This window comes from Agelaius tricolor, unplaced genomic scaffold, assembly GCF_023055355.1.
Source record: "Agelaius tricolor isolate 1412-34295 unplaced genomic scaffold, bAgeTri1.0.p SCAF_2, whole genome shotgun sequence".
Classification (NCBI taxonomy): Eukaryota; Metazoa; Chordata; class Aves; order Passeriformes; family Icteridae; genus Agelaius; species Agelaius tricolor.
The window spans coordinates 33,983,696-34,104,262 of NW_027269262.1; the positions used below are offsets into that span (position 1 = coordinate 33,983,696).

At 39.6% G+C, this 120,567-nt stretch overlaps 3 protein-coding genes across 4 annotated transcripts; 1 reads left to right on the top strand and 2 right to left on the bottom strand.

Annotated features, from left to right (window-relative positions):
* The first annotated feature begins 8,858 nt into the window (after positions 1–8,858).
* On the top strand, positions 8,859–67,107 carry CTNNAL1 (catenin alpha like 1). Its single transcript, XM_071455630.1, has 19 exons — positions 8,859–9,143; positions 30,469–30,658; positions 36,778–36,965; positions 41,927–42,046; positions 44,222–44,311; positions 44,620–44,790; positions 45,822–46,022; positions 47,859–47,945; positions 50,940–51,098; positions 52,539–52,631; positions 52,931–53,081; positions 58,919–58,956; positions 62,148–62,198; positions 62,298–62,452; positions 63,236–63,284; positions 64,079–64,135; positions 64,255–64,374; positions 65,526–65,609; positions 65,709–67,107. Exons 1-19 carry the CDS (start codon positions 9,018–9,020, stop codon positions 65,868–65,870), a joined length of 2,292 nt encoding a protein of 763 aa, XP_071311731.1. The 5' UTR covers positions 8,859–9,017; the 3' UTR covers positions 65,871–67,107.
* On the bottom strand, positions 66,947–70,908 carry ABITRAM (actin binding transcription modulator). 2 transcript variants are annotated; one of them, XM_071455651.1, is made up of 6 exons: positions 70,679–70,908; positions 70,548–70,599; positions 68,238–68,367; positions 67,468–67,544; positions 67,327–67,396; positions 66,947–67,258 (listed from the first exon to the last, which is right to left on the bottom strand). In XM_071455651.1, the coding sequence occupies exons 1-6, from the start codon at positions 70,887–70,889 to the stop codon at positions 67,130–67,132; spliced, it is 669 nt and encodes a 222-aa protein (XP_071311752.1). In that variant the 5' UTR covers positions 70,890–70,908; the 3' UTR covers positions 66,947–67,129. The 2 variants fall into 2 exon arrangements, with proteins under 2 accessions (XP_071311752.1, XP_071311756.1); XM_071455655.1 differs by lacking the exon at positions 70,548–70,599 and having other exon boundaries at positions 67,468–67,506.
* Positions 70,909–71,056: 148 nt separating this feature from the next.
* SLC39A6 (solute carrier family 39 member 6) lies at positions 71,057–91,722 on the bottom strand. Its single transcript, XM_071455642.1, has 10 exons — positions 91,571–91,722; positions 89,427–90,225; positions 88,039–88,219; positions 87,585–87,754; positions 86,122–86,331; positions 84,446–84,515; positions 82,816–83,193; positions 77,038–77,118; positions 74,491–74,681; positions 71,057–74,385 (listed from the first exon to the last, which is right to left on the bottom strand). The coding sequence occupies exons 2-10, from the start codon at positions 90,198–90,200 to the stop codon at positions 74,233–74,235; spliced, it is 2,208 nt and encodes a 735-aa protein (XP_071311743.1). The 5' UTR covers positions 90,201–90,225; positions 91,571–91,722; the 3' UTR covers positions 71,057–74,232.
* Positions 91,723–120,567: the final 28,845 nt, after the last annotated feature.

The window sequence follows — 120,567 nt, forward strand, 5'->3', positions numbered from 1 at the left end:
TCCTAACTCTACTTTGAAATAAAAGGAGCAGTAAATCATAAGTTCAAAGTTTTACATTAGTAAAATGTTAAGATTGAAAAAAATACTATTGAATCTTGTTTGGTTTTTTTCCCCTGACTTTAGGTAAGAATTAATTGTGGGGAACAGAGCCATTTCTGGTTTGTATCTGAATAAAGATGAAGCCTGACTAAGATTTCTTCAAAAAAAGATACCACCTTGAAACATCCATAGCTAAACATGCAGATGGGAAATGGGAATTTAGTTTCAAGACCATGATCTGAAGCTGGCTAAGCAGAGATTCAAATCAGGTTATGAAAGCTACATGTGTGACCTGTACACCAGGCTACACTAATCTAGGTGGATTTTCACTTTATGTCTTGCCTCTGCTGTGCCCATTTTTTAAAAAATGTGAATCTTAATTATCTGTCTTTCAAAGTCAAGGATAAGTTCTGCTAGAGCTAAAAGAATATTATCATTTGCTGTATCCCCTCGGCACCTTGATCATAACTTTTGAGAAGGACACAGAGGTAGATAAAATACACTTGCTGCAGTTTCTGCTGGAAGGGCTGAGATTTCCTACCTGATGTGTACCAATATTTGAGCATGATAGACAGAGTAGGGAGCAATTCCATCAGGATATAATTATCAATTACATATCACTCTGTGATATTTTAAGTTTCAAAAGGTACACTGATTTAAAATAGAGTGATATTTTTCTAATTATGCTGGTTGGTAAGATACATAGCATTGTGAGAAATCAAAATGGGTACATATAGAGGCATAGACAGTAAAGGAGGTCTTGAGAATCCTGAAGCAACTTGTAGGCTAAATACCTGGCATGAATCCTGGAACTGAAAACACAAACTGTCTCCCATAGATTGGTTTCTCCTCTTTTCAGGGAAGCAGGGGTATTTGCCATCCTTTATGGCAGGATCAAAGAAACATTGATTAGGAAACCATTTTGTCCTTATCCAAAGCTCACAATTAGATTTCACATTCTGATTGCTATAATAGAGCAACTGTGAAAGAAGAAAGTTTGGACTTTTAAGTGCTTTCCACCTGTGATCTGCATGCTGAGGAACATGAACAGTGTCCCGAGCACACCTGAAGGTGCAGTCCTCACATGGCACCACTCCAAAGTACATCAATGGAAGAGTTGCCAGGTCAGGACTACTGTTAGTAAGTACAGCAAAAATCCATTCTGTCAATGTTCTCCTTGCACTGCAACACCTCATTTTGCTTTCAAAACTTTTGCCTATTAGGGTCTGTCTACATTACAATGTTTTCCAAAAATGGTTGATATTGCACTGGCAATTCAGTACAAATGCCAGGTTCTAAGAAATGCTTTTAGTACTTTGAATACAACTGAAAAAGAGAGGCTTCTAAATTTTCAGTTATTTACATTATGCTTTCTGGAACTTTTAGTATTTAGTATAAACTCACTGAATGTACTTATTTCAAAAATCCTTTTGCTCCCTTGGCAATAGCTTGCTGCTTCCCCTTCCATTTCAGCTGCACTTACAATTTTCTGCTCCAATTCTGATACTTCAGCCTGTACTCTCCTGCTGCCAGAAACAGAATTGAATCCTACCAGCTGCCTGTAAGGGGTTAGCAACAATATCTTTTAGCATTGGAAGTATTTTGTTAGTAAAGTCTATTAGTAATGTCTTTGTTGGGCTTAAGTTGGTTTGTTAACTAAGAAACTACAACCCATGTTTTAAAAAGAACATACACTGAAACAAAGTGGGGTTTAATACCCTGTTAATAAGGAATTTTCATGCTATGAACACAAATCTAGAAGCTGATCATATTTTTAGAACAGATCCAGGTTAATTTAACAATTCCTTAACAAATGCAATGGTTTGGAAGTCAGAGAGGTCCGAAAGATGCAGTGTCCTTAGATATCCCCAGGTTCTTTTCTTTACGGGGATTTAAAAAAAAAAAAAAAGGAAGAAAACAGAGCAACTGGGATCACTGATACCTGATAAAGTATATTCTTAGATGTTGCAAAGACTTATGCATGATAATCATCTAAATAGAACCCATGTGCATTAGCATCTGTGTTATTTTCCCCCACTATCTCATTAACATCACAAAATGCAGACCAACAGGATTTTGATAGCCAGCCAGCTCATGCATGTTGCAGTTATGCTTCCTCTCATATAATTCCCATACTTTCCTCACATAGCTAAGCAAACTAACACAGTATCAGTGGTTTAAATCATTAACATCTATAAGCAGTATCTATATTATCACACTTTTCAAGGAGTGTGGTATTTATTGCATGACTAAGTTAGCAAACGCACGTTTGAAAAGAAAATAGCTTCTAATCTAAGTATTCATTTGCTGATGAATTAAAATCACCAAGTTATTCAGCACAATTCAAAATGGAAAAGCTGACATATCATTTATTGCAAAGGACACAGCTATAATGGGAACGTCATTGTTTCCCTTTCTGCTGGTCTCACACATTCTTTTTAATCTTGATTATTTGTTACCCTGTTAGGGACTTCTTATGGTAATGAAATCTTTTGTCAGTGATGTAACCAGAGGCTTTTGCTGCATTTTTCCTTCCTACATAAGTTACAATTGCAGTTATAAACACTGTGGAGGTTTTTTCTGAATCACACAATTGCAGATTGTTTGAAGGAAACGCACATTCCTGGCTGTTGCTAGGTGGCAAATGCTCTTAAAGATTTTGCAGGCTAGAGATTTCTTCAAACCTTTAATCCTCCATATTTATTTTATAACCCATAGGAACTGTTAAAAAAACAACAAAATGCCACTGAGTGCTAGGATGATTGTACATTTGAAAGCAATAAGAGATTTGGCATCAAAAGCTTATTCCCAATCCTAGCTAGAGGTCAGTTTAAGACTTTAATGAGGGTTGATTATCCTGTATCTGCATATTGCAAGGCTGCTCATGCCTTCTTCTAAAATTGGTGTTAGCTCTTGTTTAGAACAAGGTCCTTGATGTAATGGATAAGCCTCAGCCACAGTCCTTTGAAAAAATATGTACATGCAAAAGAAGAACTTCACAGACTGCAAGAAAAGAAGGCAGAACTTTTGCTTAACATCTGGGAACTGATCATCTGAGGGATTATGCCTGAGATGTTTCAGCAGCACTGAGTTTCAAAGAGTATAGCAATGCATTGATAAATCTATATAGTGCTTGTCTGAAAAGAATCCTGCACTCTACTGTTCCTAGGGTATGATTTTACAAAATTGCACATTCATTCCTACTTACAGGTCAAGTCGAATCAGTATTTTCAGATGTCCTTTTGAAATAAGGCCAAATTCACAGCTGAAGCTAAACTGATGAGACTTTCCACCTCCAAAAGCTGTCACATCAATGTCAGTGTTAGACTCAAGTCTATATATCAGTAATATGTATTAAAGGACAGCACAAGGAAGCTCTAAATACAGGAAGAAAAAAAAAAAACAACCAACCCAGGCTTTATTACAGAGCAGCTTCAGCTTCTGCAGTCCATAGTACGTGTTTTAAGGCTCAGCATATTCATATTCGACCAAAAGCATGGGTCTTACAAAGGAAATCTTGGGTAACTCTGGCAGTATCCATTATATATTATCCATTACCTCTTTCTTGCCAATAAAGTCTCATATTATCATAAAAAAGCAAAGTTTTACAGGATTGAAAATTGTTCCCTTGCTCTTCCCTACCTCAGACACACATCTTCTACAACTGCAGGTGGCTTTGGTAGGAAACATCAGTGAAAAAGTGGGATATTACCTTCAGATCCTGACTTTAATGTTCTTTGTTTAATTTTGATTGGTTGATTAAAGCTTCTGTGCTCTTTGTGTTCAGCATGATAGAGGAAACATATGTTTTGTGCCTAGATGTGTTCTCAAAAGCTGCTACTTATTACAGAAGTCTCTTGATGGTGCTGGGATAAAACACTGTGTCCTTAGGCTTCCTGGAGAACTAGCACAGGTAATTGTATTCTTTTGAGCTCTGTAAAAGAGGCAGTGAAGCCATGGTGGGCTATCAGCCTCTGACCATCCAAACAAGGTTCCTCATTTTCCTCAGACAAAGGGGACAGAAGCTTTTTGGAGGTGTACCACATTTAGTATCATGGCCAAATAGCTGTTACTTGCTGAAGATTTTGACAGCTACCACCTTGTAAATGCAAAGGGAAAGAGAACTTGAAATTACCCTCTGGCTGTATAGGCACAGATATTATATATATATTGAATATATATATTATTATTATTATATCATTACTCTGGGAAACCTTCAGATAAAAATAGACATGAGCTTGTAGTCCTTCAGATACATCTATCCATTATTTTTATATCCTCTCTTCTTCATAGTTTTTGTAATAACTGTTGCAATCCCACTGTGAAACTAGTAAATTCACAAAATGACAAATATAGTCACTGTAGAGTCACATAAAATGCTGTCTATGTAAAAAAAAAAAACAAAAAAAACCTAGTCTTTTTACTATGGGGCATGAAGCAAACATAAAAGATTGATTGTTTTTATAAAGAAGTAATGCACTTTGGAGTTAATAACCACTAATAATCAGGATTAGACATTTCACGCAATGCTTGTCTCCCATCTTTTGACATTTCTCGAAAGCCTAATTTTTTTAGCCGTCTTTAAAATTACTGATTTCACAAGCTGCCTGCAAAACATCCCCACTGAAAAAAAAAAAGAAATATGACTTTGTCAAATTTTAGAGGAAACTAGAGGCAATCGAGGGAAAAGCTTAATCTTAAAGTGGATTTCTAAATTTCATCTGGAAGGATGATTGATGTGCTTTCCCCTCCCACACTGCTATAACTTTAATCTCACCTAGAGAAAAGAGAAAGGGAGCAATCTGACACTTAGCCCACTCAGCTCTGCTTTCCAGACTGCAGCTGGGAGATAAGGAAGCAATGGAGGCACTGCTTCCTCTCACCCCTGGATATTTGGGATGCTCTCTGTGAGAGGATAGAGACCAATTACCCTTTGGAGTTCATCCTCCAAGTGTTAATAATTTAGCTAATTCCTATATCTTATTCATTATAAGTATGTGTTGAAAAGCACTCATTATCAAAATTGACTAAAAAGCCCTCTGATCTCATCAGCTGGCCTTTGCTAGTATTTGCCTGTCTTCCCTGCCGTTTGTGCTTCCTAGACCAACTGCTCCTTGTGGACAGAAACTGCTAAGCTCCTCTTCACAGCTCATAAGTCCAAACCCATCTTTGCTGGTAAAATGGCATCTGCTTTGCTGCATGAGCTTCAACAGCACATATGGAACAACTATAACCTGCTTCCTAAGGAAGGTTTCTCCATGTGGAAAAGGCTTCTTTGTTCACTGCTGAACCTTATGCTGGTCAAAATGACCAGATTAGCAAAAGCATAATTTAAACTGTTTAAGTGTTACTGATCTCGTTTTGCTTTATACAGGCCAGGGAACACACACATCTTAGCTAGGGTGCCAGCTGCTCCATCAGACTGAGGCTGACTGACAGCTTTTTCAAACAAGCCATGGCACAGGTAGCATAAGATATGCTTAGTATGCTCATTAGTACGTTTCATATAATTCTCATCAAAGCTAAGAGGTCAGCATCCACGGTGAGAGGATTAACTGCACATAAAGGCTCAAAACAGCCATCCTTGACAGGATGTCAGAGTGTGGGGAACAGCACTTTTGTCTGAGAACTTTGGCACAGCACTGTGCAAGGTAGTAATGCTGTCTTCCACAAAAGCTACTTCAGATAGGAACAATTAAAGTGAAGAGCTGGATGAGGGAAAGCTGGCTTACATTCTGTGTAGGAAACTGTCACCAGTCATAGGACCTAAGCTCATGGGAGATCATGGACAGAGAAGTGTCACGTCCTTGAGTGAAGTCTGGAAACAACACAAGGACCAAATTGACATGTTCATAATGCTCTGAGGATATGAATCACTTCCTTCCCCTTGACCACTGACTAAGTTATGAAGTTTGAAATATAGTCCATTAGGCATTGCTCTTGTCCTCCATACTTCTAATGCTTTGCAGGTTCAAAGGCAGAGTTGAACAGTGGTAACTCAAGTGATAACTCAAGTGGAAACATGAGCCTGCCATGGCCAGTGGGTGGTCCTCACACCCTGCAGCCACCAGGGATGTTCTTTGTGGGGTGATGGGCTATGGCTTTTGTGGGCTGATGAGGATTGTATGCAAAATGTTCTGCTGTGCATTGCACAGTGTGCTCCCTCAGAGGTATGTGTTGGCATGCCAAAGGTGTGGTTGCAATCTATCATACTGGCTCATTCAAATTGTCTTAACATAATTAAAAAGCACAATTAAGCTCCAGGCTATGATGTTTGACGAACTCCTCAAGGTGTCTTTAAAGATATTAGTCTGCAGCATGCTAGTGCGGTGTTATATTAAAAACATTACAACATGCTCTCTGTTTGCCTAGCTCGGGATTCCAGAGGCAGAGCAGCAGTTTCCATGCTTAAAACTGGAGGCACCTGAGGAGGAGAATTGGGAGAGCTAGACAGTGTTGTCACTAGCACCACCCACTAACGCTGCTTCTTGAGTGAAAACAAAATGCAAGCAGTAAGACAAAGTGGTAGATTGGGAATAGGACTTCTGTCTGCAGAAAGGCATTGCAAAGTTCACACGATTTGTCCACTAAGTGTAAGAAATTATCTTTAAACTGTTTTTTGCCACTTTTAAACTCAATGTTTCTTTTTTTTTTTTTTTTAAATAGGCTACAATCTTCAAAATTAATCATTAACCTCTGTTACTAACGCTGCTTGGAATTAGAATATGTCATTCCTGGAATGTCTGATCTGTTATTGTGTTGAAGACAACAGGCAGCTGTCTTTGAAATTAAGTGACACAAATTGTCAGATTATAAACTGCGTGTGCATCCAAGTGTTCACGTCCTTCTAGTGCATCTCTGACGTGAATCATAGATTTGTATCTGTATATGCTGGTGACAGTTAATTTGCATTACGGCAATATTCATAAAATAGTAAATAAGTGGGAATAATAGGGGGAAGAGGGAAAAGGAATGCACACTTGTCTAGTATTACTGAACTTTAGTGGATGTTTCTGCTCATGATCCAGAACTCTCCTGTAGCACTGTAGAGTCTTGGGGTAGCTGCAACCATATCTGCCCTCACTACTCTATCAAAATGTAAAAGAAAGCAGTTGTTGCCAGAGCTTAGAATATGGCTATTGAGAAGTAAAAGAAAAACATAATACCTGGAAAAGAACAAAAGGTGTTGTAAGAAAATCAAAAGTTTGGGAGAAAAACAAAACAGGAAATCTCAAGTGTGCTCTACACCACTTTGATCAAGCATGACTAGCATTTATTTCAAGTCTGCGCCATCATTCAGATGTTTTTGTACCATGGCAGGTTGAAGCCTTCAGTTCCCTCCTGAAACACTTGATGTTATATAAGATGTCATTTTAGAAAATATGAGACCGTGTTGGAAACCAATTTCCTGAAGAGCTAGGAATAGGGTCATATCGTTATCTAGTGTTATGCTTGCAGCTCTGGCAATTTTCTTTTTTAATAAATATGGATAAGTCCGTAGGACTCTAAAGGACAACAAATATTGTCCTTTATCTCATGTCTGTGTTTCAAAATTGTGGAAAAGATGCTATGCACAAAAAGGGTCAGAAATCTTTTCGAAGACATAAAATGATACCAAGTCCCTGATCTGAACCATAAAAAGAGCCAAAAACACGATTACAGAGTTGTGTTGTGCGAGAGCTGAGCAGTCAAACACAAATCATCAGTTCCGACCAGGAAACGAAGCAGTTACATGGAAGTGATTTACTGTCGGACTCTCCACAGGGCTCGCTGCCTCCTGCACATCACTGCACTGAGCCAGGGCTGGAGCTGCTTTGCACCTTGGTGGTTTGGACCACAGCCACAAGAGCTCCATTCCCTGCCCACAGTCTTGGGCAGACACACCTGAAGAAGAATCAGCTGTACCAAACACAAGCCAAACGGGACCTGTAAGCATCCATGTACAGATACTTTCAAGTACAGGCTACTAAATAAAGTGGAGAAGTAAATTTAGCCCGTAACAAACCCCACAACACAAACCAAGCCACTTTTATTTCTTTGAATTACTTTTGCCTTCTTTTTGCTAGATCAATCACAGATGTTCTTGCTTCAGTACCAGGGCTGGGCAAACCCGGATAAGCACGATAGCTGTTCTCTAAGAGCGGCCAGGTATGGAATACAAATCACCCAAAGGCAGAAAAAAGCCTTTTTTCCCCTTCGCCGTGAGGCTTCTGAGAGAGCTGATGGCGTTTAGTTTGAGACACCTCATCAGCCCCCCGGATGCTAAAAGTAGGCGAATCGTGACTGCAGCCCTTCCCAGAAGAGAGGGCTCCCCGGCTGCCTCTCCCTGGCCCCCACACCGCCGCTTCACACCTCCCGACCGAGCCCCTCAGCCTTCCCGGGCCGGCCGGTGCCGCTGCAGCCCAACGCCGGCCACCGGCCCGGACTGCCGCCTCCCTGGGGCCAGCCGAGCCCCTCAGCCACCGCCTGCTACGGCTTCACCCCTCCGGGCAGGGACCCTCCGGCTTTCCCCGCCCCAAGCAAGACCGGAGGGGAAACTCCGGGTGGCAGCGGTGGTGGCGGGACCATTCCCGGTTCCCTTCCCCCGCCGGCTGCGGAGTGGGGCGGGGGGCGGCGGGAAAGGAGTGGCGGGGAAAGGTAGGCGGCAACCCCCGGCGCTGGCTGCGCGGCGGGGCGGGAGGGGAGTGGGCGGGAGCTGCCGCTTTAAATTCGTCCCGTCCCGAGGGGCGGGGAAGGGGCCGCTGAGGGAGAGGGAGGGAAGGGGGGGACTCGGCGCGCGCGCGCGGCATCGCCCGGCGCGGCAGCGGAGCCCCGGCGGGCGCGGGGCGGGGGCGGCGGCCCGGGGGCGGAGCGGCGTGAGGGGAGCGGCGGGCACGGGCTGCCCGTGCGGGAGCGCAGCGGCGGCAGCGCGGCTGGAGGGGGTCCCGGCCCGGCCCGGCTCGGCTCGGCTCCGCTCCGCTCCGCTCCGCTCCCCCGCTATGGCCACGTCCCCGTGCAGCAGCAGCGGCGTCTCCTCGTCGTCCTCGTCGGGCCTGGGCGCGGACGCGGGGCTAGAGATCCGCACGCGCTCCGTGGAGCAGACGCTGGTGCCGCTGGTGTCGCAGGTAGGAAAACCGCCGCGGGAGAAAGATTTCCCACCTCCTTCCCCCCGCAGTCTCCGGGAGGCTCTGCTCGGCCGCCGCCGAAGTTTGCGCGCTCGGGTCGCGGCGCTCCGTAGCCCCCTCTGTCCGGCCGCGCCGGTGCTCTGAGCCGCGCCCCCTCCCGCCCGTCCCGCGGTCCCGCCGGCCGCGGGCGGCAGCCGGAGCCGTGTGGGTGATGCTGCTCGCACGTCCGTCCCTGAGGAAGACTCCGAAGTTCCCCGCAAGGTCGCGGGGGAGCGTTGCGTAACGCCGGGCGCTGCGGTGCCGCCGGCGGTCCGAGCCCCGGGACGGAGGGACTGCCCCGCCGCCCGAGCGCTCCCGGCTTCCCGAGCCTCCCGCCTGCCCGCGTGGGAGCGCGCTCCTTCCCTCCCGGCTCGGCGCCGGAGAGAGCGCTCCTCTTCCAGGGGCTTTGGCGGAGCTTTGTGTTTTCGCGGTCCGGCCTGAGCGTTGCATTGATTGGAGCTCCTACTGCACCCCGGGGTAGTGCCCGGTTTTTAAGAGGTTCGATAATAGGCAAACTGTCTTGGTGACCTTTTAGCACGTCCCGCACACTGCTAAATGACCTTAAAACCCACCCAAATCGGGCTTTTCATTGCTCTGCTAAGTAATTATATGCCAGTCACTTTGGCGTTGGTGTTTTTTGTTATTGTTGCTGTTGGGTGTTCGTTCAGACATTTAGTTACAAAACTGGCGCTTGACAGACTCATTAGAATTTTGTTTCTTGAAAAATAATGTCTGAAAACATCACAGTGTTTGCTGTGTAGGATTTTTGTGCTTTGAGCACTGATCAATAAAGTTAGCAAGTCAAAACCTATTTGTACAAAATCCTTAAACAAGATGTAACAGCTATACAAAAATAACTAGTCCCGATGAGGTCAAATAGTGTTTATATCCTCATAATCTATCTGGAAACAAGCTGTGGTAAGCCTTGTTTTGCATTTCTGCATCTGGGCTGCAGGGAGGGTTTTTAATGGGTAATTGTGTTTCTGTACCCATCGTGGTAATGTGTGGGGTTTTTTTCTGTTTGGAGACGTCACAGTCAGTACAGCAAAGCCTTTCAAAGGGATTGAACCACATTTTTCCAAGGCAAAGTAAAGTTAAGTGAATTTTCTGGTCCTGAAACAACCGAGATAAAATAGGGAGACCTCTTTTAGGAAGCTTAAGAGCAGTCAGAAACACATCCAGTTGCAGAAGCTGAATTTAGTTGCACATGTTAAATATGTACTTTTAACAGATTTATGTGAAGATATTCTTATTTCTCTGGAGTACTGTTTAGCAACAATGATCTTACTGCCTTTGCAACGAAACCTACAGAGAAGTGTGTCATGTATGATTTTTCATTGTCCACAAAGCCTGTGACAACATCTTCCAGAAGGGCTAAGCAGCTTTCACTTCCCTGTATGCTGGGTGTCTGAGCATTTGTGAGCACTCAGAGCTCGCTGTTTTCCTGCTGAGGCGCTCCAGACTCGAGACAAGTGTGTTCCTTGAAGCACGAGCGCTGAGCTCTGCTCAGATTCAGGCTGAAGTTGCTGATGGTGTCAGCAGTAGCTCCCTACACCTGCCTGGTAAAATGCCCCAGTTACTGTAGTGGTTTATCAGTTCTGCCTGTACCTTTCCATCTGGATTGCTCAGTTGAGATCTCACTGGTTGGCTTTGTTTGGAAATTTATGCAAAACGGTGTTTATAGAGTACTTCTTAGTCTCAGAATTTGCTTGTAGATTCTGCATAAGCTTAACCCCCAGGACTTTGTTTTTCTGCTTGTACAAAATGCACTTGCAAAGGGCTTTGGTCCTACTGTGAAGTTAACTTCACAGTTTACCCTTTTGTGAAAATCTGAGAAGCGCTATGTGATACTTGTATACTACTGAAAAAATAGTCAGAATGTTCCTGCTGCTTTTCACTACTTATTTTAAGCAAAGAGGAAACAAAAGGTGCCTTGTCTGACAAACTCACTTTCAATCTCTCATGTAGGGCTAAATCTTTTCTTTGAGCAAAAAAAAAAAAAGCTGCATTGATTCTTATTTAAATTCATGTACGGTATTGTACATCGTTGTAATATTGTAGATATGTGTTTGCCTGCTTGTTTTTCATCAGCAATTGTGAGTGTTGGTTTTGTTGGATTTTTTTTTTTAATTGCATTTTGCAGCTTGGATTTTTTTCCTTATAGACTACATTGTAACAGAGTACTTTTGCTATCAGCAGTGGTATAAGATTCCTATTTTTCCAGCAGAAGAAATTACCCTTAGAGTCATTACTGCATGTACTTATTAACCCAATTAAAAATGCTTTTAAAACGTCGAGTATTTACAGAGTTAAACTAGATGTGTTTAGACCTTGATGTGGCCCATTTTTCAGAGTGCCACAGATGACAAAGATGACAAATTTAAGCCACAGTATTAAGCATATTTGCTAACACTTCTTTTTCACTGTCTACATAGCTGAACAGTGAAAAGAATCATTGTACAGTATTTTGCAAAGCATGTGGCATGCAGTTCAGAAAACATGGCTTCTGGGGTGAAGCACCACAATTTTCTTTAAATTAAGCAATATTTTCTTCACTGGGATAGGTGTCTTTAGTTCAGTGCATAAATACTATGGCATCCTTTAAAAGTCTAGACATCCTCCTTCACTGCTGCTATCCATTTCCAGTCCAATTATTTTGGGGTTCATTCTTTTAATGGAAGGTTTTTGGCAACACATGTCAGGAAGGGTGTTTGAAGTGGTCAGTGCTGACTCATTTAATAACAAGTCGTTTAAGCAGTTGAGGAAAAGCAAAGACAGGGAAAAAGCACTTTTCAGGATGTGGCTCCACCCGTGGCTTCCGCAGCTGCCGTTCTGTACCTGTTTGCTGGTGTAGGAGCAGTCGGGTACCTTCACAGCTGTAGGAGGAGTTTGTCTGTCTAGATCTGTTCTAAGGAAACACTCTGAGAAACAGCAGAATAGGTATTTGTCAAACTTCACAGTCAGGTACTTGGGAAAAAGAGGGAAACTTTGAGATCTATCTGCCTGGAGAAGAGAAGGCTCAGGAGAGACCTATTGCAGCCTTCTAGTACCTAAAGAGGACCTGCAAGAAAGCTGGAGAGGGACTTTCTTACAAAGGTGTGTAGTGATAGAGCAAGGGCAAATGGCTTTAAGCTGGAAGTAAATATGTTTGGATTAGATGTTAGGAAGAAATTCTTATCTCTGAGGATGGTGAGACACTGCAGAGGGTTGTCCAGAGATGCTGTGGGTGTCTCATCCCTGGAAATGTTCAGGACCAGGTTGGATGGGACCTCTGGGCAACCTGATCTAGCGGAAGGTGTCCTAGCCCTTGGCAGAGCAGGAATGGAACTAGATGACCTTTCCCTTGCATCCCAAATCATCCTGTACTTCTATATTTCCAAAAGAACAAACTCACTTTTCATGGTTGAAGGTGACCTATCCTCCAGCAGCTGGAATGCAGACCAATGTGATTACAGCTGCTCAACTTCCAGAAAGCTCATTTTGTCATAGGCACTTCGGAGAATGATTGTGTGCACATATGTTACTGAACATGTTTTTCCAATTTTCTTGGTATAGGAGGTCCTGCCAGAGGTTTTGTAATTGACTTGACCTGTATAGTAAAAAATATAAGCTTTTAAGTTTTTCTTTATTTTAGCTACAAAAAGCCCATGATACCAATGCTTCTGAATGCTGTTGTCAGTCTTAGATTCTACGTGAGTTAACAGTGCCTTGAGCTGAATGAAACAAACCTGTTCTTTACTGTCCTATTGTTTCCTTGCTTTCTCTGAAGCTAGCTAAAATAATTTCCATTTCAGTAAATGTTATATAACATTATGTAATTTTCTGCCAGTGTTCTGTTTTTCCAGAAGTTTCTGGAGTTGTATATTAAACCCCAAAGAACCCACAGCTGAAGTTTTCCTAATAATCTGAGAAGCTCACTGATGCAGTTTTCAGACTGAAGGTATGACTTTAGAATAGTCATTGTGCATCAAGCTAGAGGTCTGTATATAATCTGTAAACTTCTCTCTGGCTTTTTTTTTTTTTTGGTTAATTATGATCTGAATGCTGAATGTTGGGGTGAGCATAGACCAGCACGTTCAACAGGCACGTCAGCTTCCCTACAGCAAGTTGGGGAGTGTCTGACGCTGTGGATGACTGGGCAGCTTGACAGAGGGACAGGCTGGAAAAATGATATGACAGGAAGTTTGTGAAGTCCAAGTCACACATCTGAGTCAGGGTAACACCATGCAGCAGTACAGGCTGGGATCAACTGTCCTCAGGAAAACTTTGCGTGGGAATCCTGGAGGACAAGTTGAATGGGGGGTCAGCAGTGATGGCCAGCTGCACCTGGGTTTGGTGGCTTGAACATAGCAAGCAGACTGCAGAAGTGATTCTTTTTTTGTTTGGCACTTGTGAGGCAGCATGGGGTACAGTACCACGTTGAGTTCTGTGCTCCAGGGAGAACACTGACATAGTGAAGTATGTGACATAAGCAGAGTGCTTGAAGGACGTAGGCTTCTTCCACCTCAGGAAGAGAGATGTAGTGGTCTGTTAGACTTCTTAGAAAGCTAAGATGGTAATTTCCTCTCTGTATCACTTGAATCTGCAGTGGTTGTTTTGGTGGGGTTTTTTTTGTTTAGTTTTTTTGTTTGTTTGTTTTGTTTTGTTTGGACAAGGGCAGAGTTTACCACAGTCTACAGCTACCCACCTAATGGCAGGTATGGAGAAGACAGAGACAGGCTGATCCCAGACATGTATGGTGACAGATGTTGGAAGCTGGAACACTGGAAACTAATGAGATATAAGAGAAGGCTTTTATCAATGTAAGGGAGGCCAAACACTGGATGAGGTGTGCAGAGCTCCTACAGAGTCTGCAGTTTTGGAGATGTTCAAAATGGATAAGATTATAAACAACACACTCCAACTGGACGTGGTTTGAGCAGGGAATTAGAGTAGATGATCCTGGAAATTGCTTTCATCATAAGCAAGTCAGATTTTTTCATGGATGTCTGTTTCATAATCAAAAGATCATGCTTCTGAGGAGTAATGGTCAGCTCAGACCTAGCTTTCATAAGGAAAGCTAGGAATGTACTTTCCTGCATCATTTTGATCTACAGTGATTTTTTTGTTTTGACATTTTGTTCCCTGGTCAGTGCTGCAAGATGTTTCTGCAATTCTGTAGTCAGATCTTGTCTTTACTGTCCCAAGTAAATTGAGATCACCAACAAATCTTCATCATTTTGTCACTTGCTTATCTCACCTCTCTCTTTATGATTATATATAATAATCCATGTTGCAGTAAAGGTTTCTGAGTAACTGGTAAAATAAGTAATCATTCACTTTCTGATATCCTTCATCTTCCTTCTCATCGTTCTGTCTCTTGATGAGTTCAATATTCATGCAAAAGATCTGCTTCTGTTTCTCTCAGAGACTTGTCTGATGTCTTTTGAAAACTGTGATATCAATTTTGTTTCCTAGTTGTTTTTTTTTCCAGTGGAGTGCCTTCTTATCCATGTTATTGGTGATGTATACAGAGAAATCTAGTTGTTTTGTGAGGCAGTAATTCCTTTAAAAAAAACTTTCTTAAATCTTTGCCAGTATGTCATATTTATTTAGGTGTCCACTACTTCTTTTTAACTTTTTGTATTGGTTTGACATGTACAAGTGTCAGGGCAACATTTGTACCTCAATTGTTGACCTGGTATTAAGCAGGAGATTGCATGAGTAAGTTGATGCAATCCATTGTATCTTTGAGCCCCTTGAAATCTTGGTGGATAACATGTAATGTTGGCAAGTTGTTCCAGCTCATTTTATCCAACATTTTCATATCATATTCTGCATATCACCTTGATTCCCCACAGATTCTGAGTACCTCACAGAGGTACATTCTGGAGTAGGGATTGCTTCACTTTCTTTTGCAGTTGAGCACAATTATGAATAGCTGCTCTGCTCTCTTCTTATTTTCTGTCAAAAGAATACGGCAGAACTGTGGTAAGGAAGTAACAGAGTACATCAGGGTTATAACTCCTGAAGAAATGGACTAAAATAGCTGGTACATTGCTGTATCTTTAGTGGAACTGATGTTATTCTCCATGGAACTGAAAAAGCATCCACTGTCCAAGAGAGAGATTTAAGAGAAGCGTAAAACTGCAGACATGGAGTTCAGCGTGCTACTGACACTGGCCTTTGGAATTTGTCTGTAGGCTAGCAGAGGTTTTGGGGAAGCTGTTTTGTGGATTTGTTGGCTTGGAAGTCCTCAGATGGTTTCTTCAAATACATAATGACAAAATAAAAACTAAGGGGAATGTGAACCTGTTGTTAAAGGGAGGCTGGACCCTGGTAAGGGAGGATGCACAGAAGGTGGAGTTACTGAATGCCTTTTTTCAATCAGTCTTCACTGGCAACACCAGCCCTCAGGAATCGCTAACTCAGGAGACCAGAGTAAAGGAATGTAAGACTTCTGCCTCATCAAGGAAGATTGGGTTAGAGAACATACAGGCAAGCTTGACATCCACAAGTCAATGAGCTGTGAGGGGATGTATCCATGAGTGCTGAGAGAGCTGGCAGATACCACATGGAGGGTACTCACAGGCATCTTTGAAAGGTCAGGGTGATCAGGAGAGGTGCCTGAGGACTGAAGAAATCAAGTGTCACCCCAGCCTGCAAAAAGGGTAAGAAAGGGGAGCCAGGGAACTGCTGGCCAGTCATCCTCACTTTAATTCTTGGAAAGGTGATGGAATACCTCATTCTGGAAGCAGTGTCCATCCACCAGGATGGCAAGAAGGGGTTCAGGGGTAGTCAGTATGGATTCACTAAAAATAAATCATGCTTGACCAACCTTATTGACTTCTATGATGGAACAGCTTCCTGAATGGATGAGGGGAGAGCAGTGGATCTTTTCTACCTCGACTTCAGCAAGACTTTGGACACTGTTTCTTGCAACATACTGATAGACCAACACAGGAAGTGTGGACAGTGAGGTGGCTTGAGAACTGACAGAACGGCAGGTCCCAGTGTGTTGTAATCAGTGACACAGGGTCTAGTGGGAGGCCTGTCACACACACTTCGGTGTCCCCGAAGTTCAATACTGAGTTTTGTTAGCCCAGTTTTGTTTAATAGTTCATCAGTGACTTGGCTGAAGGAGCAGGTGCCTCCTCAGCAAGTTCACTGATGAGACAAAGCAGGGAGGAGTGGCTGATACGCCAGAGGGCTGTGCAGCCCTTCAGAGGGACCTTGACAGGTTGGAGAGATTGGAAGAGAGGAACCTTCTGAAATTCAGTTGGTTTTTTCTGACAGCTTTAAAGCAGACAGTCCTATATTAAAAGCACTGTTAGGCTTCTAATTTATTTATCCTTAGCTCTTTATTCTTGGAATTCTACAAAACTGGGGGAGGAAAACCCACCACATTGTCCCTGTTTTTTTTTCCTCTGCATCATGCCTCAGTCTTGTGTATAAGCTTATGTTTGAATGTCTGTAGCCATAGTATTGTATTGCAGTATAGGCTCATTACATATCTACTTTTGAAATTGTTAATCAGATGCATTCTCTTTCTCAATTAGAGTCTAAATAGAAGTGTCTCATGTACTCTCTGAACAATATTCGTAATCTTAAGGAATACGTGTAGTCTCATTTGCTTCCTGAACTTCAGCCTTCAGTCCAAACTCAGATTCACTTTGACTTATTTGCATTTCCCATGCAGCAGATGCACTGACAGATTTGTTCCAGCAAATCCCTTGGCTGCCTTGTTTCACTGGGCATTTTTTTGGTACCTCTAGGTCTTTCTCTTTCATATGTTTAAGGTGCTGAAGGGTTCTTACATTGTTGGCTGGTGCCAGAGCTTGTGCATTGCCCCTTATGGGCTCTTTTTGGAGGATGAGAAAATTCTTTTTTGGAAAAAGTAGGATGATCCATATTTGTCTTCAGCTCATTGCATCTGAGGGATAAAAAAGATGTGCATGCTCTCCTTTTAAACTGCTTCTTGGACCATGTCTTTGTTTTTCCATACATTAAAAATCCTGGTAACTTGAAAGCTTTGAGAAGCTGTTTCTCCTCTTTTCCAGAATCTTCTGTCTTATGAATTAATTTGGTACTCACTTCAGGATTGAAACTTGGCACTACTGTTGAGTAATAAAACTACGAATTGTGGTCTAAAAGCTTGTGTTGTAACTTGTGTGGAGGGAGGCAAACCTCCTGCTAAATTCAGAAGAGATTAATCCCTGTACAGCAGAGAAGCTCTGCCGTGTATCACATGCTGTGACTGCTGTGGGCCCAGAAGCACATGGTGCTGCTGCCTGGGTACAGAGTTGCACCTCCGTGGTTCCAATCAGTCACTAACTCCGAGACTCTTCTCCCTGCGGTTCCATAGGTGTTGCAGGTTAAGTTGTGAGCTTCTGGTTTCTGTTAAGCATCTTGCGCTCCATGCAAATTCTTTTTCTGGCAGAAGCTCAGCTGTTACTCAGCCTACACTTGGTGCTCTGCGCCCCTGAAGGAGCCTGATTGTTTCACTTGGATTTACACAGAAGAGTTAATCTTAGGAGATTGTCATCTGGATGTAGAAAAGGTGATTATTTCAAGGTATCAATTGTATTCCTTGGCTGATGTGTTGCAGGTTTCCTTTTAATGAGACTAGTTTTTAAGTGACATCTTTTAGTCATTCAAGCTAGGTCATTGTGAAACATTGAAAGAGAAATAGATAATCATTTACAGTTGTGGTTTATAAGGTATGCTGGGGAGCCCAGGAGTACCTCAGAATAACTTAGAGGTAAATTATTTTGTTGCATTAATAAATAACGATGTTGCTATCACTAATTATATTCCGCTTCACAAGGAAAATTACACGTGAACATTTTATCACATGAGCAACAGCACTATGATGAAACAGCTGTGGTTTCAGGCTTTTTTTCTGTGAACCCTTGGATAGTAAAACTGGCTTTGAGTTAAGCTTGGCTACTGCTTTATAATGTTCAATACCTTAGTCTTTGATGTGATAAATGAGTCAGACTAACATTTCAAGTGGCTGAAGGAAGATGCTTTTTACTGACATAGCTGAAAATCAATTGCTCTTTTTCAATGGTATCATATCCTTCATATTTTTGTGATCTGATTAATGACTTTTCTGCAGATTAAACAAATTTTAGTTCTCCAGTGGAATAAGCATTAAATCAAAACTGCTTCTCTATGATCCTGCACAAGAAGAATTAGAGCAGCTTTCTTGCTATTCGGCATTGTTACCAGATGGTTTTAGACAGATTAGGTAGGGAAATCCCCAAAGGATGATTTATGAATTAATGATTGCAAACAACTCTGATTATAGTTCAGTAAAACTGTTGTGTGGTACCATGAGCCTGTGGCTTTCTGTGTGGATTTATTTTATGTTTCTTTATTCATTAGAAAAGTATAACCCTTGCTAGATAGAACCTTAAAGTCTATTTTTCACTTATGGGGCTATACTGCATTTCATTAATAGCCTTGTTTAAAGCTAATGGGATAAATGAGAAGTGAGATAGACTCTAGAGCCAACTTATAACTGTTACTGTATTTTAGATACTGAGTTGGATTATTTCTTAGTTATATGCCTAAAATGGTAAGATAACTCCTAAGCACAAATTGGAAAAGTATTTTATGAGCAAATTCCAACGTTCTTTCTGATGTGCATAGAAAACTAAAAAAGTTTCTTTTTTCTCACAGAAATATGTTTTATTAAACAGAATGAATATAACCATTTAGAACCACACAAATCCTATTATTCAAATAAAAAAGCAAAGTTGTTCTGTAGGAGCATAATCTTTTCAGCATGGGGGTTATGATAGTATTTTTGTTAGTTTGTTTATTCATGGGCGTGAAGAATGTTGGCAAGCAGAAGGGTAATACAGTGTTGCAAGCACTTAACTTGTAGGAGTTAGACCAGTGCATGGAGCATTCCCTTTTAATTACCAACGATTCTGTATTGTATCTCTGTTTCATTTAAATATTCTTAAATTTTCCAACTGAATGAGTTTTTATTGCCCTGGAGCTCTTCAATGAAGCAATCAAAAGAACATACAGGCACTTTAGCATAAATAAGATAATAGCTCCTGGATTATATTAAGTTTTTGTTTTGCACTCCTGTAGGTGGATAGTAGTTGGATTTGCATAGCCTTTTCCAGAGCATACTGTACTTCTCATTTAATCCCTAGAGCAAGTCTCTGCTTTTCAAAATGGAATACCAGGTGTAGCTCTGAAGTGGGATGTCAAAATGCTCCTAAGGAAGCCTTCTCTGAAAGAGGCTGCAGGAACTCTTCTGTCGGGAAGATGCAGTGTGAGGAGGATTGAATAGCTGCTATTCATGGCAGGGAAGCCACCTGCTTAAGAACTAACAAGGAACATTTTCTACATCTTCAGGAGCCAATCTGGTTTGAATAGAAAGAATTCTCAGTTGCAGGTGAAATAAGTGTGTTGTCCCTGCTACATCCTTTATTTCAACATCTGAGATTTTAGTTCCACAACAGTGGTGATTTTTTTGAATAAGCAGCTCAGAGCTGGCTCAGGCATTGTTTGCACAAGCAGTACAAGGTTAGGTACATTAACAATAGCAAGTCAGGGGGAAAAGCCAGAATTACTGTTTGCCAGTCTCTGGTTTTGAGGTTATCTGATTATGTTAGTAAATAGAGTTATTTCTGAGACTTGCATCTCTCTGGTGCTGAAAACATGTCTGCATCTGTTTTGACCACATCTGAAAGTACAATTTAAACAATGAACTTCCCTCTGAGTTGGATTTTCTTAGGCTTAATCTTGCCCAGGCTTTCTAGGTGTGGAATGAAGAGCAGGAATTGCTTTGTTTATAAAATCTAGCTGTTTAGGTAAGAAGATACTGAAGGGCAACAGGAGGGGAGGAAAGTGTACTGCCTGGTATGCCCTGAAACCAAATTATTTGGTCTACTAGACTGTACTCACCTTTTCTAGTGAGGTAGTTGTGCATTTCAAACTTCAAGACAGCATTTGAGTTAGAAAGCCAGTTTTACCTCTGAACAGATTTTGTAATGGTGAATGCATATTTCATAATGTCCAGTGTGCTTTTTGATGCACATATTCTATTATCAGAAGAAGTTAAGTTGGAGCTTGTTTGAAAAACTATCTTTGCCAACTCATGTCAGGTTGCTCAAAGGTACAAATTTTGGTGCCAGCTCAGTCTGTGAATTTGCATGTGTCCCTTAAAAAAGGGAAGAAAAGTTGAATTTGAATTGTCTGAAAACGATGATCTTTTTCATGGTCACTCATTGCTATAGAAATTCTGAAGACTCCTTTTTTGGGTGAATGGTGAGGCAGTCCTCTGACTTGTATACCATGTGGGAATAAGAGTAAACAAGGTACCTTTGATCGTTGATTAAGCCTCACTAAGGATTTTCCAATTATTGGTTTCCTCTTCCATGTGTGGAAAAAAGAGGATAGCAGCAATGCAGGTTGGTTTTTGTGTACTTTTCTGCTTCACCTCTGCAGATCAGTGGGGATCCCTGGTTTTAAGGAGTCTGTGAAAAGAGACCATTAAAAAGAAAGCATATTTCTCCTCTAAAAGTAGGGTACTTTAATAACATGATTAATTTAATGCTCTATATCAAGAACCCACAGGCTACAAAAATAGTGAGCTGTGTTAATTCCTTTTTTTTTCTCCTCTGATCCTCCTTTTCACAATTACAAAATGAAAATTGGAAATAATTTAATCCCACGGGGGGAAAAAAATCCTGAAATTTTCAGAGTTCTTGTTGCTTTGAAAAAAAAAAACCAAAAAACCCACAAAAAACCCAAAAAACCAAACAAAGAAAACCTACTACACAATCCCCCAAACCCAAAATAACCCACACTGGAGGAAATAAATTGGTGTCATCCTATTGCTGCACTGCATTTGAACAAGTTCATCTGTATCACATTTTAGCTAATAATTTTCTCAATGCTGTTTGGTTTGGAACTTGAAGTTTAAAAGTTCCTTGGTTTTCAAGGAATGAATTCAGCACAAAGAAAGGGTATTCACTGCTATAGTACAGTCTTGTTCTGAGTTGAATCCTTTCTTTTGATCTCTTAAGAATTCCAAGAATGTCTAACAAGTACATAGCAGTGGTACTAATAATCTGAGGTGCCTATTTGAATTTGAAGTTGTACTCTTCTCTTTCCTGGTGAACTTTACAAAGAGTCAATTTTAAGTGTGGATGTGAAGGAGGTCAAGAGGTCTGTTTTCACCTCTTCCAGATAATATTTCTATCTGGTGAAGGTATTGAGCTTGTGAGAAGTGTGCAATTAGGTATTGTGGTGTTTTAAAATTTAATGTGCAGTTTGCAGTTAGCTAGCTGGAAATCTGGTTACAAGTGCATTATAGCTCGTGTTGCATTTACTTGTTTAACTCTCATGACCTTTCCTAGGCAAGCATGTGGAGGACTGGAATATAAATTATTACATGAGGTACCCCAGTGATCTGAGCTGGTAAGGCTGTTCTTGTTGTGCTTGGCAGCTCCTACTTGTCACTGCAGGTCATGGATTGTTCCTCCTTCCTTTTCAAAGGTGGCTTACCAGCTTCTTAGACACTGCATGTGAAAGATTGCCTGAGGCTCTGCTAAGCGTGTTAGCATTTGCCCACAGATAAGTGAACCAGCCTACAGGTTGTTAAAGTTGTTTATTTAATTTGCTTCCCTGAAGGTTTTTATAAAAGATGTGTATAAAACCAGTGAGAAGATATTTCAAAAAATCTCCAGGTTTAGGTACAATGCCACAAGTCTAAGTACTCAGCAGTCTTGGATATGCAGTGCATTTGTACCGCTATTCTAGACCCCAGTCCAGAGGGACTACAAGGAAAATTGATAATTTGGGGGTAGCTGGATTACATCACTTCATGGAAGCTGTCTTAAAAGTGTTGACTCAGCATCCTGAACGTCTGTGTGACTTCTATAAGAAGGGTTCATTGTCCCTTTGCATAATAAGATGTAGAGGAAACTGTTCTGATTCGATAATCCGTAAAGCAGAGGCAATTGTCAGAAATAATGTTTTCAGCATAAAAAAAAAAGGGTTCTTGAAGGTAACTAGTGCATTAGTAGTTAGCAACCTTTGAAAAATTTCAAAATTGAGTTTCTGCAAAGTTTATTTGTTGAATTTTTCTACAAAATTATATATGAATAGAAAGATACTAATTTTCCAATGCTAAAAATTCACACGCTAGCTGAACTTTAAAAAAATACTTTAGTGCTTGAACTTCTACAAAATGCTTAAGATTTCTGTTAGTGCCTGGACAGGCATCTAGTCTTAACAGACTTTTGTCTTCTAGGCCAGGTAAACAGGTAGTCCTTGTTCACTTGCAAAGATCCCTGAGGCTCATCTTGTGATGAGGCATCTGTGTGGCAGTTCTGCTTGTAGCCCTTATGCTCCTTTTCTGCACAGGATGTCAAATGCCAGCTGCTGCTTCTCCGCTCTGTCTGACGCATGTTTGTATTCCATAGCCGGTGTGGGTGTTGGAACAACCTGTCCTGCTGTCTGGCTAAATGAGTCTGAAGACCTGATCCTCCTCAAGGAGTGCGCAAGACCTAATGAGAGACAGTACCTAAAATGTAATATTAGAAGATCCTCTCTGCCCCCAAACTCAAGATGAGCTAATGAAAGTACAAAATGAAAGTACAAGCAGTGTGGGAAAGGCCTTTTTGACCAAGGTTTCTATGTGTTGTATTAAATGCAACAAAATTTACCTTACAGCATTCTTCTGTAGGGGTTTGTGACTTCTTTCCCAGTATGTAGTGCTGTTACATTTTCTTAGCAAAGACTGTTCATTCCAGGTATTACTGTTTTTTTTAAAGAACCAAATTTTCTGCCATCATAAAGTTAATGGAAGGTAGGAAGCAGAAAATACACAAAATGGAAGAGGAGCTTTTACTGTAAGGCAGCTAATCCTCATTGTATAGAGATAAGATCAATATAGAATTAAAGAATCAATGGCCTGGGTTGGAAGGGACCTTAAAGGTCATCTAGTTCCAATCCCCCCGTACATCCTCCAGTAGATCAGGTTGCTCAGGGCCCCATCCAGCCTGGCCTCGAACACTTCCAGGGATAGGGCATCCTCTTCTCTGGGCAGCCTATTCCAGTGCCTCACCATGCTGGGAGTAAAGATTTTTTTTTCCTATATCTAATCTAAACATATTCTCTTTCAGTTTGAAGCCATTCCCCCTTGTGCTGTCACTACATGCCTGGTAATAGACTGTGACGGTGTTCACAGGGGTTCTTGGATGAGGGAAGAGATGAAGATCTGACTCCGTGTTTCAGAAGACTTGATTTATTATTTTATCATATATATTACATTAAAACTATACTAAAAGAATAGAAGCAAAGGTTTCATCAGAAGGCTAGCTAAGAATAGAATTGAAAGGAATGATAACAAAAGCTTTTGTCTTGGACAGAGAGTCCAAGCTGGCTGACTGTGATTGGCGATTAACTAGAAACAACTCTATGAGACCAATCACAGATCCACCTGTTGCATTCCACAGCAGCAGATAACCATTGTTTACATTTTGTTCCTGAGGCCTCTCAGCTTCTCAGGAAGAAAAATCCTAAAGAAAGGATTTTTCATAAAAGTTGTCTGCAACAATAGACCCTCTCCATCTTTCCTATAGGCTCTTGTCACTCACTTTGAGTGAGATCTCTCAAAGCCTTCACTTTTCCAGGGTGAATAGGAGTGTGTTGGGTTTGTGTGGCAAGGTTTTAGTACTGGGGAGGCTACAGGGGTGGCTTTTGTGAGAAGCTGCCAGAAGCTTCCCCCATGTCTGACAGAGCCAATGTCAGATGGCTCCAAAATGGACCCACTGGCCAAGGCCGATGGTGGGTCCATCTTGGAGTCAAGGATGGTGGTAACGTCTCTGGGATAATGTGTTTAAGGGCAGGGAAAAGGTATTGTGCAGAAGTTATTGCAGCCAGAGAAGAGAGGAGTGATAATATGAGACAATTCTACAGACACCAAAGCTGGTGCTCTGGTTGCAGGACTAGAGATTCCCTTGCAGGCTGTGGTGGAGACCGTGGTGAGGCAGTTGTCCCCCTGCAGCCCATGCAGGTTCACAAGGATGCAGAGATCCATGCTGGAGCAGGTAGATACCTGAAGGAGCCTGTGGCCATGTGGGAAGCCTACAGTGGAGTAGCTCCTTGCAGGACCTGTGGCCTTGTGGAGATGAGCTGATGTTAGAGCAGGTTTCCTGGCAGGACTTGTGATCCCAAGGAGCACCTATGCTGGAGTAGCCTGTTCCTGAAGGACTGGAGCCTGTGGGAGGGACCTGTGCTGCAGCAGTTTGGGAAGAACTGCAGCCCCTGGGAAGGAACGTGTGTGAGAAGTTCATGGAGGACTGTATTCCCTGGGAGAGACCTTGTGTTGGAGCAGGGGAAGGAAAACTCTTGCTGAGGAGGAAGGAGCAGCATGTGAGGAACTGATCACAGCCCCCACTCCCTGTCTCCTTGTGCTGCTGGGGGAAAGGAGGTAGAGAATCAGGAATAAAGGCCAGGAGGGAGGGGTAGAGGGAAGGTATTTTTAAGATGTGTTTTACTTCTCACAATCCTACTCTGATTTGATCAGTCATAAATTCGTTTCATTTTCCCAAGCAGAGGCTATTTAGGCCGTGACAGTAACTGGTTAGTGATCCTCTCCCTTCCTTATCTCAGCCCACAAGCCTTTTATTACATTTTCTCTCCCTTTACCTACTGAGGAGGGGAATGATAGAATGGCTTTGGTGAGCACCTGGCATCCAGATAGGGTCAATCCACCACACAAGAGGCAGTAACAAATATTACTCTTGAGAGTCTAAATCATCCTGTATACAATGTGGGTACTTTCCTAGGGAGAGAGGTAGGCAGGATGTCTTCCAAACATGACTTGCCAGTTTAACTCTTGTGTTTGTAGCAGGGGCTGTGAAATAGCTATGTTTCCTCTGGTTTTATTTATAGATGTCTATAAATACTTCCTGAAACCCAGTCTCTTTAAGTATCACTTAATTCTGTCATGCAAGACTTAATTACACTGACAATAAATAGACATTAGAATATTTTTAGCTAAGCATGCTGTCATGATGCTTCCTGAGCATGAAGCATATAATGACTTAAATGTCAGTATCTGAAGGCCCTCAAAAAGATCTGAAAACAGCTGCTCAAAAATTGCCACAACTGAGCTTGTTTCCTTAAATATGAAGTACTTGATACATTATGGCTATATCTGTTAGTTTTGGTAAAGTTTTTGAGAAAAGGCCATTATTTTTCTGTGGTTTCTCATAACAAGTGAAAAAAGAATGTAGCTGACAGATTCTTGAGGCACTCCTTAAACTGATTGTCTCAAATCTCAGGTAAACATTCCATGGAAATAGTGTGAGAGCTCTCATTAAACAGAGGGTGAGTACCATCAAAAGGACTGTTTCCTTTCTAGGACCTGATCAGTAAATCCTTAAGTAAACAGCATGTAACGTATTGCTCTTGTTCAAAGAGACTTGCAGGTAATCTTTTCAGCTGCTAACTCCTGTCCAAACATCACAGATGTTGGTGACTGGGAAATACATGATCAGAATATAACAGATTAAATATTTGGGAGGTGTTAAGTTTGAGGGAGGACTTAGATGATGTTCTTGGACTTGAGAGGTGTTTCCTTCATTAAAAAAAAACCTAAAACACAGTAATAGTTCTAGTCTGGTTCCAACTGGATGGACAGCAGGGGAAAAGCAATTTCTTGTAATCTGAAACATCTTAAATGTTGCAAATTTTACTAGTTCAGTTTTTATAGGCTCTTAGGATTTCTTTGGTTGGTTGTTGCGGAGAAAATTCCTTGTTAAGTTTCTTCTGGGTCTTTCCTTTTCTCCATTTAACTTGTCTAATTTTTTATCATTGTTTTAAGCATTGCTTAAAATTAAGGAACAAAACCTTTGCTTATTCTTTCTTTTAGAAGTCTTTCTTATTGGCCCATTAATGCTCCCTGTTGTATTTGTGTTCTGAGGCAATTATTATTGAGTGCTGGAATGGTTAAATAATCTTTGCCCTGCTTATTAGCATCACAGTTTCGTTCAGTTTGTCACTTAATGTACTAGTAAAATTCCTCTCCTTGCTAAGTTAAGATCTTGTTCTTTTTTTAACCCTGACTGTTAATTACAAGCTTGATTAAGTCTTGAAAAAGAATCCTAAACTGCAGTTGCCATTACCTCTGCTTTTTCAAAACTTCACTTGACATGGAGGATGTACCTGTCACTCTTAGCACTCTGTGAGGGAATGAGAATGCATAATTCTGAAAAATCTTTTTCATTGTTTGTAGAGCAGTGTTTTCTGCAGGTAGCAGGTTATGAGGAGCCCATCTTGTATCTGAACAGTTTTCCTCATGCCTTTGACATTATTACATTTGGTTTATGTGTAACTCAAGTTTCTAGAACCAAACCCAGCCCTTTTTTCTTTAACTGATCAATATTTCATATCTTTCTCTTTCTTTTATCATGACCTACCTACTTCTATTTCAGGGCTGTTTGCTACTTAGTTTTTTATAGGAAACATCTTCTGCAAATGTGATATCAGTATAGGCTGCTGGAAAGAGGTGTTACATTAAGCTGTTAGCTGTGATGTTTCAAACTTCTTGACCAACTTCTGTTTTGGTTCTCTCACAATGGTTGTTTTTAACTGTCAATCTATACAGTTTTTGGATTTATCTGAAAAAAGTTTGGAGCTCAACCACTTTCCTCCATTCCAATGTTATAGTTACTATACTGGCCCTAAGTTAGCCAGTCTGAGAAGAAATGATATTGCCCAGCTAAAAATTCATTATTCCAAGAGGTATTTTCAAAGCCTCTGTTGCTGTGTATAACCGTAGGTTGAGTTTAATCTTCATATACAAGCTACTCAAGTGGATGTCTAGAGTAGGCCATAGAATCAGAGAATGGTTTGGGTTAAAAGGGACCTTTCAAGACCATTTAGTTCCACTCTCCTGCTGTGGGTAGGGATACCTTCCACTAGACCAAGTTGCTCAAAGTCCCAGGTTGTTCAAACTACCTGGCCTTGAACTCTTAAAATGATGGGGCTTCCACAGCTCAGGGAAATTGTTCCAGTGCCTCATCACCTTCATGGTAAAAAAATTCCTTCCTTAAGTTCAGTCAGAATCTACCCTCTTTTAGTTTAAAAATGTCAACCTCTCTACTTCACTACAGGCCTTGGTAAAAAGTCTTTCCTAATATTCTTCAAAGCCACCTTTAAATGTTAAAAAGCTGCTGTGAGGTCTCCCTGGAGCCTTCTATAGACTGAACCACCTCAGCTCTCTCTGCCTGTCATGGTCAGAGGGTGCTCCATCCCTCTGGCCATCTTCCTGGTCCTCCTCTGAGCTGTCTTCAGTAGGTCCATGTCCTTCTTCTTTTGGGGGTCCCAGAGCTGTACGCCTCTCTCCAGGTGGGTCTCACCAGAGCAGAGTAGAGGTGCAGAATCCTCTCCTTCAGCCTGCTGGCCACGCTGCTTTTGAGGCAGCCCAGGATACAAGCACATTGTTGACTCCCATCCAGTTTTTCTTGCACCAGTTCCACCAGGTTATTTTCTGCTGGGCTGTTCCCAATCCATTCATCCCCCAGCCTGCATTGGTACCACACATTGTCCCAGCCCCAGTGCAAGATCTTGTGTTTAGCCTTGTTGAACTTCATGAGGTTAAGATGACACTGGTGATAAGACCTGTCAAAACAGCTGCTTATTCTTGTTTAACCTTGGCTGGGGGACTAGAGGAGTTGTTTTTTGCTGCAAAAACTATGATGCCCTCTGAAGAGAGTGCAAAAGAAATGATAGAAATGTAAAAGGCACTCGTGTTCCTGAGAGTGTTTTGTAAGACTTCAATAAAGGAATTAAGGCTGTGATATCTTCGTGGTTTTTATTATTTGCATACCTCTGCAGTAACATGGGAATTAAAATAAATGCCCTTGATGATTTGTAAGAGACAGTGGGATTCCTTTCACTCTGCAGTGTTATTTGCATATGCATTTTTTTTCAGGGTTATGCAGAACATGTTTAAACTTCTACTGGTGTAAAATGCTGTGGGAGGTAAACTTGCAGCCAGTATGTAAACTTGCAGTTTGTTTTAGGCCAGTGTTATTTTACATATACTTCAGGGAAGTCAATAACTGTATGAATGTAATACTAATCCAATATGGGTTACTGTTTACTTGAAAACAAGTTGAAGAAACAAAGTTGTGACCCTCTTTTCAGTTTGGTGTACTTCAGTGTTTGGACTAATGTTCTCAGTTGGCTTGCTAGCCATGCCTATTCAAGAATTCACCAGCTGGCACTGTTAGATTAGCTGCTGACAGGTATTTTTTAAATTCTGTATACCTGAAGTACCTACAATGCAAGAATTCAGGAGAGCTGTGTAGCATAGTTGTTTATACCTTGAATTTCACATAGGTCTGAATTTCCATTGAAGTGATGGTAAGTGTGTCCTTTGAGGAATGTCATTCCTCATTTAAAATGAATTTGAAGATGTTCAGATGTTTCCTCAGTTTACTCTCTATTAAGACTCTGTTTTCATTGTAGGAAGATCTTTTCACTGGAAAGGTATCCAAGGTTCATAGGCTTTGGAGTTGAAGTTTGGTGATCCAGGGGTCTCTTACAGGGACAGATTTGTTGTATGAACTGTATGGCCTTCCTTTAGACCTTGTGGCTTAGATACAAATTGGAAAAGTAGGGCATGTATAAGAAGGCAGTGGGCAGACAATGCATTTCTGTACCAATGTTTTGTACCAGAATAAAATATTCTTACATCTCATAGCAGTTCTTCCATTGGGCAGCACTATTCTCAGGTTTTTTGGGTTTTTGGTTTTTTCTTGTGTGTGCAAAGCACTCTATGAAGTGTTGATATTTCCTATTGCAGAGAGTTTAATACTGGAAACTTGGCTAAACCAGCTCCTGGCATTCAAAACCAGCCTCAGCAAGGTGTTAACACCACTCTTTTTCCTCCAGAGAGACGACTCAGTGATATCTGAAGGGTAACCCTTGGGCATTGATCAAATCATGAAGCAGAACAGTTTCTGCTGTGCCCTTGAATTTTTAGTGAGCATTACAGGTACAGCTTGTGTGCTCCTGTCCCACCACAGGCTTGACTGGTGGGAGAATGAGTGAATGATGATCTATGTCTTTTTGAGGAGTAGCAAAGACATCTGTGATCAAGCTGATAGAGCTGAGATGTTCAGACACTTAGGTAATTCAGGTAATTTTGAGATTCTCTAAACAGACATCTTTGAGCTCCTGGGGATGTGGCTTGCAGTGGAGTTCTGTGGCCATTTTAAACTATACTCCCACTGAAAAGAGCGCTCCTGCCCATCTTTCCTCAGGCTGGACTGTTTCCCTTTTGCCACCAAAAATATTCATGAAGCTGTGCAGTCAACCAGACTGGGGACCTGATTATGGGGAAAACTAAAACAACAAGCATCACCTCCACAGCTGAGGTTTAACCCACATCAGATAAGTGCGTTGCAAACATGAGAGTGGGAGACAAGGACAGGCAGGACTATTTTTGTTGGGTTTTTATGCTGGTTTAGGATGTTAGAAACTAGAGAGTTTAATTTCTCTCCTGCTTCTCACTAGAAAAGAATTGCAGCAAAAAATGTAAAGCTCATGTTTGTAATGCAGTTTATAGTCAGTTAATTGTGAGTTGCAGGATTGCTTACTGTTCTCATGTTTACCTGATGCCTTGGTTCAGAAGATGCTTCTGCAATCCTGCCTTTCTCCTCTGTGAGGGGAAAGGATCTCTTTGTTTCCTCATGTTTGTTGTTTTGGTCAAATCTTCAGTCTACTACAGCCAGCATGCAGCTGATCTCCAGTCCGTGTGATCCAAGAGGGAATGTATAGCACTTTGCAGTGGGCAGGAGAACCAAGTCAGGAGTTCAAAATAGGAATGTCCTCACAAATTGTTTTACTGATAACTTGTATCAAAATAGCCACCTTTGTCTAAATTCTAGGAAACGTGTGTAATTGAGGATGTTCAAGTTATGAGTATGGTGGATATTTTAATGAGGGGAGGGCTGTGTGTGTAGTGTGAAAGGCTGTTGAGATCCAGGACAGTTTAGTTTAATACTGCAAATGGGGAATGGAATAAAAATAAAAATCCTCTTTTCATGTGAGATAAACTGAGCAGATGAGCAACCTTAATTACACTTCAATGTTTTTTTTTGTTCTCTGAGAAGTTAAACGATACTTCATGACACAGCACAAAACTGAATTTTATTAGTGAAATACTGTAGAAATGTATTATTGAGTTCAATTCAGAACTTGGCTTTAGTGCTAAAGTTATAATGTTCTAATAAACAATTATTCTTGTTTGCAGATAACTACTCTTATTAATCATAAGGATAAGCCAAAGCGTTCCGACAAGACTCTGCAGGCAATCCAGCGAGTGGGCCAAGCCGTTAACCTGGCAGTCGGCAGATTTGTTACTGTGGGTGAGGCCATAGCCAACGAAAACCATGAACTGAAGGAGGAAATGAGTGTTGCTTGCATCGAGGCAAGGAGAGCAGGTATGGAGTTACTCATGAAATTGTACTGGTGCCATTTTTGGCACACTATTTTTAGTGTCAGGCATAATGTAAGAACTTTATTATTTAATTGCTTAACCTTCCTCTGCTGGTTCATTCAAGGCCTGATCTGTTCCCTGATTTTGTAACTTACTTAAATTGCTGTCATCTTACAAATGGGGAATGGAATTGTGTGTTGGCTTTGATTTTTATAGGATCATTTGCCTCAAGGAATTACCTGATTGCTCTTTTTTTATGATGTTACGACAGACAAAGAACAGAGTGTTGGGAGTACAACTTTAGAGTTTATTGCTGCCAAGGTAAAACAGTGGAGTATTTTAAGTTATTTGAGTGTTATACTATTGAGGTCACTGCATTCCAAATCTCAGTGTCTGAATGAAGGTCAGTGTCAACCCATATTTCATCAGGACTCAGTAAGATGACTCACATCAGTCATCTGATGACTCTCCTCACTAGAATGAAAATCATATTGTGCTTGCCTTTTTGCTGGATTCAAGTTTTGTTGCAAACTTGCTGTGTGTATGAATTGAATGTGAAGTGTGGATAATTGAGTTGCCTGCTGTCACTCTCCTTCCCCCAGAAGACTCTGTTTAGGCTTATAGGGGATTGCATTCCCTGATGCTGTAAGACAATGCCAGTGTTGTGCAAAAAACTGCTTTCCTAGATACTAAATACTATTCCTTGCCTAATATTTCAGTGGTCATCAGTAAATGCATATTCTTAGATCTGCAGTGAAGGCTTCAATATGACATGTAGTAGAATGTTCCTTTTGTCGTTAGTGGGGTGAGGTTTTGTTCTTGCTTTCACATACTTTTGGATTATGGGAAATTCTACTTGAAGCTTTCCCAATTTGAGCAGGTGGGTGAACCTGCAAGTGTGATACACATTCTGCTTGCTGTGGCTTCAAGGAGACAATCTTTAGCTTCTGTTGTGGGGACAAATGAATGACCCTTCAACATCCCTTCAACACTAATGTCTTGATTACTGCAGGATGGAACAATATTCTGCTCCAAGATGTGGGTTACTGTACTTGAAACTGATCTGTTAAGTTTAAAAGGGGGCTTGGGTGGCTGTTTGGTTTTTATCTTCGAAATTACCTCAGAGTTCTGAAGAACTTGTCTTTGCTGACCTAATGGTGTATGCCTTGTTGGATCGCTGTTCTGGCCTCAGACTTTGGGGATGCAGTTCATACTATTATTTGTGATTAAATGAAAAAAGAAGCTTAGAAATTGGGCATGGTGCTGTAAGAAATCCTCTGAAAATCTCTCAACAATGAATCACAATGTCTAGAAACACGCTGCTGATGAATGATTGTTCTTGTGATTTGAAGGACTATTCTGCATAAACTTTAGACTGAAAATTCCTAGTTGCTTCAGTAAACTTGGCTGCAAACAGAAATGTCCTAATTTAAAAACATTCAATTTGTTATGTGAAGCATGTGTTTTCTCTTCAGAGATCCAAGTAAAATGCTGACAGGACAAAATTGCCAAAGTTCACATTGATAATCTCAGCTGCTGGAAGAGCAGTGCAGTTGAATCTCTATTTTTTGACTTGCCAGTTATGCTGTGGTTAAGTATTTTTTTTCTCCCTATCACTGTATGCAGGAGGAGCTCATAACCTAAAAATAGTCTGGAATACTTTATCCCAGCAAAAGACTATAGTTCTTTTGTATTGAAAGTTTTATTTCCTGTTATGCAGTAATAGCCTCAGTCTAGAGGAGTGAAGATACAGCCTGTTTACATTTCTGTCAGCTTCACGTTTACTTTGGCATGGATCAGTTGTTCCCTGCATTTGAGATCTAACTTAGGGCTTATGTGGGAAATTCAGTATAGCAAACATGTTTGCTCCTGGTTATTTGTTTGATGGAGGGTTTTTTGTGCCAGTAGTATCTCTGTGGACTGTTCAGTGTTGGACACAGTAACATAGTCCTTTGAATGGATAAACATCCTCTGAACTCAGTTTCTGAACATGGTTATTCAAGTGCCATTTTTAATAACTTTGGTGTTCCCAAGCAAGCCAAAAAAATTTTCTGGACAATTATAGCCAAGAATATTGTCCGTATTAATGAACCCTATGTTCTGAGGGCATGGGCAGCAGAAAGCCTTTGCTCTTTAGGGCAGGGAATCTGATAGAGCTGTTCATACTTCTTTTTAGCCAATAAATTAGATTGTGTCTTAGGAATGGAGATTTTACAAGGCATAAAAGATTTCAACACAAAAGGATTTAGAACATTAAGCATCTCAATTTCTGAGAAGAGTAGGGAGTCTTTAAATCAATTGCATCTTCTGCAGAGGCTTTGAAGGATGACAGATGTTGTAGCTGTTTCTTGAGAAGGGTATAATCAGTGATTTGAAATGTTTCAGACTTGTTATGACTATTTCCTTGTAATAAACCTTGTAATTTGATTGACTCAAAATAGAATCCTAAAACACTGCAGAGGGTCATGTAGCAGATTTTGGGTAGCATTATTCTTGCACTGTGTCAATGTTTACAGTGACAGTATAGTAGTGGAATTTAACTTACAGAAGCACATTTTAGATGCCCATCTGTGATTTTTTTTTTTTGTCTTCCTTTTCTGTCTAAAAACTAGGAAAGACTGGCTAATTTAAAAGAGAAAGCACATGTCAGGAATAAGTGTCATAGCTTTTCCAGTATTCTCTGCCAGATGACTACATAGCCCTAAAGGAAGACATGGAGTAAAATAAAAGCAATAAATAGCTCTCTGCTATTTTTGCTTTGGTTTTAGTACAGAGAGAGCTAAATTAAGAAGGCTGAAAAATGGAAATTTAAATGGATAAATGGAATCACAGAATAACTGCAGTTGTAAGGGTCATTTTAACTCCCAAGAACGGAGATCATGCAATTTCTTGTACACTGCTCATTTCTTACTTCTTTCTTCTGCCCTTACATAAGAGTGTTTGACTACCTTTGCTGTGGCAAAAGTATTTTCTTACGTCTTGTTCCATCACCACACCTACTGGGATCAGTCTGTCTGTGTCTCCATACCTGCCCCCTAGCGGGATAGATGAAGAGCCCAGAAAGCTCTGCCACTGACCTTCCCTTCTTGGGGCAGAATAAACTTCCTCCCTTGAAGCTCTCCCCTATGTCACTCGCTCCACTGTGTCAGCTGAGGTGTTGAGGAGCCCAGAAGTGGACATGGTGCTCCAGATGCTGCCTCACAAGTGCCAAAAGGAAGGGAAGAATCATTTCTGCAGCCTTCCACATGCAGCTGGCCATTCATTATTGCTGACTCCTGTTGAACTCTTTGTTGTCCCCCATGTCTTTCCCCATGAAGATTCCCTGTTGACATCTGATCTCAGCATGTAGGACTGAGTATTGTTACCCTGGCCCAGATGTGGTATTTACTGCTCTTGTTGGACTTCACAGATTTTCTATCAGATGATTTTTTTCAGCCTGTTCCTCTGTCTAGCCTTCCACAGTATCAGACACTCCCCCACTTTGGTGTTGTTCACACACTTGCTGAGCATGCCTAATAATCATCCAGGGAATAGTTTGGATGACTCCTGTCAGTCCCAGAGGTACATCACTGGAAATTGACTGCCCAGTGAACTTTGTATCTGTTATCAGCATCCCCAAGCCCAACAGTCAGGTTCATTTTCTACCCACCTTTTTGTTCACTTAGTCCATATCCCTAGATGAAGCTATAAGGAAACTATGGGAGATCCTGGCAGGGGTCATGCTGAAGCTGAGATGCACAGCATTTGTTACTTTCTTTTTTTAAAAACAGTGTCATCTCATAGTAAAAGGCACTCAGATCAATAAGGGACTATTCACTTTGGCAGGTCGGTGATGGCTCTTCCTGATTGCTTTTTTCTGCTTAGTGTGGTAATGTCTTCCAAGATTATTTTAATGGTAATCCTGGAGGCTGATGTGAGGCTGACTAGCCCACAATAACCTGGGGTTTTTTTGTTAACCTTCTTTGACATGGATGGGACAGTTGTCTTTCTATCATTGGAAATATCACCCAATTGTCATAATCTCTCAGTCATGATAGGAGAATTACAGTGACACTGAACTGTTTCTTTGGCATGCTCAGATGTGTTTTAGGGACTTGTGTATACCCAGCTGGGTATAACTTCTCTAGCTCCATCTCTACCCTAACAGGTCTTGTTCCTCTTAGCTTACTCCTTTTTTAAGCTTAATTAAGCCCCTACAGGGCTTAATTCCTGTTCCTGTAGTTGCAGATCTATAGGCAGAGAAGGAAGCCTTTGTTCTGTTACCAGAAGTCTTGAGTTTCTGTGGCTCTCTGGAGCTTTTGACAGGCAGATACTGCAGGTGTTTCAGTGTTCTCTGATAACTCTTTCTATGACTAGCTGCTTCACCTATGACTTGATTCATCCTCTAGGAGGAGAATCCCATAACATAAGAAATGGGATAATGATGTGCATCCTTTCTTGGCTGCCAAAAGAACTTTGCATCTGTTTTAATTGTTCTCTGTGTGATTCTACAGCATTTTATGTTGTCACAGATATTGTGAGGTCCCAGAAATAGGTTAATCTGCTGACAAAGGTGAAAAAGTAGAGATTGGTGTGTAGTGAAATGAATTGGACTGGAGAAGGCAATGGCCAATGTGTTTTACTGTCAAATGATCTCCTTACCTGACTGGAGACTTGTCCTACAGCTTTGCTGGGAATGCCTCTCACTCTTTGAGCTGCAGCTGTACTTTTATAAGTCCTCTTGCTTCTATCCATTTCCAGGGCCTTCAGCTGTGGAGCTCACTGTCTCAGACTGTACCATAGTACAGCATATGGGTGACTGATTATTTGGAGCATGCCTTTTGTGACCTGGCCTGGTCCCAGCAAATGTACTGGAAGTTCCTTTCCATGATGCAATACTATTTAGGCAGTTTAAGAACCCAAGGGATTACAATTATCAGAGGAGAGAAGCACTATGAAATGTGGAGCTCTTTGATTTGAAGGACTGTCAGGCCTTCCTTGTTCTATAGTGCATGGTATTTCTGGGGTACCAGAATAATGCAGGTTCTTCAAATGGGAGCACTGGCTTTATCAGGCTTTTGGAGTATTTTGCCTGCTTAGGTAAATTACCTTTGAGGTTTTGAAGATGAGTCATAGGGAATTTGATCAAATCTCCTAGGTTTTATCTTTAAGGATGATCTATAGGTCAGCTGTAGGTTGATCATCCTTGCATGCTAACAAAACTCATGTCTTGGAGCTTGCCTGAGTCAGTCTCCCAGCAGCCCTTCTCTGGTTACAGACTAACAAATTGCTCTTGTCTCTCCTGTATTGCACTATCATCTAAGGTACTCCAGAAGATTCAATTGGATATGGTCTGTGTTTCTTTCTTGGATAAGGAAATCCATTAGCAGCAGTGGATGTAGAGTTTTTACCTGCATAAAAAATAAAAGTGGTCAATTAAGCCTTTTAAACTGTCTATTTAACTAAATGCAAGTTGAATTAAAAGGTGGTGCTGAACCAAAAATCAGCACTTCCTTGCCTTTTTTTTTCCTCTCCTGTCTCTGACAGTGCCCTGTTTAGTGGCCCTCCTTTGAATGTGAAGTGCAGTAGTCTCACTGTAATGTTTCAGTCCTCCAAACTGTGAAGTTATGTTTGGAATCTCTTTATTATTCATGCCTGGAGACTTCTACAGGAATAGGAAACCTATAAATTATGGGAATGCTAATTGAAATTTGCAAAGTGCAGGGGAGTTCATAGTTCTTTCTTCCTTGCTGCATCCCACTCTGTCAGTGGATTGATGCTGCAAGTGTGGGTACTGGTGTGACTTTGGCTATTAAAATCAGAAAAATACCTCCCATGAATGTTTTCTCCCTCCACACTCCTTAATTCTTCCCATCACTCCCCCCTCAAACAGCTGTAGATTACTGTAAGGAAATTAAGTGTATGTTACAGATGGAAGAATAAGGTAGTAGTGAATGGTAATCCACATTTAAATATGGAGAGGGTGCCACCAGCAGTCAGTCGAAGGAAGTAAAGTGAAATAAAAAGAGTTGTAGATAGCTCTGAAAGTGTCTTATCCCTCAAAGGTAGAACTTAAGAATGTTTAATAGCCCAGTATCTTTCTTCTAAGTATGGAAAGTCACTTTATTTTTTTTTTCCTTCTAGGTGAAACAATTGCACAGCTTACAGATGTGGCAAGCTTGGATCATCCAGAATCTGATAGCCACATAACAATCTTTACGGACAAAACGGGTGTGGTGAAAGCTGCAAGGTTGTTGCTTTCTTCTGTCACAAAGGTGCTGGTGTTAGCAGACAGAATTGTTATTAAGCAAATTATAACTTCCAGGAACAAGGTATTGTAGCTTCTTTTCTGTTATGTTTAACTGATACCTGTAGTCAGTGCAAAAGAGTGGTGGTAAATGTGATATTGTCATTGTCTCTCTGGAGGAATTAGAAAATAAAGAGATAAAATGAATGTCTTGCACATACTTGTTTACTTAGCAGGTATCTGAGAAGGGATGGCTCTAAGTCAGTAGGGCTAAAATAACAATTTTTATTGATTCTGCATTTTATGTCACCCACATTGCTTTATTCAATTACTGTGTTGGAGAAGATGCTGCGTTACTGCTTATTTAACTTTAAATTTGCTGTGAGGTGAAAAGTGTGTCTGTTGATAAAATGGTCAATAAATCTTCTACTTGCTAATGACAGGATGTTTGTTCTGTCAGGATCAAGACAAGGAGAGCATTATGGGATCTAGGCAAAAAGCAGTGAGGAGTGCACATAAATGTCTGTTCCAGTGAAGTGAGATTTACAGATGAAAAGGTTTTGGTGCAGTTTAACTTAGGTCTTGAAACTTAGGATGAAAAGACTTGGTTGGTTTAAATAATCTATGAAGGCCCATTTAACCTCAGATATAATCTGTTTTATGCAGTGCAGACTTCACTCTCTTGCCTGTAGGATATTCTTCCATTTTTTTTGGTCACAATGTGCTAAAACAAAAATAGAAAAATCCTTTATTTGAAAAATGAGAACCTGATAAGGCCTGGGGGTTTCCATTAATTTTGAGCTTGTAATCCAGAGCAGTGCCCCTCTTTCCACTTCCTATGTCCCGGTTTACTTTCCAGACCCACTGGACTCTTTTGCAGCACCTAGATCCAAGGCACTTAGTTCAGCCCAGGATTCAAAACCAGTGAAGTTACCTGCTTCTCTCTGGCTTTAGACTTGGCAGCACTGATCTCCTGTCTTTGTACTCATTTCTTCTCTCAGCAGTTGATTCAGTTGGCTGCAGCATTATCAATATCAGTTTTCTGGAGTTCTTTGCAGCATTGGTCTTTTTCTGCACTGAAGACCAGAATGGTGCATTTAATACCTTTTGCTGCTTTTCTGCTGTCATCTGCAGCCAAGCAGTAATCCTAATTAATTTACCTTTCCAAAAGTGGCAGGTTTAGGCTATGGAGGAACTGTGCAAATGCACATATCATGAAAGGATAAGGAAGGAGCAGGCTAGGTTTCTGATAATTTTAAATATATATGAAAATATTGTCACACACCACTGGGAATATAGTAAGCATAGGTGTAGCATTTAATTTTGAAAGCATTTCAAGCAATCTCATAGTCTAGACTGAGTGTTTTTGACTCTGATAGCCATAGGCACAGAATCTTAAAATATCCTGAGTTGTAGGGGCCCAAGTACAATTCCTGGCCCTGCACAGAACACCCCAAGAGTGTTGTCATCTTATTGTAAATCTCCCATACCTTCTCAGTGATTTCTCATGGGCAGCTCCTCACAGCACAACCAACAAACTCCAACTCTCTCCTCAACCAGCTAACCCACTCTTCTGTAGCACTCATCCTCTTATTGAACACAGCTGTGGCCTATTAAGGGCAGGCCTGTTCCTAATCTTTGGTGATCAGTACAGCTGCAACTCCTCAGGTGTGAGACTGCCTTCTGCACTATCTTTATTTTCTTACGTTCTATCCCTCCACACAAGAGTAACACCATGTGCCCAAGAGCACTGTCCAAATGCTTCTTGTCAGACTTGGTGCTGTGACCACTTCCCTGGGGATCCTGTTCCAGTGCCCAAGCACCCTCTGTGTGAAGAACCTTTTTCCTGATATCCAATCTAAAACTCCCCAGATAAAACTTCAGGCCATTCCCTCAGGTGCTTTCACTGGTCCTATCACAGAAGAGATCAGTGCCTGCTGCTCCTCTTCCCCTCACGAGAAAGTTGTAATTGCAGTCAGGTCTCCCCTCAGTCTCCTCTTCTTCAAGTGACCTCAGCTGTTCCTCCTATGGCTTCCCCTCAAGGCCCTTCACCATCTTCATAGCCCTCCTTTGGACACTCTCTAATGGCTTAATATCCTTCTTATATTGTAGCACCCAAAACTGTCCCCAGCACTGGAGATGAGGCTGCCCCAGTGCAGAGCAGAGTGGGACGATCACCTCCCTTACCCAGCTGTCAGTGCTGTGCCTGATGCCCCCAGGACACAGCTAGTCTTTGGGATCTCCTGGGTTTTACTGCATTCTCCTTTCTGTGCATAGTGCACATCTGGGAAAGTCTGCTTTTGTCTGTGGTACCAGTAGAGCAATTCACATCTCCAGGACCAGATTAAACAAATGATGGGGTCTTATACAGGCCTAATATTTATGTATGTCCTAATTTTTATAGAATACATTCCCAAAAAGTGTGTCAGATACCACTATGATGTATAGCAAAGAGGTTCTTCCTGTAGGGAGACATTGTGGTAGAGGGATAATATGGATAGGGATTTAAGAGGAGCACAGAAATACTTTGAGACAGTGTAGTATGATATGGCAAAGAGGGTGGAAAGGTAGGGAGAGGATGATCAGTGCTGCCAACTGGAGAAGATTCTGGCTTCTTGAAATGCATCACTGTTCCAAAAGATCTCAGCTCCATTTTTATCTTAAAGACTGAATGCCCAATGTTAAACTTCTATTGCCTTTTTTTTTTTTACTGCCTATTTCTGAACACCTTTTCTTTTCCCATTGTCATTGTCTTCCTCATGTGAATAAAGAGTCAGTCAAGGGCAAAGGATAGAAGAACAGATGAGGGGTGGGACATCCAATCTCTCAGACAAATGAAGTGATTGAGATCTTCCAGAATGGTGATCTGTTCCAGAATCCAGCCTCTGGCTGATGATCCCCAGTGATCCTGTTCCTGCTTCCACAATCTCTGCACCATATATGCTGTCCTTGTGTTCTTGGATTGCATTCATTTTCTTCCATACCTGCCCACATCTTTCCTGGCTTACAAAATCAGTTTCATTGTCCAACAGACTTAGTCACTGCATTGGTGAGCTTAAGGTTTTGCTCCACTCACTGTCACCAGTCAGGTTAGGAGAGCCAGAACAATAAGCAGGGAAGTGACAGATAGCAGGGGAGTTGTTGCATTGTTCATTTTGGATCAAAATATAGATGTGCCCCGAGGTGATGTCAGCCTACGACTGCTGTTTGCAAGGTGACATTCATCCTGTTGCAATACCTAGTGCTAATTTAGATGTTAATAAGAGCTTAAAGCCTTGGGTTTTTTAACATTTTTTTAACCTTTTAATTAATAGATCTATGTCTTCATTACCATCTGCATATTTCTTGTTGAAAAAGCTTTAAAATGAAAAATTAGGAAGACATCACAGGTATTTTGCATTGTATCAGCATCTTGAATAAGCTTTAGATAAATTTAGAGCTGTCTATACAGTTTTTTTGACTGTCAGCTCTGCCTGGGATGTCTAGAATTATTTAATGTAATGGAAATGCATGTGCTTTCACTGTAATTTTTATTTGACAAGAAATTTGTCATGAGAAAAACACAGAAGACTGTAACAGAGTTGTTTGCAACCAAGGTCTGATTCATAAAGTACTACATTTGATTAAACCTGGAATGGTTGAGCATCATTAATATTTCTCTTTGTCTATTTTTAGAAGATAAAGTTGGACCTTAGCTTGTATGTTTTCCTCTTTTATCCACATTTACTTTTCTACATCCTCACTTTCCCAGTCCTGTGTTTCTCTCCGTCTTCCACTCTCATACTGCTATTTTCACATCTTTATGCATCTTCCTTCCAAGTCCTTAGTACTCCAGCCTTTCCTCATATATCAACAGCCCAATCAGGAAAACTCCTCCTTTCTGCAGCCTTTGTGGAACTGTTTGCCCAACATAATATGCTCAGATTGCTGCAGTCTAATATTGCTTGATAAAGCTGTGAATTCCACAGCAGTCGCAGTGGGACATTTGCTTTACTTAGGTTACAGCTGAGATTGAGTGGCTGCTCTGCCACAAACAAATGAGTGCTTCTAGGAGAGTTTGCCAGGGTTGCAGGGAAGGGGGAATTGGTCATAATCAGGTGTGTACACTGTTTTTGTAGTTGTGGGGAGATACTTTTGGCATAGAAAAGGAAAAATCAGTTGAAGTTTCTCCCTTTCAAGTACAGTCTGTTAAATTTTCATGTGGTGTTTTATCTCCAGTCTGAAAGACAATACAGAACTGCTTTGAGTGTTTTCCCTTCTGAAGACATTTAGTGGATTTGAAAGATCACTTTGAGATTAGCAAGTATATGTCTAACCTGAAAAATGCAGATGTTAATTTGCAGATGTTATAATCCATAATGTAGTGACTTCACAGGATACCTTCAGTAATCAGTAATTTATAAGGTCTATGATAGTCTTTCTGAATGTTTAAAAAAATGCTGATTTTGCATGTGTTTATATATCTTGAGTAAGAACTTGGTACAACTTGGGTTTATTTAGTTCTTTGTTTTATATGCACCTAATAGAAATGTCCAGAGTTAGACTAGGTTGTTATGAAAAGTACAAAACTATGAATTCACTTACTTTGAACTTTTTTGTTCAGTTTTGTTGAATTCTTTTGCTTTTTTTTTTTTAATATACAGAGCCACCAAAACACATCTGTGTAACTGTGATTTTAGACTTTAGAAGTGAGGCATCTGAAATGGCGAGTTTAAACACAGGGGTATCATCTGCACTTGTTACTGTCATATTAAATTTAGAACCACATTTTTTCCTGAATCTGGAAACTGAATCCATCAATACTCTTACGCTTCATATTGTGAGGAGCAAGGAAAATGTTTTTTGAGGGCTGACAACAAATGACTCTCTTTGAATGCAGCATGATAATTAACTCACATTGGATTTCTGGCTGAGTTATTATTGCTTCAGTTGTGACAAATATATACATATTAAACTATACACCTTAGGAGTGTCTGTAAATAATAGTACTCCTAGTTCAATGATAATGGTTTTTGTTAATCTACTGTATTTTCCTTTATCTTGCAGGTTCTTGCAACAATGGAACAACTAGAAAAAGTCAGTAGTTTCCAGGAGTTTGTACAGATATTCAGCCAGTTTGGAAATGAAATGGTGGAGTTTGCCCATTTAACTGGAGATCGGCAAAATGTAAGTGTTAGTAAGGAGTTGTAAGAGATGTTGCACAGTATCATCTTCATCTTGTTATCAGGAAGGTATGGGGTCTTCTGGGATGATAAAAGAAAACAAAACAATTGCTGGTGTCCTGTCTGTGGAATATGCCCTCTCCTTGCTCCACCCAAAACACGTCTTTTGATTTTAAAGCTCAGCCTGAGAAATATGGTTGCGTTGTTTGCCCTGCATATCTTCCAGAAGCCTGGGTGTGTGTTATTTTCATTGTCTGTTGGCTTCCGTCACTTTCTTTTGGCTCTAACCTTTCTGTCTCATTACTCTGTTAGAATGTTTGTCTTTTGTTATTCAACAGAAATATTTGATGTTTGCATGCAGTGAAAGCACTTCATTATCTTAAACTCCAAAGGGATTCTAATAAAGCGTCTGCTTGGTGGCTTGTTAGAGTTTGGTTTATTATTATTATTATTATTCTGAAACATTTTTCTAGGTTTAGGTTGAAACCTTCTTATGTTAGGGCAATGAGTTTTAGTTCTCACAGGCAGCTACTCTTTCAAAGCCTTTCATCCATACTAGAAGCTTTTTTCCCCACTACTTCCATGTAAATTTAAGGGTGTGCTAAGGCTTAAGACTTCCGCTGTGAGCTGTGGTTACTTTCCCTTGATAATCCAGTCCTCTGCTCAGAGCTAAATCAGGGTTTGGTATAAATATACATAGTCCCTAATATCCAGCAAAATTCAGAAATCTGCTTGTAAAAACAAATTGGCCAGCATCACGTGTTTCCTTTTAGTGTTGATGTGTGCATGCTTGGTGTCAAAGAACTGGGAAAGCTACTTAAAATTAAAGGAAATACCTGCTTAGAAGTGAATTCTTTTTTTTTCTCTGAAGTATTTTTTCCCTGAAGCAGTTGTTCCTTTGAAAGGGAAACATGCATTAATTAGGAAGTCATAGTCACTTTTCAACTACATTCACTTTTCAACTGGATTTTCAGTGTTAAGTGGTCTTCTGCTCTCCCCTCTGTGCCTACTTGATTCTTTTGGGAAGAGTGCTACATTACCACTTTTTCTGTTGTGTCAGGACTTTCTTGATGTGCTCAGTTTACAGTGTGTAAACTGCTATGTGGCACTACTGGTTTTATGGGGAGGGGGCATTTTCTCACAGTATTTTTAAGTGTGCCATAAATTCTTGAGTGCCATCAGATTTATCAGTGTGTAATGTCAGAATTTCAGAAATCAACTGTTTTCTTGTTTCATTGTTTTATTGATTTGGTTTTTAATGTGATTTTGATTTTAAAGATTTTCTGTAGTTGCTAAATACAGACATTATTAAAATGTCAAAACAGGCAGCTGCTGTGATTTATCTGGGTGTTTTTGTTAATCTAGGGTATATTAGGATTAATTACATCTTGTAAAGCTTCAGCTCATCCCATTCAGTTGCCTGTTTGACACTCAGCACTTAGCTGTCCTCGTGAGCAGTGAGAAGCTGGTAGATGTAGCTTTCTGAGTTCTTCCTCTTGTTAGGCCCTCTTGCATGTTGAGGGATTCATGCCCTCTTCCCCCACATCCTGGTTTGGAGTCTAAATTCTTCTATTTTGATGAATTTTGCTGGGTATAGTTCAGTTTTGCAGGTGTATCCACATTTGCCTGGAAAGTTCATGATAAGTTTCTGTACTCAGAGCAGAGAAATACCAAGGAATTGCTTTTACAGCCTCTTAAGACTTTTTTTATTACTGGTAGGTAGCAAATATAACACTGAAGTAGAGAAAAGATTTAGTTTACATTTCCTCCACTGTAGTATAATGAAAATCAGGTGTTCTCTGTTTCTGCCTTACCCTCCCCTCCATTTCAGAAAATACTTCCTGGCAGCTATTCTTTTCACTTCATTTTTCTGTTTTATGAATAATGCCTTATGATAAAGGTATCAAAATTAGCAACAGTTTACATAACATGCTCTATATCTTGGAGATCTTCCTTCTTTGAAATCTGAGTTGAATAGAGCCAAGAATAAATCCATAAATTGAAGTCTGTCTGAAAAGTAAGTTCTAGATCATGACTTAGGCTGAAAATAGCGGTTGTCAGAAATTAGAAAGCTTTCTCACAACCATTCACCTGCAAGAGTTTTTTTTCCAGTCTCACAAGTTAATATTTTAGATACTGTGTAATATTTGGGTCTTTTTTTTTTTCTTTTGGTGTTTAGGACTTGAAGGATGAGAAGAAAAAGGCCAGAATGGCAGCATCTAGGGCTGTTCTTGAGAAGTGCACTATGATGCTCCTGACTGCTTCAAAGGTGAGTGAGTTTGTGCACCCTTACACAACTTGGCTAAATCACAAAGCATGGCATCTGCCAGGAGAGCTGACTCTCCTCTCTCACTCTCTCACTTCAGATTTCATGCTAAAGGAGGGTGTAAGTGTAAAGAATGAGGAAAGAAAATCTCTGTATTCTGAGTAGCGGTGTGAATTCAGCTTAACAGCAGTTTAGCAGAAAGAATTCTGTATTCTAAAATAATTTTCTAGACTTGCCTTAGCAGGAAGCATTCATTTCAATATACTGCATGTGTAGTCTTTCATAATAGTTACTCTGCTTTCTTTAAAAAGACTTGTCTGAGGCATCCAGACTGTGAATCTGCTCGTATTAACAAAGATGGAGTTTTTCATCGGATGAGACTAGCTTTGGAACAGGTGATAGAAATTGTAACTGACTCTAGACCAAATGGAGAAAGTGAAATGGCCCCCATCAGCATATATTCTGGCATCAAAGAATTCAAGGTAAGAGTAGAAATAATATTGTTTTCTACAGCCAATAAAGTACCTCTTAACTAGGCTTTTGGGGGAAAAGAATTGGTTTTAGATTTGAGATCATGGAGCTGCATCTCTTCAGAGGTGTTGACTTAAATAACTGTCTCAAACTGTTAGAGAATCTGTCAAGAGGTGACTATAATTTGTCGTTGCCAAAACACACCTCTCCTTCTGAATCAGTGTGCATTCAGAACTCTTAATATGTTGTTGAGGTGATGCATTGACATTGAATAAACTGAAGTATCAGGATCTGCTCAGACCTTCATTAAAATAGTTGTTTGAGAATTCTTGCTTTTTAAGTGTTAATGTTTTTAAAACTGCACACAAAAATATTCTTACAAACATTTAAATGAGCAAACTGGCATCTAAAAGAAATGTTCTGAATTGAAATTGTAGCTCAATGGACTTTTTTCCTCATAAAGGCTTTTCTAAATTTCATACTCCATTAAGAACAGTTAATGAGCAACCGTGGCTTACTGCTTTTGAGTGTGTCACTTTGATTCAATTTATTTGTTTATCCATTTCCCCTCTTTGAATTTCCACTGAAATTTTTTGAGAGTGCCCCAAAGTATTAAATTTGCTACATACATATTTTTAGAAAACTACTCAAAATGGATTACATGGATGTGGAAGGATCAAACAAAATTGGAACATATATTTAATTTCTGAAACTTCCTGAGTTTAGAAACTTTTTATTGACAGCAGTAGAACAATGATGTATTTGCTGTTATTCCTGATAAGGAATACAATTATATATTTGCTGCTATTCCTGATAAGGGGCTAGTAAACTACTAGTTGTATTATCACTTTTAAGGAACATCCCAAACCCCAAACCGAAGGTCTGGACACAAGGAAATTGTTGGATTACTTTGAACATAAGGGAGTAATTTTAAAAAGCATTAAGGAGAAAAATAAAATGTAAAATGATAGATCTGCTTTCTGCATTTGCGTCACAACTAAATCACGTAAATTCTTAAGGAAATGATGTGCTTCTTTTTCAGAATAAGGTGGAAGGTCTCCGTGAGAATCTTTATTTTCTCTCAAAAGAGAACCTTTCAACAATGCTGGAAGTTATCCTGGAACACACAGAAGACTTCACAGACTCTGCCTATACCAGTCATGAGCACAGAGAGCACATTTTGGAGCTGTCTAAACAAGCTAAAATGGAACTAGAGCAGCTGGTTTCAGTGTGGATGCAAGCTGTAAGAGCTTTTTAGCAAAGTAAATCTTTTCATCTCTACTTTGAATAGAAATTTTGAATGCAGTCTTTCTTCTGGTCTAGGAAGAGAGAACTGGGTGTATTCCTCACAGTGGGAGCTGATCAAGGAAGCCAGTTTGTTCTGTGCTTTTGCAGCTTCCATATGTTCTGTCCTCCCCCTACCCAGTGGTATTGCTTCATTGATTCTTTGATGGCTAAATTAGGCTACTGATGGCAGTAGACTAATTTTAATGAAGATGAGAGTGTAAACATGGCAGTGAACAGAAGTATCATTGCACAATCTTAAACAGTGAAGTCTTTTGGTGGAGTAGTTCAGAGATTTCAATTGTCTTGATCCCATAGCTGTGACCACAGTTTTCTTTCTTGTTTTCAACTGAAACAGTTAAACTATTGGAAAGGGAAACATTGTAAAATTTGCCTGGGTTTTAATATTATAGAGAGAGAAGAGAAACAGTAAGGCTATTTTTGTCTGTCCTTTTTTTCATTATTTAAATGATGGTAGCTTTTAGAAAAGAATGCTGTTAAGCCTGCCTCTATCATTTGTCTTACTTGTTCCTTGAAAATGATAGAAGATACATGCAAAAGGGGAAGCAAAAGCAGAGATGGAAAATGCAGCTTCTGGTTTTGATGCTGACTTGCTTTCAGTCTTGCTCCTGGGGATATGTGTAGCACAAGGTCTTATCAACGCTCCGAAATAAGGCATATGTGTCCTGGTATAGGATATTTACTTAACTGAGTGTATGTCTTATGACAAAGCATTTTTGTTCCTTTTTTCTTCTTTGAATCAGGTACTGCTGTCAGGTGTGTTTTTAATGCAGTAGTGTAGTTTGAAGGGCATATAAATCTTACTGATAATACAGAATATTGTTATGACAAACAACACACATACAGAATATCAATTTTATAGACTCCCTTTAACTATAGGAGCTAAACCTGTGATTAGCTTGGTGTTGGTGGTTAGCCCTGGTAGGCAGCTGTGCAAACACTGCTCAGCAGTAACTAACACTGTGTTGTCAGCACTGCCTTTATCACAAATCTGAAGCAGCAGCATGCCAGATTTATAAAGAAAGTTAATTCTATCCCAGCCAAAACCAGGATACGTGGTTATTTCTTAGCTCTTTACTGGTAGAAAATAGTCACCTCTAAATAATTTACAGGCTTCATTTCAAGAGATATAAATGAGAGCCTAGTTCAAGATTATGCATATTTATGATCTGTGAAAATAGTTGGACATGCACATGTGTGCTTGTGCATTAAGAATTTTCATTAATAAATAACCCAGCCTAGTTGTGACTAAAGACACAGTAGCAGGAAAAATAATAACAACTCACTGAGGTGGATATTTGGTTTCAGCTCAACAGTTTCATTGCAAGGTGAATGTTCTGAAGAACCAGTCTTATAATTCAAAATAAAACATTTGGTATAACATTTTTAAAGAACCACTTTATTTTAAAAAGATGTTTATATTAAAAAAAGCCTTAAATGCTTGTTTTACTTTAGGATGGTCAGGTAGATGATTTCTGGCAGATGTCAAGGAAACCCTTTCCCTGAAAAAAGCTCAGTGAAGTTTAGAAATTTCTGTTGAATACAAGCAGACAATCAGATTGCCTCACAATTGGTTTTAGATTTAATTTGGTGATAAATGTTTCTATAAAAGAATTTTTCTAGTAGAATACAGACAGGCTGCATAAGTGAGAGTATCTCATCTAGAAAGAAAAGTCTGTCTTCTAAAGCTTCTTGAGCTAACGATATGATGTCAAGGTGGGGTTTGCTGGGTTTTTTGTGTAATGTCTTGTTGGCTTCTTTCTTTGCTTTGTAGCAAAACCAAAAGACAAAGGATCTCATGGAAGACTTGGAAGTAGCCATTTTAAAAACGTGCCAGTGCATGAATGATCTTAAAAGGGAGGTAAGTACAGCTTAAGCAAGATATGGTGAATAAAAGTTTGAATTTCATACTTTTCATCCCACTGTAAAATGGGGTACTGTACCCAAGAATCCTGTTGCCTGCTGATAGACAAGAGTAACCAAATCAGAATTAGATCATGGATCTAGCTACATCATCTTTGTCCTTACTGATTAGAAATCTGTTGGCTGCAAAGGTTCATTGCTAACCCAAAAAAGAAGTATTTGGAAGCAAGTACTATGTCTGTTACCATTATTTTAAATGTAAAGGCAAACTTCCCTTGGGGATGCATACATCACTGTTTGTAAATACATTTTCTTCTAGTGTGTGCCTAAATTAATAAACTACATTTGCAGTTTATTTGTATTAAACTTTTCCTATTGATTTCCTTAGCAGAAATGTGTTATGACAGTGCCTTATACTCAGGGGTTTTTTCTCAGCAGTTGTCAGCTATGTGTGTGTCTGTAGTACATTGTTCTTTTCCTAAGTGCAAGTATGCTGAGGTCAGCTTGCATACACACATGGAATAGCTGCCTCATTTGGTACATGGGATGGACTGCACTTGCTGCTCAGGGTCTTCACCCTTCCTAGTGAGGGTAGCATTGGTGCCTTGTCTGTTCCACAAAACTGAAGCAAATAGAGAATCTGATTTCTGGCAACTTCCTAAATATTTGCACATGATTCTGCTATCCTTTCAACTGCTTCAAATTGCTGTTCTTTTAAGCAGATGGAGAAATGAAGATTAAGAACAGTGAGTTTCAACACAGAGCAGTGCAAAGATGTTAGAGAAATGTGGTGAACTTGTTTAGGCTGAGCTGTCAGCTCCTGTAACTGGAAAATCTCAACTGCTGAAAAAATTGTGCTCCCCTTTTTTACCATAGGCAGAATGAGAAATTTTGTCTTCTGGACTGTAGTTCCTGCAGCTGTCCTGAAGATTTGAACAGTGCTTTCAATCTGTTTCAGTTCAGTTGCACTTCTGCTGTCAGGCCCAGTGTTAGGCTCCAGAAAGTGGAGGATAGATAATTTTTGCACTTTTATTATGTGCTGGTTTGTAATTTGGTCACCATTATGGAGGAAATAGACAGCAGTGCTTTGCCAAAGTGGCCTTCACTTTGGAATGTGAGCACTTCACAGTGCTGTGAGATTATCCTTCTTGAGCAACATTGTTCCCAGGTGCTGATTGAGGTGGAAGAGTTCCCAGTCAAATTAGGATGTGACTATTTAATTGCATAGATCATAAAGCCACAGGTGGCTGGAATATGTTGTGTGAAAGAAAGGATTCATGCTCTTAGAAGTAAATTCAGAGAATTATGTTGTTTTTGTTGTTCTCTGTGTAGTGATTGAATTGATCCCAGAGTGGCCATGCTTTTGTACATGGCTGAAGACTCTCCTGTCAGTCTGACTTGGGGTGCCCCAGTGTGTCAGTCAGGATTTCTACTGGTTAAATTCAAATACTGTGACTATAATTAAAATGTTTTTGAGAGCCTGAGTGGCTGAGAACAAAAGACAGCCTTGTTAAAGTAGTTAACTCTCTGTCTTTTTATGGAAGAAACAGAAGTTGTATTCCTTTCTTGAGATGATTTTACCGCTAATGATCAGAGACAGTATTAAGTAGAAGTATATTTCTATTTTGGATCAGGATGAAAAGAATCTCTAATGAAAAGGTGATCTCTATGTAGTCTACATATAAATGAGAATTGCCAGTTCCTACTCCAGCATTACAAGCCTTTCAGATATCCTTTCTTCAGAGTTGACTTCATTTCTGGGATTAGTGATTTGTGCTAATTTTTAATGCCATGTGAGCAATGTTATATAAATAGTTTATAACAGGTTGTCATAGCTTGCTTTTCCCCCTCTAAAAAACAATTGCAGCTGGTTTTGAGGCAACAATTCAATTTTCTTGTCCTTTGAGAAATTAAAAAACCAGAAGAACCTAATTCTGGATGCACAAGAAGTACTGCCAGAGGAAGGGGGTAAAAATGGAATCCAGTGAATTAAAAACCCCAGCATACCATTCCAGTAAAAACTCTTCTCTATGGAGTGAGTTCCAAGCTCATCACATTCATAAGAGCTGGAAAAATACTTCCTCTTGAACACCAAGTTTGTTCTGTACTCGGTCTAGTTTAGTAAAGTGAGTGCAGTATTACAAGACTCACAATAGTCCTAGGAGCATATTCTGCTGTTTCTAAAGAGGTTGCTATTTTGGTTTTAGCAATGTTCTTAAGATGGGGCTGATTGTAGGGTGCAGGTAACCTAGTGACTAGTTAGTAGAACTAGCAGCAGCTGTCACTGATACCTGTTTTCAACCAGGGTCATTCAGAGGACAGTTTCTGAGTCTGTATATGGATTTAGAGATGTGTTTAAATGAGAAGCTTCTCCTTGCTTGTTGGGAGATTGAGACTCCTTCAAGACCCATCTCCTTGTAGAAAAGGTGCTTTGTACTTTCCTAAGGCTGTGTCACAAGCTGATTATATTCAAGCTTTTCTTTGCATTACTGATAATTCTAATTTCTAATACATTATAAATTCAGTTTTGTGTAGCTTCAGTCTGATTCACACAGTTCAATGTGTGTTCTTTAGGAGAAGTGGGATGGCCATTGTGCTTTGCTTATGCCAAACTTGGTGACCCACAGATTCATACATCTGGTTTTTCCTCAGCTGTAACATAATCAGAAAGCAGTGGTGTGATGACTTAATGGCCTCATTTTACCCAGCTGCTCTTTTGTTTCTCTCCATATTTGGTTGTGAAGTTGTTTTTTCTTGTTTGTGGGGAGAGTTTTTTGGCTTTTTTTTTAATTGCAGTGGATTTTATCTTTGAATAGTAATTGAAGAACTAAAACTCCAGATAATAAGCAAGCTGTATAGGAGCTTTCATGCCAGTGAAGTTTTTGCTTCTTGAAAAATTAATCTGTCTCCTAAGCTTGTTTGACTTGGTACTGGATAGACTTTTTTTTTTCTGTTTCATGGTTTATCTCTTCTTCTTTTAATGCTATTCAAGGTCCACAGTGCAGCAACATCTCTGGCAGCAGATCTTCTAAAATACCATACAGATCATATGGTTCTCAAAGCATTAAAAATCACAGGAGTAGAAGGAAATCTTGAAGCTGTAGCAGAATATACTTGCAAGCTATCAGAGCAGAAAGAACAGCTTGTTGAGGTGAGTTCACACCTGCTTTCATTGTATAGGACACTTAGAAAATGAGTGGCTGGATTTCCATCAATCTATTCTTTAGGAAGGCTTTGGTCTGTGTTTTTGCAGTTTTATTTTATTTTCCTAGTATGCTGTTGAATTTTGGATTGTTCTTGTCAGGGTATGAGCCAGATACATCACATCACCATGGCATGCAAGTGTTTTAGAAGGGATTTACATTTGTGCCCATTCTCCTCATGGATCTAGACTCAATCTGTATGTAGACATTTGGCCTAAAATATTAAGTAAAAAAGTAAGTTTCTAGGTCCAAGAGGAAATTACCACCCCTTTCTTTCAAGCAGCAGTCATCCAGCAATAGCTGAATCCAGGTATACAAGAATGCTGGAGATACACAGTTAAGTTTCTTAATGCAGTGAGTTTGATTTTTTGAAGATTAGTCAAGAGGGCCACTGAAAATCTTCCTCCTTTGTGACAAGCAGTGTGTGGAGGGGATTTCAGCCACATGTAGTTTGTTGCTGTCTCTCACAGATGAGCAGAGGTACCTATGCCAGCAGGAGACATACAAATATAGATCACTTTGATCTGAAATACAGTGATGCCAGCAGCTGTACTTGCATGGTATCCAATACTCATTTCTAAAAAAATATTATATACAGGGCTTGAGGATTCCTCCCAGAAATATGAATATGCTGAAGTAACACCCTTGAACTTCCAGGACTGGCGGAACAATGCTTTGAATTTTTAATTTCAAATTTAATGTCCCCTTGATCTGTGGCTATTCAGTATTCTAGTGAGACATCAATTTTTTTTCAGGCATAACCAAAGGTTAAATAATGCTTGTGTGTGAGACCTTGCAGCATGTCTGATGATGTGCAATAAGTTTCATACGTGCTGTCTCTGTCTTACAAATTCCTTTTGATCTGAAAACTTCCATGTTCCTTTCAACCCAGAGTTCACTCTGGGTTGATGATGATGGAAAGATGAAGGAAACGGTATTACTTCCCTAAACTAATTTGGCACTGATTTGCTCAAAGATAATTTAGTCCATTGGATGATGATGAAAACCTAAATTTTCCACATGCTTACTTATTGCTGAATAAGCCTGTTCTTATTTATTCTACAGTTTTTCCAAGTTCTATATATGTGTGCTTACTTTCAGTTTTATTCAGTCATAAATATGTGAAATTGTTTTTGTTTTACTTCAGTTATTAAGACTTTCTTTTCTGTTAATGGTTTTCCACACCTTTCAAGTCAGGATTTAGCCCCATTTTTATTATTAATTCTCCCTGAGTAGCACCCAGGGAGTGCAGTCCCCAGTAAATATTTGAAAGGACAATCAATAACTTCATGTTTGTTTGTACACCTTATTTTTGTATGTACACCTTTTCTCACTACTAATAGATGTACATTTTTTACAATTCTTTTAATTTTTTTGAAATAATTCAGATGTGTCGCTTACTGAGGCATGTTTCTGGAACTGAGCCCCTTGAGATAACTTGCATACATGCAGAGGATACCTTTCAGGTCACTGGCCCACAGGTATGTTCAGCTTTTAACTGGCCTCTTCTGCTACACATAAATCAATAAAAATTACTTGTGTGGATTTTTCAGGAGACCTAATGTATACCTGTTCAAAGCATTCATTTCTAAGAAGGAATTTTGCTCTAGTGCTGGGTGAGAGCTAAAAGAGCACTCATCAAGCCTGCAATTGTCAGATGAATACACTGTGATAATAGTAGCAGTTTAATTCTGTGTTTTGCCTGGGGAGGCATTTGTGAATTCATGTGGAACACTATGTACTGGGACTTACAGCAGCAAATGTTTTGTTCTTTGTCCAGATAATTTCTGCTGCAGAAACCCTGGCATTACATCCATCTAGCAAGATTGCAAAAGAAAATCTTGAGGTGTTCTGTGAGGCCTGGGAGTCTCAGCTGAGTGACATGTCTCTGTTGTTAAGAGAAATCAACGATGTGTTTGAAGGAAAAAGAGGTAAGAAGGCTGTGTAGAAATAGAAAAATATAACTTCAAATCTAAGAATTTTAAGTGTGATTTAGGAAGTTCTGTTTTCTTAAGAGTGGAGTGCAGTAAACAGTTCCACATCCTGTGAGATCTAGGTAGCAATACACAGATATGTTGGGTTTGTATAGATGTTAAATCAGGCTGCTGATTGGATTTTTTCAAATAAAAGCAACCAAATCTATAAAGGCCTGATTTACGTAAGATTAGCTATGTTTAATTTTCTGCACTGAGATTAGTTCCAGCAAAATTGAATGGAACTGTTCAAAGGACACAAAAGTGTTTGACTCAGTACTTTGCCAGCAGTGTCCAAATACAAGGGGTGGTAGGGCTTTCACCCACCCCTTGTTTTGTCTTGCACATATCATCAATTCATGACAGTCAACATACAACTTGAATTGTGACATGTTTAATTAATGTCCTGTATTTGTAGAAAATACATATATACATATATGTTCTATACTGTCAGCTTGCCTTGTATTCACTTCATAATGTAGTGAATGTAGTTATTTGATTTTTAAACTGCTGTCCTTTCTCCTGGATGGAATTTCTGACGACTCTGCACAATCTTGGGATATTTTCTCTGGTTGGTAAGTTTATTGGTATTTGTACAACATGTAGAAGAAAAGCTTGGAATCTTAAGGAAAAAAAATTCTATGTCTACTTTTAGCATAGGGTAATTTACCTTTAGAATGGAAGGCATTTTGGTTTTCATTTTTATACCACATAATTTTCTTTCAGATTATTTCTTTAGTGTAGCCTGTCACACTTCTTATAGCTATGTCTTTGTTTCAGTCTTTAGGGTATAATTGCATACAGAGAGAATGTAATGTATAATAATACTGAATGTCTTGTATTTTAAAGAAAATTGCTCAGGTTCGAAAGCTTAGATTTAGCTAAATATGGGCACTTAATTTTTTGTATCTAAGATACAGAAAATGTAAATCCTTATTCAGGTTAGATGACACTTTATCAATGATACAATACTTCATCTTGCTATTGAGATCTCTTTTCATTTTCAGACTTGATTTTGTAGTTTAAATTTCTGTTCTTGATTATTTGTGTGAGCAGTTCTTTACTGCCAGCATTTTGAGCACAATAGCAACCAGTCATGGGGTGTAATATCTTAAATTGTTGCTGCTGGTTGGTGAATGACTGTGTGCCTGAGCCTCGTAAAAGACTTGTAAAAAGAAAACATATGTTGAAATTCTGAGTGGGTTTACAATAATTGTGTGTACTTCAGGTTATTGGCAGTTTGAGACTTCTGAGAAAAATGTGATTGTTATCCCAGCTGTTCTTCCACCTTGTTCTGAAATACCACATAAATATGTGCAGAGAGCCTTTTTATGGGCCTTTCAACTTTCAGCAGATTTTTTGTTTGTTTGTTTTGAGAGCCAGGGTCAAAGTCGCTTTCCTTAAAGAGAATATTTTATAACATGAAACTCAAATTATGCTATTATGCTATTGTAAATATGTTAGAATAAATTTTGAATCTTTAGGAATTTGGAATCTACTGATCATGCAGTATCTGATTTTTTTCATATTCATACAATGGTCTAGCAAGGTTGAATGATAACCTTTTTATATATTTATATCTACCTGTGTGTGTGTGCATACATATATATAGATAGATATTATTGTATTTAAAAATAATAGGAAGAGAATCATGCAGCCACAGCAAAGCATATCCTTGGCTCTCCAAACAAATTGTTCTTGATGTCAGATGCCCAGCCTCCTCTGTAGTTAATAGCTTTCTCCTGGGGCTGCTGATGGAAGATAACACATTTTCCGTAAGTGGTATTTTCCACTTTCTTTAAAGCATCATTTCACAAGGGCAGCCCAGTGTCCTTGCTTGAAGGAGGGAAAGGAGAATAGGTAGGTGTTGCTGAGCAGGTTGGAGGCCATCATGAGTGATGCAGTGAAGACTTCTCTTGTTTGGCATAACCACACAAGTGTGTTCTTGTTAGTGGCTCTCATTTCCTCAGTCTTTCTTTCAGCATAAAGTGTTCTGATACCACCACTGGTAAGATACTGAGCATTGCCTGTGTTCTCTCTGTGGCCTTGGGTGTGTTAGATCTTGTATTGCCAAAACACTGTTGAGTAATCTCCATTTTCCTTGTCACATGGCCCAGACTTTCCTCTGAATCTGGAGTTTTTCATAGTTACCACCAATTATGTCCTTAGAAGTAATTTGGTGTCTTATATCCACCCGTCTTCTACAAAGTTTTCCCCTCTATTGTGGGCTAATCTGGTTTTGTTTGTTTGTTTGTTTTCTCTTGTTGGACCTCGGAGTGACTCTTGTCATTAAAAAAAAAGGAGGGGAAAAATCTCACCTAAACACCCCCAACTTTTTTCTACCAGAAAATACCCTGAAGTTACTTTGCCACTTCCAACCTTTTTCTTCTCCAAGAAAACACACCTGGTGATCCAGTAAATAAATGAAACGAACATATGTACTTGCTAAGAGGTTATAGGAGCGGCATTCACAAAACTTTTGCCTCCAAACACAATGGAGTGCCAAAATATTTGATAAGGCTTTATTCTTCTTGTAATTCATTATACTTGTCTTAATGTTGAGGTTGGTAAAAGTGTCTTTATTTTACAGACTAAAATGTATCAAGTGCTTTATTCATAGTAAAATTGTGACTGTATGTAAGAAAAGATAGAATTACAGTAAGAGGTATATTTTTTTTTCTTCTCAGTTTAAAATCTTGTATTTTTGTACTACCAATTTAAATGTTTGGCTTTGTTAGAGAGTTCAGAATACAGCTTAAGATGCAAAAATTGAATGGTGACTAAATGTGCTGGACACATCAAATAAAAGAAGCATTTTTTGGATTACACTAGATTCACATTATTTATACTCATTTCTTTATTTTCATGAGCAATTGCATAGCTTCTTTATCCAGTGGGGTTTTTTTTTCATAACATAAAATGAGGTATTTCTCTTGCTGAGGCTCCAAATGCACATGGGAGGAGCTGGATTTAACTTGAAAGTGAAGCATATTTTACTCAATTTTAATGAAATTATACCAGAACATGCCCAGATTGAAAAGGGCTTCTCCAGGGTAGCAGGATTCACAGGCACGACGGGGTGGGGGAGCTTGGTGAGCACAGCACAGCCCAGTAACCCTCATTTGTATTTGGGAAATATTCCTGTGCTGTGCAGAACTGTACAGCTAGGTAGAGTTGTCCTTCTTTGCTCAGTCCTAAACCACTTTTTAATCCAGTGGTGAGGAGGCCTGTTCTCCACAGTGTTGGTGTGTCCAGGCTGGAATGAGGAGGGTGACAGGCTCCTTGAGAGGGTCAAGAGCTCCTTCTCCCCTGCCAGGCATGGGAAGTTTGATTCTGCCCACAGAGGGATTGTTTGGTTCATTTCCATTTGGTGCTTAACTCTGAGGCTCTTGCACTTTGAGATGAACCACATGACAAAAGTACCTTTCATCAATCCAAGCTGCTGGATGTCAGCCAAGCTCTTTTTTCTAATGTTTTGGTTTGAACATGGTGGAGAAGAATGTAAATAAATGATCCTCTGGTTTGCTGCCTTGTAACTGGGGTAAGAAGTGAGAGAACGGTTTCTGAAGATACTGAAGTATGATTCTGAATATACTTCTCTGCTCTCCTCTTTGGTTTTGCCCACTTGATTTGAGAGGAGTTGAATGACCATGAGATTTCTGAAGGGCTGTAGGTGATGAATAGGTGATACAAATCAGAATTAGGAAGCTCAAATTCCAGCAAGAAGAGTGAAGCAGGCATGCTGCCATACTCTCAGAGAAGAAGTGACATCAAAAGTGGGAATTGAAAGTTGAAAAAGGGATATTATGGAGGGAAAACCAGGACTGGAACTAGTAGAAAGCAGAAAATTGGAAGACAGAGAATGAAATAATGAAAATTAATTTTAAGTGAAAAAAAAATTAAAAAAGGAAAAGCATGTTTAAGAAAACACATTAGTAAAAACAAAGGCAGAGTAAAATAAAAAGATGACCATCATGTGGTGAAAAAAGCCTCATGATATAATAGCAAAGATCTGACACACAAACTAAAGAAATTAAATACCTGAAAAATTACGTATGTATATTCTGCTAATGGAATCAAATAAAAGTTCTGTGACTACACTGGTGGAATTAAGTATTTTCTGATTAAGTAAATTATCTCTGACCTGAGTTGATCTGCTCCTTTGAAAGGTCTTGGTATCTGTGGGTCCAATGAAGTGTGTCTTTTTGTGTGCATGTTTTGTGATCCTTAGGGTTTTTTAAAATGTTCCGAGAAATAAGTAGTTAGATCTTTCTTCTTTTTCAATATGGTGAGCAACGAAACCCTGCTAAGGTAAATAATGAGAATTACTAGAAGACCAAGGCAATTTTTATTTTCTTCTGTTTGCCACCACTTTCCATTTGGTTATGTCTATGCCTGCCTTGTGTGTTCAAGTACTGTGTCATGGCAGTGAGCATTTTTATTCCATTTGTTATGTCAAAGCTTTCTGTGTTTGAACTTTTTAACAAGACACAACATGTTTTTACATAGCTCCAAGGAGATCTTTTATGCTGCAGCATTTAAAATTGTAAGTTCACTTTTGTTCTTGGTATGTCTTACATGCCCTTTAGCTGATGTTTTGATGTATAGGATGTTGTAAATGACTTCTCGTAATTTGTATTGGTCTTTAGAGGACAAATTTGCTTGGATACATGTTTGGGCAATTAATATCCGAATAACACTGCATTCTGAAAAAAAAAAAGGTTACGCAGCTTGTGCCCTGTTAGCTCATTCATCTTTTGCAAGACTGCATGGGGGAAGGAAAAGTGATCTTAGGAAGGAAGGTTCCATTTTTCCTATTTTTTAAGAGGGTTGAAGGACACTTGTTGGCGTCCTAAAATTGTAGGAGTCAGTTGCCTAGATACAGAGATTTTGATCTTCCTGTTGTGTCAGGAGATAAAGGGCATGCTTTCAAAAAATCCTGAATGCACAAAAGAACTGTCTTCTGAGGACTCAGAATGGAATTTCTCTAGGAGCTGATACAAGAGGAGGAATTAGCAATTGTAGCAACTGAATCTATTGTAATGAATTCAAGACTTCGTAGACTATTATATCTTCTGGTAATTGAAACTCTAATCTTGGGCTGTTAGCTCAGGCAGTGTTTCTTCTTGAAAATAAAGTCTTACCAACTTTTAGGTAACACCCAAAAAGGATTTTTTTTTCTTAATTTATTTTGCTCAGATTTGGAATATTGTAGGCTCCTGGCAATACAAGAAACAATTCAATAAGTTTGTAAAATTCTGTAGAACTTCCTTCTTCATAAAATACAGTACACATGGGATACGTGTAGTACAGTACAACATGAGAGTTTTATTTGCATTACTTAGGAAAACCTGCCTGTGTATTTCTCACTAGTGGCACTGTCTACTCCAAATTTCAGACCATTCATCCCATGCCAAGAAAAGCCATACATGGAGCTACAAATTTATGTTCTGTATTTTGCAACAAAGTGAGTGCATGTAGCTAGTGAGTCATGGGAGAGAGTTGCTTTACTTTCCTAGTGAAATACATGCAGGAGACTAGAAATATTACTGAGGGAAATGTTCAGAGAAGCTTTCTTAATTGCCAGTTGTTAAAATCTGAGCAGTACAGAGCTCTTGGTCTGTCTCTGAAAGCATGAGACAGAGGATCTTCTGCAGGATTCAGAGAGGAGGAATTACAGGTAAGTAATTTGCTTTTATAGTACTGCAGTTTTAGGAAGGATGAAGTAAGGCATTTGATCCCACTGATTAAAATCTATATATAAATTTTGGTATAAACCTGTGTGTTCTTCATAGGAGAGAAGCGTGTCTACCTATCACTGCCCAGACCAGGGGTAAGTTGCTTTTGGGTTTGTTGTGGTTACTTTGTATCTGCTGTTCTCTGATTTCTTTCCTTGTCCCATCCCCATGGGGACATAACAATATCTTGGTAAAATGCATCCTGACTGGATGGCTGACACTAAAATATCAAAGTTTGTCAATTTATTAAGTGAATAATAAGCAGACTGAAGACAAATGTAACTAGTTATGTTGTGTGCTTTAGTCACTTTGATTATACATAAATTTTAATTCCTGTTCAATAATGTTTTTACCACATAATCTACTTTCATGCTATATAATTAAAAAGTACATTGTTGCTATTAAAACAGTAGGAATATGCTGCAATATACTGAAAATTAAAACAAAAATAAATCATACTAAATCAGACTTAACATTGTAGCCTGAGTTAACCTATTTGTAACAAGGGTTCATGTTCGAGCCTGTTGTAGCCTTTTTAAATAATGGGTTCTTTTCCTTCCTTGATCTTAAGTATGTTTAATGTAGAGAAAAAAGTTACACCAAATACCCAGTTTTTAGGTATGAGGTAATTTAATGTCTTTAGCTGATTATAATTGATATTACACTGTTTCTGAGAGCATCTGTGTGTTAGGAAGCCTCCTAAATCTTGATAGTGTCATGTAATCAGTCATTTGATTCACTTTCTGTGAACTGAATCTTTCCATGAGTAGGAAAAAGGGAAAGAATAGTCTCAAAAGGTACAGTAAGCTCTAGCTTGTTTCTTTCTCTCCCTGCTTTTTTTCCTTAACCTGTAGAGAAATTTGGGTTTGAAATGGTCCTCTGTCTCCATGCCTTCTGTTGTGCAATTCTACAGCTTCAAACACAACTTCTGACTCTTAATGAAAAGATAAAATCTTTATAAATCAAATATTTATAAAAAAGTTTTATAAAGCCAATCTGCAGATTTAAATAGAGTATGTTAGGCTGCATGATCATGGGTGAATTTCATAGTTATGGAGCTAAATACTCAAACTTTGGAAAGGGTTTCTGTCCCTGACCAGTTTGATTAGGACATAGCTTCTGGACATCATAATTTAGAGATGAAATGTTTGAAGTCAGAGTCCCACTGATTCAAATGTTTTTAAAAATATTCAATAAAATCTTTGTGGTCAGCATTTAAACAGTTCTGCTTTGTATTGTTTGAAAGGTTCCTGCCTTCTTTTTGAGTTTTGCGAGATACTTAACATTGTGGGGAGTTAACAAATGCACAGTTTGAAAGTAGACAGGAAATGTAGATGGCATCCACAGGACACCAGAGTTTCTTCACAGAGCGATTTCTTTGCTTAGCTGATGCTCTGAGCTTTGGAATTGCCTCTCTTCCCAGTGTTGTTCCTCTCAGCAGAGCCTCTCCTCCCTCCACTGCCACCACAGATCTGCTGTGCCTCGCTGACACCCACGCTGTCCCTGCACAGAGGCCACACTGTTCCTGCCAATCTAATTAGATCACATATTTTGTTACATCTGTTTAATTGCCACTCTGCTGTTTGCTGGTAATGAGTGGCACCCTAGACCATGCTGTAGATGAGGACCAGAGCAGCAGTGATGATTCATGAATGTATTAATGCATATTTTTTCTCTATAGTTTAAAGTGTTGAATCATGTTTTAAAAGCAGAATAACGTATCTACTGATCTGACTTTTAATAATAGTACTATTAAAATAATGTAAGGGAACACTAGAGTGGAGAAAACTGCAAAAACATTCTGAGCTTCCTTTAGTTATTTGTGAATTGAAAAACTTATTTGCTGTAACCAGTGCTGGTTTTTTTGAATAACCTTCCTTGACTCTGCAGCTTAAGTATTTGCCATACCTTCTAGACCAAAATTCGTGTTTACAAACAAATCTAGTTAGGTTTTTTCTTCCTTTCTTCTTTTAAGACACTGCCTTGAAAACAGTATTTCTGAAATTGCATTTCTAACATGCAGTATAGTCAAATCACAATTTGGAGTACAGTCCTTTGTGCTAAATGTTTCGATATGAGATCAGCATTTCTAATACATAGGCAGAATTGCAGTGTCTAATCTGGGTAGACATTCATAAGATTCAGAATATTTAAACATTTTTGGATGGAAAAGAGAAATGGCAGAAAGTTAAACTGTGCACTAAATTGCACTAGGAACTTCAGTATGAGTACTTTTGCTCAGATTCTTGAAGTGGGAGATGAAAATGGGACTAGAGTCTCATTTCTGATGCTATTCACAATGAACAGTATTGTTTCTTTGTTTGTTGTTTGGTTTTTTTTTTCCTGCACGCATTACAGAACCTAATTTGCCCAAGTACTCCCACGAATGAATAGCAGCAGGTTTTTGTCAGAGTTTTTCAGAATCTCAGACAAGGCTCTCAGCTGAGCACTGAGATTACCCAGCCTCCTCCTGTGCCTCACATCTCTCCAAGTTATGACACCAGCTACTTCTCTGCAGTCCAGTGGTTTCTGAATGTGGACTGTGCCTCCCACGTCTGGTGGTTTTGCTGTCTTTGCACAGAGACAGCACCAGCACATGAAATTAAAGCCAAGAACAGCAAATAATTACGAAATAAATTATGAATTACTGCCTAAGTGTGTCATGCAGTTGGCAAGCACTGCCTTACCAGGTAGTCCGCTCACATCAGTACTACTAATTATGAGCTAATACTTGGCTTGCAGCTAGACTTATATTTTGGATAGTTCATGACTTAAAAAAAAAGAAGGAAACCCATGAAAAGATCAGGGTCAGTATTTGCTTATAGCTGCTTCTCCAGAGTGGCACAGAATAATGGGCTGCCTCCTCACAGCAGCATTTGTATGGGTGGTAGCCTAGGTCAGCTTGCTATTAGCCAAATCAGCATCTCTGTTATATCAGTACCATCAGTGATAGAAAAATCAGTGCAGGAGTACTTGCTTAAGACTGTTTAGTCCTGAGTATTATTGAGGAATTACAGGTTAAAGGGAAGAGACTGTACTGCATTAGGAAGTGGAGCCTGAGAACTGTAGAGGAAGTCTTTTCCTTGCAATTTCAGGGCATCTGCACCTGCCATTTCAGGACAGACAGATTAGAACAGGTACTCAGTTTCTGCTGAGAAGTTTGTTTGAACCTCTTGAACTCTCCTGCAAAGTCTTTCTCTGAATATAGAGCTATCTCTTTAAGATTTGCAAGTAAAATTATTACAAGTTCCTTTTATTTAAAAATGCTATTTTTTGTTTGAAACAGAAGCATAATGCAAATCTGAAAGCATTAAAGCCAGTCAAACTAGATTCTGAGGTAAGATGGCATCATTTTAGTAAAGAAAACTCCTTTCATATTTTTATCTTGTCTGAACAATGTGTTTTTAAGTGCCATAAATATGCTTGCCATTTATAGGAACAGGCAAAAATTGCAAAGCTTGGATTAGAATTGCATCTGCTAACATCTGATGTGGATTCTGAGACAGAGAAATGGGAGGATCAGGAGAATGAGATTGTGCAGCATGGACAAGGCATGTCAAGTATGGCCTACTCCATGTATTTATTTACCAGGTAATTAGAGTACACATGGCAAATTTTGGTGGGAAAAAGAGCATTAACAGTGTTTATAATAAGAAAGAACAAATTTTCATTTTCAGAGCATAATAATTGGGACTGTTTTAGAAAGGAACTTTATTCCATCTGTAGGCTTTATAAACTTCTGTAAATTTCTGAACTGTTTAAAAAAACCCTAATTTTAAACCCAACTTTATTTTTAAAGGGCTTCACATCTGTTTCGTTGGAGGGCATCTATTTAAATGTCTCTTGGGTACGGAAAACATTTTAAGAATCATGTTCATAAATACTTTGAAAATTAAGGGAATTAAAGCACAAGTATATACCTGTAGATGAGATAGTACTGTAGACGAGAATTACTGATCCTTGTACTGAAAAGTGTTTATCTGAAACTTGCCTGTGCAATGTCAGCTTTCATACTTGAAGAATTTAGGTTTGCTTGGGGTTTTTTTACCAGAGTTGAGATTTCTTTTTTGTTACCTGCTAGTCCAATAATACTCATTATGCCAGAGATGTGGATTTCTAGTCTTGTTCAGCTTATGAGAACTGAGCCATTGTTAATTCCCCAACAGTGTTGTAGCTACTGAGGTGTTTGTATAATATATTTAAGTCAGTTCTTGTAGGTAGTTGTGTCTAGTATCTTCTAAAAGACTGATATTTACAGTTCACTGGTGTGAACTGTAAAATGTTCAGTGGTGAGACTATAATTTTTGTAAGTAGCAAGCAATATAATCTGCAGTCTGTAAATGGCATATCTTCTGCTTTTGTTATTTCTCACAGAGGAGAAGGACTTCTGAAAACTACTCAAGATTTATTTCACCAGGCAGAGGTAATGTATTTTTAACAAAACAGGACGTAGACACTCTGAGTGAAGCCAAACAGGAACTTCAGTGTCTGATTCCTTACACATAAGTACAATGTACCATGAATTGACTGGCAGTTCTAGACTTTGAGCAGCCTAACTCTGATACATATTCTGAAAGTGAACTTCCAGTGTTCCAGTAATAGCTTCAGACAGGATCATCACACTGATAGATTCCAGCTAGGAGGAGGGATAGCAAACAGGCATTATGGCATATACAGTGGACTTCAACACATCTGTAGTATTTGTTGTGTCACGCAGCTCAGTCCCTGGTATTGTTAACAGATCCTAAATCCTAGTCTGAGCAGCAGGATTTTCATGGGAAAGAAAGAAGATGTAAAAACTTGCACAATGCAAACAGAATGGCCCAAATGAAGGGATGTGAAATGCTATTTCCAGAATGCATACCTGTGTGTAACAGGAGACTTGTTACCTTTGAAAGGACAATAAACAAAGAGACCAGGTGTCATCACAAAACATTTGTGAGCTGCCACGTGCAAAAAATAATTGGAAGTTGGGGGTTTTGTTATATGTAAGGGTAAAGCCTTTAAACTCTGCTCATCTGTGAGGATGGCAGTTTGCTGTGTAGTTGTTATTTCAGAAGTCACTGCAAACTGCTGACTTGTGAATTGTAGATGTATACAATTATTACAAGTATTTCCTGCTACCTTTTTACTTAAAAGCATACTATTAAACCAGGAGGGAAAAAACCTTACCTTCTGTTATGATTCATTTTGTTACATGTTTTCTCCTCCTTTCAGATTTTTGCCACAGAAGGCACAAAGCTTGCTTCAGCTCTTCATGCTCTTTCTGATCAGGTGATGTATCTTATGATATCAGTAATACTGCTTAGAAGTTGCTTTTGCTGTCTTCTCCCTTAACTTGATGCTGGAGTCTTTAACACAGAGTTATTTTGTCTTCCTGGACAACATACCAGGTACGTGATGATGACAAGCCTTTGCTTCTGTTGGAGGCTGAAAAACTTATCTCTATGTGCAAGCAGCTCCAGGCAACAGCTAAAGCTTCTGCTCAGGGTAAAAGTGCTACATTTACAAAGGTACAGTAAAAAACTATATATATTTCTCAAAGTAACACTTAACTTGTTTTGAAATAAAGTAATTTACTAATTTATGCTTCAGTTAAAATATGGAATTAGGTTGCAGTAGTACTGTAATCCACTAAAATGCCATTCAGATAAACAGGAACTGTAATTAGGTGTACCTCAGTATGGACTTCAGGGATCAAAATTTTAATGAACTTAATATGTATTTCTGCCACTGTAATAATTACTGTTATTACTGTTACTGATGCTTAATATAAATGTAACAAATTCCAAACCCCCTCCTCCACTACTGAAACACCTTTGATTCTCAGTAGGCAGCGTCTACCCTGGACTGTGCAGGTTTTTTTTCTGATATTCATATTTGCTATAAATAACTACATAGACAGTGAAAGTTTCATCACTGTTAATACAAGAAGTAGATCTGCAAAGATCAGAGGGGATCAGTATCCCTGAGCCAGCAGCAATCAATTTGAGGAAGACCATTTCCATGCAGCTGGATGTTTGTTTGCATGTGGCTGTGGAAAAGTTTCAGTTTTATAGGAGGTGTGAAACTGGCTAAAGCATGGAAGCCACTCAGAACCAAACTGAGCACCTTGGGGCTACTGCATGGTTTGTTTTATACCCTCTAAATTAAATGGGAACTCCAGTCTGTTTATACAGTGATGTACCAGTACATAGCAGTAACAGGTTCTCAAATTAATGTCTGAGGGCTCAGACTTGTGACCTGTGCTGAGTGTTAAGATTTAAGATAACTTTTAGTGTAACATCAAACTAAGGCTTAAATGATGCTTGGCTCTCTAAATCATGCTGGCAAAAGGAAAACCATGAAGAATTGTGATGATTCATGCTTAGATCTTAAGAGCTCCTTTCCAAGAGACTTCTGTTACTGTTTAATATAGTATTATTAGTAGTTCATCCTCTTGGGATGTGTCTGCTCAAGTTGTGCTTAACAGAAGGGATGGTCTTGTTTTACATGTACTATACAGAGAAGTTTAAAAAAAGTAGGCAAACCCATTTGATTAGGAGATATTTTAACAGGAAAAGTATTACTTAACCCAGTTCAAAACAGATCATCTCATGCCAAAAACAACTGCCTAACACAAGTATAGAGTAATAGGTATTACTCTACTTATTGTCTTGTTTAGGTTGATGCATGCATTCTGAAAACAAGGAATGTGATGACTCTGTTATGTCAACTTCTTCCACTTTGCTGCAAATTACTGAGAAAGGTGAGTACTAGCTTAATCTGCACTATTTAAAACTTTTGAGGTTTGTTTGCTTGGGTTGGTTGGTTGTTTTTAAGAAATCTTTCTTATATACATACACAGAATAAAGCGGGAAATGGTTGTCTTAAGCCTGCTCCACCATGGAAAGAAGACAGAATACGAACTGGTACAAATGCACGTACTCCAGAAAGAAGAGTGGAGACATTTGGCATCAAGTCTTTAGAAAATCATGTAACAAACATGACGTTTTTAGAGAGCAAGTAATCATAGCACTGAGAAATGCAGGAATTCCCATTTGAAAATAACACTTGCTGAAGTTTCAATACTGCTTTCATTTGTGGAAAGTCAAGCCAGGTTAATTTGATATAAAACTGTTGACCTTTGTCACATCTAATAGATGTCCCATTACTTAGCCATTAAAACACAAACTAGTCTAAATGTTCTGTATTTTTATAATGTGAATGCCTTTCCTACGCTCGCTGTTGATACCGATTTTGTAATTAATGCTTCTGAATGTCTTAATGGATGTGTCAACCCAAAGATGCTGCTAAATAGACATTTTACATAAAGACCCCTGTGCTGCATATGCTACATGTAACACTACTGTTGAAGTCTGTAAATTCATCTCTGGCCTATTTCAGTCTGTGTATTTGATAAAGCAGGATCAGGAATATAGTCTGAAAGGCTGTGGCCTGAAGCACTGAAATGTTACCTTAGTTACAAGTTATACCTGCAATGAAGTAGTCTTAGGAAAAAAACCAAACCTCTTTCAATAGATTCACCTCTGAATTTTAATCTTTACAAGATTTATCTCCACAAAAAATGTATTTCTAAGTGATTAATAGTTTTGACTTAAACCCTTTTTCTTTTACCCTATTTGTAGATGGCAGTTATTGCTTTCTTTTTTATTAAAACTAACTGAGCAGAATTTGAGTTGCCTGTAGAACCACTAAAATATTATGCAGACTTGACCTATGCCATTTAAAATTGAAGAAAACAGATGGTGATTATTACAAAATTCTGTACAAAGGGCATTATTTGACTTCAGGATACCATGAAAATACAACTTGGTGTGAAATATGTATTTTCAAATTAATCTGCTCTTTGTACACAGGCTTTTGTTGCATTTTTGTTTTCCATTCACCTGTGTCAAACTCCATATTGTATTAGTTTAGCTAAATTACATGATAGCTAAATGCTATGATTTTTCTGTATGTACTATGCTTGCATTAAGCAGAAGCAAAGCTGATTGTGGAACATAAATAATTTCCAACATATCATTCTGAGCTCATTTAAAAACCTGTAGTGCTAGAATTCAGAGAAAAAAAACCAACTTTATGTCAAGTTTTTACAGAAATTTTAATATACAAACTATTTTAACTGGTTTATTCTTTTATGAATCAAAGATTTTAGTTCCACTTTTAAAAACTGGCACTGGGCCTTTTCCATACTATAAAACTCACAGTGTACAATAAAAGTCACTTATTTAGTATCAAACACAGATGGGAAGTGTAGAGTTGATTTCATGAAGCAGAACTGCGGCGTTTCATCAAAACTTCCTCGTACTCCTTCTGCGTCAGAAGTCCCTGAGTTATACTCTTGCTTTCTTCAAATTTGGGTAGAACCACTGCAATGTACCCCTCAGTTGATGGCTAAAAAGCGAGACTGAAGTTAGCAGTGAAATAAAATCTGAAAAATAAAGAACAAGAAAGTGTCTTACCTTTTCTTGCAGAAGAGCAGGATTGCTAAGGATGTTCTCGTTCACTTCAATCAGCCGCCCTCGTATGCAACTGCAAAAGTGTTCAGATTCTGTAGATGTGTGGGGTATGACAAGGTTAGGAAAAAATGGGAAAAATCTTACCTGTAAATGGTGTATTCCTCTCCATCTGATGAAGATATCCTGCACAGAGGGGCAAGTTCTGTTAAAAACTGAGCTCCCTGCATTTGGAAAACAAACAAACATATCTGTGCTTTTAATTACATGGGACTTGTAAAAGTATTACCATCAGCAATGTCTAAAAGGAAGGACGTGTGATAGTTATGGGTCATTCCAAGTTCCAGAGCTGTGCTTTGCTACAGAAGGGAAGATGCCAACTTAGTTATGTGCTCAAATCAAATAGAAGCTTGTTACAAGCCGACAGATTTAGTCATAATCAAGTTTCTTGCAGACTAACAAACTTGTATTTTGATGAGACTAAAGTCAGGGGAGAGAGGAGAGGAACAGCACCGTTGATTTTGGTGTAAGCAAGTTAAACTGCACCTTCAAAAACCCACCATGCTGAACTGGCCCATCTACTATCTAGTCTCCAAATCCTTCACATCTTCTTGGAAATAAATTTTTATTATTTCAGGGATGTTTATGTCCCTCTGTACACTACCAAAAAAATTACTAGAAGCGAGTGTGTTTGAGCAACACTGGAAACCACCAGTGCTGTAGGAGCACTGCAAGATCCTGGCTGGGACAGCCAGACAGGCTCCCCTTGAGGAAGTCTAAATTCTTCAAGTGCAGAGGGGCTGATTTTTAAATGAAATACGGAAGTAGCCTGCTGGGTTTCTCTCCAAGAAAGGACAGAAAGATCTCAGGCAGTGTGAGAGATTAAAATGAAAACTAAGGAAATCAAAAAGCCATACCCTTTTTGACTTCCCAGAGACCTTATTCTGAAGTCTGCTACAGTTTGCACTGATTTGGTAATTAATGTTTTTAATTGTTTTCCCACTTTGAAGAAGAGGGTGGGCTTCTGCCAAGGTGATGACACAGATTCTGCAAAAAAGAAAAAAGATTATAATTATTCCACTGTAGTTTTAAGAAGCCACTCCTTTGTGCTCTAAGCAAATCCCACAACCTCCTCTGCCTATCTTGTTTGACACCTGCTGTGCCAAACTGAATGAAAATGGCATTCTGACCTAAAGCCACTCCCATGGAAAATGCTTCATTTTGAGATACCAGACTGGACTGTCAAAAGCCCTACACTTCTTACTGAAAGAAAACCACTGCTGTTCTATCTGTTGTACCGCATGAGAGCATGGCTGGTTCATTTCAGCCAGTAGCTGAAATAGGCACTCAGGTTAAGATAAACAAGTAAAGCATGGTGTACTTTTGTCACAAAATGTACCACAAAGGAGTGTTTCTCAACAGCTAAAGGCCCTATGCAGTGAACAGCTGAGGAATCCTTCGGTGATCTGGGCCTTAGTTAACTTGCTGCATGCATTTCATTTTTTCTAATGGACAGTTATTTCTTACCATGACACTGCACAGTTTGAGATGAGCCTGGCTGAAGAAACCAAGCCTGCCTGGCCTAGAACCATACTTAATGCAGAAGCGTGAACTTGCCAGTAACTGAAGGGAGTGGAAGCTATTCTGTTTGAGAGTACAAAACCTACAGCAAGCACCAGAATCAACACAAGAGTGACTGCAGAGAAAACCAGGGCACAGAACCAGATCTCTCCCTGTGGATGCTGTATCCATCTCCCCACACTCCTGTGGAGTTCTGGCTGCACAGCTCCCACAAGAGGGAGCTGGATCCTGGTAAATGCATCCAGCATGTCCTAGCAGCAAAGCTACCTCCCTTCACCCCAGCCTCCTTCTAAGGGGAAGATGACAAATTATCTTTGAGCTGTCACCTGATGGAGCTGAGACCTTGTAAAACAAAAAATCAAGAGACAACTTCACACTGCCTACAAACAGCACACTGAGCCACAGCCCCATACATAATAATGGTAAAATACTTTACAGAACATCTGGCTAAGCTGCTGTGGAGCCCAAGGGTCCTGATATTTCAGAATTCAAAGTAGCAGAACAGTCTTCAAGGACAATTGAACAAATCAGTGGAATTTAAACTCTAGTAACCTTATATTCAGTATTCAGTACAAATGGAAGGGTGTCCTTCCTGGCTGTTACTGTCACACCTGTTATCTGAAGGTACTCTGGTTTCCCTTTTGAAAGAATGGAGGAAGGACTGCAGGAAACAGCCACAGAGAAGCTCCAATTCCAAAGGCTGCAGCTAGGCAATGGTTCTGCCCTGTGCCAAGCATACCCTTCCTTTTACTCTGAATTCCCAGAGCAGACAACTCACTGGGAACACAAATGCTGTCTCACCTTCCCTCAACCCATGAGCCACTGGCCCTGGCAGTTTTTGTGTGGATAGCAGGTTCTGTTCTTCCCTCTGGGACTGAACACCCCAGAAATGCTCCTGATGCCCTAAGAGGCTGCAGCAGGGGGAGGTAAGGTATGGAAGGAGACTACACATCAGGTACTGGTTGATTTACTCCATATAACTGGATATCCAGCTACATCCAAGCAGAAGCAAGACACTTTCCTATCTTGCCTTCACCATCCATTAGTACATGTGCATGGAAAAGTAATTAGGTTTTATCTAGAAAAAGCTAAATGTTTGTTCAAATGGAAGGATTTCTAAATCAAGGTAAAGAGACTCCTTCAAAATGTCATTACAGAAAGGCCTTTTGGAACGTTGCTATTCTGCTACTGATGATCACAGAATCAATTAGGTTAGAAAAGACCTCTGAGATCGACTCCAGCCTATGATCGACCACCACCGTGTCAACTAGAGCATGGCACTGAGCGCCACGTCCAGTTTTTCCATGAACGCCCCTAGGGTCGGTGTATGGGGCCCTTTCGGCAGGAGAGGGAGCGAGGGCAGCACCACAGGCCCTGCTTGAACAGCACGAGGGGCTGTGGGGGGCCGTCAAGGGGGGAAGAGGCCAAGTCTCTGTTTCTCACTGGATCAATTTAAGGATGGGGAGGCCGATTTGTCATTTTCCCCTCCTCCCACCTTCCCGGACAGCGCAGCCTCGCCCGGTGCTGTGTCCCAGGCCGACCCTGCCTGTCCCAGCTGCCGCAACCCCGGGCCTCGCCCTGCGGCAGCGCCCTGGCCCAACGCAGCCCGAGGCCTCCCGGGCGCCGGACCCCCGCCGGCCACTCGCCTGTTGGAGTGCTGCAGCACGCAGAAGTCCTCGCACGGCCGCCCCTTCACGTCTGCAAGAAGGGCACAAAAAGGAGTCAGGGCCCCGCCGCCCCCCGGCCCTGCCCGGCGCGGCCCGGCCCCCGGCGGTACCTGGCTTGTACCAGCGGGTGAAGTAGCGCTCGGCGCCGCCCGGCCCCGCCGCCCCCTCAGCCATGCCCGGCCCGGCCCGGCCCGCCTCGCCGGCGCAGCGCGATGACGGCGGGAGGCGGCCCCGGCAGCGGCAGCCCGGCCCTCTCCCCGCCCCGCCCCGGGAAACCCTGAGGAAACCTTTGCATTTATTATCCAGAGTAGCCAGGCACATTAAAAATTGCTGCCGAAAAATATACACATAAAAACAAAGGGCTGCTTAGAGGCACGGCCCCACCAGTTTGCCAAACCTTGAGTTTTGCTACCGGATTTTTTTTCTCGAGGCTCTTAACATCTTTCGCCGTATCTGCATCACTGAGAAAAACGCTCAGACGCCTGCGGTTTGGTTCAGTGGTTTATTTAATCTAGCACACAGCAATACAGTAACAGCTACAGAGACCATATATACACGCACACCAAAAACGTACTTTAAATTTAAAAAAAACAACCAAACAAAGAAAAACAACGCCCATTCCATTAAAACAACTGTTTTCTGCTTGTGGAAAATGGAATGACCCAGTTTTTCCACAGAGATTTTAACTGCACGCTAACTGAACTGTCTCAGTTCAGGCAGCGGAAGAGCCTCAGTGAATTCTATTTCAGCCTCTGAATTCACAGCCTGGGCTGTGTTTTATAAAAACATAAAGGAGTTGCATTCCCACAACACCCATGGCATCACATTTAGGGACAAAGAATGAGAGAAAACCGTACCAGCCAGCACCTGATCCCCACAGGCCAGGCAGGGGAGAACTTGAGAACCTCCACACCTTTGCTCTGACTCCTGCTGCCCAAACGTGACACCTCTTCTGTACAAATACAGGCCAAAACCATTAGAAGAATATGTTACAGAAATAAACCAAACCAAAATTGATTCAAGCATTTTTGCCTATTCTGTTTACCTGCACCTAACACAGGCACTAAAGGCAGCTGTAACAGCATAAAAATTAAGGTCTGTACCATTATTAAGCTACAGATGGATGCACAAAGCAAACACTTGCATTTATTATCCAGAGTAGCCAGGCACATTAAAAACTGCTGCAGAAAAATACACACATAAAAACAAAGGGCTGCTTAGAGGCACTGCCCCACCAGTTTGCCAAGCATTGAGTATTTCCAACACGAGTACATTGCAACAGATGCAGATTCTACTTTATAAGGCCAACAAAGATAAATAACAAAACAAACAAAGCAGCTCAAAACAAACAGAACAACCAACATTTTGTCATCCTGCTGATATGAAACTACAGCAAGTTTTAGTCTGTAGCCTTCTCAGTTATCAGTTCGGACAGCTGCCTGTCATGGACGTTTCTCCATCAATGATCAAAGAGCACTGAATGGGTGGAGTGTTTGTGTACAGGATAGAGACATTTCTGCTCTAAAGGCAATTCATTCTTTTTTATTCCTAAATTAGCAATGGGTTTTGATATGTGGATATTTTAATGTCAGTCAAGTACATCAAAAGCCAGCCAAGAATTCACTGGAAACACTGAACTTTGTAGATTTATCATTTAGTCATTAATCTTAAAATCTCCTGAACAACAGCAGGCTACCTGCCCACTTCCTGTGTCATATCCAGACAAGAGAAATCCAGCTGAACTGACAGCTATTATGGCTGCAGGCTAACAGAAACCAGCAGTGAAAAATTCAAAGCAAACTGAGCTCATCCAAGTCTGAAATCCCCCAGGACTACAGAGATGCCAGATTTCTGTAGCAGCCAGGATTGCAGTGCAGAAGGTGGAAGCCCCACAGGCAGAAGTGCACAGTATTTATGGAGTTTTGCCACACCACAGATGAACACCATGCCCAAGCCTAAACAGCCCGCTAGGACACAGGGGTGCATTAGGAGAGCTGAGGGAGGTACACCTTTCTCAACCCCTGGCTTCAAAGGAGGCACAGCACAGGATTTCATCACTGTGAGCAGAAAAGTAAATATCAATCTTGCTAACCTGAGGAAAGGCTGAAGGAAGAGAAGCAAAAACTCATGGGTGCACCCATTTCCCAACTCCTAAAAACCCCTCAAATCTCTCAAATTAACTGAAAACATCTATTTCTGAGGTGATAGAATGGTTCCTGGCTTCCACTGTATGACAGACCAACAAACTGTTTTACATGGTATTATCAAACATTTATCTTGCTATTCAAGCTTTTTATTCAGCTGATGATTTGAGGCAGTGGATCAGAAATAGATTCTAACTGTTTTATTTCTGGGGTTTTTAAAGCTAACTAGGTAAGATAGCATAATTCTGTTATTTATTCATCATTAAAGAACTTTGACATGTTCACCTTCCCTGCAAATGCAGATTTATTTTGCTATTGGTTTTTTCAACCTTCTTCCTTCAGTGACATTCAGGGTGGTTAAACATATTAAGACTGTAGGCCTAAACTACATACTTAAGCATACACTTATTATCTTTAACACCTTGCTTCTCTAGATATGCTACCAAAGAAATTTTCTTATTTTGGATTTCTCAGCTTTAGTTCTTGCAAAAAAACATAGCACAGGTTTGTGTGCAATCACACTGAACTAGAGGTAGGCAGCTCTCCCACTCAGCTCATTTTCCCAAAGTAAATCAACACTTTACTTCAGGAAGCTTTTGTAGGAAATTACTGTTTATCTCAGCCTGTAGCACTCCTCCCCCTTGAAATCAAACAGGCTTTAATACACCTTTGTCACTTCAGGCAGCCTAAGTGGGATACAGCACTGCTATTTAAGTCTTTTTGATGGAATTCTTAAAGTTTTGGCAATTTAAGAGCTGGACTTTTGTTGCTGATTTGAGAAACCAGCAAAGAGCAACTCATATCAGAATGGATCAAACAAGTTAAACATTTGATGTAAACACTTAGAACATGGTTTTACATCAACTTGTTTGGAGTAGAAACGAACTGGAATAAGACACAGGAATCCAAAGCTACTGAGAGAACCAGCACCACCACAAAGGATGGAATGGACTTATCTGCCTTTCTGTATAACCCAGGTGGATGCAGAAGAGAAGAGCTTTTACCAATAAACATATGCTAACCATTACATGTCTTGTTCTTGTTTTACTTTGCTCACTGTGCTTGGTATCCACTGATTTTAATTGTGCTAAAATAAAAACCACTGTTGTTTTACTTCTTTAAACCAGCAAAACCATTGAAGTAAAAAACATCACGTATAATTACATACAGTAAATAAATTCAGTAAAAAAACAACCTACTCCCCCCCAAACAATACACACAATACAAATAATATAGATTTGGCCATCTTTTACTAAGTACCACTTTTCAAGTACCATAAGCAATGCTAAATCCCAAGTAAAAAAAATATAATTAAAAACAAACAAACGAAACCCAAACAAACCCCAAACTTTACAGTGTTCCTTTCTATCAGGCAAGAAGGGAGGGAAGTACACAACAACAAAGCACACCAACAAAAATATCTAGTCTTTATCAAATGTACCTTTCCAATAAGGAAATTCATAGAAAAAAAACCCTTACGCTTATAATTTAACACCAAGGTGTCTTCCTGGCAACCAGGATTACAAGTTTATGCTGAATACAATCTTATGTTCAAATACTGAGATAAGCAGCATTATCCCAAATCCCAGGAGAATCCCAGCATTCTGTAACAGGAAGTATCCCCACCGGCTACATCCATGGTCACTGGCATCATTGTGGAGCATTTCAGGTACCTAAACAAACAAGGAGGTTTTAAATACCTTCAAAAGAAGCAGCTGCTTCAAATCATTAATTCTTAAGCTGTGTTACACAAAATTCAAGTAGGTCTAGGCACTTACCATATCCACAAGAGCCACATACATGAACAAGCCAGCAGTAAGTGCAAATATCCACATTGAAACGTTGTCTGCATAATGACCAATGAGGATCCCAGTCGCCATCCCAAGATAGGCCAGCATAGCTGACAGAGCATTATAAAGCACAGCTTGCTTGACAGTCATACCAGCTTTTAGAAGGACAGCAAAATCTCCTATAACAGGGGAAAAAAAAAGCCAAGACAAAGTTTTCATTCTTGGGTAGGTACTGCAGTGTTGTCTTATTTACTAAGCTACTTTTATGCTGTTGTTTGCCTTATTTTTTTTCCTTCATAAAATCAGAAATCACTGAGGGACAGACTTTTCAAAGGTGCTCATGAACAACAAACAACACAGCAGCAAATACTGTACATTTAAAATTTTAAAGTCCTTGCATTTTTGAAAGAAGTAGCTTTTTGGTGAATCACAGAACATCCTGACTTGGAAAGGACCCACAAGGATCATCAAGTCTAACTCCTGGTCCTGCACAGGACACCCCAAGATCACACCATGTGCCCAGGAGCATTGTCCAAACACTCCTTGAGCACTCAGCCTTGGTGCTGTGACCACTTCACTTCCCTGGGAAGCCTGTTCCAGTGCCCAAACACCCTCTGGGGCAAGGGTTTTCACCCTCTGGGTGAAAAACCTTTTCCACCTTTCCTGACACAACTTCAAGCCATTCCCTTGGATCCCGTCACAGGAGAGATCAGTGCCTGCCCCTTGTCTTCCCCTCATGAGAAAGCTGTAGAGTGCAATGAGGTCTCCCCTCAGTCTCCTCCAGGCTGAACAGACCAAGTGACCTCTGCTGCTCCTCAAATGGGTTCCCCTCAAGCCCCTTCCCCATCTTTGTACCCCTCCTTTGGATGGTCTCTAATAGCTTCATATCCTCAAGCAGTTTGAATTTAAACCACCACTGTAATATGCTGCAGTACCTGACATGCCTGAATGTTCCTACAGTAAAATATTCCCACTCAATTGCATATTCAATTTATCATCCTGTAACTGCTTTGTACTCTTAATCTGTTTTGTAAATTTAAAGTAATTTCTTTATTAATTTCTGTAAATAATCCTTAACATCTTATTTTTACTTGACAGAATCATAGACCACCAGCCAGAAACAGATTTTCTGTAATTCAGAAAATATTTTTTCTAAACCAGAGTAATATAAGCTTATAAAGAATCCATTTTATTTTCAAATAATAAGTTATCTCCAGTTAAAGTAAACAAAAGCAATTTTCAAAGCTGATTTGAGTAATTTGTTACAACAGCTTTTCCTATAAGCTATTGCAAGATGAACTGGTATATTGCTTAGCATTAACAACTATTCAATTTTTTTTCCCAGCTAACCTCAACTAGTCCCATTTGTTTCAATTTTCCTATGCCATGTTCTCTGGTAAAGAAGGTACTTCCTATCAGTCTTCTGTTCTGATTAAAGAACTATGATGTAAATTTTAAAGGATTTTTGTTATTTCTAAAACCAACAGAACAGTTGAATCTAAAATTATCAGGTTCATAAGGATGAATTTACTTCTTATATATGAACTAACAACATTTAGTATGTGAAATTAATACAAGTTCCATGATTAGTATGAACAAGACTCAATTCCTTCCAACCCATAAAATCAGGTATATTTTCTCCATAATAACATATTTCTGTGTAACATTATTGTATAAATATATCAAACTGTTTATATAGAGAGAGTTTAAAGTTTACACATACTGGTTTACAAGCTCCATTAAATGAAACTGAATGTTCTCCCCTCTGGGGAATAAAACCTTCAAAAAAGTGAAAGCAAACTCCTCTTTCTTCATTCTATACACCAAGTGTGACTGTGACCGTGACAGCTGAGAAATAAACACCAGTTGCACATCCAAAATGATTTGACAACTGGAAAGATCAGCTTTGTCTCAAGTTCAATTAAGCACATCCATCCTGTTCTTACCAGCTGCCCTTCAAAAGGGCCAAATACTCAACTCATATTGTAAGACACGACAATAATCTCTCATGGGACTGCACACGAATTTAAATCACTTGAGCTTGAAAGCCAAACTGTTTCCAGAAAGATTTCCAAGTAGTTTCAAGTTTAATTTAGAGCTACAACAGTTCTTTGCAAGACTTAATGAAAAAGCAGCAAATGTTATGCAGAAAGTACTTTGACTAATCGTGACCTTCTTTTTAGCAGCACAAGCAGGAGAATAAAATTAAGGAGAGATGTGAGAAAATTCTGTCATGCATTCTCCTGCAATTCACAACTTATGTTATATACAAGGAGAATAAAAACTACAACTAAAGTAGACAGATAGACAGAAAATGCTGCAATTGCAAGAGACAGTTTTAACCAGAGTAGCTGAAATATTTAGATTTTTAAACTATTAATTCAATTTAGAAATGATTAAACAGTCTTTAAGTAAATCAGAGTATCCTTGAATAGAGAACCTGATACAGATAAAGTTGTCTGGTAAAATTTCTGTCCTCCCACATGCACCTGTAAGTACATACACGTGCAGCATATGGAAATGCTGGGGTCTTACCTAGTTCATGAGGTAATTCATGGCAAAATACAGCCACAGAAGTGCTTAAACCACTAGATAACCCTTCAGTAAAGGCTGCTCCTATGAAGAGACAGAAAAAAAAAGCAAATATTCAGACATATTCAGACATCAAGTGCAGAAGCACTGTTGCACATGCTTGTGTCATATTAGGACATATATTTCACTAAAATTTTAATTCGTGGAAGCATTTAAACTTTAACTGAACAGTTGTTTATGATCTTAAAGTCACAAAATTCTTCTTCAGAATCTTGCTGTTAAAGTAAACCACGTTTCACTACCTTATTTCTGAACTAAGCCAAATACATTCCAACACCACAATCCTTCCCAAAAAAATGCAATAAATGGAAATACCATCCAAAAATTACTTTTTTTTTTAAGATACAAAGGGAACAAAGCAGCTCAACTGCACCTGAGAGTCAGACACCTTAGGAAAGTCAAGACAACAATAAGAGGCTACAAAATCACAGTGACAGACCAACTTCTAAGCAGCATGCTTCAAGGTAAATACCACAGCAGGTTGCTTTTAAGTGGAGAAAAAAGGCCCCAAAACCACAAAAACCCCTAAACTACTCCAACAATCCTCATCTTTCTTGTCTTCCCTGCTCCTCCTGTTGCTTGCCATTTTTCTCATTTGGCAGTAGCTCAGGAGGACGCAGCACACCACAGAGCTGCAGCACAGCTCACACACAGCATGTCAGGTCCCCAGCTGCATGGAAAGCCTCACCAAGGGTGCAGAGCCACATCCAGCTTCCTCTTCAGCTGCTACCAGGAGCCTGCCAGCAAACATGCTGCCAACAAGCAGTCAAAGAGGCACAAAGCCATGTCACAGCGGCTGGCACACAAGGGACCCAGGAGAACTGCTCCCAGAGGAAGCACTACAATGGAAATTACTCCACTGGAGACAATCCCTTCTTTTCACTTACATGCTGACCTAACTCTTGAGGGACACACAGCTATCCAGGTCTTCAAGTGCAAGAAATGACTGATGCTCCTCCCTGACGTGATGACAGCAGCAGCACCATTATGTCTGGGATGTGTGCTGTGGCATCCAGGCAAGAGGATGCAGGATGTGGTGAGCAGGCACCTTTGTGATAACAAATGGGATGGAGAGAGTCTTCAGAAGAGGTTCTACAGAGGCAAAAGGCCAAGACCATCAGACTACAGAGGGAGGCAAGACCAAAGTAGCACTGGAACAGGAAATATGAACTCTGAGATGAGTAACATTTGAAAACAGTGAAGTCTGGCAACAGGAAGAATCTTCTGTCCCCACTGCAGCTTATTGATCTGAAGATCGTGGTCATGACTCTGGCAGCAGTGAGAGGGTGAGTGAGTCCTGCCTTGCCCAGCAGTTCAGTACATCAAATTAGAAGTAAAAAATGAAAGGAATTTTTTTTTTTTTTTTTTGGTGATAGGAGATTCTCTCCCATGCAGAAAAAAGACCTGACCTGTTGCCAAGGGAAGTCCATGGGTTGCCCAGAGCCTGCCTGAATGATGCTGTGGAGACACCACCAAAGCTTGTCTAGCCTGTCAGGGATAGATACCTGTTGTATTGCACTAAATAGTTTATTTAGTAGTTGTTTTGCACTGGGTGATGGGAAGTTTGAACTGGGTATGTTATGTCACGGAGATTGTTATTCCCCCTTTCTCATTACATGGTCTCTCCCCTATGGACCCCTCATTTCTATACACACCTGGTAGTCTGTCCCATGGGTACCCCTCCCCTTGCCCCTCCCCAATGGAATCCCATTGGCCATGGTCCTCTTTCCCTGCCCCCTTTCCCCTGGGGGATAAAACCCCACTGCAAAGGTAGCACACCCTCTTTTCTACCTGGGTGGTCGCCACCACCAGCAGTGTCCTGGCCCAAGCCAATAAACAGGATACTCGTCCCCACCTGGAGAAGAGCACTTCTTGTCTCTTTCTTTCTGTCTATGCAAGTCCCTGTGGGCCAGAGTCTGAGCTAGCCGGGTCAAACTCATACACAGCCCAGAGAGCCACAGATTACTGCAGATACCAACTGCCTACAGGGACAGAATGCAATTCACTTTGGAGTTTTTTTGGCTACCTCCATAGAAGGGTTCCTTGACCACAGAGAGCTCCAGTATAAAAGTATGTGTGAATTGCGGTTCCATGTGTCTGTTCAGTCTCTTAGTCAATCAGAGTAACACTAGGAATAAGGTTACAAATCATCTAACCAAGGAAAGGTGGTAGATAAGCCTACCTATGAACAAAGGACACCACCATTCACACAAAGAGTCTTTAGCTGTGGAGGTCACAGCACTGGGCACACAAACCAGGATGTTCCTTAAGTGTATTGGTAATAGTTTCCTACTATAGATGACACAGAAGCCAGCCAGGATTAGCATTGTAAATTGACCTGCTGCTCAAAAACAAGAAAAAACTGATGGCAAATACAGCAAAAAAAAAAAAAAAAAAAAAGACATCTTGTGAGCACGAGGTAACTGAGTTCAGGACAGAGGAGGAGGCTGGAAGAGGAAGAAGCAAAATTAAGACTCTAGGCTTTAATGAAGCAGATTCTGACTTATTTAAGGAATTGCAGTGTAGGGAATGAGTCAAAAGAGATAATGTGGCCAGAAGGGGTGGCCAGTTTGTAGAGCACAGAGATACACACACAAACAAGCCTGTTTGTGCAGGAACACTTGCAGAAGATGTGCCCAGCTAAGCAGCGTGTCCTAGTAAATTAAGATTCAAAAAAGAAGCACACAAGAATTAGAAACAAAGACTGGGAACTTAGCAAAGAAGCTAAAAGCAGTGGAACTAAAGGGAGGGAGACCAAAGCCCAGCTTGATCTAAAACTAACAAGACTCCAAGGACAACAAGAAACAGTTCTACAAGAATGTTAGCGGAGAAACAGAGTTCATGAAAAATTCCCATCTGTTGATAGATGAGGAAGGGAAATAAGCAGTAGACATAACAAGAGGCAAAGCACCAGCACAGCCTTCACCTCAGTCTTTTTCAACAAAGCCAGATCCCAGCTCCATTCCAGAAAGAGACATCAAACCACAGAAGCAACAGTTCAGAGAAATGCAGAAAAACCTGGAAATGCTCAGGTGCATCCCAGGATGAGACTCACCTGAGGGTACTGACAGAGTTACTAGTGTGACTAAAAAGCTGCTGTCAATCATGTGTGGAAAACCATGGCTATAGAAGGCCCCACTGGAACTCTGGGAAAAGGATAACATTATTCCCATCTTTAAGAAAGGACTCGGGAGTGGTCAGTGTCATCTCAGTTCCTGAAAAGATCATGTGGAATATCCTCTTAAAATCCCTCTCCAAAAGCTGCATCCAGCTTGAGGAAATAATTGATCATACAGATGGTGAATACAACAGAACTTCAGCAGGATTTCTGACACTATCTCCTACAGCAGTCTTTCCTGGGCAAAGAGGAAATACGGGCTTGCACACTGACTGGACTGCTGGGCCAACAGGGCCTGAAGGCTGGTAAGAAAGAGAGCCCACCAGGACAGAAACTGCAACCCATTTTCTTCAGTATCTTCACTACCTGGATAGAACAGATGGCACCAACAGCAAATTTAGGGGAAAGCAGGGAGAAAGTAAGGGCAGAAGTGACACACCAAGCACTAGAGCTTTAGACAAGACCATAGCAAACTTAATTCTTATGAAGTTCAAAGAGAAAAAGTAAGAAGTAATTAAAGTACAAGCTTAAATATCAAGAATATCTCTTTTTATTTATTCACTGCTAAAAAGAAGTCCCGAAATGTTAACAAATCAAGATGAAATTAATATATCTGGCATTATCCCCTCTCAAGATGCTGATTTATCTTAAAATATACTTTTAAGACATGACTTCTCTCAAAAGCTGAAGGAAAAAAATATCTATGCAAGACTAGCATAAAAAGTGTTCTGCATTTTACTTATTTAGTTGTAATTACACATAAAAGTTCAAATCACAGATGATCCTTTTCCATAAATGAGTCAGATGCAACAGTTCCACGCCTTAATAAAAAAATAAGCACTTTTAAATCTTGTTCCTACATGATTAGCACAACAGATTTGAGGAAAAAATAACGAATGGAACTTATGAATAACAAATCACATGAAGTGAATGAACTTAAATGAAGGGTTATGCTGGCTAAAGTTGTCTTTACAGAAGCGTTCACTTCTTCTTTAAAATACAGATTAACTACTACACAAGTAGCATTGGCATTTTCACAACACCATCAAATTGATGGTTTCCCATAATACTTTTAAGCACAAACAGAACTGAAAGAAACCCATATTTCCATTAGCCTGAACAAGCTACACAGCAGGACTTCTGAAAGCTATTGCTCTCACTTGTTCAATAAGCCTTTATTAACCTTTCTCATACTTTTCCCTTCATAACTATAAAGTCATAGCTCCTTCCCAAATCTCCCTAATGCCAAGAGGTAATTGATTCTGTGTCATTTGTATGCAAATCTTCCTTCTACCACATTTTTCACTACTGATCCGCTCAAAAATTTACATTTCATGCTTCAACTTTCATCAAAAATGAGATTAAATCAGAAAGTCTCTTTTCACATTACACTTTGAATTGACTGAATCTGAACAACTGCAAATATTGCTGTGAGAAAATAGTTATTATTGGGTTTCCTCTTCAAACAAGAACGAATTTTTTCCTACAATAAAATGTACAGAAAGACTGATACTGCTGAATTGCCTCCAGTATGCTAAACAGCCTGGAAATGAATCCAATACCTGTAAAGATTAGTCCTAAATACAATGGTCAAGATAAGGAAAGATTAGCCTAAGTACTGAAGATTATTGATTTGACTTCACTTTCTGAGACTTACTTTAACCTTTTAAATTCAATATACCTGTAATCTAGTTCTCCTTCTAAGAAAAACATGAGAGTTCCCAAACCTGACCTTCCAGGCAGAAGTCCAAAACAAAGTACTCAATCTACTGTTTTTGTGATAAAGAAGTATTTTCACTGAAGCATTATCAAAAAAGATTGAGCAACTACACGCATTAAGGGGAAAATAGGGGCATGAACTCAGCAGAAACAAAATGTTTTTTTACAAGTAAAATAACTGTTTATACCTGTTCAATTTTTTAAAAACTGGACTATTATGCTCAATTTTAGGAACAAGGTTTTGAGTATAGTATGACCACTGTTTCAGAAAATAAAATTTTCAGGCTAAAACAGATTGAAACCAGGGCCTCATCTCCCTATCCATCAGTGCTCTGGAGGAATCCTGATGTGTAACCAGGGCCAGTACAGGCAGGCAGGCAGACAGACATGCCAAGTATAGAACCTGACCCTGCTGCAACACAAGAGAAGATGAAAGAGAAAAATAAATAAATCAGGCAATGGTACCAGTGGCCTGATGGAAGTGAAAAAAACACAATTACTATGTTAAAAAATACAAGCTTGTCCTAAAAACAACTAAAATTTTAAAAAATTGCTGAGCACTTGCAGGCATAAACTCAATCTTAAATATTTTTATAAGCCTAGCTTTAGTTTTGAGACATGTTAGCTTTAACTCTCCAAAAGCAGGAAATGAAGTCCAGTTTATGGATTTTCTAAAGAAACACAGCTGCAAACACATAATTACTGTTTCATATATCACTTACCTCCAGTTTGTTAAGCTAGAGATTTTTCTTACTTATTAAGATGACGCTCTGAGAAAAAAGTTTAGACTTTAAAGATCCTCTGCTAATTAGCTACATCCCTAACAGAGGTAAGAGACAGCTAGAAGACTTCACTGCCTTCACAGCATCCGAGTTAGCACTTACCAATTGCCAGTCCATCACTAAAATTGTGCAGCCCATCTCCCATGATCACCATCCAGGCCAGAGTTGCTATGCCCGCGTCCTTCAGCTCCTCGCGCGAGTAGCGCTGACTGTGACTGTGGGGATGGTGGTTCTGGTGATGGTGGTGGTGCAGAATGTGATGGTAGTCATGGTGGTGGTGACTCAGATGATCTGTCTGTCCCAGAGTATCGTGCAAGTGAGAATGGCATTTGTTTCTGCAGCCCCTGGACACATACTCGTTGTCAACCTCCTCTTGATGAGAATGAGCTATCATCACTTCTTCTTCCTCTTGTACCGTTGGCTGCTGAGAAATGAAGTTTGATGGATCTTGAGAGTCTGTCCCTAGATAGCCCTCAGGCCCTGTTACAAAAACCCAGAGTACAATGTTACACATTTTTTAAATCACCTAAGAAGCAAGGATACAATAAACAGTTTGGCTATGTAAAGCAGCAAAGAAGTTTAGAAGTTGAGACTGATAATCCAATTTCTTGAACCAGAAGATTTTTTGAAAACGTTTCTACAACTTATTCAGATTTTAGAGATAATTCCCAATAGGTGAAAATAAGGAAAACTTTTAGTTTCTGTCCCCTACTACTGAAGCAGCTCTTACATTATGGACACAAATGCTTCCTAAAAGGCAAAAAAACTTTTCCTCTAAGACTCACTGCAATTTAAACAACAGCAAAAGGCTCCAAGTCCCAGTCTCACAGCATGAAGACTGTTAGTTCAATTACTTCAGAAAAATCAAGTATCTGAGAAGCATGTGCCATTTAGTAATCTCAGGGCTAAAGAAAAAGGATGCAGAAGAAGATTACGTTATAGATAATTTTGGAAAGTCCTGTATTTCAAAACAAATACAGGCACTTGAGTTTAACACCTAGAAAATAAACACTAAAAAACAAAGTTATCAATATAGACAATGAAATACCCTCATATAAACATTGCTGACACACCACAGTTGGTTCTTGTAACTAATTGCTGAAACTTGAAAATTCTTCCTCTGCAACTAAATTAATAAATTTTTTTCTACATTACAGACAAGTATTTCATTAGTTAGAAAATTACTCTGAAAAACAGAACATCTCTTTTATCAACAACAGCTAACAAGTAATTTGTCTGGTGTGTTTTGGCTTAAAGCATGATCTTGGGGATAACATGGTCATTTGCACTCTGAATGCTGAATTTCAAGTATTGTCTACAATTTGGTAATATTACATTTATAAATAAATAATCAAACTAACAAACAGAAATCTAAATAATGAGTCACGCATATAACATCTAGCAGTCAAAAGAGAAGGGTAGGAAGTGTAGCTGTATTGCAGCTTTCACAGAATGACTTCAACTTCTGCTGCTAAATGCAGAATTAAAAGGCTTAAAAGTCCCAAAACTGCGAATTCACTACTTCTAACCCACTGATCCTTTTCAAAGGAAAGCAGCAAATAGACCTAGTGCTCCACATATCAGCAGACAGACAGGTTTTGCTTTGAAAATAATTCAAATAGGCAGTGTTCCAACCTACAGTAAGAAGCAGATCTACGAGCTGCCATCAATCGGGTGTTTTTTAAACAGTGCTGCCACGAAGCAACAACTGTGTGCTATTAATGAGACTTACGATCATCCGGATCCAACTTTTCTTCATTTGCTGAAAACTTCTTACTTTCTCCATCATCTTCATTTTTTTTCTTATTCCAAAAGAAAATACTGCAGTTATGAATATTTTACTTATTTTTCAGGATATACATGAGCAACATTATACTCACAACACTTATGCAGCCTGCACAGAAAGAGGACAACATGGAGGCCCATATAAAGATTAGAAACCTATTAAAGTAGGATGACAGAGGTTCCTCAGGCTCCATAGGAGGGGACAAAACACAAAACAAAACAAAGAAGATCATAAACAAACAAACCAACCCACACACACAAATGCCCTACATTTTTCACAAGAAATAAGCAGAAGGTTTTCATCTGAGAAGTGAAATGCATCAAATGGTGACTAATTTATTCCACACATTCTTTTCTATCATAATGTCAGTATGATGTTTTTTTTATAATGTACAGAAGGAAAACCAAGTAAAATCTCTCCTCCTTGCCAACTTAAGTCTGTATCACAACAATTTATGACCAGTGACTCAATATCTAGGAAGGCATAATTAGTCTAACAGGAAATCCATTCCTTGTGGCTGGGAGGAGACAAAATTCTTGCTTTGCTTGAAACTCATCATGTTCTTTCCTGTCAAACAAATTTAACTAGAGATAGGGAAACCACAGTTGGTTTAGCTTCAGTATAAACCACACCAACACAACCTCCCATCAAAGATCAAAGAGCTTACATGGCATCTTCCCTGCAACTACTGCCTTAATGACCAATTTAATGAGAAAACTAAACAGAGATTATCAGTCTTCGAGGTAGCCTAGCAATTAGCTATTTTTAAACTAAGTAATTAGTATTTACTAACTTTCCTCAAGCAAGGCTTAGGATTGGTCGGAACCAGATGACCTTTAAGATACCTTCCAAGTCAAACCACTCCATGATTCTATTCTATCGCTAACTTCTGCTTAATTTTTCTTATTGAGTCAATTTTGATATCATTCTTTATTCCTGGCTACACAGGTCTTTAAAGAACTGTTACGAGTAATTGGCAAGTTCCCAACACTAATGACCTGCCAAAATTCAGTTATTTACCTTACACATAAAAACCAGCATAACAAACTGAGAGCTGCATTTTTGGGGGAGAGAAGGGAAAGCACCAAGGGGCTTGACAGACTGTTTCCTCATGGAATGCTATTCCATAAAGTCACTTTCTAGAGTATACTTGGATTTTTATTTATGTAAGAATTTACTGCCAACCCTTACCTGTCTGTGCAAGTGCCCTCCTCAACAGCAGTACAATAAGTGTACAAACTTATTGCATCCAGGATTAGAATTACAATATTAATAAAACCAGTTCAGATAGTTATAAATGTCTCAAGATGTCAGAAAGAAGTCAGTAATGAAGTGAGTTCTTAAGTCACTCTGTTAAAATTGAAGATGCAATTGGACATTTTCTTATTAAACAATTCACTGCAATGTCAAACCCTGTACTATATTGTCTGGCTATGGAAATAGCCCTTAATAAAAGGTTTAGAAGTGTATGTGTCCCTAATAAAAATGACATTCTAATACTAACCCAGTCAGCCATTGCTATTAAATCAAAAGATATATGATATTCATGGGAGGTTTTTTAATAAGTGTTTTCAGAAATGACCATGTAATACAGTAGGGCTTCAGAGTAATAGTCTCCTTACCTTTTTCTTCTTGTCTTTAAATTGCTTTATTAAAGTGATCAAATGCTCCACTAGAAACATGAAGTACAAGCCTCCAAGTGCTGTAAGTCCTTTCCATGTAGAATCCAGGTAAGCATTCTCCTCTGTACTTTGAAAAACAAGATGTTTGTACATAGAGCCTTTTTGGTCAAGCAGAGGCTTTTCGTGGTGATGGTGATGGTTTCCATGAGACTAAGGGGAGAACAAAAAGGAGAAAGTCATTATATTCAAAAGAAATGTAATGTAAGAAACATAAAAAGTATTCTTCACAAAATTTTCCTCATGTCTGGAGTCCAGTCTTGACAATTTTCACAGGGCAAATGCTCTGCTTACAGACTCAAACAATTACAAAGGAATCTGTTGACTGGAAATTTGTTGATAGGAAGAAACATTGCAAGGACTGAGCACAGGCCTACACACTGAAGCTGCATGGACACTGCTTAATCCAAGGTGTACAGCTGTCCCCACACAAACTCCTCACACCACCAAGGAATCCACATTTTAAGCAGTGGTCACAGCCAGCACATCAGTTAGCTTCCCATCTAAGAAAACTCAGAGATGTAAAACAATTTTTTCTACAAGGAAGTTGGCTGTAATTTCTTTCTTTAAAGAAAGTCTGACACTTTCCCTGACCTTACTGGATACAGGTATGATCAGAAATAAAAAACCTTTTTGCACATCTCATTCACACGGGTTTTGATTTACATAACCTTACACAGCAAATACAAAATTAACTGAAAGGAAAAAGAACCACCTGCTGGATTACAGGTAGGACTGGGAAACCACAGAATCTGCAGTCACTTTTATCCATTTTATTTGATAGCTGAAGCAAGCTACTTTTGCAGGGGGAGAATGTCTGTCTAAGAACCTCAAGAAAGGTAGAAATTTAGCAATCATATTCCCATTTCACTGTCCCTATTACATAACAGAAATTCCAAAATCTATCAAGTAGTATTTTCCCCAGGACTTCAGAAATTATGGATTCTGGTAAAAAAAGAAAAATCACAGTGGGTAAGCCATCAGCATAAGTGGCATGTAACAAAAAATAGTTGATTATTCATTTCACATTTAAAGTGTTCAGTGAGCAATTTCCACTACCTCTAAAGTCTATTAAACTGGCGGGAAAAAGGGGCAGCACTGCAATAAACCACTAAGAAAATTTATGCAAAATTCTTGCATTCAAGGAACAATAAAGGGACGCGGCAGTCCATATGACTAAGAACAGGAAATAGAGAGTGGGATAATGCCATGAAGCTCTTGAACTTTTAAAGACTGTGAAATGAATAATACAGATGTTCCAAATGGAAAACCTTCCTATCAAACAACCTGCATAACAAGGTTGAGAAATGACTCATCAAATGGGTACGAGCTAATAGGGCACTAATACATACAGCTGTCAAGTTCTCTGCTTGGAGATAATGAATGAAACAGTAATTAATACTTACATGTGGAAGGAGGTGTAAGAAGGCATCTCCACTCAAGGTCCCCACAGCCAATGCCACAAGGAAACTCAGAAGAAATTTGAAAAATACTCGATTCATCAGTGGTACCAATATAACACCCAGCAAGGAAAGAAAGCTGATGACGGAGATGGATATAAAGCCACCAATCCAAGCTGGCAAAAAAAAATTTAAAAAAAAACAACAACAATAAGTAACAGCTGATTACATGACTTTGTTTGCTTAATGTTTCTGTTATCAAACACACCTGATCATTCAGTTAATCAGATGTTAACAAAAAGTATGCCACAAAGATTTCTCTCTAATCTTGGTGAAGTGCCAAAAGAAAACGACACTTCTTACAGCTATGAAATAGGTTTCTTGGATTTTATAACCAACATAAACATTTTTTCATTAAGCTTTGATGTTACAAAAAAAAAAAACCCAAAAAACAGCCTACCTATTTGCAGAGAAAAACTTTTTGGAGGAGTTTCAGCTTTTTCACTAGTAGCATGGACTATGCAGTACTTGCCATCGATCTGGTTAATAAGAGCTGGGCAGAGATAACTAAATTCTGTAGCAGTCAACAATACTTGAGTGCCTATTCCATGAGACTGCATCAGTTTGGATGCATTGGAGCACTGTGGAAAGAGACAAATTAAAGATTAACCAGAAGCAAAATACCATGATACATCTTAAAAGGACTCCTCTTCCCACATTAATTGAAATGCAATGGGCACCACATGAAAGCAGCTATATCAACACAACTCAAAAACTGGTAACAAACCCATTTAGTAAAAACTGTACTTCCACCCCAACCCTGCCCCAGAAAGCTGGTTTGGGAGTCTGGATAGATGACATGTAATTATTACTCATTCTCAGCACAAATGGGTCAGATGCTTTGATGTACAAACAGCAAAAGCCTAACACTTTTCAGTCAGTTTTAAAGGCCACATAAGGAAGCATTAATAAGGTCAAATAACCTTTCGTGGCAGTGACTGCTGTGGAACGTCTTGTACAGAGCGTGTTGTACATACACTCCCTCGAGTAAATAGCTCCCCACTGTACAACCTACACACGGTCTCAGTGGGTTTAAAGAACAGCAGAACTTCTGCTTCCACAGTGCAGAACACAGCAGCAACTTGTGAATTCAGCACCCACCATCACATGCCACGCAACTCCCACTCAGGGTTACCTGGCATGGCTGCAAACATTAAGATCCTACTTGCTTTTCAAAGCCTTTAATGGAAAAGGATCTGACCGTTTAAGAAAAACGTCTACAACACAACTATGCTCTTTATCAGTGCTAATTTTATACTATTTTAAAGTAACATGTGACACTTTGCCACAATCTTTTTCAGAGATGTTTACATACAGTTGTTAGATGGAGAGGGAAGGTGTTAGAGGAGGACGGTTCTACACTATCACACAATGTGAGACAGCTTTGATAAGAATCACAGTACCTTAACTTGATTTTTTTACTTTCACTCCATTAATAGGAAAACAAGACAGATTCCTGATCTAAGGCAGAACTGCAAGTTTAAAACTGTAGATGTTTTTCAGGATTAGTATCAATTTATTTAATATTTAGTAAGTTAAATATATAAATAATAAACGCATTAAACCAAGAGTACGTTTATACTTAATTTTCCTCTGAGCTTGTGAACATAACACCATATTCCCACAAAATGTTAAGTTCCAAGGAAAGTTGTTTGCATGTGTTCGGCTACAGGTATTGTTACACCACAAAACTTGCCACCCAGGTAAACAATAAGCACCTGAAAAATAAACCATGACAACATTCCTGGTGGATCTGGATTCCTGAGAATACAACAGAACTGGCCTCACCTCTTGAGTGGTCTGTTTTTTCAGCTTAGAATAGAGGTAGCTCCCTCTCTCCAACTCCTTGGGAGAAGCACGAGACTCGTTGGCCTTCGTGGCACCCAGCCAGGTGCCATTGCGGCCCCCTGTGACATTAAGGGCACCAGGGCCAGCCGCACCCACACGAACAACTGGCTTGGCTTCCCCGGGCTGCACGTCCTGGAGCTCAGCGTGGCCGCCTGCGGAAGTGATGACGGACGCCGGGATCTCATGGAGCGCGTTCTTGCTGCGCACAAAGTTCTGCTGCCGCTCCACGCCCTCGCCCTTGTGGGGCTCCTTCCCGTGGCTGCTCCTGTGGTCTTTGCTAGCATCAGACTCGTGGCTTGGACAAGCAGTCTTCTCAGAGCCTTTACTCAGTGAAACATGATTATGATGAGAGTGATGGTCGTGGTCATGGTCGTGATGGTCATGATTGTGGTCATGATCATGACTGTGGTCATGATCGTGGTCGTGATCGTGGCTTATTTTAATCCTTTTCATTTTATCTATACCTATGTTCTGCAGCAGTTTTCTAAACCCATCAATTGACAGAGAGTTGTTTTCTCCATAACGATTAAAAAGTTCTTGAAGGTGCAACTTCTGTATCAGTCCTGCCAAGTCAGTATTAACACCCACTGTCTTTTCTGAAAAAGCTCTCTCTGATGTATGCACAACAGTAGCCGTCTCCACTCCATGATGATAGCTTTCACACAGCAGTATGGAAAATGATACAAGGAAAATAACTGATACTGTACTCTCCATTGCAGTTCCTTTTCCGCACAAAAATCTGGAAAAAGAGGAAAATTTAAATAGCTTGCACAAAACCAATCACATTATCCTCTGTAACACACAATCATAATTTGTTAAACAAAAAAAACACCACAACAAACAAAACCAAACCCTGCTCAAAGTACCAATGCAGCAAGAGACATTTAAATTTCTTACACATTCAGCACTTCTCCCAGATGTGTTGCCTCGGGCACAGAAGAAGCTGAATACCACAGTGAGGTAGGTCACTGGCCATGAACACCTCCCCAGGTGCCAGCTTGCCTTTGTTTAGCTCTGCCTGAATCACTGCTAACATGAGAGCCCTCAAGGGTGCACCAACTAAGTTCTAGGTTAGGGTTTTCTCCTGCTTAAAAGAAGCCCTGCAATTTCTGTCTGAGCAATGAATAAGTCATATAAATTACACATTCCTGCTTAAAAATCGAAATTCCCAACCCTTCATCACTGGATTTCCCGGAGGTTTTGGCAAACCAGCTGGGCAAGTGTTTCCAGCACTCCACAAAAATCTGGCTTTTTATGTTGTCACGTTCTGCCTTTGTTTTAACATTAGTGTGGCACGGCTCCTTTCACTAGGCAGGCAGGCCATTGGTGCGGACCAGATGCTCACAAGTGTGAGCGTTTGTGTGTTTCATTCCACAAATACTCCAGCAGGGCTACGAATTAACTGCTATGGAGACTGCGAGCAGGGCAGTGCTGCCTCAGCCCTTTTCCAGGGCAATGAGGAGAACCTCCGTTTTCAAAATATTAGTCAGCCTGGAAAACCCCATTACCGCCGCCGGAAACAGACGAGGGGACCTCGTCATTGCCCATAAGTAACTGAAGGAGGAATGCCAAAAGGATGATGGATCCCGGCTCTTCCCGGTGGTGCCCAGCAATGGGCCAAGAGGCAACGCGCAGGAACTGATGCACAGGGAGCGGCCTCGCAATATGAGGCAGCAGTTTACTGTGCGGGTGACCGAGCACTGGAACAGACTGTCCAGAGCGGGTGAGGAGTCTCCCTCACGGGAGAACTGGAACACATGAGTTCAAGAACCGTCTGGGCGCAATCCTGTGCCACGTGCTCTGGGATGACCCTCCCGGAGCGGCGCGGCTGGACCAGACGTTCCACCGCGGTCCCTCCCAACCTGTCCCACCCCACGACTCTGTGACCCGCAGGAGCCGCTCAGCGCCCGCGGCCCCCGCGGCCACCCCGCACCGGCGGAGCCGGCCCCGGCTGCCCTAAGCGCGGCGGCTGCGGCGGGGCCCGGGCCCGGGCCTGGCACACACCGCCCCGCGAGAGGCCGCCGCAGCAGCAGCAGGAGGAGGAGGAGGAGTGAAGAGGGGGAGGAAAAGCAGCCCGAGGTTACCTCTGCCGCCGCTGGGCCGGGCTCAGCCGCACCACCGCCGCTGCCCGCCCGCGCCGGCCGCGCCGCGCCGCGCCCCTTCTCTTCCCTTCCCCTCCTTTCCCTTCCTTTTCCGGGTACGGCGGCTCCAGCGGGGCGGAGCCGCCTCACGTGAGGCCTGAGCGGCCGCGGCCTCGACGGAGCCGCCCCCGGAGCCTGCCAAGGGCGTCCCACTGCTCCTGTCCGCTGCCAGGGCCCGGGGCAGAGCCCGCAGCAAGGAGGAGGTGGCCCGGGAGGAAGGCTGGATCTCGAGAGCCTCCCTGTTTCAGAAATCACTGATGTTTGGACTTAGGGTTTCGCGAGAGGTGTGAATAATCCCCAAAGAGATGAAAGGATGAGAGTCAGAGAGGTCTTTTCCTCCCAGAAAACACGAGTCATTCAGGGCTGGCAGCGCTGTTTTGGATGACGGCGCTGGGTGCGGTAGCATTCCCTGAGGGCTTGGAAAGGGTTTTGTGCAAGGACTCCCGGTGTTAAAAAGAGTGCGTGTGTGGGCAGGCCAGGGCCGGAATCGGCCTGGCCGGTTGTGAGCCAAGGGTGCGGTAAATGGCGAGGGATGTCGGGTTTCCACGGCATCCACAGGGCCTTTGCGGTGAGCGCTGTTTGGTCAAAGCTGTCATTATAATTAATGATCTGGCAGAAGTATCACTCTGTGCACGAGTGGACAAAGAGACCGTAAGAAAGGACTGAGATCACCATGGAGAAAGGCTTGAAACTTACTAAAAAAACATGTTGTTCCCTTCTGAAAAAACATACTGTATTTTTCAAATGTTCCTTTGCTGTACCACGTACCTGGTCATGAGCCCTTCACCTCCCTGAGTCCCAGGCACAGGCTCTCCTTACACTTCCCGAATCTTTCTCCAACATTTCCAGAGTTTTTCTCTCTATCACCACACGATTAATATTGCTGGTAAAGTGGGTGCAGTTGTGCTTACCCATGCCCGCTGCCTCTGAATTTGGCCTCTCTGGTGTGATCAGTTGGTAAGGTTTTTCAGCTTGCTGGAGTGTGAAGGCAGCACTGAATCCTGCCCTGGTATCTGGCTTTACTGATGGCTTCTGAATGTTATGACAGTGACTTAAACTTAACATCGAAACCATTCTCAGCCATTTTTCTCCTGCTGCCTGCACTCCTGACAGTGCCACCTTGCTCACCAGTCAGGAGGTGACAGATGTCTCTTCTTTATGTCTAATACCTCCCACTCGCTACTGAATTAAACCTCTTTGTTCATGAGTTCAGCTGACTGAAGGACAGAAGGGAAGTATGCATTGTGAACAACTTCAGAAAAAGAGAGCAGCACATCAGAAGGTTATGGATTTGTTCCATGCACTTGCTTTTGAAGTATTGAAAAAAATTCTGTGTCATTCAACCCTACTCTTTTTTTTTTCCCGAAGGAAGAGAGTGAGGCCATAAATACAGGAATGAGTAGGGTTTGTGTGTTTAGATTTTTTTTGTTTGTTTAATGCTAATTCATTTTGCAGGACTACTATTTACCAGATGCCTTTCTATTATTTCAGTTACACAACATTTATGCCTAAGATGCTAATGTTAGGCATTTTGTTGTGGATTTTCTTTTTTTAATCTTTTGAAATTACAGCTGCTACATGATGCAGCCTCTTTTTCTAGCCTTTTGAATGCATCGACTGCCTCTGTTTCATTGTGTCAAATCTGGAGTTTCCCCTCACATCTTTTCAAGGTCATTTACAAACCTAAGTGTTGGAGCTTAGGTCGCACAGAACAGATCTTCAGTGCTCTTTACCTTTTTATTTAATTTGAGTAGTTAACATCCATCAACTAGGCAAAAAAAAAAAAAAGAAAAAGAATCCATTACAGTAATAACAATTCACCTAAAACACTTATTTGCAGTAAAACTTGAGGTCAGGTCTGTTTTACCTGAACTGCTCCCAATATGTTTATCTTATGGTAAAATTAAAGTACTTTAACAATTTTTTCCCATTCTGTTATTTAGTGTTTTAGTCTGAATACATATTCAGCCGTGGGCTCTGGAGTAGTTACGTAGTGATTACATAAAACAAAGGTCTTGGTGACCCATGTGGATGGCTTAATGCATGTAAAAAAATCTGTCAGCCCTGTGGACAAATGGGAAGCATTAATTAGAGAGTTGGTGGGGAGCAAACCAGGCAGCAGCTTGATTGCTGTCTTAGTCCATCATGGAACTGCATCTTAATATAGCCTGTAGCTCCAGGCCCCTGTTACAATAAGGGTACATTTGGAATTGAAATGATCATCTTCATTGGGATTTTTGGGGGGTTGTTTGTTTGTTTTCAGGAGGTGTCAGTCTTTTCAGCATGGAAAATGGATGAGGAAGAAGAGGATGGAAGTGGAAAACCTTGTACAATAATACCACATGTTTAACTGATGTGATTGGTGTTGCCCAAAAATGTCTTGATTGCAGTGCTGAGTGTGTGCCAGTGTAAGTGCCTCAAGCCTTACCAGTTAGGAACCATTAAGGAACCTGGCTGTTGGTGCAGTTCCAGTCTCTTAGCAAGGCTTTATCACAGCTGTCTTGTGTGAGCTCAACATTATGCACTTAATGGAGGTGATGATAGGGAAGTGGGCCTGAGCTTGATGCTGGGAACCACCCTTAAGTGGCCCTTGTAAGCCTCTACCCCTAAAAGTTTCTTGAGATTTGGAAAGTTTTTTATTTCCTTGCCTTTTAACTTTTTATGGAGAACAGCTATGTGATTAGAGATACGAAATGTTTTATAAAATAAATGAGAAGTCTGAAAGTTAAAAAATTTGGTTTTATTTTAAACTGCAAAGTTGTTAGCATAACATTTCTGGACAGCTGAAACTTCACACAAAACTCCCATCTCTTTCTTTAAAACCTCCAGTAATCCTTCTATTCTATTAACAACACTTCACAATTGTAAAGAAATCCCTGAATCAGGAATTCCTTGTTAGTGTTCTAATAGGTTCCTCTTTTCAGTACTGTGCTGAACAAGTTGGCAATTACATATTTGATGTTATTGTATTCTGAGTCCTAAAAGTACATTTTATTGTAGCAATGTCCTTTATTTGTTTGCATGTGCGTTTGTTTGCATGTGGTGGTTTTCAAAATCCTTAGAATTGTGTTTGGAAAAAACAAAATTAGTATTGCTGGTCATGTCTCCCAAATGGCTACAGATTTTCTTCAGCCTGTAAGCTGAGCTTTGGAGGGGAGTTTTGGTTTCTTTTGGTTTTGTTTTGGTTTTTTAAATTAGCATAAATACATAACTGTAAATTCTTAAGTAAAAAACCATATATGAATATATGCCAGTACAAAATTCCTTATGTAAGAATCTCCATGACCTTCCTTTGTGCTCCTGCCTGTCTTTAGTGGCTCATTCTCATGTCAACAAATTCTTTTCTGAAGACCTCTCTGAAACACAGAGGTTTTAGCTGAAGAAATAATTATCTGGAAGCTTCACAGCAAGAGCACTGGATCCTTTTGTGCTGTGCTTAGCTGCACAGATGTCTGGGGAGGCACTAACTGCCAGGGTGGGGCTCTGACTTGTATAATATATTTTCTTACAAAGCATGGCTATAGACATGACCTGCTTGCAAATAATTTCTGGAGAATAAGCCCTGAAATGATGGAAAATAGTAAAGAATAGAAATAAAATATCAAAGTTAGGCTATTTCCTCCTGCAGAGGATCTTTTGCCTTTAGCCTGATCTGTCAGTTATTGAAGTCTGTGGAAAAACTCCCTAGGGATTTGAACATATGATCACAGATACTTAGAAACCAAAACTTTGCAGTTTGGGTCTGCTGCAATTTTTGTATTCAGTAATTTTGATTATATTTTGTGTTCTTCAATGCTTATGATGCATGTAGAATATCAGCATTGAAAATAATTTGTAAACTGTTGAGCTGTGCTTGATAATGTAATGATATAACACCACAAAGTATCTTTGCATAAACAGTGTGTGGGGTTATCAGAGGCTCATTGCCACGAGCGCAGAGGAGCAGTGACACGAAGGGCAAACTCCAGTGACCAAGTCACTGTGCCTGAGGGAAATGCCCTGATCTGCATGCAGGACTGTCAGAGGAGAAGGATCAACCTTGGGACCAAGTGTGAAATTCACCAGACAACTTAAAGGAAGAAGCTGGCTGGATCATTACAGACATCCCATCACCCTGAGAGGGACATTGAAACCGTTATGGGATGCAGGGACAAATTCTTGGGATTATGCAAGGCTTAATATAAAATGTTAAGGAGAAGGACCCAGGTGATTTGAGAAGGGATAAAGACAAGATAGGAAAGAGATGTCAAATAAGGCCAGTTGGGTGCTGGTAAATAGTTTAACATGGTCTGCTGCTTTCCCAGCCTTGTTGCTGAACTCCATTGGTAACTTTGTGAATGAGGGTCTGTCTGTTCTGTGTGGATGGATAAGTAAGTGCCAGTGGCTGGAGAGGATGCCAGGAGTTTCAGGGGCCCTTGTTTGTTATACCTGCAGCTGGAAAGACAAATGTGTGGAGGTCTGAGTGCCAGCAACTGGACAGGTGGCCATAAGTATGGCATAGGTGTCTGTGTGCTGAAGTGACAGCAACTGGAAAGACTGGAGTGTGTGCATATTGGGTGGGTGGGAACATCAGTGTGTGTAATTAATTACTAATGAACATTAAGAGGGAGGTCCAAGCCAGCTGTTGGAAGGACCCATGGAATTAGGGGATGAGGCTGTGAGAGAGCCTGTTTGTACCTTGCCTGTTTGAGGCAAGTGTCAGGCCAGGGGATTGGGAAGCTGGGTATAGATTGGCTAAGCCCAGAGAGAGCCACAGGGTGTGTGTCAGTGTGTGTGCAAGTGTGCACATGCTCCAGTGGGTCTGGGAGCCAGCAGCCTGTGTGGCTATGGGCCTCAGGGGCTTTTATGTCCAGGTGCCAGCAACTGGAGACACCAGAAGATCAGGCAGCCAGTAACTAGACAGATGGAGTGTCTAAGAGCAGCTGCTGGAGGGATCTGTACTATATCCATGTGTGCATTCCTTGCTCACAGGCTTTCATCCTAATCAGCCAGATGGGGAAACAGGATGTGGGTGCCAGTACTGTTGGTGATTGCACGGGGGCTGTGTTTTGGTCTGTGTGTCTGTGTGACTGGCCCTGTGTGGGTACAGTGCATCTCCACCCTTTTTTGAGAAAACCTGCTCAGCCTCACTGCTGCGGGAACCAGAGTGGCAACAGCCTGGCCTCTACTGGGTAATTGTTGTTGTTTGGGTATTGTGGTGGTATTAGATCTCAGATGCAGAAAGGCTGAGTTTTCAGAAAAAGAGTGTAAGCAGCAGCCAAGTATACCAGAAAAGAATATGGAGAAAATTATTAAGAAAAAAAAATACATAAACACTTCCGAGAAACCTATTCAGAATTGCAGAAAAGTGTACTTTGTTATATATACACAGTAAAATAATATGCAATAATTTTACATGTTCCTGTAGGTGCTATTGACTGTAAGAAGCTGAAGGAAGAGAGAAAAAGCATTTATTCATGCATGGCTTGCTTTTCAGTAGCATAAGTTATTATGTATCTTCACAGGAGACTTTACTGCATAATTAAAAGGTGTCCCAGGATGGAGATTCTGTTCCTTTCTGCCATAGAAATATAATAGTTAAAGTGTCTGAGTACAGTTTATCATCTGGTGCTCAGAGCTTTTATTTACTTCTAGAAGTTGCCAAAGAAATTCTGCATCATAGAATGTGCACGTTTTGTGTGTATCTAAAATACAGGGGTAGCAATTATTTAATCAGCAACTTTCAGCTTAGTTAGAAAAAGTTATATTTAAACAACACAGAAGCAGTAGCTTCCTTATTTATTTGTTCCTTTTTTACACATTTGATTGTGTAAATAGAAGGTTGAATTTTAAATGGCCTGGCTCAGTCAGCAAAGATGGGTTGCCAACTTCACTGAGTTAGCACTGGGCTTTCAATACTCATTGCCTTCACTTTTTTACCTGAGCCAACCATGCAACACTCACTTGCAATGAGAGAATTTGTGGTGAAGAATGTTTGTGGTAGCAGCATATTCTCCCCAATTTTGGGTGCAGTGTCCTGTAAAAGGGATGTAGCACTAGGATGACCTCTGTTGTGGATCTTTTATTTGGGCTGAACACAGGACTGGATTTATGGCTGGCCACCCTTCCCTTTGACACAGCCTGCTTCTTTTTTTGTACCCTGCTTTGCTTTGTCCTAACAGAAAAATGATACCTCTTTACTTTGTGTATTTTGAAAATGGACTGTAATAATGGAAGCCATAGCTGCTGAAGGTATTTTGGAATAAATTTTTGGAGTTCATGTTACTTTGCAAAGCTAGGGCAGTTAAAAGCTGGATTCAAAAAGCATGTATGAGTGCTGCAATTTTTGCTGTATTTTATGGTCTCTGCTGAACACAGAAGATAATTGGAAGGCATGCATTTGGGAAGTTGTCTTCCTAATCCCAAATTTAAAATCAGTTTCAAGCCCAGATGCCTATGAAATCACTGAAGCTAATGAGTACTCAGCATCTCAGAATCTAAGCCTGCTTCTTTATATTCTTCAGTCCAGATCCAGTGTTCCCAAGCCATTTTAAAAGCCTGTCTTTAATGTAAGCTTGAGTTCTGACCAGTAAAGCTTTGATGAGTGCCATTAAGGTAAAGTAAGAAGTAAAGAACAAAGGCTGGTTCACAGATACAGTTGTTTACTGCATAATTATACATTAGAAGTATTGCTGTATCTCTCTCTGGCACTTTGTGGAAAGAAATAGCAATGTGTGTGTTGGGTAGCTCTTGGGACATACCACAGCTGATTATTTACATTCTGCAGAGCACATAGTGTCCAAAGTGTGTTTTGGACTAATTGCACCTAAGCAGATAAACTCTAAAACTGCATCTAGCACTTATAACACTTTAGATAAGCTGCTCCTTTGCCACTACTTGGCATGTGTAGGGCTTTTAAATATCCAGCAGCCCTGCTCTACTCTTCAGGACTTCCCATAACATTTCTAGTAGTAGGAGACCTCTTGTTGGTCTCCAGACTCGCTTGTTTTGGTAAGCTGTTACACTGATGTCCTCAACTCTCTTAAATTCTTAAATTGTTATGCTTGTTTCAAATCTATGATACTAAAGTAACCTCATACAGCGGACAGATGCCACAATAATATTTAGCATTATTGTCATTATGTTTTCTTCTGGCTGGTATGTATTAAATTTGGATGGTATAATATCTCTTGTGAAATAGAATACTAGTAGATAACTTGAAAACTTGGCACGGCCAGGTTTTTTTCCTATCAAACTAATTTCCTTTCAACCTGAAGCAGCATCCATCAGATCTTGTCAGCAGCACAATGAGGCACCTACTGTATATTGTCAGTGGAATACCAATTAGCCTTTAATTTTACCACACGTCCAATCAAAAGAGCTATTGCTTTCACATGATGGCAGAAGGTCATTAAAACAAATGATCTTGCTGCCAGACAATGACAACAAAACCACAGCTCAGTAAGTAGTGTATCTGTTATTGGGCACTGACAGCACACTAAATGCTGTGCTGTACTCACTTTTTCATTCTGCCTTGTTTCAGGTGACCTGATGGCCTGAGAGCTATTGCTAAAAGTCTGTCTCCTAACTTAAACTTTTCAGATACAATTCTATTTGCCTGAAATGTTCAAGTACACCAGTACTTTTGATGTCATAGCTGTCAAATTCTGTACCTTTTCCTTTGCTTTCAGCTGTGCTTGCTGGTTTAGTTCTTAACAATCTTTTCCAGGAAAAACAGCACCCTGTCCTTTAATGCCCTGAATGGTTTTTCTTCAGCCCTGCATAGTGAGTGCTGGTGCATTACTTAAGATGTTACAGTTTGTCTGGGTTCAGTCATCTGGATTCTCTGAGGTGTTACACTTCATATTCTGCTGTGAGGTGTGGGCAGTTCAGTTCTCTCTTCTGTTTGGGCAATAAGAGAATTTCCAGGTTTTAGCTTTCTCATGCTTCTCATCCTACTCACTTTTGAACTTTCCTCTTGTAAGGCAGTTGTCTGTTTTTCTTCCTTCAGTTTGAGAGCAATCTTCTTCACAAAATTCCATAGTAATACATTTATCACTGTATAACTGGATGGTGCTATTCACAGATCTGTGTCAATCACACAAAGCTACTAAAATGTATTAATGTTTTTACATTCAAAAAATAACATAACACTATGTACTGATAATAGATACTAATTCTCCTACCATATATGCTTTTAAGATGTCTATGCAAAAGTTAAACAGAGAAACAAAACTTGGAATAGAGCATGACTGACAGCCAAAAGAAATCCTCCTCTGTATGTAAGAATTTCAGTTCAAGTCTTTGCAATTTTTTCTGTGCCGAGTTTTTCCACTGATTTTGCTCAACAATATTATCAACACTGAGAACTCCTGCAGAGCTGCTACATTGGTAACAATCAGAAAAAAAAAAAGTATTTTTACCCTTGCTGCAAAATAGTCTAGGCACCAAGTTTGTAGTCCTTTTCTGACCAACTTCTTAAAAGGAAAAAATTGCACTGATGGTAAATGGTCCTGTGTGAGGTTTTTGGCCTGTCTGTAAATCAGGTAGCAAGTGAGCATCCAGAAAATGACTATTGTATAATCATTGACCCAATGACCACATCTCTTCACCCTCCTCCATAGCTGATAAAGGTTTTTTTCCTGCAGAGTGCCTCTGGAATGTTTTTACCAGGGAAGAAAAAAAAGGGTGTAGCAGTTACACAATCCAGTTGTAGTCTCTGAACCTCCTGGAAATAATTCCCTCCTAAGTGGTGTCCCAAGAAAGGATGGTGCATTCAGTCTGCTTCATTCATCAAATGCAGAGATCAGATGTTTGGGCTGGACACCACAGATACATGACAAACATTGCCTATCCTATCTGCTGAAGCCAGTCCTGTGTGGGTGTCCCTGATGGAATGGGAACTAATTTAGTGCAGCACTAAATTAGTCCGATTTTTGACTGAAGGATGTTTCAGACGCTTACCTGAAGCCATTGACTCAATGCCCAAAAATTAACTTGTACTAACTTTTACAAGTTGGTGAAAGGATGGAGCAAAAGTGAGACCTGAAGTGAGAGAAGTCCTGTCCTCCAGGGAGAGTGTTTTAACTAACAGTAATCTGTGAGAAAAGGAGAAGGGTGTTTTTTCATGATCTCATTTCTCACACTGCCAACTCAAATTTGGTGGATCAGAAAAGCCTTCAGGTATTCTGTGTGCTCTGTCTCCTAAGCAGTAACAGCTTAAATCAGAGTGAGGAATGGAGACATATAAGAATTTACATTTAATGTGTGTGTTTGGTATAAAAAGCTTAATATCTACCTGTTGTGAATTCATGACTGCATATGGAACTTTGTTTTCTGGTGTTTATTTTAAAGCCCTAAGGTACTGCTAATTTAAGGTCTTTAGAAATGAATATCAGTGTAAGTGTCTTTAAAATACATTTCTAATGCTTGCAGTTCCACGGGAAAGAAAGAAAACTTGACTCACATGCACTATAGTATTTTAGAAATGAGCATGGAAAAGAGAAGGACAAATATGACTAATCATAATTGTTAAAAAACAGTGAGCCTAAAGCTGAAAACAGGCCTGACTGACTAAAAGTCTCCTCTCTTTTAAGACTAAAATAATATTAAAATCTGGCTTCTGATATCAGATGATTCAGCAATCTCTGCTTTCAGGTTTTTTGGAAACATGAGCCTGGAAACTCAAAATAGTCTTTTTCAAATAACTCAAAGTTGAACACCAGATATTTCTGGACCATATTTCATGTTTTATCATGTATTTCTGGACTCATCATAAAATCCCCACACTCTCTAGCCCTGCAGTCAGAACTCGGAGAAGGCTCCTATAGAAAGATAGAAAGATGGAAAATGCAGAAAGATATAATACTGCATTTAGAGTAATGTTTGCTGTATTATTTTCTGCAGATATTTCCTTCATCACTTTGTCTTGTGACCTGCACATTCCAGTCCTCTATTATACCTGCTTTATGCTCCTTATACAAAGATGGTGTGAATTTTTCAGGGGTCAGACTTTGGTGATCCTTGTGGGTCCCTTTCAGCTCAGGATATTCTGTGATTCTGTGTTTCTTTATCTGAGTTGTTTTGATGCATGGATGGCAGGTAGGAACAAGCTCTCTGCTTTCTGAGTGAAGAGCACAAAAGGCCACTCTAGTCAAAAAGCCAGGGACTGCATTAGCAATCCACTAAGTCGGAATTTGTCTCTCCAAACTTCTTGAAGAGCTTATTAGATCAGAGTTGGTGCCAGATAGTAATGCAGTTACATCTATGTCTTTAAAATAAGCTTGCATCTGCCCACAAGGTCACACAAAGGTTGAAACTAAACTCTTCTTTGTAGGCTGCCCTTTTCAGGCACTATAAGCTATGCTCAGTAGGTTTGGGAGCTGAACCATTTTGAACAGTCAAACATGTAAGTAAGCAGTCATACATACCTATGTGCATATGTATGTATGTATGTTGCTTGGGATGATTTGGTTGAAGACATAAAAGTGTGAATTGAGTTTTCAGTATCCTCTTGACTCTAGGTAAGATCTTCCTGTCACCTGTGTGAGCTGCAAGGGGTTAAGCCACTGAGTCATTATTATTGGAAATTTGTTCAGGTACCAAAATAATGGAAGCCCTAGTGTTTGATTTTGTGCCTTCTGGCAGCTGAAATTTAGCTTGTGCCTTAGTCAGGAATCAAAGTGAAGGTAGGGAAGGATGATGATAGTAGTCCCAGAACTTGTCAAAAACTTGTAGCTTGCTGAGTAGTCAAAGAGATGGATCTGAGCATTTACTTAACATAAAATAAATAAGTGGAGAATCTGAAATTACCCTGACTTCTGAAGTCTTCCTGGGCCCTACAAGCCCTACGCAATTTTGTTCCACAGTCTTTTGAACAAGCCTTTTGTAAACAGGTATATGCCTCCTTAACTTTTGCTCCATGGTGACCACTCAGTTATCTGATGTGTTTGGTTGTCTAACTCACATGACAGCAGGTTCTGGGCATTAGTCTTTCTCAAACTTACTAAAATAAAGTAATGCACAACATTTTACCAAGTGGAAGAGGAAGAAAATTCTGTTGCTAGTAGAATAATGGCAAATGAATGGCATTTAAAATAAAATATTATTTAGGGAATACCCTAACTTTCCAAATCCTACTGTAAATAACACTGTTAATCATGAAGCTACTCTCAATTTAAGGTGTTAATTTTCACTTTTTTATGGTGATAATTTTGTGTCTGAATGCATATCCTAAAAGTCCATGAAGGATAGATATTGTTCATTTTAAGCTGAGGCACAATGTTGGGAGAGCTTCTCAATAATTATTGTTCTATATATGTGTAGTATTCACTCTAATTATGGACAGCTGAGAATGCAGCTGCAAAATCATCATATCATTCAGTTAACTGTCAGTTTCCATTACTGGCAAGGTCTTTTAATTTTTAGAATACAGTATTTTAAGCTCTCTCTCTTCCTTGTATCTCTCTGCAGATGTTTTGAATGTTATTTTCAAAAACTAAATTTTACAGCCTCTGGACACAATATTTTTATATTTAGGGTTCTTTTTTGTGGAAAAATAATAATTTTTGAAGAAGATGTATGCAAACATTTTAACAAGGCAAAAGCTTATCATTAGAGACTGATAAGCAGAGAATTTAAACAACTCTACCTTCTTCCTTGAAAATAGATAAGTAGCAAGCAAAACCAGAAAGGCAGCTTTAAAAGTTGCTAGGTTTGAAAGCTTTAAAAATGGTATGACTGTAATGAATTCTTTAGACCAGAAGGTTTATTTCTCAACAGCTGGGGAAAAAAATACATATTGTACATCAAAGAAAAGAAAAAAAAAAAGCTACTGCCAATCTTTAATATTTTGGATACTGTAATCTTGTGGAAGCTTTAGTGGGTCTCCATTGTTAATATCTAAAACTCCTTTTCTTTTTCTTGCAAGTAAGTCTTCTAAAAGCAGTTTATCTGTGGTGTCTTTAACCACATTTGCAATACTTACTTTGACTGAAAGCTTCTGCTCTACAGTTATAGGAAAAACATGGCTAATAACTCTTTCTCCTAAAAACATCAGTCCCTTTGCTACTGTTACAACTGTGTAATTTATGACATCTCTGTGTAGAAAGTCTGATGGTTTTAACACTTCATACTCCAAAAAGGACAAAGCAGCATTCTCTTCCTTTCTATCTTTTCTGCTCCCAAGGTAGTTTTGATTATGGTGTGCATTGATCCAAATCTGCAACTCTCAATTCAGTGGAAATTTTCTCTCTGTAAATTTTTATATAAACTGCAGGATTTTTGTCCTACAAATGGCAGGGTTTGCTGTTTCCTTTGAAGCATAGCCTGTCTTCCCAAAGCTCTTTACTTGACCCTAAAATCCACTGATTTAAATGAGCAACTGTTAGCATTTTTCATAATTTTAGGTAATTAAAAATGGGGTTTGAAGTCACAACAATAAAAGTTTTCATTAATAAGGGTCATTCCAACCTGTAAAATTGACACAATCTGTTATGCAGCACATATCAGGCTAAGCCTGGAATACTGTGAGGAGAGGGTCTGAAGGAGGGCCAAGAAGATGACCAAAGGATTGGAGAACCTGACCTCTCAGGAAACACTGGAGTTAGTCACTCCCTGGAGACAAGAGGGCTTGGAGGGATCTCATCATAGCATTCCAGTACTTAAGTGGTGGCTACAAAGAGGATGCCCTTTTTTTTTCCCGCGAAAAATAAAAATTCCAGCCTGTCAGAAGCTTGTAAGTCTTTGGTAACTTATCAAACTAAATATAAGCACTGCATTTTCAGTCTTCAATATAGATAGCTTTTTAGAACCATATAGTCAAAATATGCAAGAATATTTTTTAAAGTAATTGCTTGACATAATTATTTCATTACCATATAAGTATTATGATAGAAGAGGCCTCTAACGCAGTTTATCTAGTGCTTTCTGTAATAAAATAAAATGGTTATAACTTTTAACAGCTCCACTTCCATCATGATTAGCAGCATATTTTGGGAGCTTGTCAGGAAAGAGTCTTTGAGTCAGAAAGGTGTCTTTTAGTGCCATTATGAAAATTTCTATAGCATTGGCAGAATTTCAAATTGTCAGGAGTCATAATTTTTCCCACATACTGTATATTGTACAGAATCGAGTTTTGTGCTTCCTGCCAAAACCCTTGACATCTGAGAGCTCTGTGTGCATATCAGGAAGCTATCCTAAATCATCATTCTATCCAGAATTCAAAGTCTGAATGGATCATGAACCAAAGGAATCTTTTCCTGTTTAGAAAGCCTGTAGGAGATAGCAACCAATCAAATAATGAATTAATTCTGTACCTTGACTTTTTGTCTTCTGTATGATCTGTACCTTTGACTCTGCCTATTAATAAAAATATCTCTTGGTTCACAAAGAATATACATGAGCTTGAGCAAGAAGACATCTAGGACAAGCTACCTGTGAAGTTACACAAAGAAAGCATTACTTAGAGATCCTTGGTTGTTTAGCCCACTAAAACAAGACTGGTCAGATATAAATAACCTTTTAAAAAGGAAAAAGCCCACAGTCAGTGTGGCATGGCTTGGAAACCTTTTTGTGGATGTAATAACTAGTCATTGTAGGACTCCAGAATGCTAGTGGTTTAATCTCCCATTTTAAACTAATGACATCATAAACCTCTGCAGATCTCCAAGTTTATATTCCACTAATAATTATTCCTACAATACCAAGAAGCTAAGTCAGCTGATGAAAGAAAATCAGAAAAAAAGATTGAGGGAGATAGCAGGCTATTATATATCAATCTGACATTCAGAGAAGTCTGAGTTACACCAGTCAGTGCATGCACCACAGCCAAAAATTTCTATCTGATAGCATTACACAATTTTGGTCAACAAACTTGCAGTAACTTGAATATGGAATGAGTTTCCTGAATTATAGGATTTGATGTTTCATAATCATTGTGAAGATGTCAGAAAACCGTGGAGCTGTTGTAGCAGTAGGGGCTCATTTCTTGTGCTGAGTGTATTTAACACGCAGGGTAACTGTGGAGTAGCTGAGGCTGGCTGGCAGGGGAGCTCTGCAGATTAACTCATGGGAGTGCAGCAGCCAGGCTTGAAACCAGGGCTGGAATCACTCACCAGTGAATCACACACCAGTCCAGGAGCTGTGGAGTAAGAGAGTATGGAAATAAACACAAATGAGTTCAGTAAGCAGAGTTCTGGGAGACAGGACTGCTCAAATGATGACTGATATAATTTAAAATATAGGATGAATTTGTGAAGCATTTTGAATCTCTGAAGCAGCAAGAAGAAGCAAGTACATTACAAGACAGCAAAAGATCACAAAAATTTATGTGAAATGTGAACGGACAAAAATACCCTTTTGTCACAGATTGTATTGGTAGTGATATGTATCAAATGTTTGAACATTTTTCATATCTAAATTAACAATTTTCAAATCAAAGCAATTTGAAACTGGTCTAAACCCTTACCTAAGGAAATTCAATATGTCACAAAAGCTGCACAATTTTTTAGAAGTTAATGAATGAGCTAAACCCAGTTTCCTGTTATAAAAATTCTTAACTCTTGGCCAAAACCTCACCATTGAGAAATCCTTTCTTGCTCCTACCAATTCAGTTTATTATTTATAAAGACAATTCCGAAAATATGTCTTCTGCATTGGTGCTTTATTGTCTGATATGTTTAACCTATTTTTCTTCTCTGAAATGTCACATTTGAGGTCACCAAATAATTTTCTGTTTTATTTAATAAAGTTTGTAATTCTCATTTGGCAGCATATACTCTTTCCTACAGAGTTGACTATGGATAAATTGCCAATTACTTTTGGACACAGAGAGATTAAAAGAGGTGCAGTGAGTTATTTTTTGAAAGGCCCAAGCAGCTTGGACACTTAATTGATAGATTTCAATGGGAATGACACAGATGTTACAGTGAGGTCCATTTGGAAGTCCAGATATGCCCTTCTCTACTTCTCTGGGCTGAGAGTTTCAAAAACATTGATGTGCTGAAGTGAAATATGTAGTGCTGCATATAGGTGGCCATAACTTTACAGGAGAGATTATTGGTCTCCAGACAGCTTGTGACAGGTTCATGCTTCTCCAGAAACTCACTGCCGTTTCTCATACAATATCTACTTGTATTCTTGTCCAGTCTTAATTTCTATGATCTTTCCTGTACTTAACAGATACTGGTTACAACTATATAAAAAAAGAAAAAAAATTAATCATAATTTCATTGAACATTGTTAGAGACTTGTTTTTCACCCACTACATCTTCTCAAAGACTCAAGAAATATATTACAATAATGAAGTTTATTTTCCAGAAATTTAATTTAAATAACCATCAGTTCCTCTGTACTAGTAGTGCATCAGAACAGATTTTGTAGCAGTTATGATAACTAAGACAAATATAAACTTCGGCCAGATTAATATAAACTTTTAATTGAATTCATGTCATTTGACATTTGATTTATGGGTTTTGCAGGTTGTATGTATTTGGATTTTTAAATATTCTTGAAATATATAAATTGATTTGCATAGGGATATGAGGAAGTGATATAATCCTTCTACATCTACAGACATAATTTTCTCTACATTAGTCAAGGTTTAATTACAGTGGTGAAGATTTTTCTTCCTACACATAAGATACTGCACATTTTAATAGATCTTATTATTTGAAAATGTCTCTTGAAATTCAGCATTTATCACAATTTGACTAACTTCATCATTCACTAAATTAAAAACCCAGTTGTCTTTTTCCTAGGTTTTTTGTTGGTTCAGTTTCAAGAGCTTGCAGTACTTCATTCAAAAGATCCTTCATCTTTTATTTTTATCTTTAATGCAAAAGTTAAGCAGGCATTTGATTGACCATCTCTGTTTAGCTTTGACCGAGAGTAAGAAAAAAGCAGGAGACCAAGGGAGCCTTAGAACATTGATGTTTGAACTTCCAAGGATTAGTTGCTCCAGTGAACTGTTTTCAAAGGCTAATTTCTGAAATGTAACTCAAGGAGAAGTATAAGTAATTCTCTGACATTCTCAAAAGGTTAAATTGGAGAGGAAACTGTGCCTCTGCCTGACATTCTGGTAAATGGTGAGGGGTGACACTGGCTGAAGTAGGAATGTTGCTTCTAGTCAATACAAGCTTTAAGTTTCATAGTGCTTTTGGCAAGAAAACAGTAAGTATTCAGAAAAATGTTGCTTTGACTTAATCTGGATTGTGAAGGAGGAAATGTTAAGTAATTATTAGGTGTTTGTAAAGTGACAGTGGAGAGAAGACAGAATCATACAGTAATTGTACATGAGCAATTAAAAAAAAATTAGAATAATGAATTCCAGTATTACATGGTCAAAATCTGTACAAGAGGGATAAAGTCTGAGGAGGTGACTCAGATCTTGCAACGCACATTCTTTATAGTTCTCAGTGCCTATGAATATGTTTACATGTCTGACCCCAGTTCAACACCAGCCACCTTATTTTCTGCTTTCACAGAAAATAAGGCTTCTAAATACAAATACAAAGCATTAGTACTCTTGTGAATCTGATTCTGTGCTTCCTTCTCTATTCAAATATCTGTGAAATCAACATTTTCTGCCTTGGTTTTATCTCATTTCAATAAGGTACAATGATTACATGTTCTGGAAGGGTGACCCTGTTCTGGAAGGGTGACGATTTGTGGAAGGGATTTTGTAAAGATTAAAGACAAGAAGGAGTGTCTTCAAGTAACCTTACTAGCAAATTAAGAGTTTTTTAAGCAGTGCAGGGAAAGCAAGTGATAAATGGTCCATTGCAATAAAAAAAACCCAAGATGTTGAGTTCACAAAAGTCAGATAAGAACTGGTATTAATTTAGTGATTCTTTCTTGCAGCTCAGGAGCGCATATGAACCACTCTCTATATTTTTAGCTTGAATTAAGCATTTCCACTGATGGTTTGTCCCGGCACCTTTTTTATGCGAATTTTGTTCAACAGTGTTGTTCATAGAAGCCAGAAGATTGCCTGAAAGTATGAGCTGCTCACAAATTAATAGAAACTTGATTAATTTTTCTGTTGGTGTTAAAAATAAAATCCTCTTGATTGTTTTCAGTGCTCTATCTGCTTTTGTTTTTATGTCATAGGGGTTTATATGCCTTATGCTTTGAATCTCAGGTAATATATATCTGATACTTAAAACAAGGAAAATAGTCTTATATTGCATTTATTATCCTAGAATGTTTTTTATTCTTTGCCACCACAAAAAAAAAAAAAAAAGTTTACTCATTTATGATTGCAGTGTGATCTGTAAGTATTAACTATACTCAGCTAATACTTTAGTTGGCTTATTTTGTCTTTTCATCACATCTATGTGTAAATCAGCAGTGTTAGGTTTACAGTCAAGTTTTATTTTAGTGCTCCCAGGAGTTACAAGAAGGTAATCTGGTAAGGTACCTCATTTGTATACATTTTGTATAGTTTTTGCTGCAATCAAATTGCAGATCAGTTGGTCTAGGTATCAGTTGCATTGGATTCACTGAAGCTTTAACTATCCACCCAAATTATTTAGAGACTCTTCTGGATAGTTACCACCTTAATTAGTAGAGACACAGGCAGAATGATAAGCACAGAAAATTAATGTAGAATATATAAGGTAATAGCAGGGAATGTGTGTTAATCAAATCACAGAAAAATTGAAAATTGAAAAGATCAACTCTGTATGTCATGAAATTTAATCCTTAGATTTTTTTCCTTCAGTTATAGTTTTGAATGCATCCAGTGAAAGGTTTTCTACTTTTTATTGATGAAAACTATTGTACTACCTGAGAGTTCATAAATCCCATGTACATTTCATTTTTCATCTTTTTACTCGTTGGATAGTGATGTAGGTTGTAAATTAGAAACATTCAAAGCTGACAAAGACTTGGCTTAAGAAATTTTAAACAAAAATGCATCACAAACCTTGAGTTATTCTAAATCATTATAGCCTTGAGGCTCTCTGGATGTGTACTGCAGCATTTCTAAAGACATTCTTGGCAGCAGGAAAATTGCAAATTACCTTCAGGGCTCTCCCCTGAGATCTCAAAGAAATTATAGGGAGAAAGGTCAGTTCTTCTGAGGGCCTCCACTAGGCATCCATAAACTGGCATTATTCAGAAGTACTCACAAAAAGCAGGTTACTGATTACTCTGCAAGAGCTGCTTGTCCCACGGTGCTTTAAATCTCCCTGTTACCCCAGTCTGCCTGAGTGTCCCAGTTACACATTCACCAGGGTCAGTAAGTTAAAGTATTCTGCTTTAAAATAACAAAGATGATTTCTGCACCTAGAAATGTGGGAAAAGTGGATGCCACTATTTTAGGTGAGGTTTGTATGAACTTCCTGCCTTACAAGCTGACTGAGGCTCCACCGGGACATGGAAAGTCAGCTCACTGCATGCTTATTTTGGAGACTTCTCCCTCTTCTGTGGAGGCCATTTCCCACCTAATTCATAATCAGTTTTACTGGGGTGTTCAGCAGGAAAGGTGTCACCAGAGTTTACTCAGATTTCTTGCTGCAGCTTCCAACATTGCTTATGACAGAAACTCCTCTGAAGTGAAATCAGACATTTGAAGGGAATCCTGCCTGCATGAAAAAACAGCTCTCCCCTTTTTTGAACTTCTGTGAAAGTCTACAGTTCCACTAAATGCAAATTTGCATTTGTTGCAATTGTTCTTCAAGTGTATCTAGAGAAATTGAGGGAAAGTTTGTTTTGGATAAATGTCTCTCTAGTAGTACTTTTCCCTTTGCATGCACAAAGAATGGAGCTCTTTCAGCTTTTTTCACAGAACTCATTTTTGAGAAGGGAAAAAGGTTTCTGGTAGGAAACCACTCATTTGAATCAATCTCCTCAAAAAATATATGTATCAGGAGCTTCTCATTCTCAGTTAAACGCAGAGTGTCTTCCACCAGTTAGCCTGTTTCCTTTTAACATTAGCTGATCTCAGCTAGGGAATCCAAGGTGGGCTAACTCTGCAATTTTTGTCTGAGAAAGTTGCAGTATCTGTTTCTTCACTCCTCTGCTTCTACAAATCAATGTTTGTGCCCAAACTTTGGACTCAGAATGCAAATATACTCACTCTCAAAACATCCATTTGCATATTGTACATTTAAGGAAACTGAAATTTTCACTAGAGTTTCATGTCCCACTTTGTGTAACATGTTGCTGATCCTTTGCCTCTGGTGTTTATTCAAGGATTTCTCTTCTGAGGGGATGTAATGGCCTTGTTAGTGAACTGGTTATAGCCTGCTGTGGATATCTGAGTTTCCACTGCAGGTTAGCTTAGAATAAATTTTAGGATCTTGTTTCTTACTTTTTGTGCTGTTTTTGAAAGTGAGATAGTTGTATCAGAAATTCATGATTTTTTTGTTGGACTTCCATCTTTTTTCTGTACATATGGATCTCTAGCCTACAGATTAGTTGGAACCATGACCTATGTATAACCAAATAAATGTATCTGCCTAAGATGTCAGATAGCCTGAAACAGCTGCTTTGAGACATGAACTGCATTGTTCATGACAAGGATCAAAAGCCACTTCTTTGACACCTCCCTACTAGAGAATGTGACGTGTGACAATCTAAATCCGAACACCAAGGAGCTAAGGTGAAGAAACTTTCCTGTTGCAGGCAAGGGGAGAAGAAACAGCTCATTTTCTTGAGAAGTGTAAATAAGAATGCTTTCACACCTTCTTTTCTGAGCAGGAAAGAGACGTGTTCTCTGTCAATGTCAAAATCTTCCCTGAGAGTGGTATACTAGCGATTTTCAGTTTGATAAAATTGATCATCTACATTACTGCAATATTTCTTAAGATAAATAAAAGTCCAGTTTTTTTTACAGAGCCAAAATCATATTGAAATTCCATACATCTTTTTTCCATTTTTATGTCTCTAAGATTTTGTAGAACATGTCTAATTTACAAGCATTACAATTTTTAAGAATAGTTAAACTTTTAGCTCAGTCCTCATAATATAGAGGATTTTAAGCAGATGAACTATTAATACTAATGGGATTAATTCCCTAGGAGCAAGAGAAAAAAATTTCAAGAGCTTTCAGAAAATACCTTCTGCTTTCATAATGTAATTAAATTGTAGTTAAAGTTGCATTATACATTGCTAATTAAAGGGGAAAACCATCACTAACATTCCCAATTACTCTTTTAAATATTAATAATATGAAGAAAATACTTGCACTTCAACTTCCTTACACTAAGCATTTCAAACATGATTCTTTCAGGACACAGAGGAGGGCTGTAGGCATGATCCACTTCTCCTGCTGTGATCAGGGTAAGAACCACCGAGCCAAATCATGGAAACCACTTTAAGGGCAAGTATGGGATATGTTTGTGTCTCTGTTATTGAAAAGGAGTGATGTCCTACATTTTTTTTAAAGCAGCCTAACTTACTCAAAAATTCTTTACATTTTGGGAGGCTATTGAAATCTTTGAAGGCTAGAGTGTGAACTCTTTCAGGCAGGTGTTGCAGGCTGCTTACTGTTTACACCACAGCTACTGTACTGCGAATTCAGGGAGAATACAAATAGCCCTTGAAACTTGCTCCAGACAAGTAGGTTCAGGTTGAGAGAGACACATCATCTCCTACAGGACACCCTGGAAAAGCTCCATAGGGGAGCTGCCCTTTGTTCTGTACACACAGGGATCAACTCAGTGGCAAGATGTGCAGCAGCCTCTACAAGGATACAAGCCAGAGGTGGGGCTGGTTTGGTCACTTAGAGTTCTGCACTGCCCCTGACTATGGGAGCCATCTTCATGGTAAATAGTACTATGCCTTTAGTGGATTTATGGAACAGCTATTGCCTCGTTTCTGGATCTCATACAACTGTGTTTTTGGCTTTGTGATCTGCTTAGTGCCATAGGAGTGTAGCTATTTGCTGACTGCACTTCACTCTGTAATGGAGCTGGGGTGGGGACTAACCCATTAATTTAATGGAACATTAACATGAAAACATTGCAAGCCTCAGAATCTCATCAGGAATCAGTGAAGAAAGGTTGGGTTGTATTTACAATCATAAGCTATTTTAGTTAGAAATTTCTATTTATCAAAGCCAAAATTTTCATGTAAATGTATAAGATTTGGAGACATTTCAGTGAGGCAGATTATATAGGTCTTACATGGAATTTCTGACCTGATGGGTAAAAGTTCTGGTTCTTCTCTTTTCTGAGTCAGCCTGGTTGTTTTTGTTTCTTCAATTCTTTACCCATCTCTGAGTTCAGACCCTGAATTGGTAAATTCCACCAGTACCAGGGAGGCAGAGGAAGCAACAGCTAGGACTAGCGTGCTTGCATGGAAAGAAAGAGTGAAATTTCCCAGGCAACCAGACATGAATTAGCACCTCTGTAGATGCAGTCTGCTGTGATGGATTTCTCACTCAGGCTAGCAGGGTATAGGTGCACCCTCAGGCTAAGAGTGTGGGATGTGTGCTCTCCTAAAGACTCATAGCTAAAATAATTGAGGTCTGTCTTTTTTATCTTATGTGGGTTTCACCCTGCATTTTACATTACTTATATTTACCAGGATTATTTCCATTTTGAGAGACTTCAGTACTTCCATCTAGCTGTCAACACAAGACGTGTCACACAGAAGGGGAGCTTGGTGCCCGTAGTGCAGGACCAGCCGTACACCTGAACTCCCCTAGGCTCAGCCAGCAGATCCAGGTGCCAGCAGTGAACAAGGTGGGAGCCAGCAGGGCAGGGAAAATTGCTTCTTCCCTCTCCTCAGCCATTTGTGACCCCACAAAGGGGGCTGGCTCCACCCTTGTGTTCCCTGCCACAAGACACTGATGGGGCCAGCTGATGGGTCTCCAAAGAGAGTGGAGAAGGGGTTGTGGTGCCCTTGGAAAGGCAGTACCCCAGGGGTTGGTCATGGGGACTGTGCCATTGAACATCTGGAGGAGGCAATGGAGTTCTTGATCCTCTAATTTGCTGGTGACACCAAAAGGGGGGATTGGAAGCTGGTGTTCAGATTCCCTTTAGGAACTTGGCCAGAGCAGGGAGGCCTCCAAGACAGCTCATGGGGCTGGTCCCCAACACTGCAGGGACACACTCAGGATTGTGTGGCAAGAGGAATAGAATGGTTGCCACTGTTATATTTTCTGGAAAAATCTCTTTGCCCAGGATTTCTTCTCCTGGGAAGCTGAGAAGCCTCAAAGAAAAAGGAAAAACAATATTATCTCAATGTTCTCTCCTGTGTTTTGCTGCTTTGGAATGTGGTTGAAGATTTTTTATCCATAAGGTGTTTGTTTGATTGGTTTCATGTGAATTGTTTTTACTTAATGACCAATCACAGCCAGCTGTGTCGGGACTCTGAGTAGTCAGTCATGAGTTTTTAATTAGTATTAGTATCTTGTTAAGCCTTCTGATGTATCCTTTCTCTATTCTTTAGATGTATCCTTTCTCTATTCTATACTTTAGTATAGCATTCTTTAATATAATATCATAAAATAATAAATTAGCCTTCTAAGAACAGGGAGTCAGATTCCCAGTTACTCCTTTGTCCTGGGGACCCAGCAAATATCACAATTGGTGGGGCAGGGGGAGTTTCTGAGGCCTGGTGACCAGAGTGTCATTGCAGATGGGCAAAGGGGAGGGATACAAAGTGCATCTCCACCAGCCATACTGCATAGTTGACTCAGCTCAGGAGGTTTGATTAAATGACCAGAAGTGGGCTGGCAGGCATCAGGAGGTCACCTTTTACCTTTTAGAGGCCAGGAGTTTGTAAACCAGGACTGGCCACATTCCCTGTGTCTTGGAGGCAGCCCAGGAGGGCTGTAGCTATGAGGCAGCTTCCCAGCTCTCCCTTCTCAGCTCTCCCTGGGCTCTGTGCTTTAGTGAAATGGGCAGAAATTTTAACTCCCAACTCTTTGCCCTCAACCCATCCCTCCTATGTTTTCATGATATGTGTCTTTGATAGTGTGTCTTATTTGGAGCTGATAATTCCTATGCAACTCAATAACATCTCTATTTTTTGGTTTTGACCCCAACTGAGTTTCACCCATATGATTTCTAAAGCAAAAATGTGACCCTGTTGATACAGGGAATAGGAAGTGGGGAAAGGAGTGCTGAGTTCAGCTTTTGTTTGTGTTGAATTTAAGGGTTTGTTGGATAAAGATGTGGGACATGGGAAGAGACAAAACTATTGCTGGAGAAGAATGATTTTGAGAAAGTGATTGAAATGTGGGCCAAGAGAGGAAACCTGTGGATGAGGATGGTGTATCACAAACCAGAAAACAGGATGTTGAAAACAATGATATCCTATCATTGAAGCTGCACGAGTGAAAAGGTGTCCTAGGGAAGACTGTTCATGACAGAGGAGCTTGAATGTCTCTGACATTCAGCTTCTATTCCCTTGGACAAGTGCAGCAGTGGGACCTTTGCTTGTTATGTTTAGTTTCCATTGGTTTAAATGGGAGTTAGTCTCAATTAAAGGCAGGTTGAGGCCTTGGAGGTCACAGGCAGAGGCATCACTTGGCTTAACTAGCTGTTGGGTGATGCTGAAGCAGACTGACTATTGGTTAGAGTCACTGGACTTTGATCTACAAATTTGTTCTTGAAATTGTGCAGCCCTGACCACCCACTAGAGTAGGAGGACAATTGACCCAGATCAAGAAGTTTATTGAGGAATGAATCTTTCTGGAAAATACAGTTTGCACTGTAAATTGCTTTAAAATGCCAAGTCCTTAAAAAAAACGAGAAAGGACTCTTAGTTTTTAACTTTTCCTTTGAAAAACATGGGTAATTTTCCAGAAATAATGCATCTTGATAGCCCATGAAACTAAAAAAATTGAACTTCTGCACATATACTGGATTGAAATTCAGTGCTGAGGAATAATGTTCTGCAAAAGGGAAAATAAGAAAGTGCCTAGGAAGCAAATGCATACATTTAGCATAATATGGTCTGCAAGGAATCTATATCCTAGTCACTTCATCCCTAAGATTACAGACCTGAAATGTATATTCATAAGCTTTCAGACAGTGCCTAATACAATGAGGTTACAAAGGTACTTGGTTCCTCTGAGTATTACTGCAATGTAAATTTTAAATTGTACTGAGATAGTGGTGTGAGAGGACAATTGGATTGTAAAGTCAAATGTCAAAAAATCAGAAAAATACCAAACTCACGCCTTTAAGCCTCCATGTACCTGTTAGGCCTGGCAGAGCAGGAACAGTCTGCATCTTCCTGAGCCCTGGTTTACCATGACCTGGAAGGGAAAGTCAGGAGGTCTCACGGGGAAGGCCACTGAACACTTCACAGGAGTGGCTCTGCTTGATGACTGTGAGCTCACAGGGACCAGCAATGGGGGTGCTCTTTGTCTGGGGTTTTAACCATGTGTTGCAAATTCTCTAGGATGCTTGAGTTTGATACTCTGCATGTTGCTGCCTCATGCTTCTAAACCCAAGTGGCATTTAATGCCAAATACATCAAATAAGCAAACTCTGTGTTAAAGCATTAAACCTTCCTTGTGTGAAAAATCCAAAAGAACTTAGTGAGAGACTGTTGGACTCTGACAGCATAAAGGTCTGGAAATAGTTCAAATGAGGCAATTTCATGCATTATTTATAAATGCATTGTATCACCCTGATACCAGATTTTGCCCAGTAACAATAAAGTTCAGAGATATGGTTGTTTGTATGTTTTTAAATTGTAATGTAGAACACTGTTCTAGGGCACTTCATTTTTAAGAACTTGAATAAATAGTAATGGATCATATAAACTCATCAAGGACTGGACTCAGCCATAAACTCAGGATTTATAAATCTACACCAAGGAAAGTAAAGCCTTTTGTGAAATAGTTAAGAATTAATCAAAGAAATTTTTAACTATTACTATTTAATTACAGTCAAAATGGTTATTCGTTCACATATGAAGTGTGTTACCAAATGAAATGGAAACCAAATGATAGTTTTCAGGTTATTTTCCAGATACAATCTAAAATTATATATTTGAGACCTTCAAATACTTACCTGGGCTAAGAAAATTATGAAATAAAAATAAAGACTGGATTTCCAAACGATTATTCCTTTGTACTTTGTTTTGTTTTTTTTAATATCTGTCATTTTAGCTAGACAACTCATTTGTGCAGGTATTGTAAATATGTAAATAAAATTTGATTTATATGAAATAAATCTTCTCTTTCTTTGCTTCTTGTCATGATGTCACAAATGTAACCATGGCTTCACAACTTTGTTGAGAAAACCAGTCTCATTAGTGTAGTAACAACAGCTATTCCTGGTAAATTACATGACAGTTGTGGTATGTGCTTAAAAACTGAGCTGTTGAAAAAAATTTAGTCTTTGTATTAATAAAAGAAGCCCTCCTAACACACATCATTAATAAGAAGTTTGGGAAGTTGCTTCATAAGTAAGCCCTTTAACCTGACCATTTGGAGTAATCAGTGGCAGAATCTCTTCTCCCTTCCATTTCAAAGGATTTATCAAATGGGTCTCTGTCCCCTCTTTTGCTCTGTAGGAAACATCTTTAACTACACCTGTAGTGGTGCCCATATGAATAGTACACATGCATATATTTATATATGTATTTGTATCTATACCTGTATCTATGTCTATATTTATATCTGTGTGTGTATATATATATATATATATATATATATATACACACCCCCACGTAGAACAAACCAGCAGTTAAATAATCCACAATATCCAAGTGAATGAGCCCATTATGATTCTGAGATTTGGCAAGTGACTTTTCAGGTGAGCATATAGTATTTTTTCTCTTTTTCTTGAAAAATCTCATAAATGCAAAGCAGAAATATTCACTATCTCTTTACATAAGCATTCTTGTTTTCTCTAGTTATGAGGCTAATACACCTGTCAGTTTAAAATAGATTGACTGATGGCCATGGACAAGCAGAAACTTTCCCCAGCACTCTAGAACTCTTGACCAGGGATCATATGCAAAAGATCTCTCTCATTTCTGTCTTCATGAAGGAACTATACTGCAAAGCAAGGTGTTTCTACCTCTGTTCTACCTCTCTGTGAAGCAGTTTGATTTCTTTCCATGAGCACTTCTAAGGCTCAGTCTGTTTGGTTTTCCTTCTGGATTTACTTATTTTTTCTTAATGGCTTCCTTGGGGCAGCCATCCAGTGCTACAGGCTTTTTTTTCCCTGACATGCTAAAAGTTGGCATTGCTAAACATTACACATGCTATAGTGACCTTCATATTAATGATTCCTTATCCCTTAATACTGGTTGAACATAGTTATCTCTCTGTAAATTAATGTGCTGCCTGTTAGCATCTGTCAATGGGCTGCTGATGTCATGGGAATGTGTTTGGCTTAAGTACCAATTGGCTTCCTTATTACTAGAAAAAACTTTAATAACAGTACAAGTTACCCATGGTCTCCTCTTCTAAGCAGGAAAAATAGTGTTGCTGAAGAACAGCTGATTTTACCCCATCAATTCTATCAGTTATGTGAAGAAAGGAATGGCAGATGCTGTGATAGTAAGAAGTGCCATCTAATTCCTTAATTGTCACTGAGAAGGATTTTGCATTTAATTTGAGCAGAAATTGAATAATCTCAAGTTTTTGTAGCACACCAGAAGAAATGTAGTTATCTAATTGTGTCTTTTGAACACAGCTCTGTAAAAACACCGTGAACTGAAAAATAATCTGAAAAACAACTTGTATAATATCATTTGACAGAGGTAAGTCTACTAACATTTTCCACAATGTCATACTTCTAATGAAATTTGAGAAGTATATTTTTCACCCCCAAACATATTAAAATTACAGGGAGACACAAAGACAAATGAACCCAATATAGAATTAAGTATCTGAATTATATACCTGTTACTTATTTTCTTTAAAACTATGCATAAAAAATTAGGTCGGCATATATGATAATAAAGATAGTAAGAAAACTAAAGAGAAGCATAACTTTTTAAAGCAAAAGAAAACTAAATTATAAAACTGACCCTGACCATGTACTAGAGATAAATTCCTGCAGAAGATACATGTTCTCTTTGAAGAGTTCTAAAGGAGTTCATTAAAAGATTAATGAGGGTTATTTTAATGAACTTTTCTAAGGAGAGATTAACAGTGGTAGCTTTTAGAAATACAATTTTCTTTGCCTGCAGCTGACACAGTGCCTGAGTATCATCAAGGAACAGTGAGCATAAGCCTGTGACTTGTGACTAGTCCCTGAACTGTGCCTTCACTGACTGAGAGCCTAGATTTAGCATCTTTCTTTTCTTATGCACTGATGAAAAGGTGAGCAAAATTAAAAAGTTCCTAATTTGAATGTGTTCTAGCATCCTCCACAGTCAAGAGATGATTGTGTTGCATCAGCAATGATTCCTTATATTTTCCTTTACCAGAAGTTGGAGCAGAGATGCATTTGAGATGCTGGAAGGATTGTCTTCTACATCTGCCAATTCTAGCCCTCTTTTCCTTCAAGTATGCCACACACTACTGGGCTGAGCAGTGAGTTGTGAAGTTCAGTGCAGTAGTGAACTCCCTGTGGAGTCAACTGCACTGTTTTCTAAGAAGATAAGATGATGTTAGAGACTTAAGCCACAGATTAACTTCATCCTACATCTTTCACAGCACAGCATTCTCTTCCCTACCCACTTTTTCCTGCACTGTTTTACACAGCCTTCTCCCTCTAAAAGCAGCTGCAGTGGCAAAAGGAAGGGGCAATCTACTCTATTTTTTCTGTTCTGCTGAGAGCAGGAAAATAGAATTTTAGGACTTTATAGTTGAGGTAGTGTAAGAAAAGCATCTCCTGCACATTCTTCAGTGGGCTGGTGAGTCTGAGTGAGTCTAAAATTTTAGGGCACGTGACATAGCATATCTACCTTTTCAACACTAATGTGTGACCTGCCTTACTATATAAGGGGCAGAAAGCACTGCTGGACTGCTGGGCCACAACCATGAGCTACAATACATCTTGTCATGCCTCACAGTGGTTGAGCAGATCAAAATCCCTGTAGTATTACAGGATGAGCAGAAGGGTTGAATCTACCTAAGAAAATATATGCAAAGCGTGACTTGTTATATTGCTATACCATATCTGCAGTCTCAATCCTTGGTTCATATTAAATTTTTTTTTATAAGCTTGACAGCAGTGATGAAAATTAAGACAATGTGGGAGAAGAGAGAAACCTGTATATAATAAGAATTTTAAAAGGGGAATATTGAGCAAGCTCTATATATAAAATACTGTAAAGTAAGACTTAGTGAACATTGAGAAAATAACAAAGCAGAACACAAAACGTGTAAGCACAATATTTAAAATTGTCAAAGGCTATACTGCAGACAACATTAACACTTTGCTACTGATAAATGTAATGGAGTCAAAAGGTCCAGCAGGCTTTTAAAGGGAATTGCAAAGTTTTACTGTTATGGCATGGGAATATTTTGGATATGAGAGAAAGCAGGGCGGACCAGATGCAGTGTTTGTTATATATATACTTAGCTTGAAAGTGCAAACAGCATTCACTGCTATTACATTATGTTTACAATATTGCATAAGGATATGACATCATCACAAAAGCATAATGTCATTACTGTCTGCCATAACTGAACTATAGCCAGGATCAAATCCAAAGTTCACTGAATATCAATAAAAAGACCTTCAATATGCTTAGTATATGCTTAGGATCAGTCAGGACAGAAATGAGGGAATGGCTTATGCCACTCCAGCCTCTAATGGCTTATCTAATTAATGCTTGTTTTGCTTGTTGGCAAAGACCTCTTAGAGGTAGTTGCAGCAGCTCAATGACAACCAATATTTCCCAAGCTGTGGAAACATCTCTGGATATACCCAGCCCCTGCCACAAACCTGTGTTACAACTAAAAGAGTAAAAAAAGCAACTAGGTCTTGTCTACTACTGAAGTACCACTAAAACAACTGTCACAATCCCTGAACACGTTTGAATGGATTCTTCTACAGTGTTTCCACTTATCTTTGAGAGGACACACA

What these genes read in the sequence shown, in the direction of transcription:
- CTNNAL1 (XM_071455630.1), top strand. Translation starts at nt 9,018, where the DNA reads ATGGCCACGTCCCCGTGCAGCAGCAGCGGCGTCTCCTCGTCGTCCTCG. An exon ending in TGGTGCCGCTGGTGTCGCAG is followed by an intron (nt 9,144 to 30,468) that starts GTAGGAAAACCG and finishes TCTTGTTTGCAG; the next exon opens with ATAACTACTCTTATTAATCA. An exon ending in TGTGTTTGAAGGAAAAAGAG is followed by an intron (nt 53,082 to 58,918) that starts GTAAGAAGGCTG and finishes TGTTCTTCATAG; the next exon opens with GAGAGAAGCGTGTCTACCTA.
- ABITRAM (XM_071455651.1), bottom strand. Translation starts at nt 70,889, where the DNA reads ATGTGCCTGGCTACTCTGGATAATAAATGCAAAGGTTTCCTCAGGGTT. An exon ending in GTGCTGCAGCACTCCAACAG is followed by an intron (nt 68,368 to 70,547) that starts GCGAGTGGCCGG and finishes TCTTTTTTGCAG; the next exon opens with AATCTGTGTCATCACCTTGG. An exon ending in CTGCTCTTCTGCAAGAAAAG is followed by an intron (nt 67,259 to 67,326) that starts GTAAGACACTTT and finishes CTCGCTTTTTAG; the next exon opens with CCATCAACTGAGGGGTACAT.
- SLC39A6 (XM_071455642.1), bottom strand. Translation starts at nt 90,200, where the DNA reads ATGGAGAGTACAGTATCAGTTATTTTCCTTGTATCATTTTCCATACTG. An exon ending in AAAAACAGACCACTCAAGAG is followed by an intron (nt 88,220 to 89,426) that starts GTGAGGCCAGTT and finishes CTCTTTCCACAG; the next exon opens with TGCTCCAATGCATCCAAACT. An exon ending in AAGTTTTTCTCTGCAAATAG is followed by an intron (nt 87,755 to 88,038) that starts GTAGGCTGTTTT and finishes TTTTTTTGCCAG; the next exon opens with CTTGGATTGGTGGCTTTATA.